This window comes from Oncorhynchus gorbuscha, linkage group LG16, assembly GCF_021184085.1.
Source record: "Oncorhynchus gorbuscha isolate QuinsamMale2020 ecotype Even-year linkage group LG16, OgorEven_v1.0, whole genome shotgun sequence".
Taxonomy (NCBI): Eukaryota; Metazoa; Chordata; class Actinopteri; order Salmoniformes; family Salmonidae; genus Oncorhynchus; species Oncorhynchus gorbuscha.
Window position 1 is genome coordinate 4,818,123 of NC_060188.1, and position 122,500 is coordinate 4,940,622.

Genomic DNA, 122,500 nt, shown 5'->3' on the forward strand with positions numbered 1-122,500 from the left:
ATACACAGCATAGCCATGTAGCGTGATGTCAATCTGAATACACAGCATAGCCATGTAGCGTGATGTCAATCTGAATACACAGTATAGCCATGTAGCGTGATGTCAATCTGAATACACAGTATAGCCATGTAGCGTGATGTCAATCTGAATACACAGCATAGCCATGTAGCGTGATGTCAATCTGAATACACAGCATAGCCATGTAGCGTGATGTCAATCTGAATTAAAGAAGCCAGATGTTGGAGTCTTGGGGTGGGGGGGGTAGGCCTACCCAACCAAATAAAAACAGTGGATCCCAAAACCCCTGCATAAAATGCACCTTGTACCCATCAAAGCCCCCCCCCCCCCCAAATTTGTGCATAGATCATGATCCTTTACAACCAGCTAGTTTTAAAAACATCCTCCAAATAAATCGACGTCAGTTATTTCCCTGTTCTTTAATACCAGACATAAGAGAGAATGACAGAGGAAAGAGAGTAATGCACAATGGTCCTTATTCAGTCAGGACAGGACTTCTAAGAAAATACAATAAAGATTCAAAACATACAGAATTTGCATGTTCTTTCACGGTCATTTTTTTGTAACAATCAAAATCAAATGATAATTTTGTTTTTAAATGTAAAGCAATTTTAATAAAAATGTATATAAAGCACTCCATTTTTTGTAAGTTCATTTAAAGCCCATTATTTGGTTAATATGTACAGTGCCTTCATAAAGTATTCACACCCTTGACTTTTTCCACATTTTGTTGTTACTTAGTGGGATTTTTTGGCAATGATATACACTTTGAAATGAGAGAATTGTGTAAGAAAAAATCTAATATTTGTGCAAAATTCATGAAAAATAAAAACACTAATATATGTTGATGAGATAAGTATTCAACCCCCTGAGTCAATACATGTTAGAATCACCTTTGAGTCTGAGTAAGTCTCTTTCCACACCTGGATTGTGCAACATTTGTCCATTATTCTTTTTAGAATCCTTCAAGCTCTGTCAAATTGTTTGTTGATCAATGTTAGACAACCATTTTTAGGTCTTGCCATTCAAGCAGATTTAAGTCAAAACTAACTCGGCCACTCTGGAACATTCACTGTATGCAACTCCAGCATAGATTTGGCCTCGTGTTTTAGGTTATTGTCCTGCTGAAAGGTGAATTCCTCTCCCAGTGTCTAGTCTAGTGGAAAGCAGACTGACCAAGGTTTTCGTATAGAATTTTAACAATTACAAGCATACCCATAACAAGATGCAGCCATCACTGCTTGAAAATATGGAGGGTGGTACTCTCAAACATAACACTTTGTATTCAGGGCAAAAAGTTTATTGCTTTGCCACATTTTTTGAAGTATTACTTTAGTGCCTTGTGGCAAACAGGATACATGTTTCAGAATATTTTGATTCTATACAGGCTTCCTTCTTTTCACCCTGTCAATGAGGTTAGTAATTGTGAAGTAACTACAATGTTAGTGATCCATCCTCAGTTTCCTCCTGTCATAGCCACTATACTCTGTAACTGTTTTAATGTCTCCATTGTCCTCATGGTGAAATCCCTGAGCAGTTTCCTTCCTCTCCGGCAACGCAGTTAGGAAGGACGCCTGTATCTCTGTAGTGACTGGGTGCATTGAGACACCATCCAAAGTGTAATTAATAACCACCATGCTCAAAGGGATATTCTATGCCTGTTTTATTTTTTTTTACCCATCTACCAATAGGTGGCCTTCTTTGCGAGGAATTGGAAAACCTCCCTGTTCTTTATGGTTGAAATTCACTGCTGACTAAAGATAATTGTGTGTATGGGGTACAAAGATGAGGTTGTCATTCAAAAATCATGTTAAACACTATTACTGCACACAGAGTCCATGCAACTTGTGTGACTTAAGCACATTTTTACTCCTGAATGTTTTTAAGCTTTCCATAACAAAGGAGTTGAATACTTATTGAATTTAGAAATGTAGAAAATCAAATTCCACTTTGACGTTATGGGGTATTGTGTGTAGGCCAGTGACCAAAATAAATCTACATTTAATCCATTTTAAATTCAGGCTATAACAACAACATTTGGTAAAAGTCAAGGGGTGTGCATACTTTCTGAAGGCCCTGTAAACTGCTACGGATTTAAAAACAAAGGATATTTTCTCTCTTTCTGAAAGTCATAAGTTTTTCAGTGCTTCATTTTTTAAAATCATTTTTTGTTCTTCGTACATTAAAATGGAGTGGAGTTGGAACTCTGGAACCCTGGCCTTCCTGAGACAAGATCCACTTTATGTGCAAGATAGTGAGCAATTATGGTTTTTTTAAAGTTTTTTTACAAAGGAAAAATGTAATAAAAACGCACAGGCTTTAGATAGTCCATGAAATCAACATAGAACAAAGATGTCAAAGGTCAAATATAACATGACAACACTGTTGGATCCCAGAGTTCTGAAAGTAGCACAATATTAAAATCTTCATTCTGTAAAGTGTTTTTGTTATTCTTTTTAAAAATGGAAGTATGTCCTTTTTTTTTTTTTTTCTCCAACATTTTCGTAAAGTTAATTCATTTTCCTCGAACTTCAGACAAACAAACATGGCTGTAAACCGTCAGTGGCCTTGCAGAAAACAAGCAGACATAACGCATGAGATTTGAACAAAAATGAAACTGAACAAAAGCTAACAAACCAAAAAGGTAGGCACCTCTGAAGTGAGCCTTGTAATCAACCCTCCTTCTGATGTCTTGTCCTTCGGTTTCTCCCTGAATAGACAGGGAGAGCTACAAGTCTCTCTACCCAAACTCTATGGCCACAGAGGTCTTCAAAAATACTTTTTTTGTTACTTTTTTCAATATTTGTTTTTTTTGTTGCTTTTGTATACTTTTAAAGTTTATAATCTGAAAAGAATGGTGCAATACTTATACTTAATAATCCATATTTGTTCTTGGATTATTCCACAATGAAAGCCACTACAAGGTATATAAACATATTACAGATTAAAAACACTTATTTTCTTAAGTCCTTGAGTAAACATTTACACGTGAAGTCGCCGTCTGCCCCCAGTATTTTATCTGGCGTTGTTCGATTAGCTTGAGGGGAGGACTGACACTCAGTGCAACGCTAGAGTCTAATAACAATAAACATCACAATATACTTTGATAAGCCAAAATAAAACATAAAACTAATATACTGAATAGAAATCAAATGAAAAAGCGGAGATAATTCCCGCTGTAAATCACAGGCTCACAATCGTTTGAAACCTCATACACACAGTCTGTCAAACAGACACATCCATCCACCCACCCATGAACCATACAGTACAGGCAACCTTGTGCAAACACTCAGATACAACAGATGTCATTTAGCCTTTTTTTATACCAATCTTTGTTTTTAACAATCCTCATTTTCAGATTTAGTTCACTCAGAACAGATATTCTCAAATATCCAGGAAGTGTATGAATGAGACAAAATTATTACAAAGTGTTCACATTACAATATTGGCGCTTCTTTTGATTCAAGTATTTGTATTCTTTATTTTTGTATTACTCTGATATGTTAATATTATATTTATCTTCTGGGAAATATACAGAGAAGGAGAATACATAGGGGTAAGGTTGGACCTGGGGCAGAGAGCGGGTTTAGGGTAAAGTGGAAAGAGAAACCTAGCTGTATACATATGCACACTTGGATGTATACATGTATATAAACTAGCATGTGCATATTCAACCCAGGCCCTTGACAAAGATTTGTTTTCTTGTTTTCCTCTTGAAATGGGGTCCCTACCCCAGAACCTACTCTGGTCCATGATTGAGAAGCATACTTTGCTTAAACTCCAGTTGCCTTTGAGTGATTTAAAAAAGGGAGATTCTCTTGACTTCCTACACCAGTCATCCATGGTGTATATTGGTGGGTCAATAAGGTGGGGTAGGGGTGGGTAGAGTGACAGGTGGGCTCTCAGTGCTCGTGCTGCACAGAGAATCCTGGGACGCCTCTGAGACTTGACCCCCCCCCCCCCCCTAATCCCTTTTTTTGTGACCCTATTCCAGTCTGTAGCCTCGAGAGCCCAGCGTGGAGCAAAACAATTCAGGTTTTTCAGAAATAGGCAATTAGTGATTGTTGCTAATGTCACACGACAATGACAAGTACGAAAAACAACTCTTGGAAGAGGCCTTTCCCCTTTTAAGACTTGGTACCGAACAAAACTGTGAGGTGTGTCCTGGCCCTGCTGATACGGTGGGCCCCACCTGGACCCTAACCCAAAAACCCAGATCTGGGGCAATGTTCTGTGGGTGGTGCACTCGAGGCTGGAGGTCAGAAACAAACAGCATCAACACAGTGTTCCAGAAGAAAGCCCCAGTCAGAGGGCCACAGTTGGGGGGAAAAGGCTTGCAGAGACAGAACGAGGCCTCTCAGCCAAGGAGTGCACAGCAAAAAACATACTGTAGGACTTTTTGAAAACACTTTTTTTTGTACTTTAGTTTCTACTTTTGCCCCCCCCCCCCCCCCCAAAAAAAAAGATAACATGTTTTTGGTTTTATAAAAGGTGTACCCAATGTGACCCATCAACAGTACACACAAGACTGCCTGTTTTCTTTTGACAGCTGGGACAAGGGACTGCCTCATATGTCCTGGCCCAAATATTACCCCCTCCTCCCACCCCACATTCCTCCATGACCCATGTGCCTTTAAGTCTAGGATTTAGGAGGAAATGTAGTCTCAAAACTACTGAATCTTGGAAATTGAAGGCTCATTTGACAGCAGAGACAACTCAATGGTAAATGGCAGGGCTGAAGTATATATTTTAGTCCAGTTGGCACATGACACATGAGGAAGGACTCCCAGAAACCCCCATCCCCACCACTCATACTTCTCATACCACTCAGCAGTTCATTATTAGTGTTACCTAAAAAGCTCTTGAAATCATCATAATGAAGAACTGTACTTTACAGATGTACTTTACACAATGCTAGAGCGCCAACAGGGGAAAGCAGAGTCCACTCAGTGGTCCTCCTGAGGCGTGTATGTATGAGGGATATCAGTGAGACTGAATTACAAACACACCACAGTGATGGGACAGTGGGGAGGGTAGTTGGGAGTCAGCCCAGTGCTGGCTGGTAAGAAAAAATGCCAGGGGGTGGAAAGGAGAGGGTTAGACAATTGGCAGATGGTTGGTGGACTGATGGTTGATGGTTCTGAGCGCGAACCTCTGTCTTTGCATAGAAATCGAGTGCTGCGTCAGTTTTATTGGTATTCAGGGTGACGGAGAGGGATAGTGGTTAGGAGTCTGTCCTAGACAGCCTATGGAAAATAAAGCACCAGTGTGAATGAGGCCTGACTGGAGTGGAGGATGTGTATGTGTGTGTGGAGCGGACAACATGAGGATGGGAAGGGAGAGAGGGTGGGCTGGGCAGCAGAGGCTGAGAGAGAGGGTGGGCTGGGCAGCAGAGGCTGAGAGAGAGGGTGGGCTGGGCAGCAGAGGCTGAGAGAGAGGGTGGGCAGGGCAGCAGAGGCTGAGAGAGAGGGTGGGCTGGGCAGCAGAGGCTGAGAGAGAGGGTGGGCTGGGCAGCAGAGGCTGAGAGAGAGGGTGGGCTGGGCAGCAGAGGAGCTGAGAGAGAGTGGGCTGGGGCAGGGCAGCAGAGGTTGAGAGAGAGGGTGGGCAGGGCAGCAGAGGTTGAGAGAGAGGGTGGGCTGGGCAGCAGAGGCTGAGAGAGAGGGTGGGCTGGGCAGCAGAGGCTGAGAGAGAGGGGGAGCAGAGCAGGTCGGGTAGATTGATACCCTCAATCTCACTCATGATCTGACTATACATTAGAACCATTAGGTCCGCTCCTGAACCAAAACACTGACTGTCCAACAACCACACCAAATGAACCACCCCCACTGAGATCTGCAGTGTCCGTATCCATAACATTCCTGTGGTGGGCTGCGTTTGCTGAGGTGCGCGTCGAACCAGAAGTATTTTAGCTTCTGCTTACGAGCAGTAAGAGCAGGGGACAGGAGAGCAGCTGAACACTGCATGGAGCCGTTGAAAAAACATCCGTAAAAATCATTGTAATCATCATAAAACAAACATCAACAACAGCAAGTTTGACAAAAACTAAAATAACAACTCTGGAGATTTTTCCAGAAATGAAAATAATAAACCAAAAAAAATTGAACCCCCCCAAAAATTAACACAATTCAAAAACCTCTCCATCTCTGGCTAAAGTGATCCTTGCATGAGAGACAGAGATAGATGGATAGAGTGGAGGTGATGAACAACAGAGAGTGGGATAGAGTGGAGGTGATGAACAGAGAGTGGGATAGAATGGAGGTGATGAACAGAGAGAGGAATAGAGTGGAGGTGATGAACAACAGAGAGCAGGATAGAGAGAGGAATAGAGTGGAGGTGATGAACAACAGAGAGAGGGATAGAGTGGAGGTGATGAACAGAGAGTGGGATAGAGAGAGAGAGAGAGAGATGAGTGGGATAGGAGGTGATGAACAGAGAGTGGAGGTGATGAACAGAGAGAGGGATAGAGTGGAGGTGATGAAGTGGGATAGAGAGAGAGAGGGATAGAGTGGAGGTGATGAACAGAGAGTGGGATAGAGAGAGAGAAGGAGGGATAGAGTGGAGGTGATGAACAGAGAGTGGGATAGAGAGGTGATGAACAACAGAGTGGGATAGAGTGGAGGTGATGAACAGAGAGTGGGATAGAGGGATAGAGTGGAGGTGATGGAGGTGATGAACAGAGTGGAGGTGGAATAGAGTGGAGGTGATGAACAGAGAGGGATAGAGAGGTGGAGAGTGAGAGAGAGAGGTGATACAGTGGAGGTGATGAAGTGGAGGTGATGAACAGAGAGAGGGATAGAGTGGAGGTGATGAACAGAGAGTGGGATAGAGTGGAGGTGATGAACAGAGAGAGGGATAGAGTGGAGGTGATGAACAGAGAGTGGGATAGAGTGGAGGTGATGAAGAGAGATAGAGTGGAGGTGATGAACAGAGAGTGGGATGAGAGATAGAGTGGAGGTGATGAACAGAGAGTGGGAGAGGGATAGAGTGGAGGTGATGAACAGAGAGTGGGGAGAGAGAGAGAGGGAGAGTGGAGGTGATGAACAGAGAGAGGGATAGAGTGGAGGTGATGAACAGAGAGTGGGATAGAGAGAGAGAGGGATAGAGTGGAGGTGATGAACAGAACAGAGAGAGGAGGGATAGAGTGGAGGTGATGAACAGAGATAGAGTGGAGGTGATGAACAGAGAGTGGGATAGAGAGAGAGAGAGAGAGAGGAGGTGATGAAGTGGAGGTGATGAACAGAGAGTGGGATAGAGTGGAGGTGATGAACAGAGAGAGGAATAGAGTGGAGGTGATGAACAGAGAGAGAGATAGAGTGGAGGTGATGAACAGAGAGTGGGATAGAGTGGAGGTGATGAACAGAGAGAGGAATAGAGTGGAGGTGATGAACAGAGAGTGGGATAGAGTGGAGGTGATGAACAGAGAGTGGGATAGAGTGGAGGTGATGAACAGAGAGTGGGATAGAGTGGAGGTGATGAACAGAGAGAGGGATAGAGTGGAGGTGATGAACAGAGTGGGATAGAATGGAGGTGGAGAGTGGGATGAATAGAGTGGAGGTGATGAACAGAGAGTGGGATAGAGAGAGGAGATAGAGTGGAGGTGATGAACAGAGTGGGATAGAGAGAGGGATAGAGTGGAGGTGATGAACAGAGTGGGAGAGAGGATAGAATGGAGGTGATGAACAGAGAGTGGGATAGAGAGAGAGGGATAGAGTGGAGGTGATGAACAGAGAGTGGGATAGAGAGAGAGATAGAGTGGAGGTGATGAACAGAGAGTGGGATAGGATAGAGTGGAGGTGATGAACAGAGAGTGGGATAGAGAGAGAGAGAGAGATAGAGTGGAGGTGATGAACAGAGAGTGGGATAGAGAGAGAGAGAGAGTGGAGGTGATGAACAGAGAGTGGGATAGAGAGAGAGAGAGGGATAGAGTGGAGGTGATGAACAGAGAGAGAGAGGGATAGAGTGGAGGTGATGAACAGAGAGTGGGATGGAGGATAGATGGAGGTGATGAACAGAGAGTGGGATAGAGAGAGAGAGAGAGAGAGATAGAGTGGAGGTGATGAACAGAGAGTGGGATGAAGAGGGACAGTGGAGGTGATGAACAGAGAGTGGGATAGAGAGAGGAATAGAGTGGAGAGGTGATGAACAGAGAGTGGGATAGAGAGAGAGCGGATAGAGTGGAGGTGATGAACAGAGAGTGGGATAGAGAGGAGATGATGAGGTGATGAACAGAGAGTGGGATAGAGTGGAGGTGATGAACAGAGAGAGGGATAGAGTGGAGGTGATGAACAGAGAGTGGGATAGAGTGGAGGTGATGAACAGAGAGTGGGATAGAGAGAGAGAGGGATAGAGTGGAGGTGATGAACACAGAGATGGGATAGAGAGGGGAGAGATGGATAGAGTGGAGGTGATGAACAGAGTGGGATAGAGAGAGAGAGGGATAGAGTGGAGGTGATGAACAGAGAGTGGGAGAGAGATAGAGTGGAGGTGATGAACAGAGAGTGGGATAGAGAGAGAGAGGGATAGAGTGGAGGTGATGAACAGAGAGTGGGATAGAGAGAGAGAGAGGGATAGAGTGGAGGTGATGAACAACAGAGAGAGGAGATAGAGTGGAGGTGATGAACAGAGAGTGGGATAGAGAGAGAGAGAGGAATAGAGTGGAGGTGATGAACAGAGAGTGGGATAGAGGGATAGATGAATGGAGGATGATGGAAGGTGATGAACAGAGAGTGGGATAGAGAGAGAGAGAGGGGATAGAGTGGAGGTGATGAACAGAGAGTGGGATAGAGAGAGGAGAGGATAGAGTGGAGGTGATGAACAGAGAGTGGGATAGAGAGAGAGAGAGGGATAGAGTGGAGGTGATGAACAAGAGAGAGAGTGGAGGTGATGAACAGAGAGTGGGAGAGAGAGGAGGGATAGAGTGGAGGTGATGAACAACAGTGGGATAGAGAGAGGAGGGATAGAGTGGAGGTGATGAACAGAGAGTGGGATAGAGAGAGGAGGATAGATGGAGGTGATGAACAGAGAGAGGGATAGAGAGAGGAATAGAGTGGAGGTGATGAACAGAGAGTGGGATAGAGGAGAGAGGAATAGAGTGGAGGTGATGAACAGAGAGAATAGAATGGAGGTGATGAACAGAGAGTGGGATAGAGAGAGAGAGAGAGATAGAGTGGAGGTGATGAACAACAGAGAGAGGGATAGAGAGGAATAGAGTGGAGGTGATGAACAACAGAGAGTGGGATAGAGAGAGAGAGAGATAGAGTGGAGGTGATGAACAGAGTGGGATAGAGAGAGAGAGAATAGTGGAGGTGATGAACAGAGAGTGGGATAGAGAGAGAGAGAGAGGGATATGGAGGTGATGAGAGAATAGAGTGGAGGTGATGAACAGAGATGGCAGGATAGAGAGGAATAGAGTGGAGGTGATGAACAGAGAGTGGGATAGAGAGAGAGAGAGAGGATAGAGTGGAGGTGATGAACAACAGAGAGTGGGATAGAGAGAGGAATAGAGTGGAGGTGATGAACAACAGAGAGAGGGATAGAGAGAGGAATAGAGTGGAGGTGATGAACAGAGAGCAGAATAGAGTGGAGGTGATGAACGAGGGATAGAGAGAGGAATAGAGTGGAGGTGATGAAACAGAGCGGGATAGAGAGAGGAATAGAGTGGAGGTGATGAACAACAGAGGGATAGAGAGAGGAATAGAGTGGAGGTGATGAACAACAGAGAGGGATAGAGAGGAATAGAGTGGAGGTGATGAACAACAGAGAGAGGGATAGAGAGAGGAATAGAGTGGAGGTGATGAACAGAGGGATAGAGAGAGGAATAGAGTGGAGGTGATGAACAACAGAAGCTGGCGCAGTAGTAGTAGTTAATACGAATCGGACAGTTCTAACAGCTGCTCTTGGGCACCAGAGGCCCGGGAGGTCCCTGGGGGAACCAGTCTGTGAGGCTCCCTAGGGATGGAGAAGGGAAGGTGGGGTGAGAGCTGCTGCAGAGGCCTGGTGTGGAGCTTCTATGAAGTCCACCCCCTCCGCAGCAGGCAGGCACTCAATGGCCACACGATCAAACAGGTTGGCAGAGCTTGTGAAAAAGGTTGAGAGACAGAGAGAAAATGGCGATCCCCCTGCAGAATCCATCTCCAGAACATTGCCGCAGCATCTAGTTGCGTCTCCAGACAACAAGGCTAAAGATTTTCAGTCATGTAACAGTGATATTTACTTTGATAGAGTGAAAGGGAAAACAGGCGAGTGCTTCGGGGTCTCACACCCGATAGTGCCCAAAGTCTTTCATTCTTTCTTTCCTTTCCATCCCTTCATTTTGCTCCCATTTCAGAAAGGTTCCTGGTACCACAACACAGACAGCGAGAAAGGGAAGGTTTCAAATGAAAATAGTTTCACATCTGTGTTACGGTTCATAAAGAGTTACACAGAAGCCACGTTGTAGTAGATTGCTTGTTTTTTTGTTGTTGTTTTTTCCCTCATGTTTTTCAGTGTCACACGCTTCTCCTCTTCTGATTCGTTGGCATTGAAGTGAAGGAGCTTGACGCTCTTTGCTAAGTGCTATGATAAACCACCTCTTTTTATAAAGCAGTTATATATTTGTTCCATACTTTTTTGTACCAAATACAACAATGGAAAGAAAAAAATGCATGGTTTCGTCTTGTGGGTAGATAAGGAAGTCTCATTTTGGTATAATGCCCCATAAACCCCCTTCCTTACCCCTGTGCCCCTCTAGTCCGTCACTGTGAGGCTGGATTAGAAAGATCCAGTCCAAGACTGAATAACAAGTGCTTGTTCACACACCCAGGGGACATGGATATAGAGAGTCCTTGCTGATTCTGTCTCTGCTCTTGAAAGAGGTTTGTGAGAGAAACCCTTTGAGTACTTGGTGTGGACGGTAGGTGAGAGTAGTCTGTGGCTTATATTGCACGTCACTTGAAATGGTGTGTTGGTGTAAAGGAGAGATTAGTGGACCACGGTAACGACTGAGGTCTTCCACAGTCACAGAAAGGGGGGGGAACCAGACCACAAGTTCGTCCTTAAACGAGTTGAGGTGCATTTCAAAACAAGTGTTTTGTTACAGTTCCATAGAGCAGTGGTTACTAGACTTCAACCAGACGGTCATACACACACGTAAACACACGTAAACACACGTAAACACACGTAAACACACGGTCATACACACACGTAAACACACAACGCCCCCGGAAATATTACCACACTGGAGTCATATTTCTCTTGGCTTATTTTGCGAATGGTTCGGGGAAACAAAACTCCTCCATGACAAAAATGGCTTTAAAATGAACAAGGCGAAGATCTTTTGCATCATCAATCCCTTTAAGAGTGGTGGGGACTGAATAATATGCTTGTGACCGCCGACGATTCCAGTTGAGAGCTGCTGTGGCCTCAGTCTCTTACAAGCACGTTTTCGCTGGCTCAGAAATGAGTGTGCAATTCTCAGTACGTTTTCTTCAGTAAGTACAGAGTGAGTGAGAATCAGTGAATAAAGGAGGGGAACGAGGCCAGGGGGAGGTTAAGGCTAGTAATTAGTGCTGAGAAAAAACAAACAAGAGAAATTCCGGACTGGTAGAAAGTTCTGGAACCTTCCCGACAGGAAGGGGATGGGCTTTGGGAATGACGTGTATCTATGGTTTCTCTGAGGTGTGGATTGCTGCCAGGCAGCAAGGGATTATGGGAGTTTTGAAGATGGCAGCTCGTTGTTTGAAGCAGTTAGTCTAAAACACACGTTTCACATGACAAATAGTTCTCAGAGTAAAGTTCAAAAGTTTCTCTTCCTTTGTTGGTTGAGTCAAAGGCATACTCGTGCTTTTCCGAAAGTCCAAACGTAAAACACTGTAACCAGAGCCTCTCACCGAACAAATCTAAAATGAAATGTTTTTTTTTTAAACAAACAGAAAAATTGGAAGAGGGTGAGCAGCGTGGACACAGAAGAGTCACCTCGTCCTCCTCAAGTCTGTCCCTCGATCATCCCACCCACACTGATTATCACCACATTGATTTGCTTGGTTTTTGCTCTTCTGTTTGTATACATGTATATATGTAGTACTGTGTAGTATTCCTGTGTAGTATTCCATTCTTCCTTTTTCTAGCATGGAGCTCTGTGACGTGGTCCTACATGGACTCCCCGCTCAGCAGGTCCCCAGGCAGCAGCGTGTTGATTGGAGTAGGACTCCCCATGACCCGCCCCTCCTCTCCGCTGGGCGGTCCCCATAGGCTGGAGTACTGGGGCACGCCCCCCCAGAGCAGATCTCCGCCCGTCTTGGCTCCACCTCCTCCCATGCCACCACCGCCAGAGTTCCAGTGGGGGTGGCCAATGGGGTGCGAGGATCTGGGCCCGGAACCACCCATCCGCGTCTGATTGACACCTGGGTCAGCCTGCCAGCTGGTAGTTGAGGCTAGCTGCTGGCCCTGTGCAAAGAAGCGCTGGACGTCTTCCTCACCAGCAAACTCTGCCAGGATGGTGGTGTTACCCAGAACGCACCTGGACAGGAAGAGAGACAAACAAAGAGGTGTTATTTAGTCAGCCTCGTTGAAGTGGCCATTCTCATACACCACGTGTGATGCTATAGATCCTGTTTCTACCCTTTGGGGAAGCAGGCTGGGCACCCACTAAAAGATCTCTCTAAGTTCACAATTTTCCAAATTCTAAGCTTTCCAAGTTCTCCCAGTTCTAAGTCCTTTCACACCTGACAATTGACATGACTTAAGTGTTTCTGCCTTCGAGCAGTGAGAGGGGCAGGAAAACTGCCAACAACATCTCCGTACATGTGCAGGGACTTCTGGGCCTTGGCGGCCTCCTCCTTGGAGCTGTAGCGCACCAATGCGTTGCCCTGGGTCAGGTTGAGGTGGAATGTGATGAGGGGGCCGTGCTGCATGCATAGCGTCCGCAGGGTGGAGCCGTCTATCTGGGGAGTGAGGTTCCTCAGGACCAACCAGCTACTGGTCCTGTTGGAGCTGTCTGTACTCCATGTGGTAGCTGCTAGAAGGATAGAGGGGGAGGAGAAGGAGAGAAGAGGGGGATAGAGGGGGAGGAGAAGGGATAGAGGGGGAGGAGAAGAGGGGGATAGAGGGGGAGGAGAAGGAGAGAAGAGGGGGATAGAGGGGGAGGAGAAGGAGAGAAGAGGGGGATAGAGGGGGGAGGAGAAGGAGAGAAGAGGGGGATAGAGGGGGAGGGGGGGGAGGAGAAGGGGGGAGAGAAGAGGGGGATAGAGGGGGAGGAGAAGGAGAGAAGAGGGGATAGAGGGGGAGGAGAAGGAGAGAAGAGGGGGATAGAGAAGGGGAGGAGAAGGAGAGAAGAGGGGGATAGAGGGGGAGGAGAAGGAGAGAAGAGGGGGATAGAGGGGGAGGAGAAGGAGAGAAGAGGGGGATAGAGGGGGAGGAGGGGAGAAGAGGGGGATAGAGGGGGAGGAGAAGGAGAGAAGAGGGGGATAGGGGGGAGGGGGAGAAGGAGAGGAAGAGGGGGATAGAGGGGGAGGAGAAGGAGAGAAGAGGGGGATAGAGGGAGGAAAGATAAATAAACCTACAATGCAGAATTGCGCTACATCTAACACCATGATGTCACAATGTCAAATGGATTCTCCAAGGAGTTAGGAAAGTCAGTTAGTAAGATGGGTGGTGGATTCTAAGCAGTAAGCTCTGTAGTTTAGGTAAACCACAGTGTCAGTTGATCAAGAGAGGTGCGTTCAACCACAACAAGGCATTCTCGGGCGTTGTCTAGACCGCCTTGGCTGTACCAAAAGGGCACCTAGTCTCGCCCTGCAAGGCTACAACATACACATCTAGAACCTGGCCTTAAGTCTGTATCACAACACCTCTCGAAGCTGTCCTTTAGTCTGTATCACAACACCTCTAGAACCTGTCCTTAAGTCTGTATCACAACATCTCTAGAACCTGTCCTTTAGTCTGTATCACAACATCTCTAGAACCTGTCCTTTAGTCTGTATCACAACATCTCTAGAACCTGTCCTTTAGTCTGTATCACAACACCTCTAGAACCTGGCCTTAAGTCTGTATCACAACACCTCTAGAACCTGTCCTTAAGTCTGTATCACAACACCTCTAGAACCTGACATTTAGTCTGTATCACAACACCTCTAGAACCTGACATTTAGTCTGTATCACAACACCTCTAGAACCTGACATTTAGTCTGTATCACAACACCTCTAGAACCTGACATTTAGTCTGTATCACAACACCTCTAGAACCTGACATTTAGTCTGTATCACAACACCTCTAGAACCTGACATTTAGTCTGTATCACAACACCTCTAGAACCTGACATTTAGTCTGTATCACAACACCTCTAGAACCTGACATTTAGTCTGTATCACAACACCTCTAGAACCTGACATTTAGTCTGTATCACAACACCTCTAGAACCTGACATTTAGTCTGTATCACAACACCTCTAGAACCTGACATTTAGTCTGTATCACAACACCTCTAGAACCTGACATTTAGTCTGTATCACAACACCTCTAGAACCTGACATTTAGTCTGTATCACAACACCTCTAGAACCTGACATTTAGTCTGTATCACAACACCTCTAGAACCTGACATTTAGTCTGTATCACAACACCTCTAGAACCTGACATTTAGTCTGTATCACAACACCTCTAGAACCTGACATTTAGTCTGTATCACAACACCTCTAGAACCTGACATTTAGTCTGTATCACAACACCTCTAGAACCTGACATTTAGTCTGTATCACAACACCTCTAGAACCTGACATTTAGTCTGTATCACAACACCTCTAGAACCTGACATTTAGTCTGTATCACAACACCTCTAGAACCTGACATTTAGTCTGTATCACAACACCTCTAGAACCTGACATTTAGTCTGTATCACAACACCTCTAGAACCTGACATTTAGTCTGTATCACAACACCTCTAGAACCTGACATTTAGTCTGTATCACAACACCTCTAGAACCTGACATTTAGTCATCACAACACCTCTAGAACCTGACATTTTACTCTTACTGAACATTTATGAGGGCTGCAGTTTTTATGGCCAGCACAACAAATACACAACATTTAGTCTGTATCACAACACCTCTAGAACCTGACCTTCAGTCATCTTCTACTCTTACTGAACATTTATGAGGGCTGCAGTTTTTATGGCCAGCACAACAAATACACAACATTTAGTCTGTATCACAACACCTCTAGAACCTGACATTTAGTCTGTATCACAACACCTCTAGAACCTGAGTCATCTTCTAGAACCTCTTTGAAGTCATTTAGAGGGCCTGAACATTTAGGGTCAGTTTGTATGGCCAGCACAACAAATACACAACATTTAGTCTGTATCACAACACCTCTAGAACCTGACCTTCAGTCATCTTCAACTCTTACTGAACATTTATGAGGGCTGCAGTTTTTATGCCAGCACAACAAATACACAACATTTAGTCTGTATCACAACACCTCTAGAACCTGACATTTAGTCTGTATCACAACACCTCTAGAACCTGACCTTCAGTCATCTTCACTCTTACTGAACATTTATGAGGGCTGCAGTTTTTATGGCCAGCACAACAAATACACAACATTTGAGCTCTGTATCACAACACCTCTAGAACCTGACCTTCAGTCATCTTGCACTGAACATTTATGAGGGCTGCAGTTTTTATGGCCAGCACAACAAATACACAACATTTAGTCTGTATCACAACACCTCTAGAACCTGACATTTAGTCTGTATTCACAACACCAGCACAACTAGAACCTGACATTTAGTCTGTATCACAACACCTCTAGAACCTGGCCTTAAGTCTGTATCACAACACTGTTTCTAGAACCTGACCTGACCTACAGTCATCTTCTACTCTTACTGAACATTTATGAGGGCTGCAGTTTTTATGGCCAGCACAACAAATACACAACATTTAGTCTGTATCACACCATGCAACACCTCTAGAACCTGACATTTAGTCTGTATCACAACACCTCTAGAACCTGACATTTAGTCTGTATCACAACACCTCTAGAACCTGGCCTTAAGTCTGTATCACAACACCTCTAGAACCTGACCTTCAGTCATCTTCTACTCTTACTGAACATTTATGAGGGCTGCAGTTTTTATGGCCAGCACAACAAATACACAACATTTAGTCTGTATCACAACACCTCTATGAACCTGCTACTCACTGAACATTTAGTCATGCAGTTTCTACTCCAGCACAACAAATACACAACATTTATGAGGGCTGCAGTTTTTATGGCCAGCACAACAAATACACAACATTTATGAGGGCTGCAGTTTTTATGGCCAGCACAACAAATACACAACATTTATGAGGGCTGCAGTTTTTATGGCCAGCACAACAAATACACAACATTTATGAGGGCTGCAGTTTTTATCAACCAGCACAACAAATACACAACATTTAAACTCACTTTTATTACCATGCACAACACTGCTACACTGTTTATTACCATGCATAGTCACTCTACCCCTACCTACAACACTGTTTACTTACCCCTATGCATAGTCACTTTATGAGGGCTGCACTCACTTTTATCACCATGCATAGTCACTCTACCCCTAAATACACAACACTTTTTTGGACCATGAAAGTCACTGTTACCTGAACTTCATAAATGATCAACTGAACATGCACTGGTTGGACCAAAACCCATTCAGTCAATTCATTTATCCAGTCAGTCAGCAAGTCGCCATCCTCCCCATCCTACTCACTGTTTAACAGCTAATCAAACAGACACTCTGACTATTTTATTACCCCCCTTTGTTTTTACACTGCTGCTACTCACTGTTTATTACCATGCATAGTCACTCTACCCCTACCTACATGTACACTGCTGCTACTCACTGTTTATTACCATGCATAGTCACTCTACCCCTACCTACATGTACAAATTACTGTGACTCGGTACCGGTTCCTCCTGTACATAGCCTCATTATTGTTATTTTATTGTGTTACTTTTAATATATATATTTTTTTTACTTTAGTTCATTTAGTAAATATTTTCTTAACTCCATTTTGTTAAAACTGCATTGTTGGTTTTAAGCATTACACAGTTAGGTCTATGCCTGTTGTATTCGGCACATTTGACAAATATAATTTGATTTACCTGAGGAGTAGGAGCTGCTCCAGCCTTGGGCCAGGCCCAGGGAGTTGCCTCCCCAGGTGGAGGAGTGCTTGGTGGGGTTGGTGAGGCCCGGGGGGGGCCGTGTGGGGGCGGCTGTGTTACTGCGGGGCCCCTGGGGGACCTTCCACAACTCATGGGACAGAGAGACCTGGGAGGGGTGGGAGATGGGCCCCGGGGACCAGGTGGACTTCATGTCCGATAATTTACCTGAAAGAGAGATAAGAAAAGAAACATTGATTGCTTGGCAACAATTGGAGATACTTGGCATTTTTCTATCAACAACATACAGGGAACTAAACAACCCAAAACACTAGTCAGAATAATACCCTGGTAGAGGGCTTGTTGACGGTAGAGCAGAGCAATCATTCTGCTTTTCCAGGATGAGTTGAACCAAAAACGGGCGTAAACATAACGACTTCACACACACACAGTCCCAGACTGCACAGTAAGGAGTACAGCACAGGGTCAGTCTCAGTCCATGTCTCACAGTATGGAACAGATCAGGAATACAGCGAGACTTCACACACACACAGTCCCAGACTGCACCGTAAGGAGTACAGCACAGGGTCAGTCTCAGTCCATGTCTCACAGTATGGAACAGATCAGGAATACAGCGAGACTTCACACACACAGTAAGGAGTACAGCACAGGGTCAGTCTCAGTCCATGTCTCACAGTATGGAACAGATCAGGAATACAGCGAGACTTCACACACACAGTAAGGAGTACAGCACAGGGTCAGTCTCAGTCCATGTCTCACAGTATGGAACAGATCAGGAATACAGCGAGACTTCACACACACAGTCCCACACACAGTAAGGAGTACAGCACAGGGTCAGTCTCAGTCCATGTCTCACAGTATGGAACAGATCAGGAATACAGCGAGACTTCACACACACACACAGTAAGGAGTACAGCACAGGGTCAGTCTCAGTCCATGTCTCACAGTATGGAACAGATCAGGAATACAGCTAGACTTCACACACACACAGCGCAGGGTCAGTCTCAGTCCATGTCTCACAGTATGGGACAGATCAGGAATACAGCTAGACTTCTCACACACACACAGTAAGGAGTACAGCACAGGGTCAGTCTCAGTCCATGTCTCACAGTATGGGACAGATCAGGAATACAGCTAGACTTCTCACACACACACACACACACACACACACACACACACACACACACACACACACACACACACACACACACACACACACACACACACACACACACACACACACACACACACACACACACACACACACACACACACACACACACACAGTAAGGAGTACAGCACAGGGTCAGTCTCAGTCCGTCTCACAGTATGGGACAGATCAGGCCAGGAACACAGATAGACTAGAACTATACTAAGATATAGTATATACACCCTCCTCCCAGTCCCCCCCCCATGCTACACACAGGGGTGGGGATACATCAACACCACCAGGGGGAAGGTGTATGAGGGGTACAACTAAAGAGGGAAGGGCACACAGAACAGATGTGATGGTAAGGATGGGGTCCTACTCTGGACCAGATACTGAGACACCAGAGACATCAACACTGATGGGGGCAGGGGGACAAACTAGCTGAAAGCGGAAGTCACCCCTACCCACAGATCTAGGACCAGATTATCATATCACCTGGTCCTAAACATAACCACGGGGAATATGGTAGGATATAAGATTTGACCCTGTATCAGAGGTTAGAGGAGACTTCCGCCCACTCCGACAAACTGTGTACCTGGGTCGTCCGTTTCCGGGGACGACAGACTGAACGAGCTAGAGTAGGCACTGACTGGCCAATCGGTGGAGGGGGGCAGGGCCTCGTTCTGAGATGAGGTGGGGGAGGAGCCTATGGGGGCATCGCATCCAGCAAAACAAAAACAGAAGAAGGGAATGGAAGAGAGAGAATCTAATAAAGAAACAGAATAAATGAAAGTGGATGACTGAACAGCTGTGGTGCTCTGTGGCTGTGTGATATGGGAGAGTTCAAAGTGTTGGGAATAAGATGACCTAGTAGTGTAGATATACGAGTGTCAGATTGTACATGGAGTTAAAGGAAGAAGCAGCAGCAGGACCAGAAGAGAAACAGCAGGCTCCTCCAGTGACTGAACTGTTACAGAGAATCAGTCTCCCCAACCCATTGAGATACATTGCAGGCACAGTATCTGATTTTGCCCGCAGCAGTTTTCTTTGAATGATTCAGGTCATCTCAGACCCCCAGCTCTCCTCTCAAGACCAAGGCTACCAGAGGGAGAGCACCGTCATTACGCATGTATAGGACTACGTAGAACATGAACACGCCCCTCCCTCCCACCTGTCCATCTCCCCCTCCCTCACCTCCTCTGTCCCTCTCCTCTCCCTCACCTCTCCTGTCCTTCTCCCCCTCCCTCCCACCTGTCCATCTCCCCCTCCCTCACCCCCCGTCCCTCTCCTCTCCCTCACCTCTCCTGTCCTTCTCCCCCTCCCTCCCACCTGTCCATCTCCCCTCCCTCACCTCCTCTGTCCATCTCCCCTCCCTCACCCCCACTGTCCCTCTCCCCTCCCTCACCCCCCTGTCCCTCTCCCCTCCCTCACCTCTCCTGTCCTTCTCCCCCTCCCTCCCTCACCTCCTCTAGCTCCCCTGTCCCTCTCTACCCTCTCCTCCCCTGCCCCTCTCCACCCCTAGCTCCCCTGTCCCTCTCCACCCTCTCCTCCCCTGCCCCTCTCCACCCCTAGCTCCCCTGTCCCTCTCCACCCCTAGCTCCCCTGTCCCTCACCTCCCTGCCCCCTCCCCTAGCTCCCCTGTCCCCTCCACCCTCTCCTCCCCTGTCCCTCACCTTCCCTGCCCCTCTCCACCCCTAGCTCCCCTGTCCCTCTCCACCCTCTCCCCTGTCCCTCCCTGTCCCTCACCTTCCCTGTCCCTCTCCACCCTCTCCTCCCCTGTCCCTCACCTTCCCTGTCCCTCTCCACCCTCTCCTCCCCTGTCCCTCACCTTCCCTGTCCCTCTCCACCCTCTCCTCCCCTGTCCCTCACCTTCCCTGTCCCTCTCCACCCTCTCCTCCCCTGTCCCTCACCTTCCCTGTCCCTCTCCACCCTCTCCTCCCCTGTCCCTCACCTTCCCTGTCCCTCTCCACCCTCACCTTCCCTGTCCCTCTCCACCCTCACCTCCCCTGTCCCTCTCCACCCCTAGCTCCCCTGTCCCTCTCCACCCTCACCTCCCCTGTCCCTCTCCACCCCTAGCTCCCCTGTCCCTCTCCTGTCCCCTCACCCCTAGCTCCCTGTCCCTCTCCACCCCTAGCTCCCCTGTCCCTCTCCACCCTCACCTCCCCTGTCCCTCTCCACCCCTAGCTCCCCTGTCCCTCTCCACCCTCACCTCCCCTGTCCCTCTCCACCCCTAGCTCCCCTGTCCCTCTCCACCCTCACCTTCCCTGTCCCTCTCCACCCTCACCTTCCCTGTCCCTCTCCACCCTCTCCTCCCCTGTCCCTCTCCACCCTCTCCTCCCCTGTCCCTCTCCACCCTCACCTTCCCTGTCCCTCTCCACCCTCACCTCCCCTGTCCCTCTCCACCCCTAGCTCCCCTGTCCCTCTCCACCCTCACCTTCCCTGTCCCTCTCCACCCTCACCTTCCCTGTCCCTCTCCACCCTCTCCTCCCCTGTCCCTCACCTTCCCTGTCCCTCTCCACCCTCTCCTCCCCTGTCCCTCACCTTCCCTGTCCCTCTCCACCCTCACCTTCCCTGCCCCTCTCCACCCTCACCTCCCCTGTCCCTCTCCACCCCTAGCTCCCCTGTCCCTCTCCACCCTCACCTCCCCTGTCCCTCTCCACCCCTAGCTCCCCTGTCCCTCTCCACCCTCACCTCCCCTGTCCCTCTCCACCCTCACCTTCCCTGTCCCTCTCCACCCTCACCTTCCCTGTCCCTCTCCTCTCCCTCACCTCTCCTTCTCCCCTCCCTCCCACCTGTCCATCTCCCCTCCCTCACCTCCTCTGTCCCTCTCCCCTCCCTCACCCCCTGTCCCTCTCCCCTCCCTCACCCCCCTGTCCCTCTCCCCCTCCCTCCCTCACCTCCTCTAGCTCCCCTGTCCCTCTCCACCCTCTCCTCCCCTGCCCCTCTCCACCCCTAGCTCCCCTGTCCCTCTCCACCCTCTCCTCCCCTGCCCCTCTCCACCCCTAGCTCCCCTGTCCCTCTCCACCCTCTCCTCCCCTGCCCCTCTCCACCCCTAGCTCCCCTGTCCCTCTCCACCCTCTCCTCCCCTGTCCCTCACCTTCCCTGCCCCTCTCCACCCCTAGCTCCCCTGTCCCTCTCCACCCTCACCTTCCCTGCCCCTCTCCACCCCTAGCTCCCCTGTCCCTCTCCACCCTCACCTTCCCTGTCCCTCTCCACCCCTAGCTCCCCTGTCCCTCTCCACCCCTAGCTCCCCTGTCCCTCTCCACCCCTAGCTCCCCTGTCCCTCTCCACCCTCACCACCCTCACCTCCCCTGTCCCTCTCCACCCTCACCCCCTGTCCCTCTCCACCCTCACCTCCCCTGTCCCTCTCCACCCCTAGCTCCCCTGTCCCTCTCCACCCCTAGCTCCCCTGTCCCTCTCCACCCTCACCTCCCCTGTCCCTCTCCACCCCTAGCTCCCCTGTCCCTCTCCACCCCTAGCTCCCCTGTCCCTCTCCACCCTCACCTCCCCTGTCCCTCTCCACCCCTAGCTCCCCTGTCCCTCTCCACCCCTAGCTCCCCTGTCCCTCTCCACCCCTAGCTCCCCTGTCCCTCTCCACCCTCACCTTCCCTGCCCCTCTCCACCCCTAGCTCCCCTGTCCCTCTCCACCCTCACCTTCCCTGTCCCTCTCCACCCCTAGCTCCCCTGTCCCTCTCCACCCCTAGCTCCCCTGTCCCTCTCCACCCCTAGCTCCCCTGTCCCTCTCCACCCTCACCACCCTCACCTCCCCTGTCCCTCTCCACCCTCACCTCCCCTGTCCCTCTCCACCCTCACCTCCCCTGTCCCTCTCCACCCCTAGCTCCCCTGTCCCTCTCCACCCCTAGCTCCCCTGTCCCTCTCCACCCTCACCTCCCCTGTCCCTCTCCACCCCTAGCTCCCCTGTCCCTCTCCACCCCAGCTCCCCTGTCCCTCTCCACCCCTCCCCTGTCCCTCTCCTACCCCTGTCCCTCTCCACCCCTAGCTCCCCTGTCCCCTCTCCCCCCCTCCACCCCTAGCTCCCCTGCCCCTCTCCACCCCAGCTCCCTGTCCCTCTCCTCCCCTGTCCCTCTCCACCCCTGTCCCTCTCCACCCCTGTCCCTCTCCACCCCTGTCCCTCTCCACCCCTGTCCCTCTCCACCCCTGTCCCTCTCCTCCCCTGTCCCTCTCCTCCCCTGTCCCTCTCCTCCCCTGTCCCTATCCACCCCTAGCTCCCCACCCTCACCTTCCCTGTCCCTCTCCACCCCTGTCCCTCTCCACCCCTGTCCCTCTCCACCCCTGTCCCTCTCCACCCCTGTCCCTCTCCACCCCTGTCCCTCTCCACCCCTGTCTCTCCCTTCCTTCTCCACCCTCCTCATCTCCCTCACCCTCCCTTTCTGCTTCCCTCGTCCTCCGTCCTCACCTCCGCTGCGGTCTCTCTGCAGGTAGCGGTTGACGTCCTGGATGTTGGTGTTGATGGTGGGGCCGCTGGGCACGCTCCCCGGGGTCATGTTGGGGTCGTTCTCCGGGTCGATGTTTTGCAGGCCCTTCCAGGGCACGCCCGGGCAGAACTCTGGAAGAGGAAGTGATTGTACAGGAAGTATTACAATTGTCATTCCTCTCATTCATTTACATGACTACCTGGTTCAGTAATGTACAAAATACAAAAATACAAAAGGTGCCAACTAATTCTCTTGAAAACAGAACTCATTTGGCTACATTAGTCCCATGATCATCATATTAGGTGAATAGGTTTTGGCTGGACAGTAAGCAGTCACTGTAGCTGTCCAGGACTGTTTTCCACCATCCCAGTCTAACTAGCCAACTAACTGACCTGGAGGCCAGGTGATGTTGGCGCCATTGACCATCTTGTCGTTGGGGCTCTTGCCCTGGCTCCAGCTGTCTGGGGGCACCAGGGGGTTGGTGGGGGACTCGGAGACAGGCATCATGCCGTAGGGGCTGTACCCATCCTCCATTTGGGGGGGCTTCCCAGGGGGGCCCAGGTTGGAACCTGCCAGAGACAAGAGGGGAACCAGGAAGTTGGTTAAGTACAATATAAATTAGAACTAGAGAATTAAATACTTAGTCAAGTGCAGAAGACACATTTGAGTTGAATGCATTCAGTTGTACAACTGACCAGGTATCCCCTTTCCCTTTCCTAGAACATATAGTAGCATTGAGATGGAAATGTCAAGGTTCCACTTGAAAACCCAAGAGGACAACTACGTTCTGAAGCTGCCAACTGAGTGTCATACACCATGTTCCTTTCATATCCCCCAGTTCTACTCAGTAGAGCTCAGTAGAGTTCATTAAATCTGTATTGTCCCAACATTGGGCAATGGTGTCAACAGTTTGTACCGTGCTTGTTCAGGTTGGGCTCCAGAGAGGATGAGCCTCCAGAGAGGCTGTCCATGGAGTTGGGGTGTGTCCACTGGGAGAGGCGAGACTGGGGCTGGGGAAGCTCCTTCATGGACAGGCCTCCCACCTCTATGCAGGTTACATTCATGTTAGGATTCAGTCCAGCTGGGAGACGGGCAGAGAGAGGGAGACGGGCATAGAGAGGGAGACGGGCAGAGAGAGGGAGAGGGGCAGAGAGAGGGAGACGGGCAGAGAGAGGGAGACGGGCAGAGAGAGGGAGACGGGCAGAGAGAGGGAGACGGGCAGAGAGAGGGAGACGGGCAGAGAGAGGGAGACGGGCAGAGAGAGGGAGACGGGCAGAGAGGGAGACGGGCAGAGAGGGAGACGGGCAGAGAGGGAGACGGGCAGAGAGAGGGAGACGGGCAGAGAGAGGGAGACGGGCAGAGAGAGGGAGACGGGCAGAGAGAGGGAGACGGGCGGGCAGAGAGAGGGAGACGGGCAGAGAGGGAGACGGGCAGAGAGAGGGAGACGGGCAGAGAGAGGGAGACGGGCAGAGAGAGGGAGACGGGCAGAGAGGGAGACGGGCAGAGAGGGAGACGGGCAGAGAGGGAGACGGGCAGAGAGGGAGACGGGCAGAGAGAGGGAGACGGGCAGAGAGAGGGAGACGGGCAGAGAGAGGGAGACGGGCAGAGAGAGGGAGACGGGCAGAGAGAGGGAGACGGGCAGAGAGAGGGAGACGGGCAGAGAGAGGGAGACGGGCAGAGAGAGGGAGACGGGCAGAGAGAGGGAGACGGGCAGAGAGAGGGAGACGGGCAGAGAGAGGGAGACGGGCAGAGAGGGAGACAGGCAGAGGGGCAGGGAGGTAACACCAGACAAAACAAGTCAATAAAGCATTAAGGATGAATCACTAGTTTCTTGTTTTGCACTTTGTTGCTATGGTTCTTTATATAACTACAATCAATCGTAATGTCTTTGCCACAGGATATCTGTTAGACACTGAGCAAGTCCCAACAGCTGTATTTGAACACAGACAGATATTGACCAGAAAGATGATCTGTTTAGAAAGGGCACACACAGGTCTGGGACCTATAACAATGATGACATTCCCAGTCCCTGTCCTGCTATCAATCAATCAAATGTATTTATAAAGCCCCTGTTACATCAACAACTGTCCCAAATTGACAAGAGCCCAAAGTGGAACTACTACAGTGGGGAGAACAAGTATTTAATACACTGCCAATTTTGCAGGTTTTCCTACTTACAAAGTATGTAGAGGTCTGTAATTTGTATCATAGCTACACTTCAACTGTGAGAGACGGAATCTAAAACAAAAATCCAGAAAATCACATTGTATGATTTTTAAGTAATTAATTTGCATTTTATTGCATGACATAAGTATTTGAAAACCTACCAACCAGTAAGAATTCCGGCTCTCACAGACCTGTTTTCTTTAAGAAGCCCTCCTGTTCTCCACTCATTGCCTGTATTAACTGCACCTGTTTGAACCTGTTACCTGTCTAAAAGACACCTGTTCACACACTCAATAAAACAGACTCCAACCTCTCCACAATGGCCAAGACCAGAGAGCTGTGTAAGGACATCAGGGATAAAATTGTAGACCTGCACAAGGATGGGATGGGCTACAGGACAATAGGCAAGCAGCTTGGTGAGAAGGCAACAACTGTTGGCGCAATTATTGGAAAATGGAAGAAGTTCAAGATGACGGTCAATCACCCTCTGTCTGGGGCTCCATGCAAGATCTCACCTCGTGGGGCATCAATGATCATGAGGAAGGTGAGTGATCAGCCCAGAACTACACAGCAGGACCTGGTCAATGACCTGAAGAGAGCTGGAACCACAGTCTCAAAGAAAACCATTAGTAACACACTACGCCGTCATGGATTAAAATCCTGCAGCTCACGCAAGGTCCCCCTACCTCAAGCCAGCGCGTTTCCAGGCCTGTCTGAAGTTTGCCAATGACCATCTGGATGATCCAGAGGAGGAATGGGAGAAGGTCATGTGGTCTGATGAGACAAAAAGAGCTTTTTGGTCTAAACTCCACTCGCCGTGTTTGGAGGAAGAAGAAGGATGAGTACAACCCCAAGAACACCATCCCAACCGTGAAACATGGAGGTGGAAGCATCATTCTTTGGGGATGCTTTTCTGCAAAGGGGAGAGGAAGACTGCACCGTATTGAGGGGAGGATGGATTGGGCAATGTATCGCGAGATCTAGGCCAACAACCTCCTTCCCTCAGTAAGAGCATTGAAGATGGGTCGTGGCTGAGTCTTCCAGCATGACAACGACCCGAAACACACAGCCAGGGCAACTAAGGTGTGGCTCCGTAAGAAGCATCTCAAGGTCCTGGAGTGGCCTAGCCAGTCTCCAGACCTGAACCCAATAGAAGATCTTTGGAGGGAGCTGAAAGTCCGTATTGGCCACGACAGCCCCGAAACCTGAAGGATCTGGAGAAGGTCTGTATGGAGGAGTGGGCCAAAATCCCTGCTGCAGTGTGAGCAAACCTGGTCAAGAACTACAGGAAACATATGATCTCTGTAATTACAAACAAAGGTTTCTGTACCAAATATTAAGTTCTGCTTTTCTGATGTATCAAATAGTTATGTCATGCAATAAAATGCAAATTAATTATTTAAAAATCATACAATGTGATTTTCTGTATTGTTGAAGTTTAAGTGTATATATGATAAAAATGACAGACCTCTACATGCTTTGTAAGTAGGAAAACCTGCAAAATCGGCAGTGTATCAAATACTTGTTCTCCCCACTGTATGTGTCCTGCACATTGTGGAACAGAGTTCCCACTCACAGAGAGGGTAGGGGCTGTAGGAGTTGGGGGACGACTGCTGCTCTTTGGTCTGCAGGTCGGGTAGGCCCGGAGCCTGGGGGTGGCCTGGGAACAAGTCCAGGGCTGATTTGCCTTGGCCGTGGTGCAGGCCAGAGGAGGAGAGGGAGCCGAGGGTCTGCTGCTGCTTCATCAGCAGGGCCTGGGCCAGCTGTCTCTGGTGCTGTTGGATCTGCTGCTGCATGTTATTGATTGTACGTGCAACCTGCAGGAAGAGGAAGTGACATCAGAGAGAGACACAAAGCTGGTGGTCAGTTTATCTGTGAGCCAGCAGAGAACACAGGAAAAAATTAAATGGGACAGTTGCTCGAGTGAATGGCAAGTATAGCCCCTTATACATACATCTGCTTCTACTAGGGATTAACCACCCAGGTTCTCAAATTCACCAGGCTAGGAACCCAGGTATGTCTGCAAAGCACATACACCCCACCCCCTCTGCTATAGTAGAATGGTAAAACGTTTGGGTTTTACCCCAGTATGAGGCCTGGCTGGGTTCAGGATTAGTAGATATGAAAGGCAGAGATGGGTGAATCTAGTGGACTGTATTTGAGAGGGACACAGAGGGAAACAGAGGGACACTTACGTGCTGCTCCTGCTGTCGGATGGGACCAGAAACATTACGCTGCGCCTGCAACATCTGCTGTTGAATTTGTAAACGCTGGTACGCCTGCAGAGGATTACACGTTTACACACAAATCTACAGACACATATGTACAGAAATATGCACGCACGCACGCACGCACGCACGCACACACACACACACACACACAATTTTCTGGTTGCTACAGAATGCGATCAGTCAAAATCCAAGGGTTTTTCACATCTCTAAGGCAACGAGGCAGTAGAGGAGTGTATGATATAAGCGTGTACAGAGTGTATCTGCATAGTGTTTATATGGAGGCCTAAAGTAAACTGAGAGGAGACCAGAAGAGGACTCACCAGTTGCAGCTGGTATAGTTGGTTCAAAAGGGTCATATGTTGAGGGTTTATTGGTGAGGTTAAAAGTGCAGGATTCAGACCAATGTTTTTTGCTGCAAACTGTAAGAGCTGTGCTTGAACCTAGACAAGAGAGAGACCAAAAGATTCGGTTTTAGAAACCATAAACTAAGTAGGAGAAAAAACGGTAGACAGGACTGAGGCGCTTATGCACGTAAACTATGCTGAGGGGAGCTGAAAAATGTGTGTGTATGATTCTATATATGATTGCAAGTGTGTTCGTGTATGTGTGTGTGAGTGAGGGGAGATACTTGGAGGGGGCTGAGAGGTGTGTGGTGTTCCCCAGGTCGTATTCATTAGGCACTAAATACGAGACAATGCATCCAAACAAGGATCCCTCCCTACCTGAACTTGTCTAATAACAACCTCTCACTTTCACGGTCCATGTTGTGTGTGTGTGTGTGTGTGTGTGTGTACCTGAGGGGAGAGAAACTGAGGCACTTGAGCGCGTAGACTAGGCTGGGAGGAGCCGAGAGGCGGCACTGGCGGTTGAGGAGGAGGCTGCTGCATGGCCCGGGCTTGTGCTGCACCGCTACAGCCCAACATTCCACTCTGCATCTGGGAGGGAGGAGAGGGAGGTGGAAACCAGGGTGGAACAGCATGATGATAGGGACCCACTATTCTGCACTGTTGAGGAACAACTGCAAGTCTGCATGTCTCTGAACCGTTTACAGCCACGTGACCAATAAACTTTCATTTAGATTCATAAAAAGTCCAACAAGATTTAACAGGCTAGACAAAACCCCAGTGAAAAATCTAAACTTAAATACAGGCTCCCTCTTGCTCTGTCTGTCCCCTGCCAGTCCGTCCGTCCATCCATCTCCCTCTCTGCCTATCAGTGTGCCAACCAGTCCTCTCTGCCTATCAGTGTGCCAACCAGTCCTCTCTGCCTATCAGTATGCCAGCCAGTCCTCTCTGCCTATCAGTGTGCCAACCAGTCCTCTCTGCCTATGAGTGTGCCAGCCAGTCCTCTCTGCCTATCAGTATGCCAACCAGTCCTCTGCCTATCAGTGTGCCAACCAGTCCTCTCTGCCTATCAGTGTGCCAACCAGTCCTCTCTGCCTATCAGTGTGCCAACCAGTCCTCTCTGCCTATCAGTGTGCCAACCAGTCCTCTCTGCCTATCAGTGTGCCAACCAGTCCTTTCTGCCTATCAGTGTGCCAACCAGTCCTCTCTGCCTATCAGTGTGCCAACCAGTCCTCTCTGCCTATCAGTATGCCAACCAGTCCTCTCTGCCTATCAGTATGCCAACCAGTCCTCTCTGCCTATCAGTATGCCAACCAGTCCTCTCTGCCTATCAGTGTGCCAACCAGTCCTCTCTGCCTATGAGTGTGCCAACCAGTCCTCTCTGCCTATCAGTGTGCCAACCAGTCCTCTCTGCCTATCAGTGTGCCAACCAGTCCTCTCTGCCTATCAGTGTGCCAACCAGTCCTCTCTGCCTATCAGTATGCCAACCAGTTCTTCCTCTTCTCAGACTCCTATCTTCTCCTAGCAGTCTTTCATTCAACTCCACATTACCGCCAATTCTGCTTATGGCACCTGTCTGTTGCCTGTCTGCTGTCTAAACCCCACATAGCCGTAGACAGTGTGCTGCCTGCCTGTCTGCTGTCTAAACCCCACATAGCCGTAGACAGTGTGCTGCCTACCTGTCTGCTGTCTAAACCCCACATAGCCGTAGAGAGTGTGCTGCCTACCTGTCTGCTGTCTAAACCCCACATAGCCGTAGACAGTGTGCTGCCTACCTGTCTGCTGTCTAAACCCCACATAGCCTAGTGTGCTGCCAGTCTGCTGTCTAAACCCCCATAGCCGTAGACAGTGTGCTGCCTACCTGTCTGCTGTCTAAACCCCACATATAGACAGTGTGCTGCCTACCTGTCTGCTGTCTAAACCCCACATAGCCGTAGAGAGTGTGCTGCCTGCCTGTCTGCTGTCTAAACCCCACATAGCCGTAGACAGTGTGCTGCCTACCTGTCTGCTGTCTAAACCCCACATAGCCGTAGACAGTGTGCTGCCTACCTGTCTGTTGCCTGTCTGCTGTCTAAACCCCACATAGCCGTAGAGAGTGTGCTGCCTGCCTGTCTGCTGTCTAAACCCCACATAGCCGTAGACAGTGTGCTGCCTACCTGTCTGCTGTCTAAACCCCACATAGCCGTAGACAGTGTGCTGCCTACCTGTCTGCTGTCTAAACCCCACATAGCCGTAGACAGTGTGCTGCCTGCCTGTCTGCTGTCTAAACCCCATATAGCCGTAGAGAGTGTGCTGCCTGCCTGTCTGCTGTCTAAACCCCACATAGCCGTAGACAGTGTGCTGCCTGCCTGTCTGCTGTCTAAACCCCACATAGCCGTAGACAGTGTGCTGCCTGCCTGTCTGCTGTCTAAACCCCACATAGCCGTAGACAGTGTGCTGCCTGCCTGTCTGCTGTCTAAACCCCACATAGCCGTAGACAGTGTGCTGCCTGCCTGTCTGCTGTCTAAACCCCACATAGCCGTAGACAGTGTGCTGCCTACCTGTCTGTTGCCTGTCTGCTGTCTAAACCCCACATAGCCGGAGACAGTGTGCTGCCTGCCTGCCTGTCTGCTGTCTAAACCCCACATAGCCGTAGACACCTGCTGTGCTGCCGGAGACTGCCTGTCTGCTGTCTAAACCCCACATAGCCGGAGACAGTGTGCTGCCTGCCTGTCTGCTGTCTAAACCCCACATAGCCGTAGACAGTGTGCTGCCTACCCTGTCTAAACCCCACATAGCCGTAGACAGTGTGCTGCCTGCCTGTCTGCTGTCTAAACCCCACATAGCCGTAGACAGTGTGCTGCCTGCCTGTCTGCTGTCTAAACCCCACATAGCCGGAGACAGTGTGCTGCCTGCCTGTCTGCTGTCTAAACCCCACATAGCCGTAGACAGCCTGTCTGCTGTCTAAACCCCACATAGCCGTAGACAGTGTGCTGCCTGCCTGTCTGCTGTCTAAACCCCACATAGCCGGAGACAGTGTGCTGCCTACCTGCTGTCTGCTGTCTAAACCCCACATAGCCGTAGACAGTGTGCTGCCTACCTGCCTGTCTGCTGTCTAAACCCACATGTAGACAGTGTGCTGCCTGCCTGTCTGCTGTCTAAACCCCACATAGCCGGAGACAGTGTGCTGCCTGCCTGTCTGCTGTCTAAACCCCACATAGCCGTAGACAGTGTGCTGCCTGCCTGTCTGCTGTCTAAACCCCACATAGCCGTAGACAGTGTGCTGCCTGCCTGTCTGCTGTCTAAACCCCACTGCCTGCCTGTCTGCTGTCTAAACCCCCCCACAGTGTGCTGCCTACCTGCTGCCATAGCCGTAGACAGCCTGTCTGCTGTCTAAACCCCCTGCCTGTCTGCTGTCTAAACCCCACATAGCCGTAGACAGTGTGCTGCCTACCTGCCTGTCTGCTGGCTAAACCCCACATAGCCGTAGACAGTGTGCTGCCTGCCTGTCTGCTGTCTAAACCCCACATAGCCGGAGACAGTGTGCTGCCTGCCTGTCTGCTGTCTAAACCCCACATAGCCGTAGACAGTGTGCTGCCTACCTGCCTGTCTGCTGTCTAAACCCCACATAGCCGTAGACAGTGTGCTGCCTACCTGCTGTCTAAACCCCACATGTAGACAGTGTGCTGCCTACCTGCTGTCTAAACCCCACATAGCCGTAGACATACCTGCTGTCTAAACCCCACATAGCCGTAGACAGTGTGCTGCCTGCCTGTCTGCTGTCTAAACAGTGTGCCCCTAAACCCCACATAGCCGTAGACAGTGTGCTGCCTGCCTGTCTGCTGTCTAAACCCCACATAGCCGTAGACAGTGTGCTGCCTGCCTGCCTGCCTTCTAAACCCCACATAGCCGTAGACAGTGTGCTGCCAACCTGTCTGTTGCCTGTTTGCTGTCTAAACCCCACATAGCCGTAGACAGTGTGCTGCCTACCTGCTGGCTAAACCCCACATAGCCGTAGACAGTGTGCTGCCTACCTGCCTGTCTGCTGTCTAAACCCCACATAGCCGTAGACAGTGCTGCCTACCTGCCTACCTGCCTGTCTGCTGTCTAAACCCCACATAGCCGTAGACAGTGTGCTGCCTACCTGCCTGTCTGCTGTCTAAACCCCACATAGCCGTAGACAGTGTGCTGCCTACCTGCCTGTCTGCTGTCTAAACCCCACATAGCCGTAGACAGTGTGCTGCCTGACCTGCCTGTCTGCTGTCTAAACCCCACATAGCCGTAGACAGTGTGCTGCCTACCTGTCTGTTGCCTGTCTGCTGTCTAAACCCCACATAGCCGTAGACAGTGTGCTGCCTGCCTGTCTGCTGTCTAAACCCCACATAGCCGTAGACAGTGTGCTGCTGTCTGCTGTCTAAACCCCACATAGCCGTAGACAGTGTGCTGCCTACCTGTCTGCTGTCTAAACCCCACATAGACAGTGTGCTGCCTGCCTGTCTGCTGTCTAAACCCCACATAGCCGTAGACAGTGTGCTGCCTGCCTGTCTGCTGTCTAAACCCCACATAGCCGTAGACAGTGTGCTGCCTGCCTGTCTGCTGTCTAAACCCCACATAGCCGTAGACAGTGTGCTGTCTAAACCCCACATAGCCTGCCTGCCTCTGTCTGCTGTCTAAACCCCACATAGCCTAGACAGTGTGCTGCCTGCCTGTCTGCTGTCTAAACCCCACATAGCCGTAGACAGTGTGCTGCCTACCTGTCTGTTGCCTGTCTGCTGTCTAAACCCCACATAGCCGGAGACAGTGTGCTGCCTACCTGCCTGTCTGCTGTCTAAACCCCACATAGCCGTAGACAGTGTGCTGCCTACCTGCTGTCTAAACCCCACATAGCCGGAGACAGTGTGCTGCCTGCCTGTCTGCTGTCTAAACCCCACATAGCCGGAGACAGTGTGCTGCCTGCCTGTCTGCTGTCTAAACCCCACATAGCCGTAGACAGTGTGCTGCCTACCTGCTGTCTAAACCCCACATAGCCGTAGACAGTGTGCTGCCTGCCTGTCTGCTGTCTAAACCCCACATAGCCGTAGACAGTGTGCTGCCTGCCTGTCTGCTGTCTAAACCCCACATAGCCGGAGACAGTGTGCTGCCTGCCTGTCTGCTGTCTAAACCCCACATAGCCGTAGACAGTGTGCTGCCTGCCTGTCTGCTGTCTAAACCCCACATAGCCGTAGACAGTGTGCTGCCTACCTGCCTGTCTGCTGTCTAAACCCCACATAGCCGGAGACAGTGTGCTGCCTACCTGCCTGTCTGCTGTCTAAACCCCACATAGCCGTAGACAGTGTGCTGCCTACCTGCCTGTCTGCTGTCTAAACCTCACATAGCCGTAGACAGTGTGCTGCCTGCCTGTCTGCTGTCTAAACCCCACATAGCCGGAGACAGTGTGCTGCCTGCCTGTCTGCTGTCTAAACCCCACCCGTAGACAGTGTGCTGCCTACCTGCCTGTCTGCTGTCTAAACCCCACATAGCCGTAGACAGTGTGCTGCCTGCCTGTCTGCTGTCTAAACCCCACATAGCCGTAGACAGTGTGCTGCCTACCTGCCTACCCTGTCTGCTGCTGCCTGCCTGTCTGCTGTCTAAACCCCACATAGCCGTAGACAGTGTGCTGCCTACCTGCTGGCTAAACCCCACATAGCCGTAGACAGTGTGCTGCCTACCTGCCTGTCTGCTGGCTAAACCCCACATAGCCGTAGACAGTGTGCTGCCTGCCTGTCTGCTGTCTAAACCCCACATAGCCGGAGACAGTGTGCTGCCTGCCTGTCTGCTGTCTAAACCCCACATAGCCGTAGACAGTGTGCTGCCTACCTGCCTGTCTGCTGTCTAAACCCCACATAGCCGTAGACAGTGTGCTGCCTACCTGCTGTCTAAACCCCACATAGCCGTAGACAGTGTGCTGCCTACCTGCTGTCTAAACCCCACATGCCTAGACAGTGTGCTGCCTGTCTAAACCCCACATAGCCGTAGACAGTGTGCTGCCTGCCTGTCTGCTCTCTAAACCCCACATAGCCGTAGACAGTGTGCTGCCTACCTGCTGGCTAAACCCCACATAGCCGTAGACAGTGTGCTGCCTACCTGCTGGCTAAACCCCACATAGCCGTAGACAGTGTGCTGCCTGCCTGTCTGCTGTCTCAACCCCACATAGCCGTAGACAGTGTGCTGCCTGCCTGCCTGCTGTCTAAACCCCACATAGCCGTAGACAGTGTGCTGCCAACCTGTCTGTTGCCTGTTTGCTGTCTAAACCCCACATAGCCGTAGACAGTGTGCTGCCTACCTGCTGGCTAAACCCCACATAGCCGTAGACAGTGTGCTGCCTACCTGCCTGTCTGCTGTCTAAACCCCACATAGCCGTAGACAGTGTGCTGCCTACCTGCCTACCTGCCTGTCTGCTGTCTAAACCCCACATAGCCGTAGACAGTGTGCTGCCTACCTGCCTACCTGCCTGTCTGCTGTCTAAACCCCACATAGCCGTAGACAGTGTCTGCTGTCTAAACCCCACATAGCCGTAGACAGTGTGCTGCCTACCTGCCTACCTGCCTGTCTGCTGTCTAAACCCCACATAGCCGTAGACAGTGTGCTGCCTGTCTGCTGTCTAAACCCCACATAGCCGTAGACAGTGTGCTGCCTACCTGCTGTCTAAACCCCACATAGCCGTAGACAGTGTGCTGCCTACCTGCTGTCTAAACCCCACAGAGCCGTAGACAGTGTGCTGCCAACCTGTCTGTTGCCTGTTTGCTGTCTAAACCCCACATAGCCGTAGACAGTGTGCTGCCTACCTGCTGGCTAAACCCCACATAGCCGTAGACAGTGTGCTGCCTACCTGCCTGTCTGCTGTCTGCTGTCTAAACCCCACATAGCCGTAGACAGTGTGCTGCCTACCTGCTGTCTAAACCCCACATAGCCGTAGACAGTGTGCTGCCTACCTGCTGTCTAAACCCCACAGAGCCGTAGACAGTGTGCTGCCTACCTGTCTGTTGTTCAAGTTTTGCATGGCTAGGCCCTGTGGGCCGCCCAGGCCCTGGCTGGATAGAGGCAGGGAGGGGAGTTTCAGACCGAGGGGGCCGGGGGAACAAGGCATAAACGGTGAGGAGGTATGGACGTCCTCCACCAGGCTACCAACACCGTCCTGCGCCCACACAGACAGCCACAGAGGGAGAGCGTCACCATTACACTCTCAATGGGTGGATACATAGAAACTGAACCTTGCCCTGTTCAGAACAGAATCTGTCCCCTCATAACTAGTGAAGAATAGAACAAACACACTATTGAGTGAGTTACACAACAGTGTGATGTACAGTATTATATTGTTCGCTTTTTAAAAATACATATTTTTTGATTCCTTGATAAGTTATTTTCCATGGTTCCCCAGAACACTAGTCTGCCCTGGCTATACAGCATCTTCTCATTGAAGAACCCATGGACAATATAGGAGTGTGTGATGTTGGGGAGTGGGTCAGGGGTCATTACCTTGTCGAGGAAAGGGGAGCGATCTGAGGAGGACTCTTTGGAGTGGAGGGGAGGCCGGCAGCCCATTGGCCCCTTGTTGATCAGACAGTTGTTGTAGTCGGACATGCCCATCCCCCGCCTGTCCAGCTCAGTCTTCTTCTCCAACAGAGCACCTGAGAGAAACAGAGTAGCGAGAGTAGTGGCAAACAGAGAGCAGTGAGAGAACACAGGGATATCACCAACACTGATACAGTCAGTGACAGTGATATGGACTTCATCAGGAACAAGGAGTTAACAGAGTGTACTGAGGACTGGGAGAAGAGACTTACTCATGGCCTGGTCCAGGTTCATGTTGTTCCTCTTCAGAGCCTCCTCGGCTGGATCTCTCTGGACACACACACACACACACACACACACACACACACACACACACACACACACACACACACACACACACACACACACACACACACACACACACACACACACACACACACACACACACACACACACACACACACACACACACCTGTCAGCAGAAATATCTCACAAACATGCTCAGTTGGTGGGAACATGGAGCTAGCCACGCCAGGAAGGCGGGTTTGATTCCCGCGGGGGCTACCAAAATATATGCATTCACTGTTGTATTAAAGTGTCTGCTAAATGGCATGTTATAGTATTATCAGATTTCTATGTATACAGATTACATCAGTGTGGAGTTTGACCCCAGAGGTAGTAGCAGGTAGCAGCACTCACAGGGAAGCCCATGTCTGTCAGCTGCTTGATCAGGCGATTCATGATCCAGGCTTCCTCCTGCTTGCCTGGAATCTTCCCCTTGGGTGGGGCCTTCCTGGTTCTGTTGCCCCAGGAGTTGCTCTCCTGGGAGGCCTGGCTGCTCCACATGTCCCCGTCGTCAGGGTCCCACTGGCCCCCAGACAAACCCATGTCCTCCCCGCCACCCCAGCCGTCTTGCATAGATTTGGGGGCTGCAGAGGGAGATGAGGAAATGTTGTGTTACTATCTTTTCAAATTCATTTTCATCCACAATCCTCCACAACGTTTTAAGTCACCAGCTGCCACTGATTGACGTAATATATTTGTATTGGTTCTGACAGCGGGGTACATGTATTGGTTCTGACAGTGGGTTACTTGTATTGGTTCTGACAGTGGGTTACTTGTATTGGTTCTGACAGCGGGTTACTTGTATTGGTTCTGACAGTGGGTTACTTGTATTGGTTCTGACAGCGGGTTACTTGTATTGGTTCTGACAGCGGGTTACTTGTATTGGTTCTGACAGCGGGTTACTTGTATTGGTTCTGACAGTGGGTTACATGTATTGGTTCTGACAGCGGGTTACATGTATTGGTTCTGACAGTGGGTTACTTGTATTGGTTCTGACAGTGGGGTACATGTATTGGTTCTGACAGTGGGGTACATGTATTGGTTCTGACAGTGGGGTACATGTATTGGTTCTGACAGTGGGGTACATGTATTGGTTCTGACAGTGGGTTACTTGTATTGGTTCTGACAGTGGGTTACTTGTATTGGTTCTGACAGCGGGTTACTTGTATTGGTTCTGTTACTTGTATTGGTTCTGACAGTGGGTTACTTGTATTGGTTCTGACAGTGGGTTACTTGTATTGGTTCTGGTTCTGACAGTGGGTTACTTGTATTGGTTCTGACAGTGGGTTACATGTATTGGTTCTGACAGTGGGTTACTTGTATTGGTTCTGACAGTGGGTTACTTGTATTGGTTCTGACAGCGGGTTACTTGTATTGGTTCTGACAGTGGGTTACTTGTATTGGTTCTGACAGCGGGTTACTTGTATTGGTTCTGACAGCGGGTTACTTGTATTGGTTCTGACAGCGGGTTACTTGTATTGGTTCTGACAGTGGGTTACATGTATTGGTTCTGACAGCGGGTTACATGTATTGGTTCTGACAGTGGGTTACTTGTATTGGTTCTGACAGTGGGGTACATGTATTGGTTCTGACAGTGGGGTACATGTATTGGTTCTGACAGTGGGGTACATGTATTGGTTCTGACAGTGGGGTACATGTATTGGTTCTGACAGTGGGGTACATGTATTGGTTCTGACAGTGGGGTACATGTATTGGTTCTGACAGTGGGTTAGATGTATTGGTTCTGACAGTGGGTTACTTGTATTGGTTCTGACAGTGGGTTACTTGTATTGGTTCTGACAGTGGGTTACTTGTATTGGTTCTGACAGTGGGTTACTTGTATTGGTTCTGACAGTGGGGTAGTTGTATTGGTTCTGACAGTGGGTTACTTGTATTGGTTCTGACAGTGGGTTACTTGTATTGGTTCTGACAGTGGGGTAGTTGTATTGGTTCTGACAGTGGGGTATTTGTATTGGTTTTGTATTGGTTCTGACAGTGGGGTAGTTGTATTGGTTCTGACAGTGGGGTAGTTGTATTGGTTCTGACAGTGGGGTATTTGTATTGGTTCTGACAGTGGGTTATTTGTATTGGTTCTGACAGTGGGGTATTTGTATTGGTTCTGACAGTGGGGTAGTTGTATTGGTTCTGACAGTGGGGTATTTGTATTGGTTCTGACAGTGGGGTATTTAAATTGTCAGTTGATTTAGACTTATTTTAGAATAGCACAGCCATGCACTGGTAAAGTTCGTATAGAAAGACTATTACAGTGTGTATTCAGCCTGCCACCAGAGGTCAGTGTAGCTGCATAATAAATAGGGAGTCAATTTGTTTTCAGCAATTATATTTCCATGACTTATCAAAACGTGTTTTCTCATGGCTTTCCTGTTCCTCTGCAGCAGACATATGGTGAGCAATATGTTCGGAACATCGAAACGCAATACAATCACAGTATCAATTCGTATTACAATCATGAGAATCGCAATACATATCCTATCAGCACGCAATGTAGCCTGCAGGTAGCCTAGAGGTCTAGTGTGTGCAGGTAGCCTAGAGGTCTAGTGTGTGCAGGTAGCCTAGAGGTCTAGTGTGTGCAGGTAGCCTAGAGGTCTAGTGTGTGCAGGTAGCCTAGAGGTCTAGTGTCTGCAGGTAGCCTAGAGGTCTAGTGTGTGCAGGTAGCCTAGAGGTCTAGTGTGTGCAGGTAGCCTAGAGGTCTAGTGTCTGCAGGTAGCCTAGAGGTCTAGTGTCTGCAGGTAGCCTAGAGGTCTAGTGTCTGCAGGTAGCCTAGAGGTCTAGTGTGTGCAGGTAGCCTAGAGGTCTAGTGTGTGCAGGTAGCCTAGAGGTCTAGTGTGTGCAGGTAGCCTAGAGGTTTAGTGTGTGCAGGTAGCCTAGAGGTCTAGTGTCTGCAGGTAGCCTAGAGGTCTAGTGTCTGCAGGTAGCCTAGAGGTCTAGTGTCTGCAGGTAGCCTAGAGGTCTAGTGTGTGCAGGTAGCCTAGAGGTCTAGTGTCTGCAGGTAGCCTAGAGGTCTAGTGTGTGCAGGTAGCCTAGAGGTCTAGTGTGTGCAGGTAGCCTAGAGGTCTAGTGTCTGCAGGTAGCCTAGAGGTCTAGTGTCTGCAGGTAGCCTAGAGGTCTAGTGTGTGCAGGTAGCCTAGAGGTCTAGTGTCTGCAGGTAGCCTAGAGGTCTAGTGTCTGCAGGTAGCCTAGAGGTCCTTCTGTAGCTCAGTTGGTAGAGCATGGCGCTTGTAACGCCAGGGTAGTGGGTTCGATCCCCGGGACCACCCATACGTAGAATGTATGCACACATGACTGACTGTAAGTCGCTTTGGATAAAAGCGTCTGCTAAATGGCATATATTATTATTATTATTAGAGGTCTAGTGTCTGCAGGTAGCCTAGAGGTCTAGTGTGTGCAGGTAGCCTAGAGGTCTAGTGTGTGCAGGTAGCCTAGAGGTCTAGTGTGTGCAGGTAGCCTAGAGGTCTAGTGTCTGCAGGTAGCCTAGAGGTCTAGTGTCTGCAGGTAGCCTAGAGGTCTAGTGTGTGCAGGTAGCCTAGAGGTCTAGTGTCTGCAGGTAGCCTAGAGGTCTAGTGTCTGCAGGTAGCCTAGAGGTCTAAGCTACCTTGCGTAGCCTGCCGGTTGTTGGTTTGAATCCTTGAGCCGACTAGAGGTGCAAAATCTGTTGACGTGCCCTTGATCAAGGCACTTAAACCTAATAGTTACTGTAAGTTGCTCTGGATAAGAGCGTCTGCTAAATGACTCAAATGTTAAACATTTTGTAATGTCATGAGGTCCCAGCCATAGTGAAAACATCAGCAATTTTGATGAATCAGGAAAAATCTGATCTAATCTATAAAATGTACTAGAGTCCTTCTCACCTGGTTTGCAAGGTGCAGATCCAAGGGGTGGGTTGCCCCGTCTGTAGGGTTCAGGGCTGTTGTCACCTACACCCCAGCCCCCATGGCTTCCGGTGGGTTTTCCCCATGCGGAGGTCCCGTTGTCCACGCTGACCAGAGGGGGAGCAGGCTCCCCCCAGGAGGGCTCTGGTTTGGGGTGGGCACTGGAAGGCTCCCCCCAGCCTAGGAACAGGATGACTTTGATAAGGGCACACGTGGATTGGATAACAGTACAGAGAACAACGGACCCAAAACAAACTCTTGCTCTGGAACCTTAGGTCGATTTTTTCACATGTTATAGGTCCAAAAGGCTCCTTATCAGTTTCTACCCCCAAGCCATAAGACGGCTGAACAATTAATCGAATGGCTGCCCCTCACCCTGTTTATTATCTATGCATAGTCACTTTCCCCCTACCTACATGTACATATTACCTCCACTACCCCGTACTCCCACACACTGACTCGGTACCGGTACTCGCGGTATATAATCTTGTTATTGTTACTTTCTAATGTATTTTTCTTAACAAAATATTTACTAAATTAACTAAACTCTTATTTCCTTAAAACTGCACTGTTGGTTAATGGGCTTGCAAGTAAGCATTTCACGGTAAGGTCTACATACACCTGTTGTGTTGAGCGCATGTGATTTGTTTTTGATCCTACAGGAGAAACCCCTGCGCTGCCATTCATACACCTAACAAAATGCATGTATTGTCAATTTCAACATTGTGTGCATCCTTGTTCTAAATCTAAGTTTAAACAGTCACAATGTAACAAAAACATCTAAGAAAATCATATTGCTAAAACGTACAATTCCTAACCTTTCTTTTCCTGGTTTCTACAATGCCCCTTTATGCAGGACAGGCTGGACTTTGGCCAGTCCAGGCCAGAGGAGGCCGTTTAACTCTTGGCCCTGTCTGTAGTAACCAGTTGTCCTGGCTGAGAGTCAGGCAGCCCCATCTCTGCCTGTGCCAGTTTGTCTATTGCTCCAAGAGGTCTACTTCCTGGATCAGATTTCACTCTCTCAGTTATGATCATCTCCTCATCTCCTTTCCGTCATGACCACTGATGTTAAAGAAATCAATAGCTTGTCATTTTAAGTATCAGGGTTATGTGGGAAAGGAGTGAAGGAAACTAAAGACATATTTCAGTGTTTACTGTATGGACACACAACTTTATTGTATTACTTTGTGTTGCATGGTTGATTGTGGTGCATAAAAGAGCAGCTTAAATGGGGCAGTGACTAGCCAGAACCAGCAGGGGATCTAAACTCTCACCCCCCCCCTCCTCCTCCTCCGCTCCCTCTCCCCTCTCCCTCCGCTCCCTCTCCCTCCGCTCCCGCTCCCTCCGCTCCCTCCGCTCCCTCTTCCTCCGCTCCCTCTTCCTCCGCTCCCTCTCCCTCCGCTCCCTCTCCCTCCGCTCCCTCTTCCTCCGCTCCCTCCCCCTCTTCCTCCGCTCCCTCTCCCTCTCCCTCCGCTCCCTCTCCCTCCGCTCCCTCCGCTCCTCTTCCTCCGCTCCCTCTCCCTCCCTCCCTCTTCCTCCGCTCCCTCCCCCTCTTCCTCCCTCCCTCTCCCCCCCCCTCTCCCTCCGCTCCCTCCCCCTCTTCCTCCCTCTCCCCTCCCCCCCCTCCTTCCTCCCCCTCTCCCTCCCTCTGCTCCCTCTCCCCTCTCCCTCCGCTCCCTCCCCCTCTTCCTCCGCTCCCTCTCCCTCTTCCTCCGCTCCCTCCCTCCCCTCTTCCTCCGCTCCCTCTCCCTCTCGCTCCCTCTCCCTCTTCCTCCGCTCCCTCTCCCTCTTCCTCCCCCCTCTCCATCCCTCCCTCTCCCCTCTCCCTCCGCTCCCTCCCCCTCCCCTCTTCCTCCGCTCCCTCTCCATCTTCCTCCGCACCCTCTCCCTCTCCCTCCGCTCCCTCCCCCTCTTCCTCCGCTCCCTCTCCCTCTTCCTCCGCTCCCTCTCTCCCTCCTCCTCTCCCTCCCCTCCCCCCTCCTCTCCCTCTCCCTCCGCTCCCTCTCCCTCCGCTCCCTCTCCCTCCGCTCCCCTCCCTCCGCTCCCCTCCCTCCCCCTCCCTCCGCTCCCCCCCCTCCCTCCCTCCCTCCCTCCCTCTCCCTCCGCTCCTCTCCCTCCGCTCCCTCCCCTCCCTCCCTCCCTCCTCTCCCTCCCTCCCTCCTCCCTCCGCTCCCTCCCTCCCCTCCGCTCCCTCTTCCTCCGCTCCCTCCCTCCGCTCCCTCTTCCTCCGCTCCCTCTCTCTCCGCTCCCTCTCCCTCCCTCTTCCTCCGCTCCCTCTCCCTCCGCTCCCTCTTCCTCCGCTCCCTCTCTCTCCGCTCCCTCTCCCTCCGCTCCCTCTCCCTCCGCTCCCTCTCCCTCCCTCCCTCTCCTCCCTCCCTCTCCCTCCGCTCCCTCTCCCCTCCGCTCTCTCCCTCCTCTCCCTCTCCTCTCCCTCTCCCTCCGCTCCCTCTCCCTCCGCTCCCTCTCCCTCCGCTCCTCTCTCCCCTCCCTCCCTCTCCTCCCTCCCTCCCTCCGCTCCCTCTCCCTCCGCTCCCTCTCCCTCCGCTCCCTCTCCCTCCGCTCCCTCTCCCTCCTCATCCGCTCCCTCTCCCTCCTCATCCGCTCCCTCTCCCTCCGCTCCCCCCCCTCCCTCCCTCTTCCTCCGCTCCCTCTCCCTCCGCTCCCTCTCTCCTCCGCTCCCTCTCCTCCGCTCCCTCCTCCGCTCCCTCTCCCTCCGCTCCCTCTCCCTCCGCTCCCTCTCCCTCCGCTCCCTCTCCCTCCGCTCCCTCTCCCTCCGCTCCCTCTTCCTCCGCTCCCTCTCTCTCCGCTCCCTCTCTCTCCGCTCCCTCTCTCTCCGCTCCCTCTCCCTCCGCTCCCTCTCCCTCCCTCTTCCTCCGCTCCCTCTCCCTCCGCTCCCTCTTCCTCCGCTCCCTCTCTCTCCGCTCTCTCTCCCTCTCCCTCCGCTCCCTCTCCCTCCGCTCCCTCTTCCTCCGCTCCCTCTCCCTCTCCCTCCGCTCCCTCTTCCTCTCCCTCCGCTCCCTCTTCCTCCGCTCCCTCTTCCTCCGCTCCCTCTTCCTCCGCTCCCTCTCTCTCCGCTCCCTCTCCCTCTCCCTCCGCTCCCTCTCCCTCCCTCTTCCTCCGCTCCCTCTCCCTCTAACTACTGACAGATGGTGGTTACTCCAATAATCACACACTTCCTCCACAGCGCAAACATTTTGTGGCTCCAATCGCTATTTTCACAAGCCGGGTTAGTAAACAGCATTCTTGGGCTTCCTCCGCCACGTGTGCCCACGTGAGGTTGCCACAGTTACGCACACAGATGGGGGCGCCCGTGTTGTTGTTGTGAAATCAGAGGAGGGCGAGCTTCAGAGAAGTAAAGGGGGTGGGGCCAGGGCAGGCTGGCATCGCTTTCGCCAATTTGGTTCTTAATTTAGATGGAAATCTAAGAGGCGAGGTTTTACCTTTAAACGGATCAACGTTTTGGAGCCAAGCATGTGTTCGCTGTGCGCCACCTAACAAGATTATGTGTTAAGTCATAGGTAGAACAGACAACTATTTCCTTGTTCTTGTGTGTTCACAGTATAATAACAGTTGATTGAACTGCAACAACGGTTTTAAGCTGCCGCTTCTTAAAAAAACGACTAATCTTTATCAGGCACAGTGAATTCATTCTGCCTGTTAGGTTTGTAAAGCCCACAACACTGTTCTCCTCCCATGACTACATGTACAAAACGTAAACCCAACACGCTTCTCCACCCATGACTACATGTACAAAACGTAAACCCAACACTGTTCTCCTCCCATGACTACATGTACAAAACGTAAACCCAACACTGTTCTCCTCCCATGACTACATGTACAAAACGTAAACCCAACACTGTTCTCCTCCCATGACTACATATACAAAACGTAAACCCAACACTGTTCTCCTCCCATGACTACATGTACAAAACGTAAACCCAACACTGTTCTCCTCCCATGAACATGTACAAAACGTAAACTGTTCTCCTCCCATGACTACATGTACAAAACGTAAACCCAACACTGTTCTCCTCCCATGACTACATGTACAAAACGTAAACCCAACACGCTTCTCCTCCCATGACTACATGTACAAAACGTAAACCCAACACGCTTCTCCACCCATGACTACATGTACAAAACGTAAACCCAACACTGTTCTCCTCCCATGACTACATGTACAAAACGTAAACCCAACACTGTTCTCCTCCCATGACTACATGTACAAAACGTAAACCCAACACTGTTCTCCTCCCATGACTACATGTACAAAACGTAAACCCAACACTGTTCTCCTCCCATGACTACATGTACAAAACGTAAACCCAACACTGTTCTCCTCCCATGACTACATGTACAAAACGTAAACCCAACACTGTTCTCCTCCCATGACTACATGTACAAAACGTAAACACAACACTGTTCTCCTCCCATGACTACATGTACAAAACGTAAACACAACACTGTTCTCCTCCCATGACTACATGTGCAAAACATAAACCCAACATTGCAGGATGCTTCACAACTTCATAAGACTCCTGATCGAAAAGCTAGATGGCATTGTCAGAACACAAGATTATCAAGGACACAATCACAGTAACACTATAAGCCGTCCATTCATAGAGTATGTCTTCTCACCTGGACCCATGAGGGGTGGTCTGCTGTGTGGTGGAGGCGCAGTCTGGTGAGGCATGGCTGTGTCCATGGGCCCACTGTTCTGGCCTGGGCCCTGGGGGTTGTGGCCCCCATGGCTCTGGAGGGGTGGTGGGGGGCCGTGGTAGGTGTGATGTGGTGGGTGGTTGTTGTTGTTGTTTCCAGGGGGGCATGCGGGGGCGTTCCCTGGGGGTCTACCTTGGGGTGGCCCTCCTCCCGCAGGGTTGTTCTTGTCCCAGAGGTTGACCGTCTTGTTGTAGGCACCCGGGTCGCCCCAAGCAGAGGTGCCATCGTCAATCTCCATCTTGCGTCGGATGGAGGGTGGGGAAGGTTCCTCCCACCCTGTGGGCTCTCCTCCTGAGGGGTCCTGCTTGCTCCCTCCTCCTCCCCCGTTGCCCTCCCGGCCTGATACACTGGGCTTCACGGGGCCAGGGCCTCCCCAGGATCCCATGCTCCCTTCTCCACCTCCTGCCCCGCCCATGCTCCCTCTAACTCCTCCGCTATTGCCGTTGGAGCTCTCCTGGGGCTTGCCACCCCATCCTTGGGCAGGGCAACTTGGGCGCTGCTGGGCCATCGCTGGCTCTCCCCAGCCTCCACCAACATTTCCCCCCATCCCCGGACCAGGTTTTCCCCAGCCTCGGTTGCTCTCTTTCCAGCCTCCTGCTCCTTCTCCCTCCCAGGGAGGGTTGGTGGTGGGACTGTTCTTCTTGCCATCTGCAGACTCTCTCCAGTCCCCCCCTCCTCCATTGCCCCCTCCTCCAGCGCTGTTGGCCCAGCCGCTGTGGGGCGGCTTGGGCCCATCTCCCCAGCCCTGGGGCTTGGGGGCCTTGCCGTGGGAACCATCCCAGCTTGGGGACTTCTCCTCTGGAGCACCCCAGGACTGGCTCCCAGCTTTGGGCATGTTGGGGCCTGACCCGGGGCATCCTGGTGGGGGGTTCCCCCAGCCCCCAGGACCGTTGGGGGGATTCTTGCTGCTCGGTGGCTCACCCCAGCCAGAGCCTGGTTGGCTGGCTGGAGGCTTGGAACCACCCCAGCCAGGGGCAGCCTGAGGACCAGGCCCGGGACCCTCGCTCTTGGGGTCAACCCGATGAGGGGGGCCGTGGCTGGAGTTAGAGGGCCCTTGGGCTGGCTCGGTGGAAGTGTTGGGGCCTGAGCCTCCCCAAGAGTCCGTCCCGGCAGCATCTGCCTTTCGTTGGGTGCGTGCCGCCTCCTCCATGTCCCAGGACGTGTGCTGGCGGACGGGGGTCTGGCCCCAGCCTGTGTTGCACAGCACCCTGGGGTCCAGGTCAGGGGCTGGGAGTAGGGGGGCAGGCTCATCCCTGGATGACCGGTCCTGTCGGAGGGAGTGTCCCGCTCCATCCATGCCCTCGCTACTGCCCTCGCTGGCCGCCGTGGTGCTTGGGGCTCGGGTGCTCCAGGATCTGGCCTGCTGGGGAGGAGAGCTGGGGGCGTCCCAGCCCCCCTGGACCTCGCCAGAATGCTGCTTCCCCCAGGCGTCTCTGCTGCTCTGGCCTCCCCAGCCTCCAGAGGTTCCACCACCACTGCTTCCATGGCTCCCCCAGCCCCCGGCCCCAGAGTCCCAGCCCGAAGGCTCCGCGGAGGAGGCGACTGACTTGGAGTCTCCATTGTTGCCCCAGACGGAGCTGCCATCCTCTCCATTGACCAGCTGGGAAGCTCCAGGAGGAGGCTGGCCCAGGGAGCCCATACCTCCGGAGGGGCCACTCCAGCCGGACACGCTGTGGATAGGGGGCTCCTGTTGCTTGCTAGTATGATTTGGTCCGTCAGTGTTAAGGTTCTGAGGTTCTGAGCTGAAAGACACATTCGTGGATGAGGATGGGTGTGGCTCAGATGATTCTCCCCAGGTGCTGCCTCCCCCAACCGGAAGGTTGCCGTTGGTGCCGCCCACCATGTTTCCTCCTCTGATGCCGTTCCCCTGGGCGTGAGAGGTGCCTGGCGGGTCGCAGAGGTTTGGAGGGGGTTGAGAAGAAGGGGGTTGATTGGGGTTGGCTCCCCCTGAGCTGCTTGCCCCCGCTCCTCCGCCCCCGTCGTGCCCCAGAACGGGCCAGGCCGAGGGGTTGGCATTGGGGTTCAGGTTCAAGTTGGAGGTGGTGGAGGAAGAGGAGCACCAACCCCTGCCTCCTCCTCCTCCCATTGGGCCATCAGTCTTCCCCTCCCCACCCCCGACAGAGGAGGACTGAGGAGGGCCATGGGGGGACGGACCGGGACCAGATCCCCAGCCCCGATTGGCTGCTCCTTGGCTGGAGGCCATGCCGACCGTGCCTGCCCCGGGGTGATTGGCTGAGCTGCCGGGCCCAGAGCTGGCTCCTTTGCTGCTGGGGTAGTTGGCAGGAAAGTGGCCTGTCTGGCCGTTGGCCCCCGTGGCCATGCTCATACTGCTGCTGCTGCTGGCCGGGTCAGTGTCCGAGGGGCATCCTCCTGCAGGGCCCTGGCTCTGGCTGCTGCGGGAAATGGAGGGCCAGGCCTCGGTGTCGCTCTCGTCGATGATCACTGTATCCCAGCCACTGTGATTGGCCGACACTGAGGCAGAAGTGGCACTCCGATTGGCTGGCTGGTGTCCCCAGTGGGGATTCTCATAATGGGCTCCCGGGCCACTCTGTGGGGGCAGCTCTGTTGAATGAGAGAGGATGGAGAGAAAGAGAGGATGGAGGGGGAGAGAGAGGGAGAAAGGGACAAGGTTAGTATGTCTTCATACCTAGAAGATAACATGACAACAGTTGGCATCTAAACATATGCCAAGAGTGTGCAAAGCTGTCCTCAAGGCAAAGGGTGGCTACTTTGAAGAATCTAACATATAATTTAACATATATTTTGACATATGATTCCATATGTGTTATTTCATAGTTTATGTCTTCACTATTATTTTACAAAGTAGCAAATCCTTTGAATGAGTTAAGTGTTGACCGGTAGTGTATATGCCAGAATGTTCCCAAACTGGAGATTTAACCGATGATGGAGGACCCTTCAATTCTGGCTTATGGAGCCCACCAGTCCCCATCTACACTGTCCCCATCTACACTGTTCCCATCTACACTGTTCCCATCTACACTGTTCCCATCTACACTGTTCCCATCTACACTGTTCCCATCTACACTGTTCCCATCTACACAGTCCCCATCTACACTGTCCCCATCTACACTGTCCCCATCTACACTGTTCCCATCTACACTGTTCCCATCTACACTGTTCCCATCTACACTGTTCCCATCTACACTGTTCCCATCTACACTGTCCCCATCTACACAGTCCCCATCTACACAGTCCCCATCTACACTGTCCCCATCTACACAGTCCCCATCTACACAGTCCCCATCTACACAGTCCCCATCTACACAGTCCCCATCTACACAGTCCCCATCTACACAGTCCCCATCTACACAGTCCCCATCTACACAGTCCCCATCTACACAGTCCCCATCTACACAGTCCCCATCTACACAGTCCCCATCTACACAGTCCCCGGCTGCGCCTCACAAAAGGATCGTTTTAAATCAGCCAGTTAAGATTAGAATTTCGATTACAACGTGCGCATACATCGTACTTGTTTTAATAGCCTACAATGTTTATTCAACTCAAATTTACTCACGAGGCGATGACATACAACTCAGTGTAGGTATAGGCTAGTGTTTTTATTGGTTTTCTGTATTCATTTCAGGTTCACAGTACTGACCGAACCAGGTCCCTGTACAGAACAGTTCGGTGCGAATACGCCACTGCTTATAACTAACTATAAGTTAAGTAAAACTATAAGATGTCATATGGTTTGCTAACTTGTTAGCTAAGTGGCTCGATGTTAAGATCAAGCTTCTTGGTTACAGCAGAGACATTTAATCCCCTCCTGGATCAAGAACCTGGGTTGCCTAAATTATTTGGGGTGTCATTATTTTGATAACTAAATAGCTCCCCCTTGTGTGTACTTCTGGTAATACAGTATACCCCTGTATAGTACAGTATGACAATCTGTCTACTGTCCAACCCTGGTTGAAATGTTGTGGGAGTTCTGTTTATTCTGCATATTTCGAAATACCCCGGTATACAGTATTAACGGTATACCGCCCAAGCCTAGTAATCGCAACAGCTTTACCCTCGTTGCAGCCATCTTGGAATAAAGTGGGAGGCCTAGGTGGAGCCCACCGGCAGATCCGAAGACACCCATCCTCAGTCCTAACCCTTGACCCCTTGAGTCCTGCAGTTCAGCCTCAGTCTGGTCCTGACACCAGCTTCACAAACATTTGGCTCGACTCTGCCCTGGAGTGTATTCGATTAGGTGAAACACTTCACATTTGTTCCGGCATCATTGTGATGTGTACAGCTGATATGACAAACACAAGTACCTAAACTACACAATACAACATTTATATCTGAATGTTTCGTAACGTTGCACCCCTGCTGTACAGAAGATTGCCTCCCAGTCCCCTCAAATCTTTCTACTGCCTCTACTCCTCAAACCCAAACAGTAGGATTTCTTTCTCTTCCAATAAAGAAACCACTGCTGAGAGAGGCTTGGGTAACAACAGTTCTAGAACTATCCCCTGAAGCAGCTTGGTGCATAAGAAGTGAGTCAGTCCAAAAGCAGCAGCTGCTCTAGATGCACTGCCGTGGTAATCACTCTGCCGCCGCGTCAGTTCCCTCTCGTTGTTTTTGGTGTTCCTCCACATGCATGTGTGAGCGGAACGGACTGCACACACACAGCGTCTTCTTTTGTCTGATCTTTAAATGGGGAGAGATGCTGTTTGTCTGCAAGCTTTTGCTGGCTGTCTGTCTCTCTCACTCTGCAGAGCTTAGGCTTCTTCCAATGATTATATACAAATGGAAAAACAGAAAGAGAGGGAGGGAGAAAAGGGCAGTGTCTCAGACACAGCGGTGTGGTTTCTGTGGTGTAGTACAGGACGCCATTTTATCAAATCTGAACCAGAGCCAAAAACGCTCAGAGCTACAGTCTGTATCTGTTTCTCTCTCTCTCTCTCTCTTCCTGCAGCACGGTCGCTTCTCTGAAAAACACAAACTATCCTCATGAAGATATTCATCAGAAAGTCATCTGTCGCTGCTGGATGTTTTCCGTTGCAAAACCGTACTTATCTTAGTACTTGCATGCATTTAAAGGCAATCGCGCACTACAATGCACAACGCAGTGAAAGACACCCAGCGAATAAAGAGAAAGAGGGGGGGGATCACGGCCGAAAAGCAGGAACAATACCTGAGGAGAGGTACCTTCCGACCATGGTGAGCGAGCGCTACGTTTGGAGCGAAGCGGTGGCGGCGCAGGCGGCCATCCCCGTGTGTCTCTAGTCTCAATATGTCTGCTCGGCTCGCCAGGGCTTTCAGAGGATCATATTTGAAATACTGCCAAGAAGCTGCGAGCTCTCGCGGCATGAGAGAGACACACACACCCTCCCCCCTCAGCTCTGCTCCAGCCTGCTTTGGCTTGGCTAGAACCATCCTGCCCCTCTCTCTTTCTCTCTGGCTTTATTTAGAACTCCGCTCTATTCCTATCCATGGAGAGAGGATATTATCTCTCTCTCAGAGAGAGTAGGGGCAGGCGTAGAGGGTTATGGTTAAAGCCGAGAGCATTTCATTGTGCACTCAATCCGCTCGCTCACGAGAGAAAAAACTAAACAAAAGGGAGATTCCTTTTTGCTGCCTCCCTCCCTCCCTCCCTCCCTCCCTCCCTCCCTCCCTCCCTCCCTCCCTCCCTCCCTCCCTCCCTCCCTCCTCCCCCCCTCCCTCCCTCCCTCCCTCCCTCCCTCCCTCATGCTTTTGGAGTGGTCACTAAATGTTTAGCCAGGACCACTCCATTTACATTGAGCACAGCCTGGCCACAATGGAAGCCTCTCCAAAAGCAGAAGAGAGGAAGAGTTTTTGCTGCATCGTTGAGTGTTCAGGAATGACACTCAAATGTGCACACACATACACACGAAAACATACATGTTCACCTGCACACTCAGACAATAACACGCATCCAGATATGCAGACACATTCTATGCACATATGCATTCAGATACATATGCATGTACACATATCATATGCACGTGTTCACACACACACACACACACACACACACACACACACACACACACACACACACACACACACACACACACACACACACACACACACACACACACACACACACACACACACACACACACACACACACACACACACACACACACACACACACACCCCTCCCCCACCTGCTTCACAACGATTTCCTATAGTATGCTGGCAGATGACGCAAAAACTGCTGTTGTGTGACATCCCAAACAGAAAGAGACAGACTAGTCTGCAGCGGGACGACACAGCACATACCAGAGCAGCTCCCTGGAACGCAAAACAGACCCAGTTTGGCCTGGAGAAACACTACCACTTCAACGGCTGCATGGAAAACAGCATAAACACATAAAATGAAGATCACATGGAGGTGGGCAGGAGACCAAGAAGAGCTAAACGTCTGTCTTTACACAGTGAGGTCTGGAGTGACAGAGCGAGGGAGGGAGGGAGGGAGAGAAAAGTGAAAGCATGGCAAAGACAGGGAGAAGAAGAGAGAAAATGAGGTAGAGAGACAGCAGAGAGGAGGGGTTAGAGAAAAAGAGAGCTAAACAGAGGAGGGGCAGGCCTCTATCGGGCACTAGCTAGAGGCAGGCCACTATCGGGCACTAGCTAGAGGCAGGCCGCTATCGGGCACTAGCTAGAGGCAGGCCGCTATCGGGCACTAGCTAGAGGCAGGCCGCTATCGGGCACTAGCTAGAGGCAGGCCGCTATCGGGCACTAGCTAGAGGCAGGCCACTATCGGGCACTAGCTAGAGGCAGGCCACTATCGGGCACTAGCTAGAGGCAGGCCGCTATCGGGCGTTAGCTAGAGGCAGGCCGCTATCAGGCGCTAGCTAGAGGCAGGCCGTTACAGGGCGCTAGCTAGAGGCAGGCAGCTACCGGGCGCTAGCTAGAGGCAGGCAGCTACCGAGCGCTAGCTAGAGGCAGGCAGCTACCGGGCGCTAGCTAGAGACAGGCAGCTACCGGGCGCTAGCTAGAGGCTTGCAAAAGAGAAGCAGTAACAGCAGCAGCTCCTAAGCTAACTGAAGGTGGGTATTGTTTACAAACGAACCTCTACTGCTCCAACACACAATACGTCAAAGTCCCACCAGAAGAACAGTGGTTCCTTATGTGGAAACCCAGGCCCCAGCCTTTTCCACTGTGTGTGTGGTGTGTCAACGTGCAGTGAGGTCATCAAAGACCCTCTGATTGGTGCTTTGTGTATAAATAATGTCCTTCATGTAAACTGTCTGGATGGCACTTACCCAAACCTCCAATCCACTACCTCGCTGCTGTTTCCCAGAAACGCGGACGGATGTGAATTGCAATCTCAGCCTAGACATTGCTGCTGTTAAGGTTTTTGTTTAGTAGTTTTTCCTTTCATTATGTTTCAACAAGTTGGGTTTGTAGGGTGAGAGAGTGTGAAAGTGAGGGAGATGAGGAGGGGAAGAGAGTGTGAAAGTGAGGGAGATGAGGAGAGGAAGAGAGTGTGAAAGTGAGGGAGATGAGGAGAGGAAGAGAGTGTGAAGGTGAGGGAGATGAGGAGAGGAAGAGTGTGAAGGTGAGGGAGATGAGGAGAGGAAGAGTGTGAAGGTGAGGGAGATGAGGAGAGGAAGAGTGTGAAGGTGAGGGAGATGAGGAGAGGAAGAGTGTGAAAGTGAGGGAGATCAGGAGAGGAAGAGAGTGTGAAAGTGAGGGAGATGAGGAAGAGAGTGTGAAGGTGAGGGAGATGAGGAAGAGTGTGAAGGTGAGGGAGATGAGGAAGAGAGTGTGAAGGTGAGGGAGATGAGGAAGAGAGTGTGAAAGTGAGGGAGATGAGGAGAGGAAGAGAGTGTGAAAGTGAGGGAGATGAGGAGAGGAAGAGAGTGTGAAAGTGAGGGAGATGAGGAGAGGAAGAGAGTGAAGGTGAGGGAGATGAGGAAGAGAGTGAAGGTGAGGGAGATGAGGAAGAGAGTGAAGGTGAGGGAGATGAGGAAGAGAGTGTGAAAGTGAGGGAGATGAGGAGAAGAGAGTGTGAAAGTGAGGGAGATGAGGGAGAGGAAAGATGAGAGTGTGAGAAGTGAGGGAGATGAGGGAGATGAGGAAGAGAGTGTGAAAGTGAGGGAGATGAGGAAGAGAGTGTGAAGGTGAGGGAGATGAGGAAGAGAGTGTGAAAGTGAGGGAGATGAGGAAGAGAGTGTGAAAGTGAGGGAGATGAGGAGAGGAAGAGAGTGTGAAAGTGAGGGAGATGAGGAGAGGAAGAGAGTGAAGGTGAGGGAGATGAGAGGAAGAGAGTGTGAAAGTGAGGGAGATGAGGAGAGGAAGAGAGTGAAGGTGAGGGAGATGAGGAAGAGAGTGAAGGTGAGGGAGATGAGGAAGAGAGTGTGAAGGTGAGGGAGATGAGGAGAGGAAGAGAGTGTGAAGGTGAGGGAGATGAGGAGAGGAAGAGAGTGTGAAGGTGAGGGAGATGAGGAGAGGAAGAGAGTGTGAAGGTGAGGGAGATGAAGAGAGTGTGAAGGTGAGGGAGATGAGGAGAGGAAGAGAGTGTGAAGGTGAGGGAGATGAGGAGAGGAAGAGAGTGTGAAGGTGAGGGAGATGAGGAGAGGAAGAGAGTGTGAAGGTGAGGTAGATACGAAGAGGAAGAGAGTGTGAAAGAAAGTGAGAGCAGGAGGAGAGTTGGATAGTCACAGTCAGCACAGAGAATGAGAAAAAGTGGAAGAGAGAGTGAAGAAGAGATGGATGTGTTAGTCAGGTCTCAGCTGGGTTGGTCCAGGCAAAATGAAGACCCCTGGGGGCAGGAGAGGAGAGGCTTGTAGAGAGAAAGACGGCTGCTCTTTCAATCCTTCCAACCAGACACACTATTACTTACCATACACACACACTGCTGCACCCCCACCATCAAACCTCCTCTACCATTCCCATGATTAGCCTACAGTCTGATGACTATTGGCCCATAGAGAAACAATATTAGATGAAAACATGCTCAACTGAATTGTGTGCTGTCCTGTCAACACACTCACCCTGAGTAAGGCACAAGCCTAGTATGCTATAAACAGATGTAACCCAGAAAAGCTGCAACTTCGAGTGGCAGACTTTATTCAACATCATCTTGATTATAGAAGAGCAACACACATTGGGTCTGAGACAAAAACAAAGCAGGCCATGCAAACACGGAGATTACCATAACAAAGTGTAATGTGGGTGAATAACTGATAGTAGAAAATGGCAGCATTACATACAGCAGGGACGTCCTTGTATTGCTTTGACTACTATGAAGTAGAGATAAGCTGGATGTTTGTCTCAGTTTGTTCAAGGCCACCGAGTCTTGTATTATTGACCATACCTCTTCTCATAGATTCAGTGGAGTACAATTTATAGATGGACTATTGACTAAGCCCCAGGTGGCACAGGTCGTCTAATAATAAAGTAACCACCATGCAAGGTGTGTGTGTGTGTGTGTGTGTGGAGCCCGTCACTGTACGGTTACAAAACGTTTAGACGGGCAGAGGGGAGGGGGCAGTGTGAGGGAAGACATAAGGTCTTACACAACAACCTCCACTGTGTCCCTGTTCTCCTGTTGCGTGTGTGTATGACGACGTGACGTAAATCTGGCGACACCGCTGGCGGCCATTGGGCCACAGAGAAGGCAAGCTGGGTCCTCAGCTCAACGAGAGGAGACACCAACAGACAGACTCTAGGATGGCAGCCTATCGCTGGGGTCCTACAGCTTCCAGTGTTATGCAGTTGTTTCAGCTTGCACAACAAACCTACTGCTAAAATATGTAAAGGTAACACTTCTATGAGTGCCGTTATGAGGACACAGACATACTTTAAAAAGCAATGCAAAACGCCCTTATAAAAATCAACTACAGATGTAGGATCTGAATTTGATCACCCTGTTGCAGGACAACTTTCCTGCAATGCAGGACATTTCAAATGTGTATTGTTTGATGTTTAAAAAGGCTTCAGAAGTTTGTAATTTCCACAGAAATTTCCCTTACGAAAAATGGATCAACCGCTACGAAAATGTGCATGAATTATAATCCATATTTCCTGTTGCTGCAGGACTATTTTCTTGCTGTAACAAACATCCTCAAATTAAGATACCTCGATTTTATTACATTCAGCCTTTTCTAAAATTTCCTCATCAATCTACAGACAATACCCCATAATGACCAAGCAATTTTAAAAGATTTTAAATTATTAATATTTTTTACATTTTTGATAATTTATAAAAAATTGAAAACTGAAATATCACATTTAAATTCACTACCGCTCAGAAGTTTGGGGTCATTTAGAAATGTACTTGTTTTTGAAAGAAAAGCACATTTGTCCATTAAAATAACATCAAATTGATCAGAAATGCAGTGTAGACATTGTTAATGTTGTAAATGACTATGGTAGCTGGAAACGTCAGATTTGTAATGTAATATCTACATAGGAGTACAGAGGCCCATTATGAGCAACCATCACTCCTGTGTTCCAATGGCACGATGTGTTAGCTAATCCAAGTTCATCATTTTAAAATGATAATTGATCATTAGAAAACCCTTTTGAAATTGTTAGCACAGCTGAAAACTGTTGTTCTGATTCAGAGACTTGTCCCGATGCCACTCCTGTATTGTCTTGGTTGTGTGCTTAGGGTTGTTGTCCTGTTGGAAGGTGAACCAGTCTGAGGTCCTGAGCAGGTTTTCGTCAAGGATCTTTGTACTTTTCTCCGTTCATCTTTCCCTCGATCCTGACTAGTCTCTAAGTCCCTGCCGCTTAAAAACATCCCCAAAGCATGATTCTGCACCACCATGCTTCACCGTAGGGATGGTGCATCAGCTTGGTTTCATCAGACCAGATAGTCTAGTTTCTCATGGTCAGAGTCCTTTAGGCGCATTCTGGCAAACTGCAAGCGTGCTGTCATGTGCCTTTTACTGAGTGGCTTCCGTCTGGCCCCTCTATCATAAAGGTCTGATTGGTGGAGTGCTGCAGAGATGGTTGTCCTTCTGGGTGGTTCTCCCATCTCCACAGAGGATCTCTGGAGCTCTGTCAGAGTGACCATCTGGTTCTTGGTCACTTCCCTGACAAAGGCACTTCTCCCCTGATTGCTCAGTTTGGCCGGGCGGCCAGCTCTAGGAATAGTATTGGTGGTTCCAAACTTCTTCAATTTAATAATGAGGAGGCCACTGTGTTCTTGGGGAACTTCAAATGCTAAAGAAATGTTTTGGTACCCTTCCCCAGACCTGTGCCTCGACACAATCCTGTCTCGGAGCTCTACAGACAATTCCTTCAACCTTGTTTTCTCTGATATGCACTGTACTTATGTAAATAAGGTATCTATTTATTTTTAATACATTTTCAGAAATTTCTTTGAAACCTGTTTTAGTTTTGTCATTATGGGGTATTGTGTGTAAATTGATGATTTTTTTTATTTAATCAATTTTAGAATAAGGTTGTAACGTAACAAAATGTGGGAAAAATCAAGGAGTATGAATACTTTCCGAATGCTCTGTAGGTAGAGAGAGTGTGAGAGCGAGAAACAGAAGTGGGGAGGGATCTGGTTACGGGACCACGTAGCCTCTGTATGGGCCGTAACATCCTGCACACCCACAGCCTGGCGCATGTGCTTCCCTATTAGGGTGAGGGGTAATACTGTCAAATCAATACATTCAGTGGGGAGGGATCTGGTTACGGGACCACGTAGCCTCCGTATGGGCCGTAACATCCTGCACACCCACAGCCTGGCGCATGTGCTGCCCTACAGGGTGAGGGGTAATACTGTCAAATCAATACATTCAGTGGGGAGGGATCTGGTTACGGGACCACGTAGCCTCCGTATGGGCCGTAACATCCTGCACACCCACAGCCTGGCGCATGTGCTGCCCTATAGGGTGAGGGGTAATACTGTCAAATCAATACATTCAGTGGGTGACACACTGCTTCAAGAGGGGATCTTTAACCCTGTACATACAGTTGTGGGAATTGGTCTGTATGGACAGGGCTACATTTAAAATGTTTCTTACAGAAGAAATATGGAAAGCAAATGCATAACCATGGTAGCAATGAAAAGAAACCCGTTTGGAGATTATGGGAAAATGATTAATCTAAAAGTGAGGATAACGGTTCACCTGGCAAGACGGAATCCAAACATAACAACGTTGATTGTGTGTAGGACTGTGATGGTGTTGGCAAATGACCCTAACCTCAACTTCCAAGTCAACCAGGATTGGAGCATAGACTCAAAAGAAACCAGTGTCTTTTCTCTGCAACTTCACTATTACCATTACACTTTATCATCAATAGCATTTCAATTATTATTATTATTCAAGTTATTATTACCTCTAAATAGAAGCCTAGTATTCCAATTAAGAAATGTCAGATTGTCAATACCAACATGTGACAATTTAACACACAGGCTGTCAGACTCAAAAGAAATGTGCAAATGTCAGTGTTTCCATACAGTACGTTACTGGTTAGTGTGTCCACTTTGTTTCAATGTTACTGTTGTCTTAGGCCTCAAATGTCAGTGTTTCCATACAGTACGTTACTGGTTAGTGTGTCCACTTTGTTTCAATGTTACTGTTGTCTTAGGCCTCAAATGTCAGTGTTTCCATACAGTACGTTACTGGTTAGTGTGTCCACTTTGTTTCAATGTTACTGTTGTCTTAGGCCTCAAATGTCAGTGTTTCCATACAGTACGTTACTGGTTAGTGTGTCCACTTTGTTTCAATGTTACTGTTGTCTTAGGCCTCAAATGTCAGTGTTTCCATACAGTACGTTACTGGTTAGTGTGTCCACTTTGTTTCAATGTTACTGTTGTCTTAGGCCTCAAATGTCAGTGTTTCCATACAGTACGTTACTGGTTAGTGTGTCCACTTTGTTTCAATGTTACTGTTGTCTTAGGCCTCAAATGTCAGTGTTTCCATACAGTACGTTACTGGTTAGTGTGTCCACTTTGTTTCAATGTTACTGTTGTCTTAGGCCTCAAATGTCAGTGTTTCCATACAGTACGTTACTGGTTAGTGTGTCCACTTTGTTTCAATGTTACTGTTGTCTTAGGCCTCAAATGTCAGTGTTTCCATACAGTACGTTACTGGTTAGTGTGTCCACTTTGTTTCAATGTTACTGTTGTCTTAGGCCTCAAATGTCAGTGTTTCCATACAGTACGTTACTGGTTAGTGTGTCCACTTTGTTTCAATGTTACTGTTGTCTTAGGCCTCAAATGTCAGTGTTTCCATACAGTACGTTACTGGTTTGTGTGTCCACTTTGTTTCAATGTTACTGTTGTCTTAGGCCTCAAATGTCAGTGTTTCCATACAGTACGTTACTGGTTTGTGTGTCCACTTTGTTTCAATGTTACTGTTGTCTTAGGCCTCAAATGTCAGTGTTTCCATACAGTACGTTACTGGTTAGTGTGTCCACTTTGTTTCAATGTTACTGTTGTCTTAGGCCTCAAATGTCAGTGTTTCCATACAGTACGTTACTGGTTAGTGTGTCCACTTTGTTTCAATGTTACTGTTGTCTTAGGCCTCAAATGTCAGTGTTTCCATACAGTACGTTACTGGTTAGTGTGTCCACTTTGTTTCAATGTTACTGTTGTCTTAGGCCTCAAATGTCAGTGTTTCCATACAGTACGTTACTGGTTTGTGTGTCCACTTTGTTTCAATGTTACTGTTGTCTTAGGCCTCAAATGTCAGTGTTTCCATACAGTACGTTACTGGTTTGTGTGTCCACTTTGTTTCAATGTTACTGTTGTCTTAGGCCTCAAATGTCAGTGTTTCCATACAGTACGTTACTGGTTAGTGTGTCCACTTTGTTTCAATGTTACTGTTGTCTTAGGCCTCAAATGTCAGTGTTTCCATACAGTACGTTACTGGTTTGTGTGTCCACTTTGTTTCAATGTTACTGTTGTCTTAGGCCTCAAATGTCAGTGTTTCCATACAGTACGTTACTGGTTTGTGTGTCCACTTTGTTTCAATGTTACTGTTGTCTTAGGCCTCAAATGTCAGTGTTTCCATACAGTACGTTACTGGTTTGTGTGTCACTTTGTTTCAATGTTACTGTTGTCTTAGGCCTCAAATGTCAGTGTTTCCATACAGTACGTTACTGGTTTGTGTGTCCACTTTGTTTCAATGTTACTGTTGTCTTAGGCCTCAAATGTCAGTGTTTCCATACAGTACGTTACTGGTTTGTGTGTCCACTTTGTTTCAATGTTACTGTTGTCTTAGGCCTCAAATGTCAGTGTTTCCATACAGTACGTTACTGGTTTGTGTGTCCACTTTGTTTCAATGTTACTGTTGTCTTAGGCCTCAAATGTCAGTGTTTCCATACAGTACGTTACTGGTTTGTGTGTCCACTTTGTTTCAATGTTACTGTTGTCTTAGGCCTCAAATGTCAGTGTTTCCATACAGTACGTTACTGGTTTGTGTGTCCACTTTGTTTCAATGTTACTGTTGTCTTAGGCCTCAAATGTCAGTGTTTCCATACAGTACGTTACTGGTTTGTGTGTCCACTTTGTTTCAATGTTACTGTTGTCTTAGGCCTCAAATGTCAGTGTTTCCATACAGTACGTTACTGGTTTGTGTGTCCACTTTGTTTCAATGTTACTGTTGTCTTAGGCCTCAAATGTCAGTGTTTCCATACAGTACGTTACTGGTTTGTGTGTCCACTTTGTTTCAATGTTACTGTTGTCTTAGGCCTCAAATGTCAGTGTTTCCATACAGTACGTTACTGGTTTGTGTGTCCACTTTGTTTCAATGTTACTGTTGTCTTAGGCCTCAAATGTCAGTGTTTCCATACAGTACGTTACTGGTTTGTGTGTCCACTTTGTTTCAATGTTACTGTTGTCTTAGGCCTCAAATGTCAGTGTTTCCATACAGTACGTTACTGGTTTGTGTGTCCACTTTGTTTCAATGTTACTGTTGTCTTAGGCCTCAAATGTCAGTGTTTCCATACAGTACGTTACTGGTTTGTGTGTCCACTTTGTTTCAATGTTACTGTTGTCTTAGGCCTCAAATGTCAGTGTTTCCATACAGTACGTTACTGGTTTGTGTGTCCACTTTGTTTCAATGTTACTGTTGTCTTAGGCCTCAAATGTCAGTGTTTCCATACAGTACGTTACTGGTTTGTGTGTCCACTTTGTTTCAATGTTACTGTTGTCTTAGGCCTCAAAAGCCCTATGTAAAAAGGGGAGGTCTGTTTGTACATGGATATGCTTGTAAATTAATAAACATATTTGGAACAACCCAATACACTTCATTATTATCACGGCATGTCATTATTATTATTTAGGTTATTACTTATAAATATTAAGAGAAGAACCCCACAATGAGAGAAATAATGTAGCCTAAGCTACTGCAAATAGGCCTTTTACGAGATTAAATCATGACAGGAGCATTTGATTCTTATTAGATGGACTCCAGACAGGCTACTTCAGCAAACTTTCTGAGTGGACATATAGGCCAGTAGAGAGAGAGAATCAGCGAACTCACACACACCACTGTAAAAGGACCCGTCAATCAAATCCACCAGTATGTCAGTCAAGAGCAAATATTTCTCCCTTCCTTAAAACATATTAAAAACCTTGGCCTACCATTGGCTTTCTGAAAGTAGGCTATAAGATAATGAATTGGCAAGGAAAGTATGAAGAGGAGAAACAGATGTGATTGTCATACTATCATTAAAATAGCAACAAATAAAAAGGCTAAATGTCTATAGCCTATTTATCAGCGTTGATTAGTCTATAAAATTAAGAAATTATTCTGTATCAAATTATACCATGCCAGGTTGGAGAGGACGGGCACATTGTCCATTTGACACAACATTGGCGCAATATAGGCCTCAGAGCCAGAACAACCTTGTCGACTGCTGTTGAATAATGAATAAAGTCAGACACATCCAACCTTTTTAAAAAGATAAGAGTTATTCATCTACTAGCAAGGAATGAAAAGGTTCAGTGTAGGCTAGAAGAACACCGGCGCTTCTACACCCCTGTGCATCGAGAGGTTGAGCTGCTGGAGCATCAAACAACCGTTGGAAAGAGGAGACGTAGACAGTTTAATAGACTAAGTCAGCAAAACATTATAGTCATTAGTAAATACTCCCGCTATTAAGCCAAGTTGATCTACCTTGAAGGTCATCTTAAATATTTCCCTCCAAAATTATTGTATGCCTTTTTAAATGGTTGACCTTTATTTTATTTTCATTTTACCCAGGGTAAAACACCAGGTCATCTTGTAACTGTACAACAAACACAGGCTCATTGTGTTCAGGATAACCCAGGGTAAAACACCAGGTCATCTGGTAACTGTACATCAAACACAGGCTCATTGTGTTCAGGATAACCCAGGGTAAAACACCAGGTCATCTTGTAACTGTACATCAAACACAGGCTCATTGTGTTCAGGATAACCCAGGGTAAAACACCAGGTCATCTTGTAACTGTACATCAAACACAGGCTCATTGTGTTCAGGATAACCCAGGGTAAAACACCAGGTCATCTTGTAACTGTACATCAAACACAGGTTCATTGTGTTCAGGATAACCCAGGGTAAAACACCAGGTCATCTTGTAACTGTACATCAAACACAGGCTCATTGTGTTCAGGATAACCCAGGGTAAAACACCAGGTCATCTTGTAACTGTACATCAAACACAGGCTCATTGTGTTCAGGATAACCCAGGGTAAAACACCAGGTCATCTGGTAACTGTACAACAAACACAGGCTCATTGTGTTCAGGATAACCCAGGGTAAAACACCAGGTCATCTTGTAACTGTACAACAAACACAGGCTCATTGTGTTCAGGATAACCCAGGATAAAACACCAGGTCATCTTGTAACTGTACATCAAACACAGGCTCATTGTGTTCAGGATAACCCAGGGTAAAACACCAGGTCATCTTGTAACTGTACATCAAACACAGGCTCATTGTGTTCAGGATAACCCAGGGTAAAACACCAGGTCATCTTGTAACTGTACATCAAACACAGGCTCATTGTGTTCAGGATAACCCAGGGTAAAACACCAGGTCATCTTGTAACTGTACATCAAACACAGGTTCATTGTGTTCAGGATAACCCAGGGTAAAACACCAGGTCATCTTGTAACTGTACATCAAACACAGGCTCATTGTGTTCAGGATAACCCAGGGTAAAACACCAGGTCATCTGGTAACTGTACAACAAACACAGGCTCATTGTGTTCAGGATAACCCATTGTGGGTAAAACACCAGGTCATCTTGTAACTGTACATCAAACACAGGCTCATTGTGTTCAGGATAACCCAGGGTAAAACACCAGGTCATCTTGTAACTGTACAACAAACACAGGCTCATTGTGTTCAGGAGGGTAAAACACCAGGTCAGGTAACTGTACAACAAACAAGGCTCATTGTGTTCAGGATAACCAGGTAAAACACCAGGTCATCTTGTAACTGTACATCAAACACAGGCTCATTGTGTTCAGGATAACCCAGGGTAAAACACCAGGTCATCTTGTAACTGTACATCAAACACAGGCTCATTGTGTTCAGGATAACCCAGGGTAAAACACAGGTCAGGTCATCTCAGGATGTAAAACACCAGGTCATCTTGTAACTGTACATCAAACACAGGCTCATTGTGTTCAGGATAACCCAGGGTAAAACACCAGGTCATCTTGTAACTGTACATCAAACACAGGCTCATTGTGTTCAGGATAACCCAGGGTAAAACACCAGGTCATCTTGTAACTGTACATCAAACACAGGCTCATTGTGTTCAGGATAACCCAGGGTAAAACACCAGGTCATCTTGTAACTGTACATCAAACACATTGTGTTCAGGATAACCCAGGGTAAAACACCAGGTCATCTTGTAACTGTACATCAAACACAGGCTCATTGTGTTCAGGATAACCCAGGGTAAAACACCAGGTCATCTTGTAACTGTACATCAAACACAGGCTCATTGTGTTCAGGATAACCCAGGGTAAAACACCAGGTCATCTTGTAACTGTACATCAAACACAGGCTCATTGTGTTCAGGATAACCCAGGGTAAAACACCAGGTCATCTTGTAACTGTACATCAAACACGGGCTCATTGTGTTCAGGATAACCCAGGGTAAAACACCAGGTCATCTGGTAACTGTACATCAAACACAGCGATCATAAATGTTGACACTGACATGGAAATGGAAATGTGTTGACACTGTATATTCCATTTGTTTTATGATATGAAGAGTGAAGTGCACATTTGGACTCCCGGGTGTTTGGCTATCTTGTATGACATCAGTGGTATTTATTATAATCCTTAATGTCTCATCTTTCAAAAATACTGTACGTCGAGTCCTCTTAAGTTACTCAGACAACAAAACAATGTGGGAGGGATGGGGGAAACTTCTTGTTGTGCTCAAGTTCAGAACGTCTGTCAGTCAAAACCCCGACAGAGTTGTGAAGTGGAGACCTGAGGTCTGACGTCATGTATAGGATATTACTGTACATGCCACTGCATTCCAATGTCGATGAGTGTAAAGGGCTGCGGCAGACAGAGATGGGAAATAGGGGACCTCTCTCAGAACCTGTAGTGGGGGTTCAGGACTGAACTAATGGAGCCTGATGTGTCTGTAGAAGGTCAGTAGCCAGTGGTCATCCTCAGTACCATCATAAACACATGCAACAGGTGACAATATGCATGGCTATATGTATGTACAGTGGGGAGAACAAGTATTTGATACACTGCCGATTTTGCAGGTTTTCCTACTTACAAAGCATGTAGAGGTCTGTAATATTTATCATAGGTACACTTCAACTGTGAGAGGCAGAATCTAAAACAAAAATCCAGAAAATCACATTGTATGATTAAGTCATTAATTTGCATTTTATTGCATATTCAGTGGCTAATGGATTAGGACCCAGATTGCAGTTCCTATGCGTTCCACTAGATGTCAACAGTCTAGACATTGTTTCAGGCTTGTTTTCTGAAAAATGAAGGAGGAGACCTTTTTGTCAGTGGACTGAGGAAGCTGGTTTGCGAGCGTGACCGAGTGCGCGCCCTTCGGCAGGGTAGCCTAGTGGTTAGAGCGTTGGACTAGTAACCGGAAGGTTGCAAGTTCAAACCCCCAAACTGACAAGGTACAAATCTGTCGTTCTGCCCCTGAACAGGCAGTTAACCCACTGTTCCTAGGCAGTCATTGAAAATAAGAATTTGTTCTTAACAGACTTGCCTAGTTCAATAAAGGTAGAATAAAAATACGCTATTGTCCGGTTGAAATATTATTGATTATTTAGACAATTGACAACTTGAGGATAAATTATAAACATCGTTTGACATGTTGAGGAATTTTACCGGTACTATTAGGATGTATTCGTCTGCATGTTTTGACCGCCTCGGAGCCAGTGGATTACTGAACAAAACGCGCCAACAAAACAGAGTTTTTGGGATATAAAGAGGGACTTTATCAAACAAAACGAAAATAGCTGGGACTCTTGTGACTGCAACCATATGAAGACCTTCAAAGGTAAGTGATTAATTTTTTAATTCCTTTACTTGGTTGTAAAATGTTAGTATGGAGGTGCTATCCTCACATAATAGCATCGTTTGCTTTCGCCGAAAATCATTTTTGAAATCTGACATGTTGGCTGATTTCACAACAAGTGTAGCTTTAATTTGCTATCTTGCATGTGCGATTTAAATGAAAGTTTGATTTTTATAGTAATTTATTTGAATTTGGCGCTCTGTATTTTCCCTGGCTTTTGGCCCGGTGGGACCCTAGCATCCCACATATCCCAGAGAGGTTAACAAGAAGTTCATTTTTAAGCCGATGTATAACACTTGTATTTTTTCTTAATGTTTATTTTGACTATATCTGCAATTTCACCAGATTTTGTCGATGTGGGTCGCTAGTGGAACGCCTGCGCCAGAAAGATTAAAGAGAGCGGGTGGGAGGGAGCATGCGTATGAGCTGTACGACTCTGTATGCTACGTGTCTGTACTGTAGTGTAGCGTGTCAGAGGAGATAGAGCTGTATGCTGGTCCAGCACCATCTTGCGGCCTACAGTGTCTCCCTGGCCTATCCTAGCAGCCCAGAGAAAGAGAGACAGAGAGCGCGCGAGTGAGCAGAGAAGTCTGCCAGAGTGAAGTGAATCATGAGCTTTTACCGTAAGGCATGAGTCACCCAGCCCACAGACCTAGGCCTCTCACTCTCTCATTTCACCCCCCCCCTCCCCACTTCGCTCTCTTCAACTCTCTATAACTTCTTTAGAAGTTAAGTCAATTGAGAAACAATTGTCATTTACAAAAATAAATAAAAACACCTCTCAGTCCACCTCTCTGACCTGCACTCTCTCCCCTCTCACCAATTATTTCTCCTTCTCTCCCTCTTTCCTTCTCTACCCTGCTCCCTGTCTTTATCTGTGCCAGATCAGTCCCACTCAGGCCCTGCCAGGTCTTCATCGCTCCACCATTACAGGAAATAGCTCTGGTCAGCACAACTCAAAGCTCTTCAGACAGTACTAACACACAACAGAACTCTTTCAGACTCCCTCTAACCAGCAAACAAGAAAAACAAGTGCCAAAAATGTTACATTTTCAGAAAAGGGAAATGAAGGACAAACATGAAATCTTAACAGGAAATGTATCTAGACTCCAAACTACCAAATATCTGACCTGCTGAATCACTGAACGTTTGAAACACTACACACAGAACAGTTTTTTCCGGATCAAAACGGGGCTTAGGTGGTGGGCGTGGCCAAACAAAACATTTAGAGGCCCTCCTGTTGGTCGCATTGACAAAATGTAACTGTTTTAATGCCAATCTCCTGCAATTCTACACATTTAGCCATGACGCTTAGAGACAAAAATTCAATTTTAAAGCACATTTCCTGCAATTCTACACATTTTGCCATGGTTTACGCTAATCGGAGTGACTCAACATTATAACAAAGTCAATGGGGGCCTCAAGCCATAACAAACATACTCCTGAAGGCATCATTTTTACATTTTAGATTCTCCCTGACTGTCTAGCTTTTATTTTGTTCCATAGGTCCATTATCTTTTGGGTATACCTCCCATTTTGTTTTAGTTCACACTGAAAAAGACGTGGCCAGGGCAATAAATTGCAATGTCCGTACTGTGAGACGCCTAAGACAGCGCTACAGGGAGACAGGACGGACTGCGGATCATCGTCGCAGTGGCAGACCACGTGTAACAACACCTGCACAGGATCGGTACATCCGAACATCACACCTGTGGGACAGGTACAGGATGACGACAACAACAACAAGTTACACCAGGAACGCACAATCCCTCCATCAGTGGTGCTCAGACTGTCCGCAATAGGCTGAGAGGCTGGACTAAGGGCTTGTAGGCCTGTTGTAAGGCAGGTCCTCACCAGACATCATCATTGTCAACAATGTTGCCTATGAGCACAAACCCCCCGTCGCTGGACCAGACAGGACTGGCAAAAAGTGCTCTTCACTGACGATTCACGGTTTTGTCTCACCAGAGATGATGGTCGGATTTGCATTTATCGTCGAAGGAATGAGCATTACACTGAGGCCTGTACTCTGGAGCAGGATTGATTTGGAGGTGGAGGGTCCATCATGCTCTGGGGCGGTGAGTCACAGCATCCTTAGACTGAGCTTGTTGTCATTGCAGGCAATCTCAACGCTGTGCGTTACAGGGAAGACATCGTCCTCCCTCATGTGGTACCCTTCCTGCAGGCTCATCCTGACATGACCCTCCAGCATGACAATGCCACCAGCCATACTGCTCGTTCTGTGCATGATTTCCTGCAAGACAGGAATGTCAGTGTTCTGCCATGGCCAGCGAAGAGCCCGGATCTCAATCCAATTGAGCACGTCTGGGACCTGTTGGATCGGAGGGTGAGGGCTAGGGCCATACCCCCCAGAAATGTCCAGGAGCTTGCAGGTGCCTTGGTGGAAGAGTGTAGTAACATCTCACAGCAAGAACTGGCAAATGTGGTGCAGTCCACGAGGAGGAGATGCACTGCAGTTTTTAATGCAGCTGATGGCCACACCAGATACTGACTGTTACTTTTGATTTTGGCCCCCCTTTGTTTAGGGACACATTCTATTTATGTTAGTCACATGTCTGTGGAACTTGTTCAGTTTATGTCTCAGTTGTTGAATCTTATGTCCATACAAATATTTACACATGTTAAGTTTGCTGAAAATAAAATGCAGTTGACAGTGAGAGGACATTTCTTTTTTTGCTGAGTTTATATTGGTCATGGCTACAGAGTGGCGCACAATGGGATTGCCTTGCAGTTCTCCAGCTGTATCCACTGAAATAGCGGTGGGCGCGCAAGGCTCATGGCATGAAGGCATGGGGCACAGGATGGGCTGTAGAGCCACGCACAGAAGACGGACCTAGCCCATGCGGAAGGGAGGAGGAGGAAGGGGAGGGATGGTGGACCCCCACCCCGCCCCACTGGGTAGCACAGAGCAACGCTAAGCGGCATTGCACTAATAATGGCGCTGACTAGGGAAACAATCCCACTCTTCTTAGTGCCCGTCTGCACGTTCAAACTAAAACAACGTAACTAACTATGGCATGAAAAATTGAGGGCCTTTATTCAGATAACAAATCGCTCACTTTCGTTTGGGCCTACTGAGTGGCGCAGCTGTCTAAGACACTGCATCGCAGTGCAAAATGCGTTACTACAGATGCAGGTTTGATACCCGTGCCGGCCGCCACCGCGAGATCCATGAGGCGGCTTTTGGTTTTAATGAATGAATTAATTGATTCATTAATTAAGAATCCCCCAATATGTAATTATTGGCGGAGAGTCATGTCATATTTTTCAATATACTGTAGGCCTACTATAGGCGACATGAGTCTCACTAGTGTTGAGTAATGTGCTGTTAAAAGTGGTGTAGGTCTTGTTTATTTAAAGAGCATAATGAAGTTAGAAGCAATAGGATTTGAAGCAATAGCCTCAAACTATTTTAGCACCATTTTGCGCTGCTCTAAGACAAGCATAGGGCCCAGTCTTGATACATTTTGTTTCGGTACTGGTTAGAAGACTACAATTATAGAATTAGGGTGTAGAAATGTTGTGCTTTTAGTGGTGCTTTTAGTGTAACCTTTATTTAACTAGGCAAGTCAGTTAAGAACAAATTCTTATTTACAAGGACAGCCTACTCCTTCCTCCCAGTCAGGGAATTGAACCCCGGACTCCCGTGTTCCAGCACGACACAGGGATTCTTTAGTTGAATAGCCTAGTACTGTAGCCTACTCCCGACTGTCACATTGTACAGCGCCATATTTTCTGTTCCATCGTTATTTATTTAAAAAGTATATTGAAGATAGAAGCAATAGGATTTGAAGCAATAGCTATTTCAGCATCCTTTCGCGTTGCTATGAAACAACACGGGGACTGGTCTTGACAGATTTTTATTTTCACTGAATCTCCGTTCAATGTTATGCCCCGTAGATATTCATTTAGAATCCTCCAATCCTCTTATGCTCTTAGTACTGTAGCCTACTCCTGACTGTCACGCTGTACAGGGACATATTTTCCGTTCCATCCTAACGGTAACCCTGAGGGTTTCATTTTTCTTGGAATAGAAACACCATAATATTAATCAAATGAATTACGCTAAATTTCTTAAATGTTGTAACTCCCATCCCGTGAACGGGATCGTTGTCATCATCTGACACTAATTAGCATAACGCAACAGACATAAATATTACTAGAAAATATTCCCATGAGTGTGTAGCTAACATGATGTAGCCCAGACTCCTAGTACAGCATGAGTGCTGACTCCACACTCCAAGACTGCATCCATCACGTGGACTGGGATATGTTTCGTATTGCGTCAGATAACAACATTGCCGAATACGCTGATTCGGTGTGCGAGTTCATTAGAACGTGCGTTGAAGATGTCGTTCCCATAGCAACGATTAAAACATTCCCAAACTAGAAACCGTGGATTGATGGCAGCATCCGCGTGAAACTGAAAGCGCGAACCACTGCTTTTAATCAGGGCAAGGTGACTGGTAACATGACCGAATACAAACAGTGCAGCTATTCCCTCCGCAAGGCAATCAAACAAGCTAAGCGTCAGTACAGAGACAAAGTAGAATCTCAATTCAACGGCCCAGACACAAGAGGTATGTGGCAGGGTCTACAGTCAATCACGGACTACAAGAAGAAAACCAGCCCAGTCACGGACCAGGATGTCTTGCTCCCAGGCAGACTAAATAACTTTTTTGCCTGCTTTGAGGACAATACAGTGCCACTGACACAGCCTGCAACGAAAACATGCGGACTCTCCTTCACTGCAGCCGAGGTGAGTAAGACATTTAAACGTGTTAACCCTCGCAATGCTGCAGGTCCGGACGGCATCCCCACTCGCGCCCTCAGAGCATTCGCAGACCAGCTGGCCGGTGTGTTTACGGACATATACCAGTCTGCTGTTCCCACATGCTTCAAGAGGGCCACCATTGTTCCTGTTCCCAAGAAAGCTAAGGTAACTGAGCTAAACGACTACCGCCCCGTAGCACTCACTTCCGTCATCATGAGGTGCTTTGAGAGACTAGTCAAGGACCATATCACCTCCACCCTACCTGACACCCTAGACCCACTCCAATTTGCTTACCGCCCAAACAGGTCCACAGACGATGCAATCTCTTAACCACACTGCACACTGCCCTAACCCATCTGGACAAGAGGAATACCTATGTGAGAATGCTGTTCATCGACTGCAGCTCGGCATTCAACACCATAGTACCCTCCAAGCTCGTCATCAAGCTCGAGACCCTGTTCTGAGCCCTCTCCTGTAGGCAACAACACTCCACCCCCTGTTCACTGGGGCCTCCAGGGTGCGTTCTGAGCCCTCTCCTGTACTCCCTGTTGCGTGGCCACGCACGCCTCCACCTCAATCATCAAGTTTGCGGACGACACAACATTGGTAGGCTTGATTACCAACAACGACGAGACGGCCTACAGGGAGGAGGTGAGGGCCCTCGGAGTGTGGTGTCAGGAAAATAACCTCACACTCAACGTCAACAAAACTAAGGAGATGATTGTGGACTTCAGGAAACAGCAGAGGGAACACCCCCCTATCCACATCGATGGAACAGTAGTGGAGAGGGTAGCAAGTTTTAAGTTCCTCGGCATACACATCACAGACAAACTGAATTGGTCCACTCACACAGACAGCATCATGATGAAGGAGCAGCAGCGCCTCTTCAACCTCAGGAGGCTGAAGAAATTCGGCTTGTCACCAAAAGCACTCACAAACTTCTACAGATGCACAATCGAGAGCATCCTGCCGGGCTGCATCACCGCCTGGTACGGCAACTGCTCCGCCCACAAACGTAAGGCTCTCCAGAGGGTAGTGAGGTCTGCACAACGCATCACCGGGGGCAAACTACCTGCCCTCCAGGACACCTACATCACCCAATGTTACAGGAAGGCCATAAAGATCATCAAGGACAACAACCAACCGAGCCACTGCCTGTTCACCCCGCTATCATCCAGAAGGCGAGGTCAGTACAGGTGCATCAAACCTGGGACCGAGAGACTGAAAAACAGCTTCTATCTCAAGGCCATCAGACTGTTAAACAGCCACCACTAACATTGAGTGGCTGCTGCCAACACACTGACACTGACTCAACTCCAGCCACTTTAATAATGGGTATTGATGGGAAATGTAAAATATATCACTAGGCACTTTAAACAATAATATAATAATAATATAATATATGCCATTTAGCAGACGCTTTTATCCAAAGCGACTTACAGTCATGTGTGCATACATTCTACGTATGGGTGGTCCCGGGGATCGAACCCACTACCCTGGCGTTACAAGCGCCATGCTCTACCAACTGAGCTACAGAAGGACCACACAATGCTACCTGATATGTTACATACCCTACATTATTCATCTCATATGCATACGTATATACTGTACTCTATATCATCTACTTATGTAATACATGTATCACTAGCCACTTTAACTATGCCACTTTGTTTACATACTCATCTCATATGTATATACTGTACTCGATACCATCTACTGTATCTTGCCCATGCTGCTCTGTACCATCACTCATTCATATATCTTTATGCACATATTCTTTATCCCCTTACACGGTGTATAAGACAGTAGTTTTGGAATTGTTAGTTAGATTACTTGTTGGTTATTAATGCATTGTCGGAACTAGAAGCACAAGCATTTCGCTAAACTCGCATTAACATCTGCTAACCATGTGTATGTGACAAATAACATTTGTTTTTATTTTATTTTATTTGAGTGTGGAGCGAACATGATGTAGCCCAGACTCCCAGTACAGCATGAGTATGGAGCTAACATGATATAGCCCAGACTCCCAGTACAGTATGAGTGTGGAGCTAACATGATACAGCCCAGACTCCCAGTACAGTATGAGTGTGTAGCTAACATGATGTAGCCCAGACTCCCAGTACAGAATGAGTGTGTAGCTAACATGATGTAGCCCAGACTCCCAGTACAGTATGAATGTGGAGCTAACATGATGTAGCCCAGACTCCCAGTACAGTATGAATGTGGAGCTAACATGATATAGCCCAGACTCCCAGTACGGGCTAAGTGGAGCTAACATGATACAGCCCAGACTCCCAGTACAGTATGAGTGTGTAGCTAACATGATGTAGCCCAGACTCCCAGTACAGGCTAAGTGGAGCTAACATGATACAGCCCAGACTCCCAGTACAGGCTAAGTGGAGCTAACATGATACAGCCCAGACTCCCAGTACAGGCTAAGTGGAGCTAACATGATACAGCCCAGACTCCCAGTACACAGGTGTGGAGCTAACATGATACAGCCCAGACTCCCAGTACAGGCTAGTGTGGAGCTAACATGTGGAGCTAACATGATACAGCCCAGACTCCCAGTACAGTATGAGTGTGGAGCTAACATGATACAGCCCAGACTCCCAGTACAGTATGAGTGTGAGCTAACATGATGCAGCCCAGACTCCCAGTACAGGCTAAGTGTGGAGCTAACATGATACAGCCCAGACTCCCAGTACAGCAGAGCTAATGTGGAGCTAACATGATGGAGCTAACAGCCCAGACTCCCAGTACAGTATGAGTGTGGAGCTAACATGATACAGCCCAGACTCCCAGTACAGTGGAGCTAACATGATACAGCCCAGACTCCCAGACAGGCTAAGTGGAGCTAACATGATACAGCCCAGACTCCCAGTACAGGCTAAGTGGAGCTAACATGATACAGCCCAGACTCCCAGTACAGGCTAAGTGGAGCTAACATGATACAGCCCAGACTCCCAGTACAGGCTAAGTGGAGCAGGCCCGGTGCACTCGCACTATAAGGTGGACATTGGCTGCGCTGACTGATAGAAAGACTTGATCAATGAGACACATTTGACAGAAGTACCGGAAATAAAATAAATTCTAGTCCCGAACCATTTTTCATGTTCTAGTATTGAAAAAGTACAGAATGGTCGGTATACCATGCAACACTATTAGGCGGCCCGCCCAATACTTTTCTATGCAGAAAAAACCCTGCACACACAAACTTTACTTATAGTAACTAAGTATGACTGAGTTGAAATCTTTAGACTGGTCTTCAGGTTGTTTAAATCAGATCAAATCTCTCTCACACACGCCAGCTGTGTTTACTCTCCGCCCCTTCACAGTGGCCCCCTGCTGTAATTTACTCTCTATATTTAGAATCCCAGGCCAGGTAGACCACATTCAAAACAAACAACGAACACAACAACAGATCCTTCCACACAGCGGTGCACACAGCCCTGCAGGTGAACTAGACAGCAGTCTGAAGCACAGTGTGATACACAGCAGACCCAAGGAAACAGGCAAGGAAACAACAATGGCATACACTATACATATCTAAAAGGAGAAAGCAAAGTGGCAAACTAAACTAAATACGGGAAAACACTTGAACATCAATATAAGATATGAATCCCGGAAAAGCTCCACTAAATAAAATGTACATAATCAGAGAAAATAAGTTGGACAGTCAACTGTGGTCAAGTTCAGGGTTGTGGAACATTCCCAGAGGTCAAAAGGTCACAAAGGAAAAAGCTCAAAGTAAAGTGCTAACCTGTGTGCGATGCACCAGAGGATTTCTGACTCGAGTCAGGTTCGGGGCGTCCTGGTACAGTTGGAAGGGTCCCAGGGGGCAGCGGCTGACCCCTCTTCAGCAGCTGCTTGTGCTCCTGCTGGCGGAAGCGCGGAGGGATCTCTCTTGGCGGGTAACGCTGTTGGGCGGGCGAGGGCTGGGACTGCTGCTGGGCACTGGAGAGGGCGCTTGCCATTACTGCCACTGCTGCTGGTGGGGGGCACAGGCGGGGTGGCACTGGGGTTGGCGGGGGGAGGAGGGGTGGGGCTGTGCTTGGCTGAGTCTGGCACTGTGGAGGGAAGAGAGAGGAGGCAGGAAGTTAAGGCACCAGGCAGAAGCTGATTGATTTCTTCAACACACACCCATTCACACATCCATATGCTTAGCAGTCTATTGATGATACGGAGGCATCATCAGCTCACCATCCCTCCATCTTAAGCATTAGTAGGCTTAAGGCAAAGCCCACTAACTGATCTTAGATCAGTGTTTATAAGGACAATCACATCCTAACCCTGGAAAAAGAGGGCCGTTTTAGAGCTACTCTTCCCTCTGTGACCCCCCCACCCATCCTACTGACCTAGCCGTGACTTCTCCTTCTCACATTTACATTCCACCCTGACCGTCTATTATGTCTCCGCTTCCAGCCCCTATGACAAACTCCACTCACCCACTTCCTCAGTCTAGCATTAACATAAGCCAGCTAGCACTGTTTAGCATGGTATGCTAGCTAATTACTCAACTCATTAATTTCCTCAGCAATAGCTAGCAAGCACCATTAAGCATGCTAGCTAAGTACTATTTTCATGTATTGCCTCAACTGTTTTAGCTTCTTAGCAGCCTAGCATGCTAAGTACTGTACTCAATTTCCGGGCTCAATATTAGCAGTTTTGTAGGCTAGCACCTTAAGCATTATCAACAGTGGGGAAGTGCTCAAAAAGGTCAGGGCTCAATCTGTATGAGGAGAGACCAAGTAGCAAGAGGATCAGATTTGGAATGACAGGCATCAGGTGCATTATGGAAACGAGATGTATTCTGGTCATAATCTCTGTACTGGTGCTTACATAATAAATGTGATAGTCAGCAAAGAGCCTACTGCCATTTAATTCATTAAATGCATGATAATGTTTACCATGCTAGTAAATTAGCGTTTTATTTTCAGGCACTAGAAAGGTCCTCCTGAAATGGACACAAGCATGGGGCAGAGCGCTGATCTATTATACCAAGTAAAAAAGTCACTCTGGATAAGAGCATCTGCTCAATTACCAATATGTTAATGTATGTGTAAGTGTACTGAGTAGAAAACATGGTGAGAGTAAAAGACAAAGGGTTAAAAAACACAGCAAAAGAAGCTGACTGTACCGCGTTCTGACAAATTCCTTACAAACAGATTATTGATTCATTGTTTTATGTTCCACTGTTTTGTTATGCTTCCCCAAAAAATAATTCACCAAAATAGTGATCGAAATAACTTGGGAATAGAGGAATGCTCACAGACACACATTGACAGTAGTGGGATGCAAGTCTAAACAAAGACATGCCTGTTAAATCACACAGCCAGAGGGAGCAAGAGAGAAAGATCTGGCATGGCAACACTAGTAAAAACATCACCAGGATGCAGGAACACAGACCAGAAGCCAAACAAACCAGCGTGAGATTGTGATGTGTTTAGTAGTACGAGAGAATCAATGTGTGAGACAGGAAACAATCCTGTGGCTAGATATTCTCACAAAGTAAAAAGCTCATTATAAACTGGGTGGTTTGAGCCCTGAATGCTGACTGGCGGACAGCTGTGGTATATCAGACCATATACCACGGGTATGACATTTTTTTTTTACTGCTCTAATTACATTGGTAACCAGTTTATAATAGCAATAAGGCACCTCGGGGGGTTGTGGTATTGCGTTGCGCCCAAGAACAGCCCTTGGCCGTGGTATATTGCCCATATACCACATACCCCCCCAGGCCTTATTGATTAAGTAACCCACAGAAAATTATGTGTGGGTTCTGCGTATGACGCTGTATGGGAACGGTGCTGCTCCATTGACCACAGCCCAATGTTTGTGCAGTGAACGGTGAACAGCTCACACACAGTTATGTAACCGGGAGGCCCACAGTAAGGGGGAAGAGCACAGAACGGTGAACAGCTCACACACAGTTATGTAACCGGGAGGCCCACAGTAAGGGGGAAGAGCACAGAACGGTGAACAGCTCACACACAGTTATGTAACCGAGAGGCCCACAGTAAGGGGGAAGAGCACAGAACGGTGAACAGCTCACACACAGTTATGTAACCGGGAGGCCCACAGTAAGGGGGAAGAGCACAGAACGGTGAACAGCTCACACACAGTTATGTAACCGAGAGGCCCACAGTAAGGGGGAAGAGCACAGAACGGTGAACAGCTCACACACAGTTATGTAACCGAGAGGCCCACAGTAAGGGGGAAGAGCACAGAACGTTGAACAGCTCACACACACAGTTATGTAACCGGGAGGCCCACAGTAAGGGGGAAGAGCACAGAACGGTGAACAGCTCACACACAGTTATGTAACCGGGAGGCCCACAGTAAGGGGGAAGAGCACAGAACGGTGAACAGCTCACACACAGTTATGTAACCGGGAGGCCCACAGTAAGGGGAAGAGCACAGAACGGTGAACAGCTCACACACAGTTATGTAACCGGGAGGCCCACAGTAAGGGGGAAGAGCACAGAACGGTGAACAGCTCACACACAGTTATGTAACCGAGAGGCCCACAGTAAGGGGGAAGAGCACAGAACGGTGAACAGCTCACACACAGTTATGTAACCGGGAGGCCCACAGTAAGGGGGAAGAGCACAGAACGGTGAACAGCTCACACACAGTTATGTAACCGGGAGGCCCACAGTAAGGGGGAAGAGCACAGAACGGTGAACAGCTCACACACAGTTATGTAACCGGGAGGCCCACAGTAAGGGGAAGAGCACAGAACGGTGAACAGCTCACACACAGTTATGTAACCGGGAGGCCCACAGTAAGGGGGAAGAGCACAGAACGGTGAACAGCTCACACACAGTTATGTAAGTTATGTAACGGGAGGCCCACAGTAAGGGGGAAGAGCACAGAACGGTGAACAGCTCACACACAGTTATGTAACCGGGAGGCCCACAGTAAGGGGGAAGAGCACAGAACGGTGAACAGCTCACACACAGTTATGTAACCGGGAGGCCCACAGTAAGGGGGGGGAAGAACAGCACAGAGGCCCGGTGAACAGCGGTGAACAGCACACACAGTTATGTAACCGGGAGGCCCACAGTAAGGGGGAAGAGCACAGAACGGTGAACAGCTCACACACAGTTATGTAACCGGGAGGCCCACAGTAAGGGGGAAGAGCACAGAACGGTGAACAGCTCACACACAGTTATGTAACCGGGAGGCCCACAGTAAGGGGGAAGAGCACAGAACGGTGTCATACAAAAACATGTCTTTAACCTTTATTTTAGCAGGGAGTCATACTGAGACCAAGGTCTCTTATAAAGAGGCCTGTAATGACAAAATATACATATTAATACAACATGAAAAGCAGAGATACACAACAGTCAAAGAAAACAAACAAACAATTTTTTTCACAAGTAAGGTGCAAAGAAACTAACAGCAGATTTACCTAACTGTGTAGAGACAAAGGAATTTCCACAGTTAGCCATCCCTGAGACTGGGGTAACCCCATTTTTTTGGCCAGAATTTCTGGCGACCCAACCCCAAATCGAAACAACCTTAAAAGAAAAAAGTACATTTAGATTCACATCCACAAATAACCTTCAATCCAAATATCTTATCGAAGCACCAATAAATACCTTTACTCAATGATAGATTATTAGAAAAATACTTTCTCAATACATTTGCATTAGGGATGTTACCGGTTAATCGGTTAGCCACCAAAAACACATTTGACCGGTCTTGCTTATCGGTCTAGAGTAAATTTGCATAATTTTGTGGAATAAAAAAATAGGTTTGTGTGTATTTGTTAGTCTTCATGCATTTTAATTTATCACAGGCACACAGCAGACACAGCCTAGTTTGAGGAGCAGAATAGCCTACCATCTGTCAGACAGCACAAGAGTAGTTCCTCAAAAAGCCTGCGTAGGCTACTGGAGTGAATTCAGCACTACTTTGCTGTGTGAGGTTGAAACCTGAACGTTTTCACTTTACGTCAAATAAATCAGTCTTCCCTTGCTTCAAAGTAGCCTTGCGAACATCCATCCATAGAAACGGGGAGGCAATTATTTTTATTGGTTTTCATATCAACATTCTTATGTTGTCCAGAAGCCAAATGCATTATCCTAGTCATATTAGCAACCCATCATAGTAGCTGCTATTATATTCCCCCTCTTTCTACGTTTCTAAAAGAGATGTCTGTCACATATGGAGCTGGTCACATTAGGTGTTCTGTCGAGAACGGTGTTTCCCGCTAATTGCATTTGGGTAAATCTCTGAAAATTAAGTTTTATTAGGTGCTTCATTATAGGAGTTGCGTGTTCAATAACAGGCTATAGACAATAACAGGCTTCATCAATAAGTGCATCGATGACGTCGTCTCCACAGTGACCGTACGTACGTATATACATACCCCAACCAGAAGCCATGGATTACAGGCAACCTCCTCCCTGAGCTAAAGGCTAGAGCTGCCGCTTTCAAGGAGTGGGACTAACCAGGAGGCTTATAAGAAATCCCGCTATACCCTCCGACGAACCATCAAACAGGCAAAGGGTTTTAAAATAAATACAGGACTAAGATCGAATCGTACTACACAGGCTCTGAACATCGACAGATGTGGCAGGGCTGACAAACCATCACAGACCACAAAGCGAAGCACAGCCGAGAGCTGTCCAGTTACACAAGCCTCAACACCAGTATCCCAGAAACCCTAGACCAACTCCAATTTGCATACTGCCCTAACAGATCCACAGAAGATGCAATCTCTATTGCACTTCACACTGCCCTTTCCCCCCCTGGACAAAAGGAACACCTATTTGAGAATGCTGTTCATTGACTACAGCTCAGCATTCAACACAATAGTGCCCTCAAAGGACCCTGGGACTAAACACATCCCTCTGCAACTGGATCCTGGACTTCCTAACAGGCCTCCCCCAGGTGGTAAGGGCAGGTAGCAACACATCTGCCACGCTGATCCTCAACACAGGGGCCCCTCAGGGGTGCGTACTCAGTCCACTCCTGTACTCCCTGTTCACTCATGACTGCACAGCCAGGCACGACTCCAACACCATCATTAAGTTCTGATGACAGTGAAAAGGCCTGATCACCAACAACAATGAGACAGCCTATGGGGAAGAGGTCAGAGACCTGGCCGTGTGGTGCCAGGACAACAACCTCTCCCTCAACATGATCAAGACAAAAGGAGATGATTTTGGATTAAAGGAAAAAGAGGACCGAGCACGCCCCCATTCTCATCGACGGGGCTGGAGTGGAGCAGGTTGAGAGCTTCCAAGTTCCTTGGTGTCCACATCACCAACAAACTAACAGGGTCCAAGCACACCAAGACAGTCATGACAAAACCCATTCCCTCTCAGGAGACTGAAAAGATTTGGTATGGGTCCTCAGATCCTCAAAAGGTTCTACAGCTGCACCATCGAGAGCATCCTGACTGGTTGCATCACTGCCTGGTATGGCGACTGCTCGGCCTCCTACAGCAAGACACTACAGAGGGTAGTGCGTACGGCCCAGTACATCACTGGGGCAAAGCTTCCTGACATCCAGGCGGTGTTAGAGGAAGGCCCTAAAAATTGTCAGACTCCAGCCACCCTAGTCAGACTGTTCTCTCTGCTACCACACAGCTAGCGGTTCCGGAGCGCCAAGTCTCGGTCCAAGAGGCTACTGAACAGCTTCTACCCCCCAAGCCATAAGACCCCTGAACATCTAATCAAATGGATTCACAGACTATTTACACCACTGCTACTCTCTGTTATTATCTATGCATAGTCACTGTAATAACTCTACCTACATGTACACAGTACCTCAACTACCCGGTGCCCCCACACATTGACTCTGTACCGGTACCCACCTGTATATGGTCCCGCCATTGTTATTTTACTGCTGCTCCCTGAGCTAAAGGCTATTATATATTCCCCCTCTACCCTGACCACCATCAAAAGCAAAAGGGTCTTTAATTACTTGTTACTTTTATTTCTTATTCATATTTGTACTGCATTGTTGTTTCGGGGCTCATAAGAGAGTATTTCACTGTCAGGTTTACACCCGTTGTATTCAACGCATGTGACTTATAACGTTTGATTTGATTTTTAAAATGTGATTTCCCCCCTGGTTCTCACTCACCGCAGCAGAGCATCATTGTGGGCTACAGCTGTTGCCATCAGCCCCCTGACCAGCTCCACCTCAGCCTGCCTGCAGCATAGGAACCAGGCAGGAAAGCTCAAGCTAGAGTGTGCCTCGCATCAGACTTCTCGCTCTCTACCTCTCCTCTACTCCCTACCTCTCCTCTACTCCCTACCTCTCCTCTACTCCCTACCTCCCTCCTCGTTCATCCATTCCTCATTGTTTATAGCCAAAGATGGCTACATTAGGCCAAGCAGATGGAAGGCTGGCTAATTCTCCCCGCTGCTGATTCAGAGGGGATTTTCCTGTTAAAACTGGGAGTATTCTACGTCCCGCCTTTAAATAGAACAGTATTAGAGTGATGGGGACGGGTGGAGGGAGCAAAGAGGCGGGGCTAGCGGTCTGTTCTCTGGCTACACCAATCACAACATGGTGCAGAGAATAGTGTGTGTCACAGTCCCACCACCCCCGTGTCTGTCTATCTGTGTCTCTCTCTGAATCCAGCCCTCCCTCTGATCACCTTATAAATAGAGCACTATTCTTCCTCTGCACCCCTATTCTTCCTCTGCACCCCTATTCTTCCTCTGCACCCCTATTCTTCCTCTGCACCCCTATTCTTCCTCTGCACCCCTATTCTTCCTCTAAAAACAGAGTCTATGAGGTGTGATGAATACAGTGAAAGAGGTGGAAAAAAGTAGGAGATGGAAAGTGAGAAAAAAAAGAGATTACACAGTTCTAAGCTGTGCGATGAGCCTGTTTGGTAAGATACACAGTAGTCAGCTGGAGAGAGTTGTGTGGATTCCCAGTTCATCAAAGATGCACATCAAACTACGGCCCTGAGACCCTACACTGTAGGGCCTACAGCCTCACACAAAGGAAGGGAATGGGATCCCATTTTACACTTTAAAAGAGCCCTTTATTTTCTGACGATCTCACACACACCAGGGGTCACCAGGGGTCAAAAATCAGCATTTTCAAAACACAATCAAAAAGATATGAATAAACATTCTGTGTTTCAAACCATTTCATCTGAGTTTTATTTTGAAAGTCAGTGTTTTTTTTGTCATTTCAATAGTGATTAGGGAGGGTGCAACTACAGTTTAGGGAGGGTAGAGGACCATACAGTATGCAGGGTAGAGGACCATACAGTAGGGAAGAGGACCCATACAGTAGGGAGGGAAACCATACAGTAGGGAGGGTAGACCATACAGTCAGTAGGGAGGGTAGAGGACCATACAGTAGAGGACTATTCTTCCTTCATTAGGGAGGGTAGAGGACCATACAGTAGGGAGGGTAGAGGACCTTCCTCTGCAGGATTCTTCCTCTAAAAACAGTAGGGAGAGGACCATACAGTAGGGAGGGTAGAGGACCCTACAGTAGGGATGGAGGGAGGACCAAACAGTAGGGAGGGTACAGACCATAGCTGTAGGGAGCCTGGGTAAGAGGACACAGTAGTCAGCTGGAGGGAGGAGGGTAGAGGACCCAGTAGGGAGGGTCAAAGGACCATAAAGTAGGGAGGGTAGAGGACCCTACAGTAGGGAGGGTAGAGGACCACAGTAGGGAATAGAGGACCATACAGTAGGGAGGGTCAAAAATCAGCATTTTTAGACCCACAATAGGGAGGGTAGAGGACCAAACATAGGGAGGGTAAGGACCATTTCATAGGGAGGGTAGAGGACTATGTTTTTTGCTTCAATAGTGATTGGGGTGCAACTATAGTTTTCCTTCACAGAAAAGACATTAGTGAAACACATTCAGCAGACAGTAGCTTCATTTTCATCAGATGACCGAAGTGCAAAGCTATTTGGCTCGTAGCCACACAAGTAAAAAAAGGAGGCCAAATGTCTGAAGTTTGAGGTGCCCTTAATCTGTCTGTCTCAGTGTCTGTGTGTGATCGCACCATGCAGACTGCTCTCCACTCATCAAATCGGGCCACACACACACACACACACACACACACACACACACACACACACACACACACACACACACACACACACAATTATAAGCTTTTCCATAGCTTACGTCTTTAAAATCGGCCAGAGAGAGGAACTGAATGGAGAGCTTTCATACCAGAGGCCTCGACAACAGCTCACACTGCTCTAAACAGGCTACTATTGCCCAATGTTTAGCGGGGAAACACATGGGTAGATCGGAGAGATTAATTACTAAGTATTCTCTGTTATAATGGGCTGCGTTCAGGAGAGAAAGTGTTCAACTCCATTTCACAGCAGTGGCGGGTCTTGGAAAGCAAGTCACTACAAGTGTTAACTTTAATACTGTGGCATATTGGGTTCAGGGAAGCTATGGATGTAATAATAGAATGCAGCCAAGAAAAGGATGGGATGTGTCATGGCCTTACCAAGAGGGCAGCGTGCAATAGAGCTGAATACATTATTGAATAGCTTCACAATGCAGACCAATGAATGACAGTCAATGTTGGCAACAAAAACAACATCTGTTGCTTACAGGTAACGTCAGTCATATAGATACCAGGCCTAATCAGAACCAGATGAGCAAGTCGATTCATCACAGAAGAACACTGTATAAAGATACTGATCTGAAAATAAGATAAGAGATGGAGGTTAATGTAACATTCATATAAGAACGAGAGTGTGTGTGCATTTACACGCATGTATCCGTCGATGTTTGTGTGTGGAGTGTGTCTCTCCCTTAGGGTCTCTGAAGGGCTCGTCTGTCTCCCCCTCCTCTCCTCAGCGTGTTGAGCTGAGCTGCCATACTGAGGAGAGGGCCTCAGAGGGGAGGTGGAGATGATGGGGCTTAATTAATCCTGATTAAATATGGGGCTGTAATTTCAAGGAACAGCTCTCTCCCAGGTGTCCTGATCCCTCAGAGGTCTGAGAGGCAGGAGGGCTGTAGTTTAGAGGAACAGCTCTCTCCCAGGTCTCCTGATCCCTCAGAGGTCTGAGAGGCAGGAGGGCTGTAGTTTAGAGGAACAGCTCTCTCCCAGGTCTCCTGATCCCTCAGAGGTCTGAGAGGCAGGAGGGCTGTAGTTTAGAGGAACAGCTCTCTCCCAGGTCTCCTGATCCCTCAGAGGTCAGAGGTAGGAGTACTGTAGTTTAGAGGAACAGCTCTCTCCCAGGTCTCCTGATCCCTCAGAGGCAGGAGGTCTGTAGTTTAGAGGAACAGCTCTCCGAGGGCTCCTGATAACTCATATAGAGTTCTAAAAGGCAGGAGGTCTGTAGTTTAGAGGAACAGCTCTCCGAGGGCTCCTGATAACTCATATAGAGTTCTAAAAGGCAGGAGGTCTGTAGTTTAGAGGAACAGCTCTCCGAGGGCTCCTGATAACTCATATAGAGTTCTAAAAGGCAGGAGGTCTGTAGTTTAGAGGAACAGCTCTCCGAGGGCTCCTGATAACCCATATAGAGTTCTAAAAGGCAGGAGGTCTGTAGTTTAGAGGAACAGCTCTCCGAGGGCTCCTGATAACCCATATAGAGTTCTAAAAGGCAGGAGGTCTGTAGTTTAGAGGAACAGCTCTCTGAGGGCTCCTGATAACTCATATAGAGTTCTAAAAGGCAGGAGGTCTGTAGTTTAGAGGAACAGCTCTCCGAGGGCTCCTGATAATTCATATAGAGTTCTAAAAGGCAGGAGGTCTGTAGTTTAGAGGAACAGCTCTCCGAGGGCTCCTGATAACTCATATAGAGTTCTAAAAGGCAGGAGGACTCAAAACACCTTGGTCAGACTACTGTATATTGAAATGGCACTATACTTTTATTCAACAATTTAAAACATTTTAAAGATGCACTATGCAGATATCACCCCACCATTTCCTGGTTTCTAAAATTCTAATAGTTCGCCTAATTTCAGTTTGTGACAAAACAAGCAAGTATAATGTAGAGAATCATTGTACCATTTCAACCACTATGAAATATATTTTCCAGAACCCAAAATATAGTGTTTTTTACAGCTGGTGTACAAAACCGAAAGTAAAATATGCAAAAATGACACTTACGAACGGGAACCATAGAAATAGAACACATAGAACAGATACAGTACACAGCTTCTTAGACTTGATTTAAATGAGAATGACTGATCTATAACACACATGTCTATGTAGATTTGGTCAGGTCGCCCAAAACGTTACATATTGCAGCTTTAAGGCTTTGAGTGTTTGTGTGCACCCAAGATGGAGGCCAGACAGACAGGATGAAGGCACAGGGACTGGAGCTGGTTCAGGTTAGCAGGACAGGAGACTTTTCTTTCACACACACCATTTCCCCATCATAAAACATTGGTGGAATGTGCTGGGGGAGTAGCTGCAGCTGGTGGCTGGGAGAGAGAGAGAGACCTGTTCAGAGGTGGAACTCTCAGTCACACACACACACGTAGGAGTGTGTGTGACAAAGTGTCAATGTTATACAACTGACCTAATGAGAGATCCAACTGGCCCACTGCGTCCCCTATTCCAGTAACCCATTAAGTCCAACTCCTCTACCTGACTGCCCAGTTTCCTACACTCCACTGCTACTTCACCTGCCCACTCAACCCTGCCTGTCCACCCCATACATCATCCCACCACAACTCCCTCAGCAGCCAGCGCAAGCCTTACACTCGGCCTGCTCGCCTCAACGTACACAGCTATAGATTAATGTCTTCCTGAAGGTAGTGTGGGTTATGGAGTGGTCGCTGGAAATGTCGGCTTTGGCTTGGACAACCCAGGAGTAGGTATTAACATGGATAACTGGGATCCCGGGACTGGTCACAGTTTCCCCAAAAACAAAATGACAAGACCCGGGAAATTAGCCTACAACACCCCCCCCCAACGCCGCATTAATGCAATTCCAAAAAATAAAAATACACAACATGTGCAGCACACACATAATTAACACTGGGGGACTGCACACGCTGCCCACACACAGTTAATAAACCCTACAGGAAACATCTACAGCAGGCTACAGTAGGCCTACAAAATAACATGGGCATCTTCGCGCTCACATTTCGACAGTCACACATTTCACAGGCCTATGCACAGGAATAGTGACGATATCTTGGTTTTAAACGCTTTAAAGTGGGCACTGGAATTATTACTGGTATTGAAACTTGGCATATTTTCAGGAAAATATGAATCCTTACGAGTGAGTGAGTGAGTGAGTGAGTGAGTGAGTGAGTGAGTGAGTGAAAAATAAAACGGGCATCCATCACTGTAATGCCTAATGACAGCTCTCATATACAGCCATGGTCCCATCTCAGTCATTTGTATAATTCACATCACATGTGATTTGCGAGCCATTCTGCTTCACTGTTGGAGCTAGTAACATAAGCATTTAGATGCACCTGCTAATCTGTGTACGTGACCAATAAACTTTGGTCTGATACAGCTACATACCAGAGAGGCTGGTGGGAGGAGCTATAGGAGGACGGGTTCATTGTGATGGTTGGAATGGAATGAATCAAACACGTGCTTTCCATGTTTGATATCGTTCCATTATTCCATTCCAGCCATTACAATGAACCCATCCTCCTAAAGCTCCTCCCACCAGCCTCCTCTGCTATATACAATCTCAACAAGACATATATCAGCTCTAACCTAAACATACTCCTCGACAATACAGCATAAACAACTGAATGAATGCCCCCCTCGCCTCTGTTCAGTGATTGGCTAATATCCATCTCCACTGTATTCATTCTCATAGCGTTTAGCCGCTGAAGAGACAACATGACAGCGACGGCAGCATGTGGAATAAATTAATTCCCTCCGGAATACACTGCCATTTATGGCTCTGCTGCGACACAAAGCGCTGGGTGTAATTAAGTCAATGTGAAACAGCAAATGAATCTTATGAAATGACAGCGTTGTGTCGCCGCAGATTTGGAATAACAATGTGATCTTATGGCGCTATGTAAATGTGGTGGCTGCAGCTCCGTCTGGAATGGATGCTGTGAGTATGCTCCCTCCTACTCCTCCTTAATCCATCCATCCATCAAGGTCTACCACAGACCTATCCATGCTAACAGAGTTACCGGGTATGTATCCCTATGTTACACTATCCCCTCATCATGCATCGCCAGGGAGAAAATGCCTCCACATGGGTGATGGTCCAGTAGACAGGGAGGACTGGTGTCTGATGGGGTGGGGGCATGCTACCTGCCATAGACAGGAGAGATTCAGGCACAGCTGTGTTTTAACACTAGATGGTAGTGGTGGCACGGTTGTGTTGTAACACTAGAAACTAAGGCACGGTTGTGTTGTAACATGGTAGATGGTAGAAACTAAGGCACGGCTGTGTTGTAACACTAGATGGTAGTGGTGGTAGAAACTAAGACGGCTGTGTTGTAACACTAGATGGTAGTGGTGGTAGAAACTAAGGCACGGCTGTGTTGTAACACTAGATGGTAGTGGTGGTAGAAACTAAGGCATGGTTGTGTTGTAACACTAGATGGTAGTGGTGGTAGAAACTAAGGCAAGGTTGTAAACACTAGATGGTAGTGGTGGTAGAAACTAAGGCAAGGCTGTGTTGTAACACTAGATGGTAGTGGTGGTAGAAACTAAGGCACGGTTGTGTTGTAACACTAGATGGTAGTGGTGGTAGAAACTACGGTTGTGTTGTAACACTAGATGGTAGTGGTGGTAGAAACTAAGGCAAGGCTGTGTTGTAACACTAGATGGTAGTGGTGGTAGAAACTAAGGCATAAGGTTGTGTTGTAATACTAGATGGTAGTGGTGGTAGAAACTAAGTCATGGTTGTGTTGTAACACTAGATGGTAGTGGAGGTAGAAACTAAGGAATAGTTGTGTTGTAACACTAGATGGTAGTGGAGGTAGAAACTAAGGCACGGCTGTGTTGTAAACTAGATGGTAGTAGAAACTAAGGCATGGTTGTGTTGTAACACTAGATGGTAGTGGAGGTAGAAACTAAGGCACGGCTGTGTTGTAATACTAGATGGTAGTGGTGGTAGAAACTAAACGGCTGTGTTGTAATACTAGATGGTAGTGGTGGTAGAAACTAAGGCACGGCTGTGTTGTAATACTAGATGGTAGTGGTGGTAGAAACTAAGTCATGGTTGTGTTGTAACACTAGATGGTAGTGGAGGTAGAAACTAAGGCACGGTTGTGTTGTAACACTAGATGGTAGTGGTGGTAGAAACTAAGGCAAGGTTGTAACACTAGATGGTAGTGGAGGTAGAAACTCAGGCAAGGTTGTAACACTAGATGGTAGTGGAGGTAGAAAATGTTGTAATACTAGATGGTAGTGGAGGTAGAAACTAAGGCACGGTTGTAATACTAGATGGTAGTGGTGGTAGAAACTCAGGCAAGGTTGTAACACTAGATGGTAGTGGTGGTAGAAACTAAGGCATGGTTGTGTTGTAACACTAGATGGTAGTGGTGGTAGAAACTAAGGCACGGCTGTGTTGTAACACTAGATGGTAGTGGTGGTAGAAACTAAGGCATGGTTGTGTTGTAACACTAGATGGTAGTGGTGGTAGAAACTAAGGCACGGTTGTGTTGTAACCCTGGATGGTAGTGGTAGAATACCTCTCGCTCTATAGAGACAGAGAAATGGCTATGAACCAGAACTGCATGGAGAGAGGCTGATGAGCTGTAACTAGGTCACAGCCAGGAAGACACTGTAGAGGTAGGAGACTATCACCAAAGGCAATACATGCTGCTTTCACACTAGGGACTGGCTGATGGAAACCATACATTTATCCGTTATTTTACCAGGTACGTTGACTGAGAACACGTTCTCATTTACAGCAACGACCTGGGGAATAGTTACAGGGGAGAGGAGGGGGTGAATGAGCCAATTGTAAACATAAGGACACGTGTGTCTGTGTGTACTCGTCAACTTTTTTATGTGACAATCTAGCCCCCTTCAAACTAACCTCTGGACTTCAAAGCCAGTTCCACTGTGTTTTTTCATTGTTTCCCTCTAAATCAGGGACTGATTTAGACCCGGGACACCAGGTGTGTGAAATTAATGATCAGGTAGAACAGGAAACCAGCAGGCGACAGACCTCGTAGGGTAGGAGTTGAATATCCCTGGTTTATACAGATGCACATATGACTGTACTAATGTATTCATAAAAGTCTGTTGACCTATGCATTGATATAATTGTGTTTGTATGAGTGTCTATACTACATACACAGTCCCAGTGGAGGTCAGTGAGGCAGAGAGAACTTATTTATATGAATGTACTGTATGCCTTAGCCATGTGGGTACACATGTGCCTTTTATGTTGATGCGCACTGCTTACTGTATGTGTAAACTGTAGACAGGAAACGAGTGTGTTCTCGCTCACTTTCACACAATACTCTCTCAGTTTCTTTCATGTACTTTGTTCTCTTTCCTTCAGACCCTTTCTTTCACTTTTGACATTTCCTTCTCAGGAATATGTTTGTGACAAGCCAGGTGAATTTCCTTCTGCCTTTTTCACCCCACTCTCTCTATTCCTCCATCCACCCCCATATATATTCTCCTCCTCCCTCCACCAGACCCAGGTTGGGCCTCCCCATTCCAACCACAGTAGAAAAGTGCAGTATTACCCTGGTGGCCTCTCCCTGCCTGTTGTTACCCCTATCCTGCACTTTCACACTGACCCTGCTCTCCTCAACAGTCAACACCACATTCTAATGTGTCACAGCCAGCTTTCATGAGACTTTTCAGCCATACATGGCTTGGTGGAAACATGCTAACCAAGAAAACTAACCCAGATTACTGCTAACTGGATGGAAACAGGCTAACTGGATGGAAACAGGCTAACAAAGCTAACTGGATAGAAACAGGCTAACAAAGCTAACTGGATGGAAACAGGCTAACAAAGCTAACTAACCCAGATTACTGCTCATTATTGCAGCTCAGCAGCACAGACAGGCTCCAGTAGATGCAGTCCTGCAGCCAACTATACCCTGTAGGGTTATTACACTAAGATGTCCCTTCCTCATCTTGACCTTTAAACCCCCCACTTCCCCAACCTCCTGTTAAGTGCTAGAAGGCCGTTACAGGACCATTAACGGATGCCCTAATGAGCTTTCCTAGAGACTTTCTCTCAAAACATAAGCCCCTCCCGGCCCCATCTGGCCAGTCACACCACATAACAGGTCCTCTCCCTCTCGCCAGTCCTTCTCTCTCGCTCATTAAGAGCTTTGGCACAGAGGGAAGTGAGAGGATGTGTTCTATCTACAGTGCTCTGGGTTCAATTCACTTCAAAACCCTGCCAGCTAAGTGCACACTGTGCATACTCTCACTTTCTCTGTTGCTCAGACTGTCATTCTCCCTCCATCCCCCTCTCTTTTCAATCAGTCAGTCAGTCTAAGGTAATAGGAGGTAGGAGTGGTTGCAGAATGTTGGAAAAGATGAGAACACACCTTTGGTTTTCTGTTCAGTGACCTAGAAAGAAAGAGGAAGAACATATTAGCAACAGATTTTTTTTAAAGAGTTCACGTAAGAAACACAAGTACAAGGGACGACAGGTGAAAATGAGCTGGCTGGATAAAACTGCCACATTTATTGAAATGTTGATGTGTAGGCCTATTGTCCCTGTCAAATACACATAATAAAGAAAGGAGTCCTAACTGAAGTACGTGTTTTATGTCAATATTTAAAGCAACAGACAATCAATAGGTCTCCTCTCTCGGAGTTAGCCTGCTAGCGTTAGCATGCTACTGGGTTGGCTGCCTGCACTTCAGCCTTGCTCTGACTGAAAGCCAGCCCATTCCATTGGAACAGAATGTTCAGGGAAATGTTCTTATTAGCCTATTATAATGCTACATGTTTTATGTTCATCCCTCCACCGGCTGAGCTTAGGGGCTTTTGCCTGGTGGGTCATGTGGATTAGTTAGCCAGAAAGTGAAATAAGAGGCAGACAACACACACACACACACAGGTACAGTGGCGTATGCAGGAACACACACACACTGGCCAGCTCCCCCCTTCAGCTCTGCTTTCCTCAGCCTCACAGGAGGCTGCATGTGATAAAGAGAAGCAGCATGACACGTTAGCCTGTTTAGCCAACGGAGTGGAAAGGGATCACTTACTGACACGGTTCAGAGCAGAGGGAGCGAGGGAGGGTGAAAGAGGAGAGGAAGAGAGCAGGGCACAGGGTAGAGGCTGATATCATCACCTTGCTTTGTGTAAAGCTACACCATTAAAACAGGGGTTGGTGCTTGTATGAGGTAGTACCATAAAAATGCGGGTTGGTGCTAGAGGTCGACCGATTATGATTTTTCATGCTGATACCGATTATTGGAGGAACAAAAAAAGGTCGATACCGATTAAATCGGACAATTTTTATTCATGTATATTTATAATAATGACAATTACAACAATACTGAATGAACACTTAATATAATACATCAAAATAAATTTAGTCTCAAATAATGAAACATATTAAATTTGGTTTAAAAAATGCAAAAACAAAGTGGAGAAGTAAAAGTGCAATATGTGCCATGTAAAAAAGCTAACGTTTAAGTTCCTTGCTCAGAACATATGAAAGCTGGTGGTTCCTTTTTAACATGAGTCTTCAATATTCCCAGGTAAGAAGTTTTTTGTTATAGTTATTATAGGACTATTTCTCTCTATACCATGTGTTTTTCCTTTTATTGACTAGTGGATGTTCTAATAGGCACAGCCTAATCTCTGGAGTTGATAGGCTTTAAGTCAAATGCAGGAAAGTGCTGTTTGAATGAATGCATACGAGCCTGCTGCTGCCTACCATCGCTCAGACAGACTGCTCTATCAAATCAGAGACTTAATTATAATATAATACCACACAGAAATACGAGCCTTAGGTCTTTAATATGGTCAAATCCGGAAACTATCATTTTGAAACACGGAACTGTTCCGTATTTTATAGAACAGTGGCAACCCTAAGTCTAAATATTGCTGCTACATTGCACAACCTTCAATGTTATAATTATGTACAATTCTGTCAAATTAATCACGGTCTTTGTTAGGAAGAAATGGTCTTCACACAGTTCGCAATGAGCCAGGCAGCTCAAACTTCTGCATATACCCTGACTCTGTTGCACCGAACAGAATGCAAGAGAAGTGACAATTTCCCTAGTTAAAAGAAATTCATGTTAGCAGGCAATATTAACTATATATGCAGGTTTAAAAATATATACTTGTATTGATTTTAATAAAGGCGTCAATGTTTATGGTTCGGTACACATTGGTGCAACGACAGTGCTTTTTTCACGAATGCGCTTGTTAAAACACCCGTTTGGCGAAGTAGGCTGTGACTCAATGATATATTAACAGGCACCACATCGATTATATGCAACGCAGGACAAGCTAGTTAAACTAGTAATATCATCAACCATGTGTAGTTAACTAGTGATTATGTTAAGATTGATTGTTTTTTATAAGATACGTTTAATGCTAGGTAGCACCTTAGCTTGGCTCCTTGCTGCACTCACATAACAGGTAGTCAGCCTGCCACGCAGTCTCCTCCTGGAGTGCAATGTAAGCGGCCAGAATGGGTGTAAAAAAAAAACGCTGATTTCCGATTGTTATGAAAACTTGAAATCGGCCCTAATTAAAAATCGGCCATTCCGATTAATCAGTCGACCTCTAGTTGGCGCTGTATGAGGTAGTATGATAAAACAGGGTTGGTGCTGTATGAGGTAGTATGATAAAACAGGGGTTGGCGCTGTATGAGGTAGTACGATAAAAACAGGGGTTGGCGCTGTATGAGGTAGTATGATAAAAACAGGGGTTGGCGCTGTATGAGGTGGTATGATAAAAACAGGGGTTGGCGCTGTATGAGGTAGTATGATAAAAACAGGGGTTGGCGCTGTATGAGGTAGTATGATAAAAACAGGGGTTGGTGCTGTATGAGGTAGTATGATAAAAACAGGGGTTGGTGCTGTATGAGGTAGTATGATAAAAACAGGGGTTGGTGCTGTATGAGGTAGTATGATAAAAACAGGGGTTGGTGCTGTATGAGGTAGTATGATAAAAACAGGGGTTGGTGCTGTATGAGGTAGTATGATAAAAACAGGGGTTGGTGCTGTATGAGGTAGTATGATAAAAACAGGGGTTGGTGCTGTATGAGGTAGTATGATAAAAACAGGGGTTGGTGCTGTATGAGGTAGTATGATAAAAACAGGGGTTGGTGCTGTATGAGGTAGTATGATAAAAAACAGGGGTTGGTGCTGTATGAGTTAGTATGATAAAAACAGGGGTTGGTGCTGTATGAGTTAGTATGATAGAAACAGGGGTTGGTGCTGTATGAGGTAGTATGATAAAAACAGGGGTTGGTGCTGTATGAGGTAGTATGATAAAAACAGGGGTTGGTGCTGTATGAGGTAGTATGATAAAACAGGGGTTGGTGCTGTATGAGGTAGTATGATAGAAGTGTTTCCAAACAACAAGAACCATATGACGTCACACCTTTTTCTGAGCAGCTTCCTTCTTTTTCTTTTCTTCTTGCTTTCTCTTTTTCTTTTCTTCCATCAAATGGCTCTGGTCTCGTGTTCCCTGCTTCTTCTCTCGGCTGGAACAGAGGATCAAAAGACAGACATGTTTTACAACGCGGTTGCTGGCGAGGTGAGGACTGTCTGCACGTGAACACCTGGAATCTACTCACTGCAGCTCTTTACTGAGGGAATGTACAGACAATAGAAACACCATTAACAGATTGACCTGCGTGTGTGTGTGGCTCGGGTTGACCTGTGTGGCTTGGGTTGTATTGGCTCGGGTTGACCTGCGTGTGTGTGTGGCTTGGGTTGTATTGGCTCGGGTTGGCTTGTGTGGCTGACTTGTGTGGTCTGGAAATTATTAGGAGGCATGCTGGTGCTGGTGCTGGTGGAGGCCAGAGCTGTGGTCCTCTTAGTGTTACTGAAACCCTTGATATGAGGCCCCATTCTTCAATCCCCAGACATCCAGCCAGTACCTACCGCCAACTCCAAGACAACCCAGACTCAGTAGGCTGAATCTCACCCTGTTATTCACAATACAGTGCACTGCCTGACATCTCTATGACCAGTATTGAATGACCCAGGTAAAGTGAGGCACAGCCACACTCAGTACTTACTGCCACTCCCCAGATCCCTCAGAGTACTGCATCTTACCTGGTAGGGACCCAGCTCTCAGAGACAAAGGCCTGCCAAGCCTCCACTCCACACTCATGCTCCAAAGCCATTAAAAAAACACACACAAAAATGACCTGACATTTCCACATCCTTTCACGAGCAGCAAGCTGTTCCAGAGGAGAGGTGGGTATTCAGCGTCCCAAATGGCACCCTATTCCCTATATTGTCCACTACTTTTGACCAGAGCACTATATTAGGGAATAGGGTGCCATTTGGGATGTGTCCTGATCCTATATTTAGCCTTAATAAGCCTAGGCCTTTTCTCTTTTCACTTAAAAAGCTCCAGCATTTAAGGACAGAGATGGGAGAATAATAACTGCATGGAAAAATACATAAATTGGAATCCGGTTTCATTGAACCGGAGATGAGAAATTGCATCTAAAAATGTAAGCCAAGCATGTGCTGCAATGCCGTGCCATCGCCTGGCAACAAGAGCTCCCGAGGCCTGATGAGTGTGCAGCCAGGTGGAGAGGTGGTGGATGTTGGCCCTTAAGCACTGATCCAGAGTCAGTTAGGTTTTTAGGCCGTTGCACAGTGCACTGCATATTAGTCACCGGTCTTCAGGGCATCAGGGTTGACACAGTCTCTAGAAAGACCAAATTTGATTAGTTATTTTTTTAAATTTAAACTAGGCAAGTCAGTTAAGAACAAATTCTTATTTACAATGACGGCCAACCCCGGATGACGCTGGGACAATTGTGTGCCGCCCTATGGGACTCCCAATCACGGACGGTTGTGATACAGCCTGGAATCGAACCAGTGTCTGTAGTGACGCGTCTAGCACTGAGATGCAGTGCCTTAGACCACCGGCCCACTCAGGAGCCCAAATCAGGTGTGCTTTTGTTGGAATTCAACATGTCTGAGGGAGAAGGTTTGAGAAAAATGCCTAGCCTATAAAAACACAACTACCATAACCAACACAGTCTGCTCCCCTTCTTCCATTAGGATACAATATAAACAGAAGGCAAAGAAGCAGGCTGAAGCACAATAAGGCAAGTCTCACAGACTTTAATACAACATAAGGAGGTGCAGTTGCTCACGCAGACAATTAGCAACTAAGCTAAAACAACTGACCTGATCATAGTAACGTGTGTAAGCTGGCGAATGTCTCAAAGAAATCGCACACAAAAAACGCTGTATCACGCATATCCACGTAGCCATGCACTGATTGGCCAGCCGACGGGCTAATCAGCCAATCTCGGGGGATAATCTTGGCTTTGGTCCTCTTAACACTTCACCGGGAGTTACCTCACAGCATGGGCCACAGACTAGCTTGGAACAGAGCTGAGTGCTCCATGTAGCTCCATGTGTTAAGCGGAAAATTGTTGACTAGCCATAAGCCGCTGCAGCGTTCTCCATGTTGGCCTATTTGGTTCCAAAGAGCAGCAGCAGGAAAGAACAGAGCTATTAATAGGCAACTCCTACTGTCTGGCTGTTTTTAGGGTTGAAGACCTGAGATTATGTGGATGGAAATTTGCCTCAGAACTCCGATGTGCTTCCATACCACGGCTAACCCATTAGATCCATAAATATTTATTTTTGTGGGGCCCAGAGCCCAGCTTCTAAGCCTAGCTACAGCTGCTGTATAAATATAGCCACGGTCTCCATTCAACATTGATGCACCGTGCTAGTGTCACATAGTATCAGAGGAATGGAGGGATGGCCCAGCTGATCTAAACTGCTGTCTGTCTAGGCACAGGCTGAGCTGGAAAACATAGACCTAGGCTACACATACTGGAAACTGTCCAGAATAATTTCTGTTCAGGATCAGTTGGTCCTTGTGCAAGACAACTCTGGTAAAAGGACTGTGAAACAAGGACTTTCATTTTTTTAAACCAAATATTACGATTGCAATTTGACGTGGAACAAAGATCAAATCACTTGGATGAAATGCCGGAATCATAGAAAGAGAATGACTTATTTAAGAAGGGAAGTTGAAAGCAGCATAGTTCTTGTTTGGAACAATCGGTGGACTGCATTTGACCCAACAGAACAGCATGCAAACATATAGTAACTAACAGGGAGGAGGAGGAACGGTGCTGCTTGGTGTGTGGAGGAAGCCACTGCAAGAGGAAAATAACTATAAAAACATACAGTAACTAACAGGGAGGAGGAGGAACGGTGCTGCTTGGTGTGTGGGGGAAGCCACTGCAAGAGGAAAATAACTATAAAAACATATAGTAACTAACAGGGAGGAGGAACAGTGCTGCTTGGTGTGTGGGGGAAGCCACTGCAAGAGGAAAATAACTATAAAAACATATAGTAACTAACAGGGAGGAGGAGGAACGGTGCTGCTTGGTGTGTGGGGGAAGCCACTGCAAGAGGAAAATAACTATAAAAACATATAGTAACTAACAGGGAGGAGGAGGAGGAACGGTGCTGCTTGGTGTGTGGGGGAAGCCACTGCAAGAGGAAAATAACTATAAAAACATATAGTAACTAACAGGGAGGAGGAGGAACGGTGCTGCTTGGTGTGTGGGGAAGCCACTGCAAGAGGAAAATAACTATAAAAACATATAGTAAATAACAGGGAGGAGGAGGAGGAACGGTGCTGCTTGGTGTGTGGGGGAAGCCACTGCAAGAGGAAAATAACTATAAAAACATATAGTAAATAACAGGGAGGAGGAGGAGGAACGGTGCTGCTTGGTGTGTGGGGGAAGCCACTGCAAGAGGAAAATAACTATAAAAACATATAGTAACTAACAGGGAGGAGGAACGGTGCTGCTTGGTGTGTGGAGGAAGCCACTGCAAGAGGAAAATAACTATAAAAACATATAGTAACTAACAGGGAGGAGGAGGAACGGTGCTGCTTGGTGTGTGGGGGAAGCCACTGCAAGAGGAAAATAACTATAAAAACATATAGTAACTAACAGGGAGGAGGAGGAACGGTGCTGCTTGGTGTGTGGGGGAAGCCACTGCAAGAGGAAAATAACTATAAAAACATATAGTAACTAACAGGGAGGAGGAGGAACGGTGCTGCTTGGTGTGTGGGGAAGCCACTGCAAGAGGAAAATAACTATAAAAACGTATAGTTACACTGGGCTGAGATTCCTTTCAAAATATCACATGACATGGATCTTATCCATATTGCAATTTCAATGTGAATCAGATTAATTGTGCAGCCCTTAAAACTGTATGTGTGTGTGTGTGTGTGTGTGTGTGTGTGTGTGTGTGTGTGTGTGTGTGTGTGTGTGTGTGTGTGTGTGTGTGTGTGTGTGTATGTGTGTGTGTGTGTGTGTGTGTGTGTGTGTGTGTGTGTGTGTGGTCTAGGAAGGTGGATCCCCAAGAAATGCCAAAATAAGGTACCTAAATGAGAGAGACGTTGAAAAAAATGAGTTGTTTGGACTGTCAGAGGGTAGAATGACTGACATGGACATTGAGGCAGTGCCAGCCAGCAGTCAGCTTGGAGCAGGAAGACAGTGATTGATAAGCTAAACGTGCAGCCTTGAGCTTGATGCTGCTTCTTGAGGTGCTGGAGGATAGAACCACTAAAACACAACAAGAGGATTAGAGAGGTGATGTCTATTAAACCAGACTGCTTCTGGGAACAAAGGTGGACTAAAGGCAATCAGAGAGAGGGGAGAGGAAGGACCGTACAATAAAAGGGTAATGGTATGATGGGGTGGGAAGGTGGGTGTGCAGGTTGCTTTTGATATCCAGACACTCTGGTGTATGTGAGAACACATACAAGGAAGGGGAGGTGGTGGGTGTGAGAACACATACAAGGAAGGGGGAGGTGGTGGGTGTGAGAACACATACAGGAAGGGGAGGTGGTGGGTGTGAGAACACATACAAGGAAGGGGAGGTGGTGGGTGTGAGAACACATACAAGGAAGGGGGAGGTGGTGGGTGTGAGAACACATACAAGCTAGGTGGGGAGGTGGTGGGGTGAGAACACATACAAGGAAGGGGGAGGTGGTGGGTGTGAGAACACATACAAGGAAGGGGGAGGTGGTGGGTGTGAGAACACATACAAGGAAGGGGAGGTGGTGGGTGTGAGAATAAATACAAGGAAGGGGGAGGTGGTGGGTGTGAGAACACATACAAGGAAGGGGAGGTGGTGGGTGTGAGAACACATACAAGGAAGGGGAGGTGGTGGGTGTGAGAACACATACAAGGAAGGGGGAGGTGGTGGGTGTGAGAACACATACAAGGAAGGGGAGGTGGTGGGTGTGAGAACACATACAAGGAAGGGGAGGTGGTGGGTGTGAGAACACATACAAGGAAGGGGAGGTGGTGGGTGTGAGAACACATACAAGGAAGGGGAGGTGGTGGGTGTGAGAACACATACAAGGAAGGGGAGGTGGTGGGTGTGAGAACACATACAAGGAAGGGGGAGGTGGTGGGTGTGAGAACACATACAAGGAAGGGGAGGTGGTGGGTGTGAGAACACATACAAGGAAGGGGAGGTGGTGGGTGTGAGAACACATACAAGGAAGGGGGAGGTGGTGGGTGTGAGAACACATACAAGGAAGGGGAGGTGGTGGGTGTGAGAACACATACAAGGAAGGGGGAGGTGGTGGGTGTGAGAACACATACAAGGAAGGGGAGGTGGTGGGTGTGAGAACACATACAAGGAAGGGGAGGTGGTGGGTGTGAGAACACATACAAGGAAGGGGAGGTGATGGGTGTGCGCTCAGTGGGGGAAGGGGGCTTGCGAGAGATGATAGTCACTGGGCACAGAGCCAAGAATGCCAGCACTGCAAGACAAATAAGAGCGAGGCTGCTGAGCCCCTGGGAGAAGGGTTGCTTGCTCGCTAGCAACCGCAGCAGCCGCAATGGCGGAATCAGACTGCAGCCCCTCTGCTTGGCACGATCGTACATTAGGAAGACAGACCGCACTTCCCAAAACGCTCTGGAAAACGAGATCTGATGTGCCACATTGGAGCCCTTCGGCTATCCCAAAACACTGCTTAAAATTCTCCATCCATCTGCCAAAAAAGGACAGTTAAATTAAAGAAATCTGGGAAACCAGGCTGGTATTCACAGAGGAATTTGAAAAAGGCTTTTGATAAAGTATGACTGGAATTTATACATAAAAGCCTGGAATATTTCCATTTTGGAGAATCTCTTATAGAAATGGGTTCATTATATTTTATTTGGAATGGCAAGCCAGACAAAATTATAATGAATATTAATTTGGAGAGCATAAATGATTCAATAATAAATCATCTCACTAAAGGCTTCAATCATACAACAACTACACTTAAATTCAAACTGGTTCTCTAGCAGCTTAGTAAGAATGGCTCACCCCATGTTCAAGAATGGCTTTTTCCCCAATTACAACCGCTCTCTTCCTTTTATTTGAAAATTAAATCTCCAAAATATGGCTATTTTTAAAACAAGCAATAGAAAACTGGTTGCAATTTCAGTTTAATCCACCAGAAAAGACGGAACAAATATTCCAACAAATACTATGGTTAAACTCAAATATACTAATTGATCAAAAAAATATATAATTTGAAAATAAATTATAAAATTACAAATTATAGGACTGGTTGACTTGTCACACATGCAGCTAACACAAATGTCTTCTCAATCTAAAATTAAAACCAACTAATTGCAGCATTACCACAAAAAAAATATGGAAAAAGCACTTGGAAGGGGAGAAGGTAAGGCACTTGTCTGTCGGCCCTGCATTAAATACCTAAATTTGTTTTGTTTTTTAAAATGGTGATAAAAAGTATAGCAGTTTCATTTCAGGACAACAACAAAGTGACCGCTGTGCCATATAGATTGCAAGATAGTTGAGAGATTCTCAATGTACCGATTCCATGGCACATGGTTTCTGAAATGATACGCAAAACTTTGTTTTTCAATTTAAATTATACAAAGTTCTTGCCAATTAAATGTTAAATGTCAATTACCAATTAAATGTTATATTAATGCGTGATACAACCATCCCAGCACTGCAGACTTTGCTGCGAAGAGAGAGAATCATTAGAGCACTTGTTTTGGTACTGTCAAATATGTAGCTTGTTTTTGGTCGCAGGTTCAGGAATGGCTGAAGAATTTACCTGGAGCCAACTCTGCAAATAGGACTGCTGGATGATTTGAAAAGTCAGTCAATTCACCAATAACATAATAATAATCTGAACAAAAATGTTTCTTTAATTTACAATCTGTAGAAACTAGGAGAAAAGAAAGGTTCAGAACATTTGTGAAACATCACATCTGAAAAATATATGGCAAATAGAAATCAAAACTGGATTGTGTTCAGAGATAGATGGCAGGGGTTGATGGTAGCTGAAGGGTGGGACTTAAAATGACTAAATGTGGCTGTTCTCAGACAATCCCACAGGTGAAGAAGCCAGGTGTGGAGGTCCTGGGCGGTTACACGTGGTCTGCGGTTATGAGGCCGGTTGGACCTACTGACAAATTCTCTGAAACGACTTTGGAAGCAACAACTCGTGGACATTCCTGCAGCTAGCATGCCAATTGCACGCTCCCTAAACTTGAGACATATGTGGCATTGTGGTGTGTCAAAATAGCACTTTTTAGAGGGGCCTTATTGTAGCCAGCACAAGGTGCACCTATGTAACGATCATGTTGTTTAATCAGTTTCTTGACATGCCACACACGTCAAGTGGATGGATTATCATGGCAAAAGGAGAAATGCTCACTAATAAGGATGTAAACATTTTTGTCCACAAAATTGGAGAAATACGCTTTTTGTGCATATGGAACATTTCCAGGATCTTTCATTTTAGCTCATGAAACAAACACGTATGTGTGTGAGAGAGAATTATCTATACACACACACACACTACCAGTCAAAAGTCTGGACGCACCTACTCATTAAAAGGTTTTGCTTTATTTTTACTATTTTAGAATAGTAGTGAAGACATAAAAACAATGAAATAACACATGTAGCCAAAAAGTGTTAAACCAATTCAAATATATTTATATTTGAGATTCTTCAAAGTAACCACTCTTTGCCTTGATAACAGCATGGAGTAGGTGTGTCCAAATGTTTGAGAGGTACTGTATAGGGAAAGAGAAAAAACAACAACTGGGCAATAGATGATGATATTCCTCTAACATAGCAAAGAGGATCTCCCTCTTCAAAGAACTAGAAGCTATTGTCTATGAAGTTATGCTAATGCTCTGGCCAGGAGATGTTTCAGATGCTACACTCTTCCTGGCACACTTAGCAGGCCCCCAGAAATAAAAGCTATGGATCGGCTCCAGCAGTTGAAGTTCCCGATGACTTTCATCCTCTCCGTCAGTAACCGGGGTCAGGGTCAGTAACCGGGGTCAGTAACCGGGGCAGCGGGGTCAGTTTCTCAAGCCCGGTCAAACAACTTATTGCTCCAATAGATCACAGAACGTCCCCAACAAAATAACTTATCAGATTCAAATCACGTGGCACTTGCTCGGTTTCCACATTCATCTTCACAAAAAGCCATTATCCAGCAGGTGAAAGGGCTGTATATGAAGGAAACTCGCGTAGAAAGAAGACTAAATTAAGACCGATCAACGTAATAAAGGCTGTCTTTGTGCAGGGCTGGGCAGTCAGGAACTATTTTTACTGAAGCAGGTGAAGAACAACTCCAGAACTTTGTGTAAATTCAATAAAACAACTTGCTAGACTTGCTGAAGGTCCAACTGATGAGCTAACTGCCATTAACATGTTCAATGGCCCACTTTGGCCAAGTAACCAAGTCTGCATTTCTTAGTGTAATTTAAAAATATATATATTATACAAAATATTTTTACATACAAGGCTAAAGGATATAAAGACTATTGAAGTACTGACACTGGGCTTGAGAGGCCGTTAGAGAGTGGAATCAGTGGATGACTCAAATTGGTCACCTCAAGTGGGCCTCTCTTCAGAAGTCTACGAAACCAGAAAGCCAAGCCTTCAGTCAGACCTCAGGGGGACAAACCCTACTGTTCACTTCAAGGGCCTTTCAATAATCTCCCCTTTGCCTCATTTAGGTCTACTTGGAGAATGACAAGTGTTCTGCCCCAGAGCTCAGCCCCTCTGGGAGTGAACATGCGTTAGCAGAGAGAACGGCCCCAGCGCCAGCTTCATGGCTCGTTAAACCTGGCCTAACGTTTACCAACATGGTGCCATTGAATGACTGCTGCCTGTAATAGGGCAAAAGACAAGGATGACATTATAAAGGGAATGAGTTATTTATAAGGAAACAGAAGGATTGTGCTTCAGAGGTCTAGTCTACATCTTATCAAAAGATATGGCGTCCATTCCGTTTCAGGTCTGGTAGCCTAGTTGGGAGGATGGACGTCCATATCCATTCATGAATTCACTAGGATATCTTGGAGAATATCTCACAGTGGGGTTTTCAGACTGTGATATTTCCATTGCCAGCTTGCACATCTCTTTGAATTTGCAGTTATAAAATCACCAGGATCTCCCACTGAGATCAATGTTTAATCTAGAACAGAGAGATTCTAATGGTGGGTAGTGGGGAGAAAATCTTCAAGTGTGGTTCCTCCCCAAACTGATATTTCCCTTGCAAGTCTGCACAACTTTACGAATTTGCAATTCAGTGTGTGAGCTGAACGCAAACGACAATCTATTGCAAGGCTATCTGTCAAATCAAACAGACTGGCTGTTGACTGCTTAGTTACACTAACATATGAAACCCACATCAAAGAATGAAAAGGTCCACTCTTTAGATCATCAACAAAAAGATGTTTAATAGAGTTGAGCTAATGACTAGTTAGCGACAGAACCTGCTGGCGGTATTCAGAATCAGATTAAGTGATTCATGTGAAGAGGCTGTGGATCAAGGCTTTTCCTCACTTAGGCGTACACTATACATCATATTCAGCCCAGTACATACACTTGTATGGCACTCAATTATCAAGAATGAATTTGCCTTCCTGGCTGCTTAGAGAATGCCTGAGGACCAAACTGCTGAGTTGGGACTAGGAGAGTGATATGCTTTAGTTATGCTGATCTGTGCTTCGATCGCTTTGTACTTATTCATTTGGGACTAAGAAATAGAGCCAATGAAAACCATTACCTCAGAGATCCTGTCCTGGTTAGCCAATAGTGTGGCATGCAAAGTCAAAACATGTAAACCTATCTCTAAGAAACAGTTTGACATCAGAGCATTTCACAAAGAGCAAGGTTAGTAATTTCAAAGGCAAACAACTACCCTGTAAGCCAAACTGCCAGAGCTGCCACAGAAACCTAACCATCAGGCCACTGTGTGTATGCTGAGCTGAGGAACTGAGTGCAGGCCTAAGACCTGATCTGTATAGTAATCAGAGCATTAAGAGTGTGTGTGGGGTGGTCGATGTCAACTGACTGTGAAGACAGTGTAATGACAGATGTCACAGGGATAAGGGGATACAGGAAGAGAAAATGTGTTTCAATTAAAAAGAGATTATGACATATTGACAGTACAAAGGATTCCATCTGAAGAACAGCTCATTGTGCCATGGAGTCCCTCTCGCTAAAATAATGGTACGGGACATCTTCCTATAAACACATCTAGGGACGGGTGTTGACTAGCATAAGCTAAACTGATGGGTCTATCCATTTTCACAAATAACCATGTGCTTTCATGTCTCTATTCAAATAAACAAAGCCTTGTGAACAATAAAGCAACCTTCCTCTGGAGCGCATTCCAACTCTGGCAACATGGCCCATCTTTCAGCCTGGCAAGCCCCTTCCTCTAGGAGACTCATGCCAGGGCAGCCCAGCCATTATGACTGCATGCCCAGAGCAGGAGGCAGTTGCCATCAACAATAAATGTGTATTCATGTCAGAGAAAGCAAGAGGGGGAAATCGCTTGCTAGTCGCTACCTTTTAAAAATCAGCAACCCACAGAAACATGGCAGGCTTAAGCAGAGAACCAAGCTTGTAGGTGTGGACCCAGCTTCAGCCATGCCTGTTTGGTTAGACTAAAGAGATTTGATTGGCTGTATTCTGACCACACAAGGGTTTATGTCTAGATGGGATGCAGCTTGTCAAATTTGACACCAAAAGTTGTTTCCCTAACCAAATTCTGCTAACCTGCAATGAAAAGTCCATTTGGACAAATACTGTATCGCTTCTAGACAAGACCAGGGCCAAAGCAATTACCCAGAAGTGCCATGAGAATTGGAAAGGATCCAAGATGGACTTCCAAACCACTAATCTCAAATGTGTATAACCTCAGAGCCTGCAATTCATTGGCTAATTTGTTTAACCACCCCCATTACTACCCCCTAACCCATTGGATAGTAGTCCTGCTTGGGACCCCAACCAGCTCATTTTGTATCTGTATTTGACTGCATTGTCTATTTTATCACCACAGCAGTACCGAATGACTACCTGCTTACTCTGGAATAGATCTATGTGCTTAGCATTTCAAACACATATGCCAGTGGGCATGCGCATGTGGGATGTTGTTGAAACATGCGCATGTGGGATGTTGTTGAAACATGCGCATGTGGGATGATGTTGAAGCCCATTATTAAATGTCATTGGTTAATGCAAATGTCACGGTCAAAGTTGCTTCTTTCTAGCTATACTGATCATTTTCCTCCCAGTGTGCATTATGTTTGCATTTCAGATCAGTTTTGTTTCCTTTTATGAATACATTTTAAAGATGGTTATTACAATGAAGTGATTTAATAAAAATACCTTGGTAGTCAAATTTAGAAAATTGCCAACAATGTTGCAATACTCAAACATGAAGGCATTAGGCACTGTTTTGATAAATTGATGCTGTTTATCAATCGGAAGCTGCAGCCGCATATCAGGGGCGCTTTGCTTGGATGCGAATCCCCGCCCCTCTTTAAATATTTCTCTAAATAAATCATGTTCAAAGATGAGAAAATTCAATACGTCTTACCTCATTTCCCACTGTGGGCTTTTTGTGAATTTGAATTCAATTTTAGGTGTCATTTGCATGACAATAATCGATGTTCTGTCCTTGATACCCTTATCACAGACCAATATTTCGGTCGCAGCAAGAAGCTACAGTAGCAGAGCAATACAGCTACCGTTAGCTCTCTGTAGTCCTAACCATTTGGCGAAGTTTTAGGTTCAAAACGTGTTCTCTAGTCTCGAATTTAATTGCAAACAACCAAAAGCAAATGTTGATTATCTCAGGAAACATCGTGAAATAGAGCAAGTGTCAGAGAAAGGAAGAAATGGCAGCAGGGTGCGATATTTAGCAAACAAGCTAGCTAATGTCAAGCAAGATAAAGTATATCGGTGCAACTTGTGTACTTGTTCAGCTAAATATAAAAACGAACACCTTATGCATTTTCAGTAACCTACCTTGTCTTTGATGAGCTGACATTTTTAAAGTGCAAAAAAAAAAATGTTTTACAGCACGCGACTGTGAAATGTTCGCAAATAGAGGAATCCAAGAGAGCAAATTCTTGCAAAATCCAATATTTGGAGAGGGGTTATTTCAAGATATCCATTAAAACATCGTCGATGATAATTCCTACCGTTCAGCGGGCTTTCGTTAGTGGTGCCTCTGCAGCCATTTTGTTCAAACTAGCGATAGCAGCAGCTCGCGACGCTTCAATCCGAGGTACAGGACGTGCATCTGTCCCTAGCGACTGGCCACGTGACCTCCAATAACAAACTGGTCCCACTCAAAGAGGCGCCACATGCTCCGCCTCGCCGTTTCCATGACAACTACAGTGGCCAACCTCTCTCTAACTCCTTGTTTCCTTGCCTTCCTTCCTCTCCCTTTCTGACTTGCTTACTAAGAAAGCAATGCAATGCAATAGATATACAGTGTTTGAGCTCACAGTTCTGTAGCTTTTGAAGATTTAGAATGTTTAGTTCCTAATGTGTTATGTTAGCAAGTGCAATGTTTATGCTTCGCTGGTTATGTACTTTTCACCTACAGAGGGCACAATTTCAACACATCTTATGTTGATCAAACACCAGCACTTACAAACATGTTAGTGTTCTCTGTGCCAGCCCAGCATTCCATTCCTATTTGCATAACACACACATACACACCAGCAGTACTCCACACCATGCCTTCTTTTTCTATATTATTTCTTGTTGTTGTTGCAAACAAAGAATGAAATAGATTTTTAAGTGGATTCCACAGGGTTCTCTAGCAGCTTAAGGTGATGATTCCAACTGGGCCAATTCAAATCTACAAAATGAGACTCAGCATGGAAGATTGGAAGCTACAATGGGCTTGTATGCTATCTACTATCTGGTAGGGTAGGAAAACACAATTACCTCCACAAGTCAATATTTTAGTCATGCTGGAATGATAACGATAAACTTCTCTATCCCCCACTTCCAGTTTATCTCTGTCATCCTTCTCTCGCTCTCTCAAGAGACAAACAAATACGATCAGAGTGCCGGACAAATATTTCACTGTGCAACGAGCCAAATCTGGATCTCACTAAGGACCCATATCTCTCTCTCTCGTTAGCTCTGATCTACCATTCACACCCAGGCTAAGCAAACCCCATCTGATACTGTTGCTTAGAGGCTTAGATGAATATGTGTCTATCAGAAGACATCATATACATGACCATAAAACTATGACTCTGATAATAAATGGGATGACAGCCCCCCATGAGTACACACAATGAAATAACCATCTGGACTCACGTCACCCACATGGATTATGGCAGAGATATGCCTTACGGCAACAGTAGCAAAGCACAATAACTCAGCCTACATCATGATGAAGTACATGATGAGGCGTGGAAGAGAGGGAGGGGGAGAGAGACACTAAGCATGGCTTATGGAAAATACTCCTGGGGGTGTCATGGCCTCTACAGGCGTTCATAATACAATGTCCCCTGGTAGCTACCAGTCTCCTCTCTCTTTCTCTCTCTCTCTCTCTCTCTCTCTCTCTCTCTCTCTCTCTCTCTCTCTCTCTCTCTCTAATGGTCTTGTCTGGATCTCTCTCTCTCTCTCTCTCTGTCTGTCTGTCTGTCTGTCTGTCTGTCTGTCTGTCTGTCTGTCTGTCTGTCTGTCTGTCTGTCTGTCTGTCTGTCTGTCTGTCTGTCTGTCTGTCTGATCCTATAAAGGGTTAAGTGTCATCTTAGGCAGACTCAGGAGGCCAGACAGGGTTGTTGAACTTGATGTCACCAGAGTGGACGTTAGTATTGATCGCGGTCACAGGGAGTCAACATACTTCCGGTTAGAGATTCAATTATGACCCTTGCCGACCCCTTTGATATCTGTCTGCCAGAGATAAAAGGTCAGGCTGTTAACGTGTAACAACTTGGCCCCATGGCAAACACAGGAGGTAAATTAAAGGAGGAATTGTCCCTGGGGAGAGGAGGGGTGGAGGAAAGAAGAGTCTCGGATAGGAGAACTGCTTTATAGATTCAGTTATGGGTATAATCGGTTTAATATACAGATACAGACAAACACAGACAGCGATAAACACAGAGACAGCCATGAACACAGAGACATTCATAAACACAGAGACAGCCATGAACACAGAGACATTCATAAACACAGAGACAACCATAAACACAGAGACAGCCATAAACACAGGGACAACCATAAACACAGAGACAGCCACAAACAGAGACAGCCACAAACACAGAGACAACCACAAACAGAGACAGCCACAAACACAGAGACAACCACAAACAGAGACAGCCACAAACACAGAGACAACCACAAACAGAGACAGCCACAAACACAGAGACAACCACAAACAGAGACAGCCACAAACACAGAGACAACCATAAACACAGATACAACCATAAACACAGAGACAGCCATAAACACAGAGACATCCATAAACACAGAGACATCCATAAACACAGGGACATTCATAAACACAGAGACATCCATAAACACAGAGACATTCATAAACAAAGGGACAACCATAAACACAGAGACATCCATAAACACAGAGACATCCATAAACAGAGAGACATCCATAAACACAGAGACAGCCATAAACACAGAGACATCCATAAACACAGAGACATCCATAAACACAGAGACATCCATTAACACAGAGACAGCCATAAACACAGATACAGCCATAAACACAGAGACATCCATAAACACAGAGACATCCATAAACACAGAGACAGCCATTAACACAGGGACAGCCATAAACACAGGGACAGCCATTAACACAGAGACAGCCATAAACACAGAGACATCCATAAACACAGAGACATCCATTAACACAGGGACAGCCGGATACACACAGATGCACGCTGGAACGCAGACTCACAATTTTTTTTTTTTTAAGTAAATCAAATACAAATATTTTTTCTGTCACATACACCAGGTGCAGTGAAATGTGTTGTTTTACAGGGTAAGCCATAGTAGTATGGTATATTGACCTTGATAATTAGATAATTTTGCTAAGGTTACCTGAACGTTGTTACAAATGACCTTTTCCAAATATTTAAGGTGGAGTCAGCAAAATGATGTTGCACTAGCAACATTGCGATGAGCGAGAAGCAAGACTTCATTCTTACACAGTCACACAGTCTTTTTTCTTACAACCCGTCTAACTGATGTCATCAAAATAAAGGAGGACCAAGGCACTCTTCATATCTGCGCATGGGCACAGGTTTGCTTCACGCTCTTGCAACGTGGTAGCCACCTCTAATTCTTTCACCCATTCAATCCCTCATCTGTTACTTGTTCATGGGACCAGCTGACATTCACTCACCTATTCACACTTGGTCACTCACTCCCTCCGTCTTTTCCTCTCTCTCTTTTTCCCTCACTAACAGGGATGGAAAAGGTACTAGAATATCATACTCAAGTAGAAGTACTGTTACTCTAATGACATTTTACTCAAGTAGCAGTACTGTTACTTTAATGATATTTTACTCAAGTAAATGTACTGTTACTTGAATGACATATTACTCAAGTAAAAGTATTGTTACTTTACTCAATTTCACTCAAGTAGAAACATGCTACTGATGCTAGCCACGTGGGCATTAGATAGCCTATTGTGGCTCAATTGTAAGATAGAGAGTCACAACCACACTGTTTATCAGATTTATTATACACAAACATAATTGGCTACCTTTATGGGATACAAATTAACAATTAACTACCACCAAACATTGGCTTGTGATTGCTCTCTTTCTCTGTCGCTCCATTTCTGTGTCCCTCCAGATCTGTAGAGGTGCTGTCTTCATCATAAAAGCTGATAGTAGGCTATTTCAACCATGTCAAATATGCATCGAAGCCAAACTGAAACCTTATCAGAAAAACATTGGGTCGTTTTCACAGCTTTCTTTTTCTTACAACCGGTCTAACTGATGTCATCAAAAAGAAAGGCTGCATGGCCTTTGTCAGGGAGGCCTCCCTTTACACAGAAAATCGTTTCATTTTTTTGGTGATATTGCATTTTCTCCCCAGTCCCTAAAGGTCTTTGCTCCCTGAACAAAGATGACGTCAACTAGATCGAAGCATTCATTCTATCGATCATTACATTTACATTTACATTTACATTTAAGTCATTTAGCAGACGCTCTTATCCAGAGCGACTTACAAAGAGTGCATTCACCTTATGACATCCAGTGGAACAGCCACTTTACAATAGTGCATCTACATATTTTAAGGGGGGAGGGGGGTGAGAAGGATTACTTTATCCTATCCTAGGTATTCCTTAAAGAGGTGGGGTTTCAGGTGTCTCCGGAAGGTGGTGATTGACTCCGCTGTCCTGGCGTCGTGAGGGAGTTTGTTCCACCATTGGGGAGCCAGAGCAGCGAACAGTTTTGACTGGGCTGAGCGGGAACTGTACTTCCTCAGTGGTAGGGAGGCGAGCAGGCCAGAGGTGGATGAACGCAGTGCCCTTATTTGGGTGTAGGGCCTGATCAGAGCCTGGAGGTACTGAGGTGCCGTTCCCCTCACAGCTCCGTCAGGCAAGCACCATGGTCTTGTAGCGGATGCGAGCTTCAACTGGAAGCCAGTGGAGAGAGCGGAGGAGCGGGGTGACGTGAGAGAACTTGGGAAGGTTGAACACTAGACGGGCTGCGGCGTTCTGGATGAGTTGTAGGGGTTTAATGGCACAGGCAGGAGCCCAGCCAACAGCGAGTTGCAGTAATCCAGACGGGAGATGACAAGTGCCTGGATTAGGACCTGCGCCGCTTCCTGTGTGAGGCAGGGTCGTACTCTGCGGATGTTGTAGAGCATGAACCTACAGGAACGGGCCACTGCCTTGATGTTAGTTGAGAACGACAGGGTGTTGTCCAGGATCACGCCAAGGTTCTTAGCTCTCTGGGAGGAGGACACAATGGAGTTGTCAACCGTGATGGCGAGATCATGGAACGGGCAGTCCTTCCCCGGGAGGAAGAGCAGCTCCGTCTTGCCGGTTCAGCTTGAGGTGGTGATCCGTCATCCACACTGATATGTCTGCCAGACATGCAGAGATGCGATTCGCCACCTGGTCATCAGAAGGGGAAAGGAGAAGATTAATTGTGTGTCGTCTGCATAGCAATGATAGGAGAGACCATGTGAGGTTATGACAGAGCCAAGTGACTTGGTGTATAGCGAGAATAGGAGAGGGCCTAGAACAGAGCCCTGGGGGACACCAGTGGTGAGAGCGCATGGTGAGGAGACAGATTCTCGCCACGCCACCTGGTAGGAGCGACCTGTCAGGTAGGACGTAATCCAAGCGTGGGCCACGCCGGAGATGCCCAACTCGGAGAGGGTGGAGAGGAGGATCTGATGGTTCACAGTATCGAAGGCAGCCGATAGGTCTAGAAGGATGAGAGCAGAGGAGAGAGAGTTAGCTTTAGCGGTGCGGAGCGCCTCCGTGATACAGAGAAGAGCAGTCTCAGTTGAATGACTAGTCTTGAAACCTGACTGATTTGGATCAAGAAGGTCATTCTGAGAGAGATAGCATTATTCTGTTGAGCAGGTGTTTATTTATTTTTCTGGGGCAACATATAATGACAAGAGAGAATCGACTTGGTGGGCATCAGATTTGTACTTTTATCACATATAGTTGGGCGGTTGTGGATGGGTTATTTTAATTGCGGGCAGGTAGCGTGAAGAAACAGCTGACCTGCACACCACTAACAAACACGCACACACTCTGTTTATCTACACTTGTGATGAGCATGTCTTTCTGAGGGGCTGGAAGTGAAGAGCAGCGCAGCCATCAAAGCCTCTTCACACTGTTATCCTTCAAAACCTGCCGGCGTCTCAGCAGCCCCACGCACCTGACATGTTCACTCACGGTTGTTTCGGAGGAGGTGTGCTAGCAGCGCTAAGTGCTAATGTCTGCTAGCGCAGCACCAGATTGTTTTGTGGACTCGAGATGAGATTGAAGATTGTGGGGGATGGGAGGGACAGGGAGATATATCAGTCATGGATAACATAGTGATCTGTTTCTATAGGGCAAATACCCACTTGATCATGTGTGATTGATTGATAAGTGTCAGGCATTGTCATTAGAAAGACAGAACATATCTTCATGTATGTGTGTGCAGGGGCCCAGCTGAGGAGGGGGGGTGGCATGTACCCCCTACATTTTGAAATTGCATTTTTAGGCAACTAGATTCAGCAGCAGGCCAATTCTTGTTGGCATGGGGGGCCAGAACATAATTATAATATTCTGTACACTGCAAATTGACCACAACTAAAAGAGATTGTTGTTTTCAAATACTATCATTTCATACCTTGATGACATTGTCTATTTTATTTGTGGTAATACTTGGTGAACAGACTTCCTAAATTAAACTTATTTTTAACTGAATTCCTGGTGATTAGATTTTTTGCTAAAAACTTTGGGGGGCAAAAAATCCCTTGCAGGACGGTTTTGGCCCCCTGGCGAATGTTGCCACCCATCATCTGTCTGTCATTCTGGGCTGGGGAGTCAGACACAATAGAGGCTGATCTTGACTTCACTCTGATCAATACTCTTATCCCCTGAGACGCTCCCTGTGTGTGCGTGTGTGTGTGTGTGTGTGTGTGTGTGTGTGTGTGTGTGTGTGTGTGTGTGTGTGTGTGTGTGTGTGTGTGTGTGTGTGTGTGTGTGTGTGTGTGTGTGTGTGTGTGTGTGTGTGTGTGTGTGTGTGTGTGTGTGTGTGTGTGTGTGTGTGTGTGTGTGTGTGTGTGTGTCATATTGATGAGCAGGACATGAGTGCAGTTGAAGCCATGGACCAAAAGGAGATGTGGATGAGTTAATGAATGTGAATAGGAACTGGACTAGGAAGACAAACAGCTCAACTTGATTCCCATTGCCAGTTGTTATCCTTTAACCTAGTATGCCTATTAAAAATACTAAAGACAAAGCAAGAAGAAGAGGTCACGGCATGAATATTCTATTATGCAAATTCTAAGCTATTATGAGGCAAACAAAAGTATTGCCATAACGTAAAGTAAACTCTTCATTTAGTGTTATAGAGGGGGAAATGAGGCTGTGTTTTCAATCTGCAATTAGGGGGAATAACACTGTGTATTCTCAAAGGGTTTCTGGAGTGTGTTGTGGTGGGGATAACAGTCTAGCATGGGTGTTGTGGTGGGGATAACAGTCTAGCATGGGTGTTGTGGTGGGGATAACAGTCTAGCATGGGTGTTGTGGTGGGGATAACAGTCTAGCATGGGTGTTGTGGTGGGGATAACAGTCTAGCATGGGTGTTGTGGTGGGGATAACAGTCTAGCATGGATGTTGTGGTGGGGATAACAGTCTAGCATGGGTGTTGTGGTGGGGATAACAGTCTAGCATGGGTGTTGTGGTGGGGATAACAGTCTAGCATGGGTGTTGTGGTGGGGATAACAGTCTAGCATGGGTGTTGTGGCTATCAGCCTCTCTCTCCTCCCCTTCTCACTTCCTCCTCTCTCTCCCTCCTCTCTCTCTCTCCTCCCCTTCTTGCTTCCTCCTCTCTCTCCCTCCTCTCTCTCTCCCTCCTCTCTCTCTCCCTCCTCTCTACCACAGCATACATGTGTCACAGTGATGAATGCGTCCTTCCTCCAAATGACCTCCAAGGTCACAAGAAGCAGGGAGAATGCAGCCAGCCTCATTTCCCAAGAAGCCTTAGTAGGTAACAGCAGCTTGACCTAATCTGAAATGTAATGAAACGGGCTCTCATGCAATGGGCTCTCCACTGGACTGGAGGGTTGTGTGTGTGTGTATTTTTCTCTCTCACACACACACACACTGGATTTATATCAGTTGGTAACCATTATTTTATTATTTTGGTACCAGACTCACTCTGCCTCACTGGTGTCTATCTCGTCCACATATCAACCCCAACCACTCTACTTGCCACACTGTGGACACCCCACACACGCACACGCACACATGCACACCAACTAGAAGATCTCTCTCCACAAAGACCAAGTTGGAATAGAAGAAGGGAGAGGTGGTATGGGTTAGGGTGGCCAGAACCGGGTGGTATGGGTTAGGGTGGCCAGAACCGGGTGGTATGGGTTAGGGTGGCCAGAACCGGGTGGTATGGGTTAGGGTGGCCAGAACCGGGTGGTATGGGTTAGGGTGGCCAGAACCAGGTGGTATGGGTTAGGGTGGCCAGAACCAGGTGGTATGGGTTAGGTGGCCAGAACCAGGTGGTATGGGTTAGGGTGGCCAGAACCAGGTGGTATGGGTTAGGGTGGAACCAGAACCAGTTGGTATGGGTTAGGGTGGCCAGAACCGGGTGGTATGGGTTAGGGTGGCCAGAACCAGGTGGTATGGGTTAGGGTGGCCAGAAACAGGTGGTATGGGTTAGGGTGGCCAGAACCTGGTGGTATGGGTTAGGGTGGCCAGAACCAGGTGGTATGGGTTAGGGTGGCCAGAACCAGTTGGTATGGGTTAGGGTGGCCAGAACCGGGTGGTATGGGTTAGGGTGGCCAGAACCAGGTGGTATGGGTTAGGGTGGCCAGAAACAGGTGGTATGGGTTAGGGTGGCCAGAACCAGGTGGTATGGGTTAGGGTGGCCAGAACCAGGTGGTATGGGTTAGGGTGGCCAGAACCAGGTGGTATGGGTTAGGGTGGCCAGAACCAGGTGGTATGGGTTAGGGTGGCCAGAACCAGGTGGTATGGGTTAGGGTGGCCAGAACCAGGTGGTATGGGTTAGGTGGCCAGAACCAGGGTGGTATGGGTTAGGGTGGCCAGAACCAGGTGGTATGGGTTAGGGTGGCCAGAACCAGGTGGTATGGGTTAGGGTGGCCAGAACCAGGTGGTATGGGTTAGGGTGGCCAGAACCAGGTGGTATGGGTTAGGGGGGCCAGAACCAGGTGGTATGGGTTAGGGTGGCCAGAACCAGATGGTATGGGTTAGGGTGGCCAAAACCAGGTGGTATGAATCTGCTCTTGAAATCAAAACACACAGTCATTCAGAAATCAACCAACCAATCAATCAACCAACCAATCAATCAGCCAATCAACCAATGAATAATATAATAATAATAATATATGCCATTTAGCAGACGCTTTTATCCAAAGCGACTTACAGTCATGTGTGCATACATTCTACGTATGGGTGGTCCCGGGGATCGAACCCACTACCCTGGCGTTACAAGCGCCATGCTCTACCAACTGAGCTACAGAAAAAAATCCCACAGATTTACACAAAGATGGATACAGCAGCCAGGCCAAGCCACATTGGCCCTCACATTTACCACACTTCTGCAGGGGGATTAGCTTGGTAAATAATACATGAGTATGTAACTACAGTGGTGAGATGATGGTACCAGGATGAATATTTCCAATGCGAGGCAACAGCAACGTCTTTCTCGCAGTGGAGAAGGTCTTATCTAGGCTATACTATCAATCTCAATTCCACGTCCCGAGATCCTGTATCCACACATTATTCATTTAATATTAATGAATTAACATTATTGTTCACCTAATTATTTAGTATGTCTTAATTATCTCTTAGATAATCTATGCATGCTAGGTCATGGGGAACGTAAATTAGAAATTATAATGTTGTTTCTGTGGCCTACAAGAGGAATATAGGGTATTTTCTGCATATGAATCACTATAGAGTTGTAATAATGAATGTCCCTGGTGCATTGTGGGGGTTGTAGTGTCTGTTGCTGTATGTGTTGTATCTCTCTTTCTCTACCTCCTCTCCTTTCCATTTCCCAGTCAGGGCACACACTCTACAGAGCAAAATTAATCATTCATACAGTACATCTGTGTATAATCCCGTAGGACTGCTCCCCAGACAAACAGAGAGCGACTGAGAGAGACAGAGACTAGGAGTTAAGTCCTCAGTCCCCTTCATCACTCTCAGTCCTCAGTCCTCTTCATCACTCCCAGTCCTCAGTCCTCTTCATCACTCCCACCCAGTCTGTAGTCTCAGCTCTGCCTACCTGCCTGGTGTTATTGACCACCCCAGCCTGTGGTGCTGTAGCTCAGTAGGTCTCCACCACTGTTTACTGCCTCCTCTTTGGGCCTGGAGGCCTCTGTCTCCACATCTGTTTACTGCCTCTATGGGCCTGGGAGGCCTCGGTCTCCACCACAGCAGAGGAGGATATGGATATGGAAGGAATCCACACACACACAGGATATGTTACATACGTATGCTATTTCATTCATTCATTGGTTCATACAAGTTGTGTGGATTGGCTCCTCAGTAGAGAGGTGAAGCACGGTGCTTTCCTACTCTGGCATTACCCTGCCCTGTTCTACCTGATTAATCCTCTGATTAAATGAGCTGCCTTTCTCTGGAGTATCAATAACCCTCCTGTACAGCCGCTAGCAGTGATCACTCCCTCTGTGCTGTAATAGGTTAGAGGTCGTCACACACCTCCACAGACAGGCTTACTGCTCCCCAACCCACTGTCTCTATGTGTGTGTGTGTGTGTGTGTGTGTGTGTGTGTGTGTGTGTGTGTGTGTGTGTGTGTGTGTGTGTGTGTGTGTGTGTGTGTGTGTGTGTGTGTGTGTGTGTGTGTGTGTGTGTGTGTGTGTGTGTGTGTGTCTGTCTGTCTGTCTGTCTGTCTGTCTGTCTGTCTGTCTGTCTGTCTGTCTGTCTGTCTGTCTGTCTGTCTGTCTGTCTGTCTGTCTGTCTGTCTGTCTGTCTGTCTGTCTGTCTGTCTGTGTGTGTGTGTGTGTGCATGTGTGTGTGTGCACGCTAGCAGGGAAGTGTTAAATGTTAGTCAATTCACACCACCCATCCTCTCAAGCTGTCAGAAACGGATTGAAATCTCATTACATTTTCAAACATCCAGATAATTTTTTTCTTAAAACATGCACCCCTCCCCTCACTCCTTCCCCTCTTTCAGTTACACATATATTTAATTTCTTCATTTGAGGGACTTGTAGGGAGTGTGCATACGAAGAGGAACTGATTAAAACTGTATGTGTGTGTGTGTGTGTGTGTGTGTGTGTGTGTGTGTGTGTGTGTGTGTGTGTGTGTGTGTGTGTGTGTGTGTGTGTGTGTGTGTGTGTGTGTGTGTGTGTGTGTGTGTGTGTGTGTGTGTGTGTGTGTGTGTGTTTGCGTGTGTGTGTGTTTGTGTGTGTTTGGGTTGGAGGCAGTGTGTTCATGTGGAGTTGCTGGTTAAAGGGGCTAGAACAGGGTTTTCTTGGGAGTGTTTTTGTTCTTGGGGTCGAAAGAGCTCCCAAGTCTTAAGAGCCAAAGGGACAGCCTCTGGGTGAGTTCCAGATGGCACACTATGCCCAATGTAGAGCACTACTTTAGGAAATAGGGTGCCATTTAGGAGGCATCCTCTGTGTCTGTGTTCTCTGGCTACAATGCAGAGTTCAACGAGAGCGAAAGATCGCAAACCTGAAACACACCAGACAATTGTATTGACCCATATATGGAATACAGCCATAGCCTCTACCAAATGATTCACATCTCAACATGAAATGAATGATTCCCTCCACCTTCATTCCCTGTGATCGTTATCTCATCAGAGGAGATGACAGTTCATTCAGAAGCCAAACTGAAAGATCAGGAGAATGGGTGGAGGAAAAGATCAGGATAAACAGTTAAACTGTCTCCATCAGGAACACTATGAACAGTTAAACTGTCTCCATCAGGAACACTATGAACAGTTAAACTGTCTCCATCAGGAACACCGTGAACAGTTAAACTGTCTCCATCAGGAACACTATAAACAGTTAAACTGTCTCCATCAGGAACACTATGAACAGTTAAACTGTCTCCATCAGGAACACTATGAACAGTTAAACTGTCTCCATCAGGAACACCATGAACAGTTAAACTGTCTCCATCAGGAACACTATGAACAGTTAAACTGTCTCCATCAGGAACACCATGAACAGTTAAACTGTCTCCATCAGGAACACTATGAACAGTTAAACTGTCTCCATCAGGAACACCATGAACAGTTAAACTTTCTCCATATGAACAGTTAAACTGTCTCCATCAGAACACTATGAACAGTTAAACTGTCTCCATGATCAGAACACTATGAACAGTTAAACTGTCTCCATCAGGAACACTATGAACAGTTAAACTGTCTCCATCAGGAACACTATGAACAGTTAAACTGTCTCCATCAGGAACACCATGAACAGTTAAACTGTCTCCTATGAACAGTTAAACTGTCTCCATCAGGAACACTATGAACAGTTAAACTGTCTCCATTATGAACAGTTAAACTGTCTCCATCAGGAACACTATGAACAGTTAAACTGTCTCCATCAGGAACACTATGAACAGTTAAACTGTCTCCATCAGGAACACTATGAACAGTTAAACTGTCTCCATCAGGAACACTATGAACAGTTAAACTGTCTCCATCAGGAACACTATGAACAGTTAAACTGTTAAACAGTTAAACTGTCTCCATCAGGAACACTATGAACAGTTAAACTGTCTCCATCAGGAACACAGGAACATGAACAGTTAAACTGTCTTAAACTATGAACAGTTAAACTGTCTCCATCAGGAACACTATGAACAGTTAAACTGTCTCCATCGAACACTATGAACAGTTAAACTGTCTCCATCAGGAACACTATGAACAGTTAAACTGTCTCCATCAGGTTGAACAGTTAAACTGTCTCCATCAGGAACACAGTTAAACTGTCTCCATATGAACAGTTAAACTGTCTCCATCAGGAACACTATGAACAGTTAAACTGTCTCCATCAGGAACACTATGAACAGTTAAACTGTCTCCATCAGGAACACTATGAACAGTTAAACTGTCTCCATCAGGAACACTATGAACAGTTAAACTGTCTCCATCAGGAACACTATGAACAGTTAAACTGTCTCCATCAGGAACACTATGAACAGTTAAACTGTCTCCATCAGGAACACTATGAACAGTTAAACTGTCTCCATCAGGAACACTATGAACAGTTAAACTGTCTCCATCAGGAACACTATGAACAGTTAAACTGTCTCCATCAGGAACACTATAAACAGTTAAACTGTCTCCATCAGGAACACTATGAACAGTTAAACTGTCTCCATCAGGAACACTATAAACAGTTAAACTGTCTCCATCAGGAACACTATGAACAGTTAAACTGTCTCCATCAGGAACACTATGAACAGTTAAACTGTCTCCATCAGGAACACTATGAACAGTTAAACTGTCTCCATCAGGAACACTATGAACAGTTAAACTGTCTCCATCAGGAACACTATGAACAGTTAAACTGTCTCCATCAGGAACACTATGAACAGTTAAACTGTCTCCATCAGGAACACTATGAACAGTTAAACTGTCTCCATCAGGAACACTATGAACAGTTAAACTGTCTCCATCAGGAACACTATGAACAGTTAAACTGTCTCCATCAGGAACACTATGAACAGTTAAACTGTCTCCATCAGGAACACTATGAACAGTTAAACTGTCTCCATCAGAACACTATGAACACTCCATCAGGAACACTATGAACAGTTAAACTGTCTCCATGAACAGTTAAACTGTCTCCATCAGGAACACTATGAACAGTTAAACTGTCTCCATCAGGAACACTATGAACAGTTAAACTGTATCCATCAGGAACACAATAAACAGTTAAACACAGGAGGTCTCCCATTCATTAGCCTTCAGCCCACTCAATACCACTCAAAGTGGCTCTAATTCAGCAAAAACAAAAGATTGCAAAGATTTCACTTGAAGAGGAGGAAGTGGGAGAAGATATTAAAATCCTAAGAAATCATTAAATAACCTGGGTGGACTTGATGCTATAAAATAAGTTGATGTTATTTTTCCTTATTTGATTTTTAGTGGTTGTTTTTATTGTAAAAACAAAATAAGATATTCATTTAATAACCATTAAAATATCTCATTAGAAGAACCATTTGCCTAAAATAACAGTAAACAGATGTATTGTAGCAAGAACTGAATATTTTGGTATTTGCATATTTTTGTTCACCGCTCAGTAGCTCACCGGGCAATAATGAATGAATCCCAAATTGAATTAAGACGTTATTACTGGCTACGGGCGATCTGATTATGTGCCTTATTAAATCTGCTGTAAAAGGCCCACTGTGCTTCTGTCAGGTTTGGAGCGGGCAGCCGACTAGGACGGCCCGGCCCACAGGGCAACTCGCTCACTCCACCAGCTGAGGCCCCACCGATCGTTACCAAGGCAACGGCATAGCAAGAAGATATAGGGCCTGCCAAATGGAAAATGTCAATGACAGTAGATATGTTGATAGAGTGTTGTAGTGTTAAGGCAGGGGGCAAACAGGCTGGGAAAGAGGAGGAGGGGGGAGAAAGGGGGATAGGAGAGGGGAGGGTGTTCAGTGTGTGTGTGTGTGTGTGTGTATGAATGCGTGTGTGTGTGTGAGACAAGTTAAATGCGAGGCTGACTCTAATCCGGCAGAGCTGACAGGGAGAGACTGTCTGCCTTCATTAGAGTACAATTCCTTTGGATGCAGTGTGTGATGGACACACGCACAAAATAAACACAAAACACCCCACCCACTCAACACCTCTCCCAACCTCCATTCACACCAGTCATCCAACCCCTAGTCTCCCCTGGTAGACAGTGTGATTGTGGTCAGGTGATATTGGGGAGGAGTGAGACATGGAGTGTAGTGGAGGTAGTGGTGAGAGGTACTCTGTTCTAATCCACATATTGATCCCCCTGCACGGGCAGACTGACGATCGATGCAGGCAATAAAACCAAGCTGTATCGCCTCTAGGGAGAGGTAGAGCTCTGACCCGCAGGCAGACTGATCGGCTTGAAGAGTTTGTGGGAGGGGGAGGGTGGGTGGGTCTGTCTGTCTGTCTGTCTGACTCTGTGTGTGTGTGTGTGTGTGTGTGTGTGTGTGTGTGTGTGTGTGTGTGTGTGTGTGTGTGTGTGTGTGTGTGTGTGTGTGTGTGTGTGTGTGTGTGTGTGTGTGTGTGTGTGTGTGTGTGTGTGTGTGTGTGTGTGCGTGCGTGTGTGTGGTAGAGCCAAAGTGAGGGGTAGAGGAAGATCAGACAAAATCAGTGTGGACACCCCCATGGCTGTCATATGCACACCTCCCTTCAGGGACTCTGTACCATTGAACTAATGTTGCCATTCATGATCTCAAATAGTACATTGACCAGTCATATTAAAAGTACATCTACAGTACACTAACTGTACGCAGGCAGAAAGAAAGACAGACAAACAGAAGGAGGGTGGGTCTACATGCAGCAGTAGAGGAGAGAATGGTGGAGTGGTACAGGGGAGGGTCTACACGTAGCAGTAGAGTAGAGAATGGTGGAGTGGTACAGGGAGGGTCTACATGCAGCAGTAGAGGAGAGAATGGTGGAGTGGTACAGGGGAGGGTCTACACGTAGCAGTAGAGTAGAGAATGGTGGAGTGGTACAGGGGAGGGTCTACATGCAGCAGTAGAGAGAATGGTGGAGTGGTACAGGGGAGGGTCTACATGCAGCAGTAGAGGAGAGAATGGTGGAGTGGTACAGGGGAGGGTCTACACGTAGCAGTAGAGTAGAGAATGGTGGAGTGGTACAGGGGAGGGTCTACATGCAGCAGTAGAGTAGAGAATGGTGGAGTGGTACAGGGAGGGTCTACATGCAGCAGTAGAGTAGAGAATGGTGGAGTGGTACAGGGGAGGGTCTACATGCAGCAGTAGAGGAGAGAATGGTGGAGTGGTACAGGGGAGGGTCTACACGTAGCAGTAGAGTAGAGAATGGTGGAGTGGTACAGGGAGGGTCTACACGTAGCAGTAGAGGAGAGAATGGTGGAGTGGTACAGGGGAGGGTCTACATGTAGCAGTAGAGGAGAGAATGGTGGAGTGGTACAGGGGAGGGTCTACACGTAGCAGTAGAGTAGAGAATGGTGGAGTGGTACAGGGGAGGGTCTACATGCAGCAGTAGAGGAGAGAATGGTGGAGTGGTACAGGGGAGGGTCTACATGCAGCAGTAGAGTAGAGAATGGTGGAGTGGTACAGGGAGGGTCTACACATAGCAGTAGAGGAGAGAATGGTGGAGTGGTACAGGGGAGGGTCTACACGTAGCAGTAGAGGAGAGAATGGTGGAGTGGTACAGGGGAGGGTCTACACGTAGCAGTAGAGTAGAGAATGGTGGAGTGGTACAGGGGAGGGTCTACATGCAGCAGTAGAGGAGAGAATGGTGGAGTGGTACAGGGGAGGGTCTACATGCAGCAGTAGAGTAGAGAATGGTGGAGTGGTACAGGGGAGGGTCTACACGTAGCAGTAGAGGAGAGAATGGTGGAGTGGTACAGGGGAGGGTCTACACGTAGCAGTAGAGGAGAGAATGGTGGAGTGGTACAGGGGAGGGTCTACATGCAGCAGTAGAGGAGAGAATGGTGGAGTGGTACAGGGAGGGTCTACATGCAGCAGTAGAGGAGAGAATGGTGGAGTGGTACAGGGGAGGGTCTACATGCAGCAGTAGAGGAGAGAATGGCGGAGTGGTACAGGGGAGGGTCTACATGCAGCAGTAGAGTAGAGAATGGTGGAGTGGTACAGGGAAGGGTCTACATGCAGCAGTAGAGGAGAGAATGGTGGAGTGGTACAGGGGAGGGTCTACATACAGCAGTAGAGTAGAGAATGGTGGAGTGGTACAGGGGAGGGTCTACATGCAGCAGTAGAGGAGAGAATGGTGGAGTGGTACAGGGAGGGTCTACATGCAGCAGTAGAGGAGAGAATGGTGGAGTGGTACAGGGGAGGGTCTACATGCAGCAGTATAGTAGAGAATGGTGGAGTGGTACAGGGGAGGGTCTACATGCAGCAGTAGAGTAGAGAATGGTGGAGTGGTACAAGGGAGGGTCTACATGCAGCAGTAGAGTAGAGAATGGTGGAGTGGTACAGGGGAGGGTCTACATACAGCAGTAGAGGAGAGAATGGTGGAGTGGTACAGGGGAGGGTCTACATACAGCAGTAGAGGAGAGAATGGTGGAGTGGTACAGGGGAGGGTCTACATACAGCAGTAGAGGAGAGAATGGTGGAGTGGTACAGGGGGTCTACATGCAGCAGTAGAGTAGAGAATGGTGGAGTGGTACAGGTGAGGGTCTACACGTAGTAGTCAAGCCAGGGTGAATAAATCTCTTCCAGTATGAGGGAGAGAGTGGGTGATGCCAACCACCGCAGGCAGACAGGCCAGCCCCAATCTTTCAGTTTTAGGAAGAGTAGGCGATGCCAACCACCGCAGGCAGACAGGCCAGCCCCGATCATTTAATCACATCCAAATATGTATAATTCCAGTGTATGATTCACAAGTTGGTTTATATGAGTAGGGATGTTAAGCAACTGCTAAAGAAGTCTCTAGATTTTGCTCGCCTGAAGTAGAGTATATTGTGATAATTTGTAGGCCACACTACTTGCCTAGAGAGTTTTCAGCTATACTTTTCGTGGCTGTTTATTTACCACCACAGAAAGACACTGGCACTAAGACCGCACTCAGTCAGCTGTATAAGGAATAAGCAAACAGTAAACCACTCAACCAGAGGCGGCGCTCCTAGTGGCCGGAGACTTTAATGCAGGAAAACTTATATCAGTTCTACCAAATTTCCATCAACATGTTAAATGTGCAACCAGAAAATGTCTAGATCACCTGTACTCCAGACACAGAGATGCGTACAAAGCTCTCCCTCACCCTCCATTTGGTAAATCCGCCCACAACTCTATCCTCCTGATTCCTGCTTACAAGCAAAAATTAAAGCAGGAAGCACCAGTGATTCGGTCAATAAAAAAGTGATCAGATGAAGCAGATGCTAAACTACAGGACTGTTTTGCTGGCACAGACTGGAATATGTTCCGGGATTCTTCCGATGACATTGAGAAATAAACCACATCAGTCACTGGCTTTATAAAAAAGTGCATCGAGGACGTCGTCCCAACAGTGACTGTACGTACATACCCCAACCAGAAGCCATGGATTACAGGCAACATTCGCACTGAGCTAAAGGGTAGAGCTGCCGCATTCAAGGTGCGGGATTCTAACCCGGAAGCTTACAAGGAATCCTGCTATGCCCTGAGACGAACCATCAAACAGGCAAAGTGTCAATACAGGGCTATGATTGAATCATACTACACCGGCTCCGAAGCTCGTCTTATGTGGCAGGGCTTGCAAATTATTACAGAGGGAAGCACAGCTGAGAGCTGCCCAGTGACACAAGCCTACCAGATGAGCTAAATCACTTCTATGCTCGCTTCGAGGCAAGCAACACTGAGGCATGCATGAGCATCAGCTGTTCCAGGTAACTGTGTGATCACGCTCTCTGTAGCCGATGTGAGTAAGACCTTTAAACAGGTCAACATACACAAGGCTGCGGGGCCAGACGGATTTCCAAGATGTGTGCTCCGTGCATGTACTGACCAACTGGCAGGTGTCTTCACTGACATTTTCAACATGTCCCTGATTAAGTCTGTAATGCCAACATGTTTCAAGCAGACCACCATAGTCCCTGTGCCCAAGAACACAAAGGCAACCTGCCTAAATGACTACCGACCCGTAGCACTCACGTCTGTAGCCATGAAGTGCTTTGAAAGGTTGGTAAAGGCTCACATCAACTCCATTATCCCAGAAACCCTAGACCCACTCTAATTTGCATACCGCCCAAACAGATCCACAGATGATGGAATCTCTATTGCATTCCACACCCTTTCTCACCTAGACAAAAGGAACACTTACGTGAGAATGCTATTCATTGACTACAGCTCAGCGTTCAACACCATAGTACCCGCAAAGCTCATCACTAAGCTAAGGATCCTGGGACGAAACACCTCCCTCTGCAACTGGATCCTAGTCTTCCTGACGGGCCGCCCCCAGGTTGTGAGGGTAGGTAGCAACACATCTTCCACGCTGATCTTCAACACTGGAGCTCCCCAGGGGTGCGTGCTCAGTCCCCTCCTGTTCACCCACGACTGCATGGCCAGGCACGACTCCAACACCATCATTAAGTTTGCAGACGACACAACAGTGGTAGGCCTGATCACCGACAACGACGAGACAGCCTATAGGGAGGAAGTCAGAGAAAGCGTCAAGTTCCTTGGTGTCCACATCAACAACAAACTAGAATGGTCCAAACACACCAAGACAGACGTGAAAAGGGCACGACAAAGCCTATTCCCCTGAGGAAACTAAAAAGATTTGGCATGGGTCCTGAGATCCTCTACAGCTGCAACATCGAGAGCATCACTGCCTGGTACGGCAACTGTTCGTCCTCTGACCGCAAGGCACTACAGATGGTAGTGCGTACGGCCCAGTACATCACTGGGGTTAAGCTGCCTGCCATCCAGGACCTCTATACCAGGTGGTGTTAGAAGGCCCTAAACATTGTCAAAGACCCCAGACACCCCAGTCATAGACTGTTCTCTCTACTACTGCATGGCAAGCGGCACCGGAGTGCCAAGTCGAGGTCCAAGAGGCTTCTAAACAGTTTTTACCCCAAGCCATAAGACTCCTGAACAGGTAATCAAATGGCTACCCGGACAGTTGCATTGTGTTCCCCCCCAAACCCTATTTTTATGCTGCTGCTACTCTCTGTTCATCATATATGCATAGTCACTTTAACCATATCTACATGTACATACTACCTCAATCAGCCCGACTAACCGGTGTCTGTATTTAGCCTCGCTACTTTTATAGCCTCACTACTGTATATAGCCTCTCTACTGTATATAGCCTCTCTACTGTATATAGCCTCACTACTGTATATAGCCTCACTACTGTATATAGCCTCACTACTGTATATAGCCTCTCTACTGTATATAGCCTCTCTACTGTATATAGCCTCACTACTGTATATAGCCTCTCTACTGTATATAGCCTCACTACTGTATATAGCCTCACTACTGTATATAGCCT

General features: G+C 47.4%; 2 protein-coding genes across 7 annotated transcripts; both read right to left on the reverse strand.

Annotated features, from left to right (window-relative positions):
- Positions 1–9,745: 9,745 nt before the first annotated feature.
- tnrc6c1 (trinucleotide repeat containing adaptor 6C1) lies at positions 9,746–49,248 on the reverse strand. 6 transcript variants are annotated; one of them, XM_046304141.1, is made up of 18 exons: positions 49,117–49,248; positions 43,887–46,529; positions 39,228–39,428; positions 35,713–35,942; positions 35,286–35,343; positions 34,978–35,129; positions 34,478–34,636; positions 27,934–28,074; positions 27,460–27,579; positions 27,104–27,187; positions 26,485–26,725; positions 23,659–23,823; positions 23,135–23,311; positions 22,724–22,873; positions 18,902–19,012; positions 17,139–17,363; positions 12,799–13,009; positions 9,746–12,514 (listed from the first exon to the last, which is right to left on the reverse strand). In XM_046304141.1, the coding sequence occupies exons 1-18, from the start codon at positions 49,139–49,141 to the stop codon at positions 12,145–12,147; spliced, it is 5,463 nt and encodes a 1,820-aa protein (XP_046160097.1). In that variant the 5' UTR covers positions 49,142–49,248; the 3' UTR covers positions 9,746–12,144. The 6 variants fall into 6 exon arrangements, with proteins under 6 accessions (XP_046160097.1, XP_046160096.1, XP_046160101.1 ...); XM_046304140.1 differs by having other exon boundaries at positions 12,799–13,012; XM_046304145.1 differs by lacking the exon at positions 34,478–34,636 and having other exon boundaries at positions 12,799–13,012.
- Positions 49,249–72,031: 22,783 nt separating this feature from the next.
- LOC123998900 (vegetative cell wall protein gp1-like) lies at positions 72,032–92,879 on the reverse strand. The gene is made up of 4 exons (XM_046304123.1): positions 92,471–92,879; positions 90,696–90,798; positions 87,668–87,689; positions 72,032–72,303 (listed from the first exon to the last, which is right to left on the reverse strand). The coding sequence occupies exons 1-4, from the start codon at positions 92,476–92,478 to the stop codon at positions 72,032–72,034; spliced, it is 405 nt and encodes a 134-aa protein (XP_046160079.1). The 5' UTR covers positions 92,479–92,879.
- Positions 92,880–122,500: the final 29,621 nt, after the last annotated feature.

What these genes read in the sequence shown, in the direction of transcription:
- LOC123998900 (XM_046304123.1), bottom strand. An exon ending in AGGAAGCTGCTCAGAAAAAG is followed by an intron (nt 87,690 to 90,695) that starts GTGTGACGTCAT and finishes CTTTCTTTCTAG; the next exon opens with GTCACTGAACAGAAAACCAA. An exon ending in CACTGAACAGAAAACCAAAG is followed by an intron (nt 72,304 to 87,667) that starts GTGTGTTCTCAT and finishes TTCCCTCCACAG; the next exon opens with TGCCAGACTCAGCCAAGCAC.
- tnrc6c1 (XM_046304140.1), bottom strand. Translation starts at nt 49,141, where the DNA reads ATGGTCGGAAGGTACCTCTCCTCAG. An exon ending in ACCACCCCTCATGGGTCCAG is followed by an intron (nt 39,429 to 43,886) that starts GTGAGAAGACAT and finishes TCCTGTTCCTAG; the next exon opens with GCTGGGGGGAGCCTTCCAGT. An exon ending in TCCGACAGCAGGAGCAGCAC is followed by an intron (nt 26,726 to 27,103) that starts GTAAGTGTCCCT and finishes CTCTTCCTGCAG; the next exon opens with GTTGCACGTACAATCAATAA.